Genomic DNA, 112,251 nt, shown 5'->3' with positions numbered 1-112,251 from the left:
TACGTCAATGGCATTTAGAAATCTGTCAATCTCTACTTTAAACAAACTCAACGACCGAGCTTCCACAGCCCTATGGGGTAGAAAATTCCAAAGGTTCACGACTCTCTGAGCGAAAACATTTCTCCTCACCTCTGTCCAAAGTGGCTTCCCCCTTATTTTGAAATTGTGTTCGCTGGTTCTCGTCTCCCCAACCAGGGGAAACATCTGACCTGCATCCAGCCTGTCTATCCTTTTAAGTCTCTTATAGGTATCAATGAGATCACCTCTCATTTTTCGAAGCTCTGGAGAATACAGGCCCAGTTTCCCCAATCTCTCTGCATAGCACAGCCCCACCGTCCCGGGAACAAGGCCGGTGAATCTTGGTTGCACTCCCACTATGGCAATAATATCCTTCCTAAGGAAAGGGGACCAAAACGGCACACAGCACTCCAGGTACGGTCTAGCCAAGGGTCTATAGTCGCCTCAGCTTACCATCTTTGCTGCATGCCAAAAAACAAAGACGCCTTCATTGCTGAAGCGTTAAAATATTTCATGTCTCCCGACCACATTGTGTGGCGGCACAAGGAAAAACTTTGGAAGTGTGTCGACTGAATGACAGGTCTGCTGAGGCCGAATAGATCGAGAAACAGGGTGGAGAATGTAGGACTCAATGCCACCCCAACGAGCCTGCAAAGCGAGCGCCCTGCCATTTGAGCTGCGCCGCGTGTGACATGGCACAGCTCCCTCCCGATCGCCGCACAGGAGCCTCTCAGCACCAGTCTCCAAGTGGCTCCGCGATCAGCAGGGAAATCGTGCCTCGGTCGGCCTGCTGCCCATGCACAGTACATGCTTTGCTCCAGTCAGCAGGTCCGAGCAGCAAGAGATGAGCATCGCCCGCACGGAATTGAACGGAGACGACGAAGGAAGTGGAGAAGAACCCGTGCTCGTGGATTGAAAGCGAAGCGTGCAGAAAGTGGCGGCCACCACGACGGTGAGGGGGCTGTGGAGAGCTCTGTCCGACTGATGGGATACTATTCGTACTTTGACTTGAGCGCTGGGTGCTTGGATGGATTGGTCCTCGAAGGAAATCCCTGCTGGCCAGCAGATGCAAGTGCAGAAATAAAAGAGGCATCTTGTGGCTCCTTTGAAAGGAAAAGAGAGCTGGTGCGCCTTGGCAGCAACATGCAAAAGTTTATCCGAAGCGAGAAGTTGAGAGCGCAGGCATGAGCTGAGTGCAAAAGGCAGGAGGAGACTTCCTTCGAGCCGGAATTGAACCAGCGACCTAAGGATAGCAGTTAGGACAGTCACTCTACAGTCCTCCGCTCTACCAGCTGAGCTATCGAAGGGGAGCCCAGCAGCAGGGCCTCTTTTCCGATTGTTTGTCATGCACCTTTAGCTGCTGGAGGCTTTGTTGACCCCTGAATCCTCCAGCTCTGTCAGACTTTCAGCCATCACATCCTGGGCCTGTGCTGTTAAGGAATCAAGCGTGTGATGATGGAGCGGAAGATGATAGCTTCCTCTCGTACCTGGCTTGCAGCTTCATGCAAACGTTGCATTATGACTTGGGACACTTTGCATGCTCACCTACTGGCTCACGTTGCCTGGAAGCCCATTCAGGACACGAATTCTGAGTTCAGTAGGTTGCATATCAATCCTACGACTTGAAAGGCCTTAGTTCAATCCCCTATGGCACATTTTCTTTCTTTAGGAACACAGGGGCAGGACTAGGCCATTCAGTCCGCCGGGCCTGCTCTGCTCAATAAGATCCTGGCTGATCATTCATTCACTTCAATGCCTTTTTGCCACACCATGCCCATACCCTTTACGTCAATGGCATTTAGAAATCTGTCAATCTCTACTTTAAACAAACTCAACGACCGAGCTTCCACAGCCCTATGGGGTAGAAAATTCCAAAGGTTCACGACTCTCTGAGCGAAAACATTTCTCCTCACCTCTGTCCAAAGTGGCTTCCCCCTTAATTTGAAATTGTGTTCGCTGGTTCTCGTCTCCCCAACCAGGGGAAACATCTGACCTGCATCCAGCCTGTCTATCTTTTAAGTCTCTTATAGGTATCAATGAGATCACCACTCATTTTTTGAAGCTCTGGAGAATACAGGCCCAGTTTCACCAATCCCTCTGCATAGCACAGCCCCACCGTCCCGGGAACAAGGCCGGTGAATCTTGGTTGCACTCCCACTATGGCAATAATATCCTTCCTAAGGAAAGGGGACCAAAACGGCACACAGCACTCCAGGTACGGTCTAGCCAAGGGTCTATAGTCGCCTCAGCTTACCATCTTTGCTGCATGCCAAAAAACAAAGACGCCTTCATTGCTGAAGCGTTAAAATATTTCATGTCTCCCGACCACATTGTGTGGCGGCACAAGGAAAAACTTTGGAAGTGTGTCGACTGAATGACAGGTCTGCTGAGGCCGAATAGATCGAGAAACAGGGTGGAGAATGTAGGACTCAATGCCACCCCAACGAGCCTGCAAAGCGAGCTCCCTGCCATTTGAGCTGCGCCGCGTGTGACATGGCACAGCTCCCTCCCGATCGCCTCACAGGAGCCTCTCAGCACCTGTCTCCAAGTGGCTCCGCGATCAGCAGGGAAATCGTGCCTCGGTCGGCCTGCTGCCCATGCACAGTACATGCTTTGCTCCAGTCAGCAGGTCCGAGCAGCAAGAGATGAGCATCGCCCGCACGGAGTTGAACGGAGACGACGAAGGAAGTGGAGAAGAGCCCGTGCTCGTGGATTGAAAGCGAAGCGAGCAGGAAGTGGCGGCCACCACGACGGTGAGGGGGCTGTGGAGAGCTCTGTCCGACTGATGGGATACTATTCGTACTTTGACTTGAGCGCTGGGTGCTTGGATGGATTGGTCCTCGAAGGAAATCCCTGCAGCAGCTCCCACTGCTGCTGGCGACCTCCAGGCCGGTCATTCTGGGCGGTGACTTCAACTGCATCATCGATGCGGCTGGACGATCCGGCAGGGCCGGCAGCAGATTGGACGCTACGTCCAGATCCCTGATGGAAACAGTTAAGGATGCCAAGCTGCACGACGTCTTCAGCAACCCTGCAGACGGAGCGCAGCGTAGATAAACCTGGTCGCGGCCAGACGGGTCCATTCGTTCCAGGATAGACTTCCTGTTTGTGTCCCGTGCATTCACAGTCAGATCCACCGAGGTCAAGCCGGTGTTCTTCTCTGACCACTGCCTCCTACTGGCGGACTGCCACTTGGAGAAGGACCTGAGGGTGGGCAGGGGGGCATGGAAGCTAAATGTGCAACTGCTGACCCCAGAGAACATTGAGGAGCTCAAGAGGGATTACAAAGGTTGGAGAACCGTGAAACCCCTCTTTGAGTCCCTGACACACTGGTGGGAAGCGATCAAGGGAAGCATCAAGAGGTTTTTCATCCGCAAAGGCACCCAGAAAGCTAGAAAGGAACAGAGGGAAATGTCCCGACTCCAGAAAAAGATGCAGAATCTGCTCCGGCTGCAGTCGATGGGGGTCGATGTCAAGGAGGAGCTCCAAGAGGTGAAGGGCCAGCAAGCCTCGCACTTTGCCTCGGAGGCCTCCAAGATCATCTTCCGTTCCAGAGTCCGCTCCGTGGAGCAGGATGAGACGTGCTCACGTTTCTTCTTCCAAAAGGTACACAGAGAGCGCTCTGTGATCAGCAGCCTGAAGGAAGAAGACGGCTCAGTAAAGTCGTCACGGTCCGACATTCTGAGGATCAGCAAATCCTTTTATGCCGGATTGTATGACGTGAAGCCCACGGACAGCACGGCCTCCCAGTCCTTCCTGTCCTCTATCATGGAGGTCTTAGACCACAGTACGTGGGAGAGCCTGGACAAACCGCTAACTCCTGATGAACTGACTAAGGCCCTCGAGGCCTTCGAGAAGAGTAAAACCCCCGGAAGCGACGGCTTGCCGGCGGAGTTGTATTTGGCTCTGTGGGACTTGATCGGCCCAGACCTGCTAGGAGTGTACGAGAGTATGCTCCTGGCCGGTAGTATGTCAGAATCCATGAGGAAGGGCATCATCACCCTCATCTACAAGCACAAGGGGGAAAGGGAGGAAATTAGAAATTGGCGACCCATTTCACTGTTGAATGTGGACTATAAGATTCTGTCCAAGGTCATCGCCAATCGGGTCAAATCCGCTCTGGAATTGGTGATTCACCCTGACCAGACCTGCTCTGTGCCAGGCAGGAAGATCTCTGACAGCCTGGCGCTGCTCAGGGATACGATTGCCTATGTACAGGACAGGGGTGTGGATACCTGCCTCATCAGCTTGGATCAGGAGAAGGCCTTTGACAGAATATCGCACACCTACATGGGGGATGCGCTCTCCAAAATGGGGTTTGGGGAGGGAATTCGAAATTGGATCCAACTGCTCTACACTAACATCAGTAGCGCAGTCTCAATCAATGGGTGGGAAACAGATAGCTTTCCGATTAAATCTGGAGTCAGGCAGGGCTGTCCTCTCTCGCCTGTCCTTTTCGTGTGTTGCATAGAACCCTTTGCCGAATCCATCAGGAAGGATCCGGGCATAAGAGGAGTGACGATCCCAGGCAGTGGAGGCACTCAGGTAAAAGCCTCCCTGTACATGGACGACGTCGCCGTCTTCTGCTCGGATCCGCTGTCGGTGCGCAGACTGATGCACATCTGCGACCAGTTCGAACTGGCCTCGGGAGCCAAGGTAAATCGTGGGAAGAGCGAGGCCATGTTCTTTGGGAACTGGGCTGACCGATCCTTTGACCCCTTCACTGTCAGAGCTGACGGCCTGAAGGTGCTGGGGATATGGTTCGGAGGGACCGGGGCATGCGTTAGAAACTGGAAGGAGCGAGTGGCTATGGTGAAAAGGAAACTGGGCATGTGGGAGCGACGCTCCCTCTCCATTGCGGGAAAGAACCTGGTCATCAGGTGTGAGGTACTCTCGCTGTTGCTGTACGTGGCGCAGGTCTGGCCCATTCCAGACTCCTGCGCGATGGCGATCACTCGAGCCATCTTCCGCTTTATCTGGAGGTCGAAAATGGATCGTGTCCGCAGGGACGCGATGTACAAGCCTCTAGATAAAGGGGGAAAAAACGTGCCCAACATCGCCCTCATACTGATGGCCACCTTTGTGTGTGGCTGCATCAAGCGGTGCGTAGACCCTCAGTACGCAAACACCAAGTGTCACTACGTGCTGAGGTTCTACCTGTCCCCGGTGTTGCGAAGGATGGGTCTGGCCACGCTGCCGCGGAACGCTCCAAGTAGTTGGACCGTGCCGTACCACCTGTCCCTGGTGGAAAAATTTATGCAGAAAAACACCTTTGACCACAAGTCCATCAGGCAGTGGTCAGCACGTAACGTCCTAGAGGCCCTGAGGGATAAGGAGAGGGTGGACCCTGTGGGATGGTTCCCCGAGCAGACTGTCAAAGTCATTTGGCAGAATGCCTCATCGCCAGAACTTTCCAACAAGCACCAAGACGTAGCTTGGCTGGTGGTGAGAAAGGCCCTCCCCGTCAGATCCTTCCTACACGCCAGGAGGCTCACCCCCTCTGCACGTTGCCCTCGAGGTGGCTGTGGTGGGGAAGAGACCGTTGTTCACCTCCTTGTGGATTGTGCCTTTGCAAAGAAAGTCTGGAGAGAGATGCAGTGGTTGCTGTCGAGGTTCATCCCGAGCAGTTCTGTGACACAGGACTCTGTGCTCTACGGGCTGTTCCCAGGGACACACACCGAGACAAACATCGACTGCAGCTGGAGGATCATCAACTCGGTGAAAGACGCGCTTTGGTCTGCCCGAAACTTGTTGGTCTTCCAGCACAAAGAGTTGTCCCCGACCGATTGTTGCGGACTGGCACAATCCAAAGTCCAGGACTACGTGCTGAGGGACGCACTAAAGCTTGGGGCAGCTGCTTCAAAGGCGCAATGGGGAAGGGTCGCTGTCTAAGACCTTTCTACCACAGCGCACCGAGAGACTGGGAACTGTTTAGAGCCCCTCGGGCTGTACAGATCAAAATGAAAGGCTGTAAATGATTGTAATATTGTTTGTACTGATGCACCTGGTGATACATTTTGTAAAAGTTTAACCTGGATTGTACCCTTGTAATGTTGTTTTTGAAATGGTTTGGAATGTGATTCAAGATATTTTATGAATAAAGTATATTTTTACAAAAAAAAAAGAAGGAAATCCCTGCTGGCCAGCAGATGCAAGTGCAGAAATAAAAGAGGCATCTTGTGGCTCCTTTGAAAGGAAAAGAGAGCTGGTGCGCCTTGGCAGCAACATGCAAAAGTTTATCCGAAGCGAGAAGTTGAGAGCGCAGGCATGAGCTGAGTGCAAAAAGCAGGAGGAGACTTCCTTCGAGCCAGAATTGAACCAGCGACCTAAGGATAGCAGTTAGGACAGTCACTCTACAGTCCTCCGCTCTACCAGCTGAGCTATCGAAGGGGAGCCCAGCAGCAGGGCCTCTTTTCCGATTGTTTGTCATGCACCTTTAGCTGCTGGAGGCTTTGTTGACCCCTGAATCCTCCAGCTCTGTCAGACTTTCAGCCATCACATCCTGGGCCTGTGCTGTTAAGGAATCAAGCGTGTGATGATGGAGCGGAAGATGATAGCTTCCTCTCGTACCTGGCTTGCAGCTTCATGCAAACGTTGCATTGTGACTTGGGACACTTTGCATGCTCACCTACTGGCTCACGTTGCCTGGAAGCCCATTCAGGACACGAATTCTGAGTTCAGTAGGATGCATATCAATCCTACGACTTGAAAGGCCTTAGCTCAATCCCCTATGGCACATTTTCTTTCTTTAGGAACACAGGGGCAGGACTAGGCCATTCAGTCCGCCGGGCCTGCTCTGCTCAATAAGATCCTGGCTGATCATTCATTCACTTCAATGCCTTTTTGCCACACCATGCCCATACCCTTTACGTCAATGGCATTTAGAAATCTGTCAATCTCTACTTTAAACAAACTCAACGACCGAGCTTCCACAGCCCTATGGGGTAGAAAATTCCAAAGGTTCACGACTCTCTGAGCGAAAACATTTCTCCTCACCTCTGTCCAAAGTGGCTTCCCCCTTATTTTGAAATTGTGTTCGCTGGTTCTCGTCTCCCCAACCAGGGGAAACATCTGACCTGCATCCAGCCTGTCTATCCTTTTAAGTCTCTTATAGGTATCAATGAGATCACCTCTCATTTTTCGAAGCTCTGGAGAATACAGGCCCAGTTTCCCCAATCTCTCTGCATAGCACAGCCCCACCGTCCCGGGAACAAGGCCGGTGAATCTTGGTTGCACTCCCACTATGGCAATAATATCCTTCCTAAGGAAAGGGGACCAAAACGGCACACAGCACTCCAGGTACGGTCTAGCCAAGGGTCTATAGTCGCCTCAGCTTACCATCTTTGCTGCATGCCAAAAAACAAAGACGCCTTCATTGCTGAAGCGTTAAAATATTTCATGTCTCCCGACCACATTGTGTGGCGGCACAAGGAAAAACTTTGGAAGTGTGTCGACTGAATGACAGGTCTGCTGAGGCCGAATAGATCGAGAAACAGGGTGGAGAATGTAGGACTCAATGCCACCCCAACGAGCCTGCAAAGCGAGCGCCCTGCCATTTGAGCTGCGCCGCGTGTGACATGGCACAGCTCCCTCCCGATCGCCGCACAGGAGCCTCTCAGCACCAGTCTCCAAGTGGCTCCGCGATCAGCAGGGAAATCGTGCCTCGGTCGGCCTGCTGCCCATGCACAGTACATGCTTTGCTCCAGTCAGCAGGTCCGAGCAGCAAGAGATGAGCATCGCCCGCACGGAATTGAACGGAGACGACGAAGGAAGTGGAGAAGAACCCGTGCTCGTGGATTGAAAGCGAAGCGTGCAGAAAGTGGCGGCCACCACGACGGTGAGGGGGCTGTGGAGAGCTCTGTCCGACTGATGGGATACTATTCGTACTTTGACTTGAGCGCTGGGTGCTTGGATGGATTGGTCCTCGAAGGAAATCCCTGCTGGCCAGCAGATGCAAGTGCAGAAATAAAAGAGGCATCTTGTGGCTCCTTTGAAAGGAAAAGAGAGCTGGTGCGCCTTGGCAGCAACATGCAAAAGTTTATCCGAAGCGAGAAGTTGAGAGCGCAGGCATGAGCTGAGTGCAAAAGGCAGGAGGAGACTTCCTTCGAGCCGGAATTGAACCAGCGACCTAAGGATAGCAGTTAGGACAGTCACTCTACAGTCCTCCGCTCTACCAGCTGAGCTATCGAAGGGGAGCCCAGCAGCAGGGCCTCTTTTCCGATTGTTTGTCATGCACCTTTAGCTGCTGGAGGCTTTGTTGACCCCTGAATCCTCCAGCTCTGTCAGACTTTCAGCCATCACATCCTGGGCCTGTGCTGTTAAGGAATCAAGCGTGTGATGATGGAGCGGAAGATGATAGCTTCCTCTCGTACCTGGCTTGCAGCTTCATGCAAACGTTGCATTATGACTTGGGACACTTTGCATGCTCACCTACTGGCTCACGTTGCCTGGAAGCCCATTCAGGACACGAATTCTGAGTTCAGTAGGTTGCATATCAATCCTACGACTTGAAAGGCCTTAGTTCAATCCCCTATGGCACATTTTCTTTCTTTAGGAACACAGGGGCAGGACTAGGCCATTCAGTCCGCCGGGCCTGCTCTGCTCAATAAGATCCTGGCTGATCATTCATTCACTTCAATGCCTTTTTGCCACACCATGCCCATACCCTTTACGTCAATGGCATTTAGAAATCTGTCAATCTCTACTTTAAACAAACTCAACGACCGAGCTTCCACAGCCCTATGGGGTAGAAAATTCCAAAGGTTCACGACTCTCTGAGCGAAAACATTTCTCCTCACCTCTGTCCAAAGTGGCTTCCCCCTTAATTTGAAATTGTGTTCGCTGGTTCTCGTCTCCCCAACCAGGGGAAACATCTGACCTGCATCCAGCCTGTCTATCTTTTAAGTCTCTTATAGGTATCAATGAGATCACCACTCATTTTTTGAAGCTCTGGAGAATACAGGCCCAGTTTCACCAATCCCTCTGCATAGCACAGCCCCACCGTCCCGGGAACAAGGCCGGTGAATCTTGGTTGCACTCCCACTATGGCAATAATATCCTTCCTAAGGAAAGGGGACCAAAACGGCACACAGCACTCCAGGTACGGTCTAGCCAAGGGTCTATAGTCGCCTCAGCTTACCATCTTTGCTGCATGCCAAAAAACAAAGACGCCTTCATTGCTGAAGCGTTAAAATATTTCATGTCTCCCGACCACATTGTGTGGCGGCACAAGGAAAAACTTTGGAAGTGTGTCGACTGAATGACAGGTCTGCTGAGGCCGAATAGATCGAGAAACAGGGTGGAGAATGTAGGACTCAATGCCACCCCAACGAGCCTGCAAAGCGAGCTCCCTGCCATTTGAGCTGCGCCGCGTGTGACATGGCACAGCTCCCTCCCGATCGCCTCACAGGAGCCTCTCAGCACCTGTCTCCAAGTGGCTCCGCGATCAGCAGGGAAATCGTGCCTCGGTCGGCCTGCTGCCCATGCACAGTACATGCTTTGCTCCAGTCAGCAGGTCCGAGCAGCAAGAGATGAGCATCGCCCGCACGGAGTTGAACGGAGACGACGAAGGAAGTGGAGAAGAGCCCGTGCTCGTGGATTGAAAGCGAAGCGAGCAGGAAGTGGCGGCCACCACGACGGTGAGGGGGCTGTGGAGAGCTCTGTCCGACTGATGGGATACTATTCGTACTTTGACTTGAGCGCTGGGTGCTTGGATGGATTGGTCCTCGAAGGAAATCCCTGCTGGCCAGCAGATGCAAGTGCAGAAATAAAAGAGGCATCTTGTGGCTCCTTTGAAAGGAAAAGAGAGCTGGTGCGCCTTGGCAGCAACATGCAAAAGTTTATCCGAAGCGAGAAGTTGAGAGCGCAGGCATGAGCTGAGTGCAAAAGGCAGGAGGAGACTTCCTTCGAGCCGGAATTGAACCAGCGACCTAAGGATAGCAGTTAGGACAGTCACTCTACAGTCCTCCGCTCTACCAGCTGAGCTATCGAAGGGGAGCCCAGCAGCAGGGCCTCTTTTCCGATTGTTTGTCATGCACCTTTAGCTGCTGGAGGCTTTGTTGACCCCTGAATCCTCCAGCTCTGTCAGACTTTCAGCCATCACATCCTGGGCCTGTGCTGTTAAGGAATCAAGCGTGTGATGATGGAGCGGAAGATGATAGCTTCCTCTCGTACCTGGCTTGCAGCTTCATGCAAACGTTGCATTATGACTTGGGACACTTTGCATGCTCACCTACTGGCTCACGTTGCCTGGAAGCCCATTCAGGACACGAATTCTGAGTTCAGTAGGTTGCATATCAATCCTACGACTTGAAAGGCCTTAGTTCAATCCCCTATGGCACATTTTCTTTCTTTAGGAACACAGGGGCAGGACTAGGCCATTCAGTCCGCCGGGCCTGCTCTGCTCAATAAGATCCTGGCTGATCATTCATTCACTTCAATGCCTTTTTGCCACACCATGCCCATACCCTTTACGTCAATGGCATTTAGAAATCTGTCAATCTCTACTTTAAACAAACTCAACGACCGAGCTTCCACAGCCCTATGGGGTAGAAAATTCCAAAGGTTCACGACTCTCTGAGCGAAAACATTTCTCCTCACCTCTGTCCAAAGTGGCTTCCCCCTTAATTTGAAATTGTGTTCGCTGGTTCTCGTCTCCCCAACCAGGGGAAACATCTGACCTGCATCCAGCCTGTCTATCTTTTAAGTCTCTTATAGGTATCAATGAGATCACCACTCATTTTTTGAAGCTCTGGAGAATACAGGCCCAGTTTCACCAATCCCTCTGCATAGCACAGCCCCACCGTCCCGGGAACAAGGCCGGTGAATCTTGGTTGCACTCCCACTATGGCAATAATATCCTTCCTAAGGAAAGGGGACCAAAACGGCACACAGCACTCCAGGTACGGTCTAGCCAAGGGTCTATAGTCGCCTCAGCTTACCATCTTTGCTGCATGCCAAAAAACAAAGACGCCTTCATTGCTGAAGCGTTAAAATATTTCATGTCTCCCGACCACATTGTGTGGCGGCACAAGGAAAAACTTTGGAAGTGTGTCGACTGAATGACAGGTCTGCTGAGGCCGAATAGATCGAGAAACAGGGTGGAGAATGTAGGACTCAATGCCACCCCAACGAGCCTGCAAAGCGAGCTCCCTGCCATTTGAGCTGCGCCGCGTGTGACATGGCACAGCTCCCTCCCGATCGCCTCACAGGAGCCTCTCAGCACCTGTCTCCAAGTGGCTCCGCGATCAGCAGGGAAATCGTGCCTCGGTCGGCCTGCTGCCCATGCACAGTACATGCTTTGCTCCAGTCAGCAGGTCCGAGCAGCAAGAGATGAGCATCGCCCGCACGGAGTTGAACGGAGACGACGAAGGAAGTGGAGAAGAGCCCGTGCTCGTGGATTGAAAGCGAAGCGAGCAGGAAGTGGCGGCCACCACGACGGTGAGGGGGCTGTGGAGAGCTCTGTCCGACTGATGGGATACTATTCGTACTTTGACTTGAGCGCTGGGTGCTTGGATGGATTGGTCCTCGAAGGAAATCCCTGCTGGCCAGCAGATGCAAGTGCAGAAATAAAAGAGGCATCTTGTGGCTCCTTTGAAAGGAAAAGAGAGCTGGTGCGCCTTGGCAGCAACATGCAAAAGTTTATCCGAAGCGAGAAGTTGAGAGCGCAGGCATGAGCTGAGTGCAAAAAGCAGGAGGAGACTTCCTTCGAGCCGGAATTGAACCAGCGACCTAAGGATAGCAGTTAGGACAGTCACTGTACAGTCCTCCGCTCTACCAGCTGAGCTATCGAAGGGGAGCCCAGCAGCAGGGCCTCTTTTCCGATTGTTTGTCCTGCGCCTTTAGCTGCTGGAGGCTTTGTTGACCCCTGAATCCTCCAGCTGTGTCAGACTTTCAGCCATCAACTGATCTCCACATCCTGGGCCTGTGCTGTTTAGGAATCAAGCGTGTGATGATGGAGCGGAAGATGATAGCTTCCTCTCGTACCTGGCTTGCAGCTTCATGCAAACGTTGCATTATGACTTGAGACACTTTGCATGCCCACCTACTGGCTCAGGTTGCCTGGAAGCCCATTCAGGACACGATTTCTGAGTTCAGTAGGCTGCATATCAATCCTATGACTTGAAAGGCCTTAGTTCAATCCCCTATGGCACATTTTCTTTCTTTAGGAACACAGGGGCAGGACTAGGCCATTCAGTCCGCCGTGCCTGCTCTGCTCAATAAGATCCTGGCTGATCATTCATTCACTTCAATGCCTTTTTGCCACACCATGCCCATACCCCTTTACGTCAATGGCATTTAGAAATCTGTCAATCTCTACTTTAAACAAACTCAACGACCGAGCTTCCACAGCCCTATGGGGTAGAAAATTCCAAAGGTTCACGAGTCTCTGAGCGAAAAAATTTCTCCTCACCTCTGTCCAAAGTGGCTTCCCCCTTAATTTGAAATTGTGTTCGCTGGTTCTCGTCTCCCCAACCAGGGGAAACATCTGACCTGCATCCAGCCTGTCTATCCTTTTAAGTCTCTTATAGGTATCAATGAGATCACCACTCATTTTTTGAAGCTCTGGAGAATACAGGCCCAGTTTCACCAATCCCTCTGCATAGCACAGCCCCACCGTCCCGGGAACAAGGCCGGTGAATCTTGGTTGCACTCCCACTATGGCAATAATATTCTTCCTAAGGAAAGGGGACCAAAACGGCACACAGCACTCCAGGTACGGTCTAGCCAAGGGTCTATAGTCGCCTCAGCTTACCATCTTTGCTGCATGCCAAAAAACAAAGACGCCTTCATTGCTGAAGCATTAAAATATTTCATGTCTCCCGACCACATTGTGTGGCGGCACAAGGAAAAACTTTGGAAGTGTGTCGACTGAATGACAGGTCTGCTGAGGCCGAATAGATCGAGAAACAGGGTGGAGAATGTAGGACTCAATGCCACCCCAACGAGCCTGCAAAGCGAGCGCCCTGCCATTTGAGCTGCCCCGCGTGTGACATGGCACAGCTCCCTCCTGATCGCCTCACAGGAGCCTCTCAGCACCAGTCTCCAAGTGGCTCCGCGATCAGCAGGGAAATCGTGCCTCGGTCGGCCTGCTGCCCATGCACAGTACATGCTTTGCTCCAGTCAGCAGGTCCGAGCAGCAAGAGATGAGCATCGCCCGCACGGAATTGAACGGAGACGACGAAGGAAGTGGAGAAGAGCCCGTGCTCGTGGATTGAAAGCGAAGCGTGCAGAAAGTGGCGGCCACCACGACGGTGAGGGGGCTGTGGAGAGCTCTGTCCGACTGATGGGATACTACTCGTACTTTGACTTGAGCGGTGGGTGCTTGGATGGATTGGTCCTCGAAGGAGAGGTGTCAGCTGTGGCTCAGTTCATAGCACCCTCGCCTTTGAATCAGAGGGTTGTGGGTTCATGTCCCACTCCCGGAAACCAAGAACTGTTATTGTACTCGAAAGAGTTGCAATCTGTGACTGTTGATAACTCGAAAGAGTTTCAGTTGCCTAAGAACCAAACTCGAAGGAAATCCCTGCTGGCCAGCAGATGCTGCCAGACCTGCTGAGCTTTTCCAGGTATTTTTGTTTTTGTTTTGGATTTCGAACATCCGCAGTTTTTTGCTTTTATCTCAAGATTTGGGAGTACTGCTGCTCAATGGAACTCCCTGCTGGCCAGCATGTGCAACTGCAGAATTGAAAGCACCAATAGAAGGGAGTTTTCGGACAGGAAATGAGGGCTCCTGTGCTTTTGTGGCAGCATGTTCTCCATAGTCTTCTTGTGAATTTAAGAATGCTGGCCTTCAGCAATTTGCTGCTTACCACACACTTCTTTCCAATCAACACATACAAATTCGAGCCCGACTTGAAGCAGACACCTGAGGGCACACTTGGTTTGCTATGCAGGAACATTCAGCACATTTCAGGCTGAGAAATGAATGAAGATCCTTTGTCCCCTTCACTGTCAGGGCTGACGGCCTGAAGGTGCTGGGGATATGGTTCGGAGGGACCGGGGCATGCGTTAGAAACTGGAAGGAACGAGTGGCTATGGTGAAAAGGAAACTGGGCATGTGGGAGCGACGCTCCCTCTCCATTGCGGGTAAGAACCTGGTCATCAGGTGTGAGGTACTCTCACTGTTGCTGTACGTGGCGCAGGTCTGGCCCATTCCAGACTCCTGCGCGGTGGCGATCACTCGAGCCATCTTCCGCTTTATCTGGAGGTCGAAAATGGATCGTGTCCGCAGGGACGCGATGTACAAGCCTCTAGATAAAGGGGGAAAAAACGTGCCCAACATCGCCCTCATACTGATGGCCACCTTTGTGTGTGGCTGCATCAAGCGGTGCGTAGACCCTCAGTACGCAAACACCAAGTGTCACTACGTGCTGAGGTTCTACCTGTCCCCGGTGTTGCGAAGGATGGGTCTGGCCACGCTGCCGCGGAACGCTCCAAGTAGTTGGACCGTGCCGTACCACCTGTCCCTGGTGGAAAAATTTATGCAGAAAAACACCTTTGACCACAAGTCCATCAGGCAGTGGTCAGCACGTAACGTCCTAGAGGCCCTGAGGGATAAGGAGAGGGTGGACCCTGTGGGATGGTTCCCCGAGCAGACTGTCAAAGTCATTTGGCAGAATGCCTCATCGCCAGAACTTTCCAACAAGCACCAAGACGTAGCTTGGCTGGTGGTGAGAAAGGCCCTCCCCGTCAGATCCTTCCTACACGCCAGGAGGCTCACCCCCTCTGCACGTTGCCCTCGAGGTGGCTGTGGTGGGGAAGAGACCGTTGTTCACCTCCTTGTGGATTGTGCCTTTGCAAAGAAAGTCTGGAGAGAGATGCAGTGGTTGCTGTCGAGGTTCATCCCGAGCAGTTCTGTGACACAGGACTCTGTGCTCTACGGGCTGTTCCCAGGGACACACACCGAGACAAACATCGACTGCAGCTGGAGGATCATCAACTCGGTGAAAGAGGCGCTTTGGTCTGCCCGAAACTTGTTGGTCTTCCAGCACAAAGAGTTGTCCCCGACCGATTGTTGCGGACTGGCACAATCCAAAGTCCAGGACTACGTGCTGAGGGACGCACTAAAGCTTGGGGCAGCTGCCGCAAAGGCGCAATGGGGAAGGGTCGCTGTCTAAGACCTTTCTACCACAGCGCACCGAGAGACTGGGAACTGTTTAGAGCCCCTCGGGCTGTACAGATCAAAATGAAAGGCTGTAAATGATTGTAATATTGTTTGTACTGATGCACCTGGTGATACATTTTGTAAAAGTTTAACCTGGATTGTACCCTTGTAATGTTGTTTTTGAAATGGTTTTGAATGTGATTCAAGATATTTTATGAATAAAGTATATTTTTACAAAAAAAAAAGACTCCTACCTGGCTTGCTGAAGTTTTGCAATCCCACCATGGTCACTTCACACACTTTGCAAACTCAACTTTCTGCTTCTGCTCTCTCACAGTTTGCATGGTGTCGTGTTCAGTGGTTCTTTATCCATATCCAAACAATGCGAAACGTTCCCCAAACTGTCTTGTTGCAAGGCCTTTTTTTCTGCTCCCTCACCTGAACTCTGCATCTTTGCTACATAGTAAATGAAGATCACTTGACTCCGACAGCACATCAATTTGCTGTCCCTGTTCTCTTTGCCCCTCCGCAGGTGGAAAGCTTTTGGAATAAATTAACTTCACTAGCATAAACTGACACTTGACACCTTGATTATGTATCAACAATTGAACAGAGCCGACAGAGAATTATTGGGCATCGGTGTTAATCACATTGTCTCCCACGTGTACAGCAAGCACTCTGTAATTTGAGGTAGCTGCAGCATCTTCCCCTTCATGGTATTGCAGCAGGACCTCAAAGCCAGCATCCCAGTTGCTCCCTTACCAGTAGGGATTGCTTGCTGCAAATTCATCACTGTCCCAAATTGTTAAGAAATTTATCCTGATCACCATGCCCAGGCAGCAACACCCAAGTAGTTTTAGTTCCGACAAACACAATAATCTTTAAAGAAGCCGAGAACAGCCCGATCATGCGGAAGCGCCAAAGGAGACTGCAAACTATCAGCAGCCTCCAACCAGAGGCAGCAGGCCAATGTGCTGTTTGACAGGTTTGAAGACTTCCATTGCTTTCAAGGGAGAGATTAAGATTGGGAGTTTTATCTCTACCTTTTCGCCTATTTCGATTCCTTCACCCCACCCCACCCCCACTAGGGCTATCTGTACCTTGGTTGTCCTGCTTTCTTCCCTTAATTAGCACATGCCTTAGATAATATCACCACCTTCAACACCTGTTTGTCCTTTTGTCTATGACTTCTTTTGACTATCTCCACCTATCGTTGGCCCTCTATCAAGCTCTAACTGTCCCAACCCCACTTATACCAGCTTATATTTCACCTCTATTCTATTTTTACTTAGTTCTGTTGAAGAGTGGTGCGGACTGGAAACGTTAACTGTGTTCCTCTCCGCAGATGCTGCCAGACCTGCTGAGTTTTTCCAGGTATTTTTGTTTTTGTTTTGGATTTCGAACATCCGCAGTTTTTTGCTTTTATCTTAAGATTTGGGAGTACTGCTGCTCAATGGAACTCCCTGCTGGCCAGCATGTGCAAGTGCAGAATTGAAAGTAGGATGAGAAGGGAGTTTTCGGACAGGAAATGAGGACTCCTGTGCTTTTGTGGCAGCATGTTCTCCATAGTCTTCTTGTGAATTTAAGAATGCTGGCCTTCAGCAATTTGCTGCTTACTACACACTTCTTTCAAATCAACACATGCAAATTCGAGACCGTGTTGAAGCAGACACCTGAGGGCACACTTGGTTTGCTATGCAGGAACATTCAGCACATTTCAGGCTGAGAAATGAATGAAGATCAGTGAAGATGACTTGGTTTGCTGATTGTCCGCAGGTGAACCTTTCGATTCCCGTTCATCCCGCTTTGTAGCACAGCTCAGTAAGATGTGTATGAAAACCATGAAGCTGCCAGTTGGGCCAGTGGCGCAATGGATAACGCGTCTGACTACGGATAAGAAGATTGTAGGTTCAACTCCTACCTGGCTCGCTGAAGTTTTGCAATCCCATCATGGTCACTTCACACACTTTGCAAACGCAACTTTCTGCTTCTGCTCTCACAGTTTGCATGTTTTTGTGTTCAGTGGTTCATTATCCAAAACTAAACAATGCGAAACGTTCCCCAACGTGTCTTGTTGCAAGGCCTTTTTTTCTGCTCCCTCACCTGAGCTCTGCATCTTTGCTACATAGCAAATGAAGATCACTTGACTCCGACAGCACGTCAAGTCATTTCCTGTCCCTGTTCTCTTTGCCCCTCCGCAGGAGGAAAGCTTTTGGAATAAATTAACTTCACTAGCATAAACTGACACTTGACACCTTGATTTTGTTTCAACAATTGAACAGAGCCGACAGAGAATTAGTGGGATAAAAATCAGCTTATATTTCACCCCTCTCCTAACTTTACTCAGTTCTGCTGAAGGGTCATGAGGACTTGAAACGTCAACTCTTTTCTTCTCCGCCGATGCTGCTTGACCTGCTGAGTTTTTCCAGGTAATTCTGTTTTTGTCCAGAGAATTAGTGGGTGTCGGTGTTAATCACATTGTCTCCCACGTGTACAGCAAGCACTCTGTAATTTGAGGTAGCTGCCCGCTGTCTGCAGCATCTTCCCCTTCATGGTATTGCAGCAGGACCTCAGAGTCAGCATCCCAGTTGCTCTCTTACCAGTAGGGATTGCTTGCTGCAAATTCATCACTGTCTCAAATTGTTAAAAGCTTTATCCTGTTCACCATGCCCAAGCAGCAACACCCAAGTAGTTTTAGTCCGACAAACACAATAATCTTTAAAGAAGCCGAGAACAGCCCGATCATGCGGAAGCGCCAAAGGAGACTGCAAACTATCAGCAGCCTCCAATCAGAGGCAGCAGGCAAATGTGCTGTTTGACAGGTAGAAGACTTCCATTGCTTTCAAGGGAGAGATTAAGATTTGGGAGTTTTATCTCTACCTTTTTGCCTATTTCGATTCCTTCACCCCACCCCACCCCGATTAGGGCTATCTGTACCTTGGTTGTCCTGCTTTCTACCCTTAATTAGCACATTCCTTAGAAAATATTACCACCTTCAACACCTGTTTGTCCTTTTGTCTATGACTTCTTTTGGCGATCTCCACCTATCACTGACCCTCTATCCAGCTCTAACTGTCCCACTCCCCCTTATACCAGCTTATATTTCATCTCTCTTCTATTTTTACTTAGTTCTGTTGAAGAGTGGTGCGGACTGGAAACGTTAACTGTGTTCCTCTCCGCAGATGCTGCCAGACCTGAGTTTTTCCAGGTATTTTTGTTTTTGTTTTGGATTTCGTACATCCGCAGTTTTTTGCTTTTATCTTAAGATTTGGGAGTACTGCTGCTCAATGGAACTCCCTGCTGGCCAGCATGTGCAACTGCAGAATTGAAAGCGCCAATAGAAGCGAGTTTTCGGACAGGAAATGAGGGCTCCTGTGCTTTTGTGGCAGCATGTTCTCCATAGTCTTCTTGTGAATTTAAGAATGCTGGCCTTCAGCAATTTGCTGCTTACCACACACTTCTTTCAAATCAACACATGCAAATTCGAGCCCGTCTTGAAGCAGACACCTGAGGACACACTTGGTTTGCTATGCAGGAACATTCAGCACATTTCAGGCTGAGAAATGAATGAAGATCAGTGAAGATGACTTAGTTTGCTGATTGTCCGCAGGTGAACCTTTCGATTCCTGTTCATCCCGCTTTGTAGCACAGCTCAGTAAGATGTGTATGAAGACCATGAAGCTGCCAGTTGGGCCAGTGGCGCAATGGATAACACATCTGACTACGGATCAGAAGATTGTAGGTTCGACTCCTACCTGGCTTGCTGAAGTTTTGCAATCCCACCATGGTCACTTCACACACTTTGCAAACTCATCTTTCTGTTTCTGCTCTCTCACAGTTTGCATGGTGTCGTGTTCAGCGGTTCATTATCCAAATCCAAACAATGCGAAACGTTCCCCAAACTGTCTTGTTGCAAGGCCTTTTTTTCTGCTCCCTCACCTGAACTCTGCACCTTTGCTACATAGCAAATGAAGATCACTTGACTCGGATAGCACGTCAATTTGCTGTCCCTGTTCTCTTTGCCCCTCCGCAGGTGGAAAACTTTTGGAATAAATTAACTTCACTAGCATAAACTGACACTTGACACCTTGATTATGTATCAACAATTGAACAGAGCCGACAGAGAATTATTGGGCATCGGTGTTAATCACATTGTCTCCCACGTGTACAGCAAGCACTCTGTAATTTGAGGTAGCTGCAGCATCTTCCCCTTCATGGTATTGCAGCAGGACCTCAAAGCCAGCATCCCAGTTGCTCCCTTACCAGTAGGGATTGCTTGCTGCAAATTCATCACTGTCTCAAATTGTTAAGAACTTTATCCTGTTCACCATGCCCAGGCAGCAACACCCAAGTAGTTTTAGTTCCGACAAACACAATAATCTTTAAAGAAGCCGAGAACAGCCCGATCATGCGGAAGCGCCAAAGGAGGCTGCAAACTATCAGCAGCCTCCAACCAGAGGCAGCAGGCCAATGTGCTGTTTGACAGGTTTGAAGACTTCCATTGCTTTCAAGGGAGAGATTAAGATTTGGGAGTTTTATCTCTACCTTTTTGCCTATTTCGATTCCTTCACCCCACCCCACCCCGATTAGGGCTATCTGTACCTTGGTTGTCCTGCTTTCTACCCTTAATTAGCACATTTCTTAGAAAATATTACCCCCTTCAACACCTTTTTGTCCTTTTGTCTATGACTTCTTTTGGCTATCTCCACCTATCAGTGGCCCTCTATCCAGCTCTAACTGTCCCACCCCCCCTTCTACCAGCTTATATTTCACCTCTATTCTATTTTTACTTAGTTCTGTTGAAGAGTGGTGCGGACTGGAAACGTTAACTGTGTTCCTCTCCGCAGATGCTGCCAGACCTGCTGAGTTTTTCCAGGTATTTTTGTTTTTGTTTTGGATTTCGAACATCCGCAGTTTTTTGCTTTTATCTTAAGATTTGGGAGTACTGCTGCTCAATGGAACTCCCTGCTGGCCAGCATGTGCAAGTGCAGAATTGAAAGTAGGATGAGAAGGGAGTTTTCGGACAGGATATGAGGGCTCCTGTGCTTTTGTGGCAGCATGTTCTCTATAGTCTTCTTGTGAATTTAAGAATGCTGGCCTTCAGCAATTTGCTGCTTACCACACACTTCTTTCAAATCAACACATGCAAATTCGATGCCCGTCTTGAAGCAGACACCTGAGGGCACACTTGGTTTGCTATGCAGGAACATTCAGCACATTTCAGGCTGAGAAATGAATGAAGATCAGTGAAGATGACTTAGTTTGCTGATTGTCCGCAGGTGAACCTAACCAGGCAGGGGAGAGACCATGAGCATGGTTCTGCCAAGGCATGGTCGGGAAGCAAAGGCTATAACCAATCGAAACCCATACCATGGGTTATCTAACACCGTCCGAGTCACAGTGATGGACAGCGAAGGAGGATCACCTATGGATCGGGCCTTCTTCGCCAGGAGGATCCTGTTGAAGGCGTGCTGTTTTGAAGCTCCGGAGATCTTCACCCTGCAGGACTTCCCCAACGCTGGTTTTTTCGACGTGACGTTCAAGCGGGTGGCAGACTGCGTCCAGCTCCTGAGGGTGTTCGAGGAGAAGAGAGACCTGCCGGAGATGAAGATCCTGACGGCGGAGCCGCTCTTTTCTCTGCCGTTGCAACGGGAACGTGTGGTGATGGTGCATCTGTACAACCCCTTCGTCACTGTCGCCGACGTGGTCACCTTCCTCACCAGGTACTTCGATAAGGTGGGGAGCGGCACCGAGATTCGAGACGAGTTGGGGATCTGGACAGGCAAATGCCTGTTTAAGGTCACGCTAAAGACCGATGGTAAGGGAGCCATTTTCCACCCGCCTTCCAGTTTCGCTATCGGGGGAAACCGTGGCTACCTGGTCTACGCTGGGCAACCCAAGCATTGTCGCTCATGCGGCAAGGCTGGTCATGTGGCGGCCAACTGCAGCCCCTCCCTCTGCAAGATCTGCAAACAGGAAGGGCACCAGACAAAAGACTGCAAACAGGCCAAGTGCTGCAACCTGTGTGGCGAGGCAGGTCACCTCTACAGGACCTGCCCCAAACGCTGCCGTACTTACGCACAGGCAGCCAAAGCCAACGAGGGGGAAGCAGAAGAAATGTTTCGTGTCACTCCAACCACCAAGGCCCCCAGGGAGCTCAACGGGACAAAGGAGGACACAGAGAGAGACAAGGTGGAGGAAGAGATTGAGGCAACAGATAGCCAATCAACGGCACTACCCCTTAAACCTCCCAGTCCTCAGGACAGCGAATCAATGGAGGAGGAGGCAGCAGTGGAAAAGCAGCAGGGGGAGTGGCGGACGGTGAAGAACACCAAAAGGAAGAAGGAGCGAAGAAGAAGCAAAGCCATTTCCCAGAAAAGCGGCAAGAGGCGTCTCCCATCCGACATGGATGACAAGGGCAGCAGCTCTTCGGATGAAGAAGTGCCAGGGCGGCACCGACAGAAGAGGCGGCAAAGCTCCAGGGCGTTGGAGGACGAGACACCCGAGCTCCAGAACATTGGAGACAACAAGGAGACCAGCGCACCCCAACTTTGCCTGCAACCTGAGGAGGCCAGTGCACCACAGCCCCTGGAATCTGGGAGCAGTGAGGTAATCATCGCACCCCAGCTCCAGGAAGCCGGGAACAGCAACACCCCAGAGGGGGTGAGTTTTGGAGAAGCTTCTCCAGCAAAGGTCATCTCAAAACCCGCTCTCTACGTGAACCTCCAGATGCCACCTGAGCAGAACACTGCCAAGGAGACCTACCTCAGCCCATCCAAAGTGAAGGAATTTGAGCTCACTACGGGTATGAAGGAGCAGACTAAAGGTCTGGGACTCTCAGAGACAACAGGTTTGGTAGGAGAATAAATGCTTTAAAATGGGTTTAAAGATTGTATCCATAAATGTGCGTAGCATTAAATCTACTACGCGATGTGTTGCGACCTTGGACTACCTAGCCAAGGTCAAAGCTGACCTGTTGTTTCTGCAGGAGTGTGCGATACCGCATCTCAGCTCCTACAGGCAATGGTCACGATGGTGGTCCCATGGGCCATCGATCTGGTCGGGCGGAAATGACTCTCGTTCCTCCGGCCTGGGTATTCTGCTGCGGGGAGGCAACTTCACCGTCTCTGAGGTTAAGGAGGTGGTGGGCGGGCGACTCCTCGTAGCAGACGTAATGTACAAGAACGCTCCACTCCGGTTAATTAACGTGTATGGCCCGGCACAAGGGGCTGAGCGGCTGGAGGTTTTTCAGCAGCTCCCACTGCTGCTGGCGACCTCCAGGCCGGTCATTCTGGGCGGTGACTTCAACTGCATCATCGATGCGGCTGGACGATCCAGCAGGGCCGACAGCAGATTGGACGCTACGTCCAGATCCCTGATGGAAACAGTTAAGGATGCCAAGCTGCACGACGTCTTCACAACCCTGCAGACGGAGCGCAGCGTAGATACACCTGGTCGCGGCCAGACGGGTCCATTCGTTCCAGGATAGACTTCCTGTTTGTGTCCCGTGCATTCACAGTCAGATCCACCGATGTCAAGCCGGTGTTCTTCTCTGACCACTGCCTCCTACTGGCGGACTGCCACTTGGAGAAGGACCTGAGGGTGGGCAGGGGGGCATGGAAGCTAAATGTGCAACTGCTGACCCCAGAGAACATTGAGGAGCTCAAGAGGGATTACAAAGGTTGGAGAACCGTGAAACCCCTCTTTGAGTCCCTGACACACTGGTGGGAAGCGATCAAGGGAAACATCAAGAGGTTTTTCATCCTCAAAGGCACCCAGAAAGCTAGAAAGGAACAGAGGGAAATGTCCCGACTCCAGAAAAACATGCAGAATCTGCTCCGGCTGCAGTCGATGGGGGTCGATGTCAAGGAGGAGCTCCAAGAGGTGAAGAGCCAGCAAGCCTCGCACTTTGCCTCGGAGGCCTCCAAGATCATCTTCCGTTCCAGAGTCCGCTCCGTGGAGCAGGATGAGACGTGCTCACGTTTCTTCTTCCAAAAGGTACACAGAGAGAGCTCTATGATCAGCAGCCTGAAGGAAGAAGACGGCTCAGTAAAGTCATCACGGTCCGACATTTTGAGGATCAGCAAATCCTTTTATGCTGGATTGTATGACGTGAAGCCCACGGACAGCACGGCCTCCCAGTCCTTCCTGTCCTCTATCACGGAGGTCTTAGACGACAGTACGCGGGAGAGCCTGGACAAACCGCTAACTCCTGATGAACTGACTAAGGCCCTTGAGTCCTTGGAGAAGAGTAAAACTCCCGGAAGCGACGGCTTGCCGGCGGAGTTGTATTCGGCTCTGTGGGACTTGATCGGCCCAGACCTGCTAGGAGTGTACGAGAGTATGCTCCTGGCCGGCAGTATGTCAGAATCCATGAGGAAAGGCATCATCACCCTCATCTACAAGCACAAGGGGGAAAGGGAGGAAATTAGAAATTGGCGACCCATTTCACTGTTGAATGTGGACTATAAGATTCTGTCCAAGGTCATCGCCAATCAGGTCAAATCCGCTCTGGAATTGGTGATTCACCCTGACCAGACCTGCACTGTGCCAGGTAGGAAGATCTCTGACAGCCTCGCGCTGCTCAGGGATACGATTGCCTATGTACAGGACAGGGGTGTGGATACCTGCCTCATCAGCTTGGATCAGGAGAAGGCCTTTGACAGAATATCGCACACCTACATGGTGGATGTGCTCTCCAAAATGGGGTTTGGGGAGGGAATTCGAAATTGGATCCAACTGCTCTACACTAACATCAGTAGCGCAGTCTCAATCAATGGGTGGGAAACAGATAGCTTTCCGATTAAATCTGGAGTCAGGCAGGGCTGTCCTCTCTCGCCTGTTCTTTTCGTGTGTTGCATAGAACCCTTTGCCGAGTCCATCAGGAAGTATCCGGGCATAAGAGGAGTGACGATCCCAGGCAGTGGAGGCAGTCAGGTAAAAGCCTCCCTGTACATGGACGACGTCGCCGTCTTCTGCTCGGATCCGCTGTCGGTGCGCAGACTGATCCACATCTGCGACCAGTTCGAACTGGCCTCGGGAGCCAAGGTAAATCGTGGGAAGAGCGAGGCCATGTTCTTTGGGAACTGGTCTGACCGATCCTTTGTCCCCTTCACTGTCAGGGCTGACGGCCTGAAGGTGCTGGGGATATGGTTCGGAGGGACCGGGGCATGCGTTAGAAACTGGAAGGAGCGAGTGGCTATGGTGAAAAGGAAACTGGGCATGTGGGAGCGACGTTCCCTCTCCATTGCGGGTAAGAACCTGGTCATCAGGTGGGAGGCACTCTCGCTGTTGCTGTACGTGGCGCAGCTCTGGCCCATTCCAGACTCCTGTGCGATGGCGATCACTCGAGCCATCTTCCGCTTTATCTGGAGGTCGAAAATGGATCGTGTCCGCAGGGACGCGATGTACAAGCCTCTAGATAAAGGGGGAAAAAACGTGCCCAACATCGCCCTCATACTGATGGCCACCTTTGTGTGTGGCTGCATCAAGCGGTGCGTAGACCCTCAGTACGCAAACACCAAGTGTCACTACGTGCTGAGGTTCTACCTGTCCCCGGTGTTGCGAAGGATGGGTCTGGCCACGCTGCCGCGGAACGCTCCAAGTAGTTGGACCGTGCCGTACCACCTGTCCCTGGTGGAAAAATTTATGCAGAAAAACACCTTTGACCACAAGTCCATCAGGCAGTGGTCAGCACGTAACGTCCTAGAGGCCCTGAGGGAAAAGGAGAGGGTGGACCCTGTGGGATGGTTCCCCGAGCAGACTGTCAAAGTCATTTGGCAGAATGCCTCATCGCCAGAACTTTCCAACAAGCACCAAGACGTGGCTTGGCTGGTGGTGAGAAAGGCCCTCCCCGTCAGATCCTTCCTACACGCCAGGAGGCTCACCCCCTCTGCACGTTGCCCTCGAGGTGGCTGTGGTGGGGAAGAGACCGTTGTTCACCTCCTTGTGGATTGTGCCTTTGCAAAGAAAGTCTGGAGAGAGATGCAGTGGTTGCTGTCGAGGTTCATCCCGAGCAGTTCTGTGACACAGGACTCTGTGCTCTACGGGCTGCTCCCAGGGACACACACCGAGACAAACATCAACTGCAGCTGGAGGATCATCAACTCGGTGAAAGACGCGCTTTGGTCTGCCCGAAACTTGTTGGTCTTCCAGCACAAAGAGTTGTCCCCGACCGATTGTTGCGGACTGGCACAATCCAAAGTCCAGGACTACGTGCTGAGGGACGCACTAAAGCTTGGGGCAGCTGCCGCAAAGGCGCAATGGGGAAGGGTCGCTGTCTAAGACCTTTCTACCACAGCGCACCGAGAGACTGGGAACTGTTTAAATCCCCTCGGGCTGTACAGCTCAAAATGAAAGGCTGTAAATGATTGTAATATTGTTTGTACTGATGCACCTGGTGATACATTTTGTAAAAGTTTAACCTGGATTGTACCCTTGTAATGGTGTTTTTGAAATGGTTTGGAATGTGATGGAAGATATTTTATGAATAAAGTATATTTTTGCAAAAAAAAAGAACCTTTTGATTCCTGTTCATCCCGCTTTGTAGCACAGCTCAGTAAGATGTGTATGAAGGCCATGAAGCTGCCAGTTGGGCCAGTGGCGCAATGGATAATGCATCTGACTACAGATCAGAAGATTGTAGGTTTGACTCCTACCTGGCTCGCTGAAGTTTTGCAATCCCACCATGGTCACTTCACACACTTTGCAAACTCAACTTTCTGCTTCTGTTCTCTCACAGTTTGCATGGTGTCGTGTTCAGTGGTTCATTATCCAAATCTAAACAATGCGAAACGTTCCACAAACTGTCTTGTTGCAAGGCCTTTTTTTCTGCTCCCTCACCTGAGCTCTGCATCTTTGCTACATAGCAAATGAAGATCACTTGACTCCGACAGCACGTCAATTTCCTGTCCCTGTTCTCTTTGCCCCTCCGCAGGTGGAAAACTTTTGGAATAAATTAACTTCACTAGCATAAACTGACACTTGACACCTTGATTATGTATCAACAATTGAACAGAGCCGACAGAGAATTATTGGGCATCGGTGTTAATCACATTGTCTCCCACGTGTACAGCAAGCACTCCGTAATTTGAGGTAGCTGCAGCATCTTCCTCTTCATGGTATTGCAGCAGGACCTCAAAGCCAGCATCCCAGTTGCTCCCTTACCAGTAGGGATTGCTTGCTGCAAATTCATCACTGTCTCAAATTGTTAAGAGCTTTATCCTGTTCACCATGCCCAGGCAGCAACACCCAAGTAGTTTTAGTTCCGACAAACACAATAATCTTTAAAGAAGCCGAGAACAGCCCGATCATGCGGAAGCGCCAAAGGAGACTGCAAACTATCAGCAGCCTCCAACCAGAGGCAGCAGGCAAATGTGCTGTTTGACAGGTTTGAAGACTTCCATTGCTTTCAAGGGAGAGATTAAGATTTGGGAGTTTTATCTCTACCTTTTCGCCTATTTCGATTCCTTCACCCCACCCCACCCCCACTAGGGCTACCTGTACCTTGTTTGTCCTGCATTCTTCCCTTAATTAGCACATGCCTTAGATAATATCACCACCTTCAACACCTGTTTGTCCTTTTGTCTATGACTTCTTTTGACTATCTCCACCTATCGTTGGCCCTCTATCAAGCTCTAACTGTCCCAACCCCACTTATACCAGCTTATATTTCACCTCTATTCTATTTTTACTTAGTTCTGTTGAAGAGTGGTGCGGACTGGAAACGTTAACTGTGTTCCTCTCCGCAGATGCTGCCAGACCTGCTGAGTTTTTCCAGGTATTTTTGTTTTTGTTTTGGATTTCGAACATCCGCAGTTTTTTGCTTTTATCTTAAGATTTGGGAGTGCTGCTGCTCAATGGAACTCCCTGCTGGCCAGCATGTGCAAGTGCAGAATTGAAAGTAGGATGAGAAGGGAGTTTTCAGACAGGAAATGAGGACTCCTGTGCTTTTGTGGCAGCATGTTCTCCATAGTCTTCTTGTGAATTTAAGAATGCTGGCCTTCAGCAATTTGCTGCTTACCACACACTTCTTTCCAATCAACACATACAAATTCGAGACCGTATTGAAGCAGACACCTGAGGGCACACTTGGTTTGCTATGCAGGAACATTCAGCACATTTCAGGCTGAGAAATGAATGAAGATCAGTGAAGATGACTTAGTTTGCTGATTGTCCGCAGGTGAACCTTTCGATTCCTGTTCATCCCGCTTTGTAGCACAGCTCAGTAAGATGTGTATGAAGACCATGAAGCTGCCAGTTGGGCCAGTGGCGCAATGGATAACACATCTGACTACAGATCAGAAGATTGTAGGTTCAACTCCTACCTGGCTCGCTGAAGTTTTGCAATCCCACCATGGTCACTTCACACACTTTGCAAATGCAACTTTCTGCTTCTGCTCTCTCACAGTTTGCATGGTGTTGTGTTCAGTGGTTCATTATCCAAATCTAAACAATGCGAAACGTTCCCCAACGTGTCTTGTTGCAAGGCCCTATTTTCTGCTCCCTCACCTGAGCTCTGCATCTTTGCTACATAGCAAATGAAGATCACTTGACTCCGACAGCACGTCAAGTCATTTCCTGTCCCTGTTCTCTTTGCCCCTCCGCAGGAGGAAAGCTTTTGGAATAAATTAACTTCACTAGCATAAACTGACACTTGACACCTTGATTTTGTTTCAACAATTGAACAGAGCCGACAGAGAATTAGTGGGATAAAAACCAGCTTATATTTCACCCCTCTCCTAACTTTACTCAGTTCTGCTGAAGGGTCATGAGGACTTGAAATGTCAACTCTTTTCTTCTCCGCCGATGCTGCTTGACCTGCTGAGTTTTTCCAGGTAATTCTGTTTTTGTCCAGAGAATTAGTGGGTGTCGGTGTTAATCACATTGTCTCCCACGTGTACAGCAAGCACTCTGTAATTTGAGGTAGCTGCCCGCTGTCTGCAGCATCTTCCCCTTCATGGTATTGCAGCAGGACCTCAGAGCCAGCATCCCAGTTGCTCCCTTACCAGTAGGGATTGCTTGCTGCAAATTCATCACTGCCTCAAATTGTTAAAAGCTTTATCCTGATCACCATGCCCAAGCAGCAACACCCAAGTAGTTTTAGTCCGACAAACACAATAATCTTTAAAGAAGCCGAGAACAGCCCGATCATGCTGAAGCGCCAAAGGAGACTGCAAACTATCAGCAGCCTCCAACCAGAGGCAGCAGGCAAATGTGCTGTTTGACAGGTAGAAGACTTCCATTGCTTTCAAGGGAGAGATTAAGATTTGGGAGTTTTATCTCTACCTTTTCGCCTATTTCGATTCCTTCACCCCACCCCACCCCGATTAGGGCTATCTGTACCTTGGTTGTCCTGCTTTCTACCCTTAATTAGCACATTCCTTAGAAAATATTACCCCCTTCAACACCTTTTTGTCCTTTTGTCTATGATTTCTTTTGGCTATCTCCACCTATCAGTGGCCCTCTATCCAGCTCTAACTGTCCCACCCCCCCTTCTACCAGCTTATATTTCACCTCTATTCTATTTTTACTTAGTTCTGTTGAAGAGTGGTGCGGACTGGAAACGTTAACTGTGTTCCTCTCCGCAGATGCTGCCAGACCTGCTGAGTTTTTCCAGGTATTTTTGTTTTTGTTTTGGATTTCGAACATCCGCAGTTTTTTGCTTTTATCTTAAGATTTGGGAGTGCTGCTGCTCAATGGAACTCCCTGCTGGCCAGCATGTGCAAGTGCAGAATTGAAAGTAGGATGAGAAGGGAGTTTTCGGACAGGATATGAGGGCTCCTGTGCTTTTGTGGCAGCATGTTCTCTATCGTCTTCTTGTGAATTTAAGAATGATGTCCTTCAGCAATTTGCTGCTTACCACACACTTCTTTCAAATCAACACATGCAAATTCGAGCCCGTCTTGAAGCAGACACCTGAGGGCACACTTGGTTTGCTATGCAGGAACATTCAGCACATTTCAGGCTGAGAAATGAATGAAGATCAGTGAAGATGACTTAGTTTGCTGATTGTCCGCAGGTGAACCTAACCTGGCAGGGGAGAGACCATGAGCATGGTTCTGCCAAGGCATGGTCGGGAAGCAAAGGCTATAACCAATCGAAACCCATACCATGGGTTATCTAACACCGTCCGAGTCACAGTGATGGACAGCGAAGGAGGATCACCTATGGATCGGGCCTTCTTCGCCAGGAGGATCCTGTTGAAGGCGTGCTGTTTTGAAGCTCCGGGGATCTTCACCCTGCAGGACTTCTCCAACGCTGGATTTTTGGACGTGACGTTTAAGCTTGTGGCAGACTGCGTCCAGCTCCTGAGGGTGTTCGAGGAGAAGAGAGACCTGCCGGAGATGAAGATTCTGACGGCGGAGCCGCTCTTTGCTCTGCCGTTGCAACGGGACCGTGTGGTGATGGTGCATCTGTACAACCCCTTCGTCCCTGTCGCCGACGTGGTCACCTTCCTCACCAGGTGCTTCGATAAGGTGGGGAGCGGCACCGAGATTCGAGATGACTTGGGGATCTGGACAGGCAAACGCCAGTTTATGGTCACGCTAACGACCGACGGTAAGGGAGCCACTTTCCACCCTCCTTCCAGATTCGCTATCGGGGGAAACCGTGGCTACCTGGTCTACGCTGGGCAACCCAAGCATTGTCGCTCATGCGGCAAGGCTGGTCATGTGGCGGCCAACTGCAGCGCCTCCCTCTGCAAGATCTGCAAACAGGAAGGGCACCAGACAAAAGACTGCAAACAGGCCAAGTGCTGCAACCTGTGTGGCGAGGCAGGTCACCTCTACAGGACCTGCCCCAAACGCTGCCGTACTTACGCACAGGCAGCCAAAGCCAACGAGGGGGAAGCAGAAGAAATGTTTCGTGTCACTCCAACCACCAAGGCCCCCAGGGAGCTCAACGGGACAAAGGAGGACACAGAGAGAGACAAGGTGGAGGAAGAGATTGAGGCAACAGATAGCCAATCAACAGCACTACCCCCTGAACCTCCCAGTCCTCAGGACAGCGAATCAATGGAGGAGGCGGAGACAGCAGTGGAAAAGCAGCAGGGGGAGTGGCAGACGGTGAAGAGAGCCAAAAGGAAGAAGGAGCGAAGAAGAAGCAAAGCCATTTCCCAGACAAGTGGCAAGAGGCGTCTCCCATCCGACATGGATGACAAAGGCAGCAGCTCTTCGGATGAAGAAGTGCCAGGGCGGCACCGACAGAAGAAGCAGCAAAGCTCTAGGGAGTTGGAGGACGAGACACCCAAGCTCCAGAACATTGGAGACAACGAGGAGACCAGCGCATCCCAACTTTGCCTGCAACCTGAGGAAGCCAGTGCACCACAGCCCCAGGAATCTGGGAGCAGTGAGGCAATCATCGCACCCCAGCTCCGGGAAGCCGGGAACAGCAACGCCCCAGAGGGGGTGAGTTTTGGAGAAGCTTCTCCAGCAAAGGTCATCTCAAAACCCGCTCTCTACGTGAACCCCCTGATGCCACCTGAGCAGAACACTGCCAAGGAGAACTACCTCAGCCCATCCAAAGTGAAGCAATTTGAGGTCACTACTGGTATGAAGGAGCAGACTAAAGGTCTGGGACTCTCAGAGACAACAGGTTTGGTAGGAGAATAAATGCTTTAAAATGGGTTTAAAGATTGTATCCATAAATGTGCGTAGCATTAAATCTACTACGCGATGTGTTGCGACCTTGGACTACCTTGCCAAGGTCAAAGCTGACCTGTTGTTTCTGCAGGAGTGTGCGATACTGCACCTCAGCTCCTACAGGCAATGGTCACGATGGTGGTCCCATGGGCCATCGATCTGGTCGGGCGGAAACGACTCTCGTTCCTCCGGCCTGGGTATTCTGCTGCGGGGAGGTAACTTCACCGTCTCCGAGGTTAAGGAGGTAGTGGGCGGGCACCTCCTCGTAGCAGACGTAATGTACAAGAATGTTCCACTCCGGTTAATTAACATGTATGGCCCGTCACAAGGGGCCGAGCGGCTGGAGGTTTTTCAGCAGCTCCCACTGCTGCTGGCGACCTCCAGGCCGGTCATTCTGGGCGGTGACTTCAACTGCATCATCGATGCGGCTGGACGGTCCAGCAGGGCCGACAGCAGATTGGACGCTACGTCCAGATCCCTGATGGAAACAGTTAAGGATGCCAAGCTGCACGACGTCTTCAGCAACCCTGTAGACGGAGCGTAGCGTAGATACACCTGGTCGCGGCCAGATGGGTCCATCCGTTCCAGGATAGACTTCCTGTTTGTGTCCCGTGCATTCACAGTCAGATCCACCGACATCAAGCCGGTGTTTTTCTCTGACCACTGTCTCCTACTGGCCGACTGCCACTTAGAGAAGGACCTGAGGGTGGGCGGGGGGCATGGAAGCTAAATGTGCAACTGCTGACCCCAGAGAACATTGAGGAGCTCAATAGGGATTACAAAGGTTGGAGAACCGTGAAACCCCTCTTTGAGTCCCTGACACACTGGTGGGAAGCGATCAAGGGAAACATCAAGAGGTTTTTCATCCTCAAAGGCACCCAGAAAGCTAGAAAGGAACAGAGGGAAATGTCCCGACTCCAGAAAAACATGCAGAATCTGCTCCGGCTGCAGTCGATGGGGGTCGATGTCAAGGAGGAGCTCCAAGAGGTGAAGAGCCAGCAAGCCTCGCACTTTGCCTTGGAGGCCTCCAAGATCATCTTCCGTTCCAGAGTCCGCTCCGTGGAGCAGGATGAGACGTGCTCACGTTTCTTCTTCCAAAAGGTACACAGAGAGAGCTCTGTGATCAGCAGCCTGAAGGAAGAAGACGGCTCAGTAAAGTCATCGCAGTCCGACATTTTGAGGATCAGCAAATCCTTTTATGCCGGATTGTATGACGTGAAGCCCACGGACAGCACGGCCTCCCAGTCCTTCCTGTCCTCTATCACGGAGGTCTTAGACGACAGTACACGGGAGAGCCTGGACAAACCGCTAACTCCTGATGAACTGACTAAGGCCCTTGAGTCCTTGGAGAAGAGTGAAACTCCCGGAAGCGACGGCTTGCCGGCGGAGTTGTATTCGGCTCTGTGGGACTGGATCGGCCCAGACCTGCTAGAAGTGTACGAGAGTATGCTCCTGGCCGGCAGCATGTCAGAATCCATGAGGAAAGGCATTATCACCCTCATCTACAAGCACAAGGTGGGAAGGGAGGAAATTAGAAATTGGCGACCCATTTCACTGTTGAATGTGGACTATAAGATTCTGTCCAAGGTCATCGCCAATCGGGTCAAATCCGCTCTGGAATTGGTGATTCACCCTGACCAGACCTGCACTGTGCCAGGTAGGAAGATCTCTGACAGCCTCGGGCTGCTCAGGGATGCGATTGCCTATGTACAGGACAGGGGTGTGGATACCTGCCTCATCAGCTTGGATCAGGAGAAGGCCTTTGACAGAATATCGCATACCTACATGGTGGATGTGCTCTCCAAAATGGGGTTTGGGGAGGGAATTCGAAATTAGATCCAACTGCTCTACACTAACATCAGTAGCGCAGTCTCAATCAATGGGTGGGAAACAGATAGCTTTCCGATTAAATCTGGAGTCAGGCAGGGCTGTGCTCTCTCGCCTGTTCTTTTCGTGTGTTGCATAGAACCCTTTGCCGAGTCCATCAGGAAGTATCCGGGCATAAGAGGAGTGACGATCCCAGGCAGTGGAGGCACCCAGGTAAAAGCCTCCCTGTACATGGATGATGTCGCCGTCTTCTGCTCGGATCCGCTGTCGGTGCGCAGACTGATCCACATCTGCGACCAGTTCGAACTGGCCTCGGGAGCCAAGGTAAATCGTGGGAAGAGCGAGGCCATGTTCTTTGGGAACTGGTCTGACCGATCCTTTGTCCCCTTCACTGTCAGGGCTGACGGCCTGAAGCTGCTGGGGATATGGTTCGGAGGGACCAGGGCATGCGTTAGAAACTGGAAGGAGCGAGTGTCTATGGTGAAAAGGAAACTGGGCATGTGGGAGCGACGCTCCCTCTCCATTGTGGGTAAGAACCTGGTCATCAGGTGTGAGGCACTCTCGCTGTTGCTGTACGTGGCGCAGGTCTGGCCCATTCCACACTCCTTCGCGGTGGCGATCACTGGAGCCATCTTCCGCTTTATCTGGAGGTCGAAAATGGATCGTGTCCGCAGGGACGCGATGTACAAGCCTCTAGATAAAGGGGGAAAAAACGTGCCCAACATCGCCCTCATACTGATGGCCACCTTTGTGTGTGGTTGCATCAAGCAGTGCGTAGACCCTCAGTACACAAACACCAAGTGTCACTATGTGCTGAGGTTCTACCTGTCCCCGGTGTTGCGAAGGATGGGTCTGGCCACGCTGCCGCGGAACGCTCCAAGTAGTTGGACCGGGCCGTACCACCTGTCCCTCATGGAAAAATTTATGCAGAAAAACACCTTTGACCACAAGTCCATCAGGCAGTGGTCAGCACGTAACGTCTTAGAGGCCCTGAGGGAAAAGGAGAGGGTTGATCCTGTGGGATGGTTCCCCGTGCAGACTGTCAAAGTCATCTGGCAGAATGCCTCATCGCCAGAACTTTCCAACAAGCACCAAGACGTGGCTTGGCTGGTGGTGAGAAAGGCCCTCCCCGTCAGATCCTTCCTACACGCCAGGAGTCTCACCCCCTCTGCACGTTGCCCTCGAGGTGGCTGTGGTGGGGAAGAGACCGTTGTTCACCTCCTTGTGGATTGTGCCTTTGCAAAGAAGGTCTGGAGAGAGATGCAGTGGTTGCTGTCGAGGTTCATCCCGAGCAGTTCTGTGACACAGGGCTCTGTGCTCTACGGGCTGTTCCCAGGGACACACACCGAGACAAACATCAACTGCAGCTGGAGGATCATCAACTCGGTGAAAGACGCGCTTTGGTCTGACCGAAACTTGTTGGTCTTCCAGCACAAAGAGTAGTCCCCGACCGAGTGTTGCGGACTGGCACAATCCAAAGTCCAGGACTACGTGCTGAGGGACGCACTAAAGTTTGGGGCAGCTGCCGCAAAGGCGCAATGGGGAAGGGTCGCTGTCTAAGACCTTTCTGCCACAGCGCACCAAGGGACTGGGAACTGTTTAAACCCCCTCGGGCTGTACAGCTCAAAATGAAAGGCTGTAAATGATTGTAATATTATTTGTACTGATGCACCTGGTGATACATTTTGTAAAAGTTGAACCGGATTGTACCCTTGAAATGGTGTTTTTGGAATGGTTTGGAATGTGATGGAAGATATTTTATGAATAAAGTATATTTTTGCAAAAAAAAACTTTCGATTCCTGTTCATCCCACTTTGTAGCACAGCTCTGTAAAATGTGTATGAAGACCATTAATTTGTCAATTGGGCCAGTGGCGCAATGGATAACGCGTCTGACTACGGATCAGAAGATTGTAGGTTCGACTCCTACCTGGCTCGCTGAAGTTTTGCAATCCCATCATGGTCACTTCACACACTTTGCAAACTCAACTTTCTGCTTCTGCTGTCTCACAGTTTGCATGGTGTGGTGTTCAGTGGTTCATTATCCAAATCTAAACAATGCGAAACGTTCCCCAACGTGTTTTGTTGCAAGGCCTTTTTTTCTGCTCCCTCACCTGAGCTCGGCATCTTTGCTACATAGCAAAAGAAGAGATCAGTTGACTCTGACAGCAAGTCAAGTCATTTGCTGTCCCTGTTCTCTTTGCCCTTCCGTAGGAGGAAAGCTTTTGGAATAAATTAACTTCACCAGCGTAAACTTACACTTGACACCTTGATTATGTATCAACAATTGAACAGAGCCGACAGAGAATTCGTGGGTGTCGGTGTTAATCACATTGTCTCCCATGTCTACAGCAAGCACTCTGTAAGTTGAGGTAGCTGCCCGCTGTCTTGCAGCATCTTCCCTTTGAGGTATTGCAGCAGGACCTCAGAGCCAGCATCCCAGTTGCTCCCTTACCAGTAGGGATTGCTTGCTGCAAATTCATCACTGTCTCAAATTGTTAAAAGCTTTATCCTGATCACCATGCCCAAGCAGCAACACCCAAGTAGTTTTAGTTCCGACAAACACAATAATCTTTAAAGATGCCGAGAATAGCCCGATCATGCGGAAGCGCCAAAGGAGACTGCAAACTATCAGCAGCCTCCAACCAGAGGCAGCAGGCAAATGTGCTGTTTTACAGGTTTGAAGACTTCCATTGCTTTCAAGGAAAAGATTAAGATTTGGGAGTACTGCTGCTCAATGGATCTCCTTGCTGGCCAGAAAGTGCAACTGCAGAATTGAAAGCACCAATAGAAGGGAGTTTTCGGACAGGAAATGAGGGCTCCTGATCTTTTGTGGCAGCACGTTCTCCATAGTCTTCTTGTCAATTTAAGAATGCTGCCTTCAGCAAATTGCTGCTTACCACATACTTCTCTCAAATCAACACATGCACCTTCGAACTCTTCCTCAGGCAGACACCTGAGGGCACATTTGGTTTGCTATGAAAGGAAATTCAGCACTTTTCAGGATGAAATATGAATGGAGACCAATGAAGTTGACTTAGTTTGCTGATTGTCCGCAGGTGGAATTTTCGATTCTTGTTCATCCCGCTCTGTAGTAGTGCAGCTAATGACATTCATTCTCCCTGACTGGCCAACTGTGATGAAGGAACAGCTCCTCTTGATGTTCTTACATGCCTGTGGCTGCATCGGTATATTTGGTCATTCACTTCCACCGCGAACGATTGAGGTGACAATTTCTCTATGCATGCCCCAGCTTTCCATGTGGGTTGACTCCTGATGAGAGCGTTGAAGATTTGTACCCTGACTTGCTCTCCAAAGCTCAACTCTGGCAGTGGTTTGGCAGTCTTGCCATTTCACCTTGAGTTTTTTCATTCATGCCTGTTTTTACATCTATTTTCAGTAGCTTTTTTTGTTATTGGTGGAGTAGTTTGTGTGCTGCGTAGCATTTGACTTCGAACTGGGCTACCTCAGTTGATCTGCTTCTCCACTCATGTATTGCCTTGTATATATCTGAGCTAGATCTGCTCGATTTCTTGATGATTCTTTGACGATTTCCATTGCCATCTCAAGCCTTTCCATTTGACTGTTGACACTGTAGAGATAATGTGTAGTGTTGAATTTCCCAATCTTCTGCACTTGTGAACTGTGGGCCACTGTCACTCATCACAACGTCTGGAATGCTGTCACAGCTGAAGTGTGCTTTCAAGCAGTCTACAATATCTCCTGTCATCATTGAAGTCAGCTAGCGTAACACCCATTAGTCAGAATAATAGTGTACAGTGACAAGGTTCCTGCTGTAGTGAAGAGCTTTACTCCCAGCTTCATCCATGGTCTTTCTGGGATGTCATGCATCATCAATGGCTCTCTAGCTTGTTTAGCTTGGTACTCGTTACATGCACCGCACAGGCCAATGTGGTCTTCAATTTCACTGCTCATGTTTGGCCAGTAGAGCTCTTTTCTTGCCTTACTCAGACTTGATTCAATTCCTTGATGGCTTGCATAGATGTGCTTCAGAATCTCTCCTCTCATCTCCTTAGGAGCGATGACTATTTCCTTTGTACAAGATGCTATTTCGGGCTGTCACTTCATCTCAGTATGCCCAATATGCTCTTGTGACCACAGGTGTGCCCTTGATGTTCTCAGGCTGTCCTTTCACCATTACTTCTTGCAGCACTTGGAGAGTTGCTTCTTGTTGGGTAGTTGGCTTAATTTGAGCAAGGCAATTGTCTGTCAGGTTCAATGTCTCTGCTGGGTTGATGACTTCCAGATCATGTCTAGCTGCTGCTTCATGTTAAATCTGGAAGATTTCACATTCTGTTGTAGTATCCTCAACTTTATCCATGGGGAGCACTGCTCTCGGCAGCATTTCTGCGATGTACATCTGTTTCCCTTGCTTGTATGTCATGTCCACATGAGATCTGTGTAAACAAAGTAAAATACTTTGCAGGCGCTTTGGAACAGGTAGTAATGGTTTGAAAGAAATGCTTTGAAGTGGTTAATGGTCGGACTCCACTGTTACTTAGTCTCTCCAAAGCAGGTACTGATGAAAATGTGTACAAGAAAATACAATAGCCAGGCACTCTTTCTTGATCTGAGCATAGCATCATTCATTTTGCGTTAGCGCTCTGGATGCAAATGCAACTGGTGTACTTGATGCATTAGGGTTGCTCCCAGGCCTGTCTTGCTGGTGTCACACTGCAAGATGACTTCATTATTGACATCATAGTACTTCAGCACCGGCATTGTCGTCATTGTAGTTGATTTTAGTGAACACTGCTTCTTGTTCTGTTCTCCAATACCACAGCACCTCCTTAGAAGGAGTTTGCATAATGGTTCACACTCCAACAACAAATTAGACATAAATTTTTCTGGTTTTACTAAATAGTTCAAGAGCTCAAAAATTGTTGCATTGCTTTCACATCTGTTTGTCGCTGCATCACTGCTACAGCTCTCACCTTGTCAGGATCCGGGCGAAGACGTTTTGCTGCCAGTGCATGACCTATGTACTTGACATCAGGCATCTACAGTTGTAATTTTTTTCCTTGACCAGCTTCAGGTTCATCTAGCAAGCTCTCTCCAGCAGCCGTATTAAATTCTGTTCATGGTCAGCTATGGTTTCTTCCATTGCATCTCCACATCCATAGACTGGTAGATCACCCACTGTAGCTTCCATTCCAGGAAGATCACTGATTAACTCATGCTGTCTGCATTGATACTCTTCTGGAGCCGTGGAAACGCCAAATGGCATGCGCAATCGTCTGTATCTCCTGAATGGCATCAAGAATGTGGTTAGAAAACTGCTGCTCTCATCCAGCTTCACTTGCCAGTATCCATCCTTCACACCTAGGGTAGGAAAGATCTTTGCCTGGGCAAGTTGTGGCACAATTTCTTCAATGGTTGGTATGGAGTAGTGAGGTCTCTTTGAAGTTTTATTTAGATCCTTTGGGTTTAAGCATACTCACAGCTTTCCAGGTTGTTTCACTGCTACCATGCTGCTAATCCAGTCTGTAGGAGTTTTCACTTTCTTGATTACTCGCCTCTTTTCCAGTTCTTCTATCCTGTCCTTTAGGCTTGACTTGAAGGCAGCTGGAACTCTTCTTAGCAGATGCTGAATTGGTCTTACACTCTCAACTACTTCTAGATAATATTCTCCTGGTAGACATCCCAACTCTGTAAACACATTTTTGTACTCCTCTAGGATCTGTTCAGCAGTCAATGGTTTAGTGTGCTGCCACACATTGTAAATCTCTGTTGGCATGTTTAGGGTTACCAGTCCAAGCTATAGATTTGCTCTAGCTGAGATGAGTGGCTGTTGAGTACCATCTCTGATCTGGAACTGTCGATCTTCACTCTTGCCATTGCATTGGGCTTTCAGACCAATTTGACCTCTTGGTATGAGTATCATGCCATCATATAGCATCAAACTTACTCTCAAGGGCTTCATTTTTGGATTGCCATGTTGAACCACGTTGCACAGGTCTGTGAAGGTCATGATATTGCATGATGCACCAGTGTCTATCTGACACTTCTTGTTCACTTGATGATCTCCTTCTGTGGTATCATTCTAATGGTCACAAATCATTTGTCACCTATAGACTTGACGGAACCAACCTGTTGTGTGGTGCATTGTGCTTCATCAGACTCTTCTGCTGATTTCTTTCCAGTGGCCATCTGCATAGGCTTGTTTTGTTTCTTTCCTGCCAAGCACCTGTGTGCAAAATCATTTGGCTACTTGCAGTTAAAACACGGCTTTTCACATGCTGGGCAATCCTTCTTTTCCATTGCATGATGTCGTCCGCAATGTTTGCAGCCTGCCCTTTTTCCACAATTGTTCTGCTGTTTCGACCAGGAAAGTCTCTCAGCATGATGTATCTCCTGATCTGTTCTGCCATACATGTGCTCTAGCTGATGTTTTCCAACTTTCATGTTTCTACACACATCTATCCCAATCCTGAGAATAAGTTTCTCCTCTTTCAGTAGATTTTCTCTCACTGAGGTGTCTTCTAAAAGAATTCTATCTTTAATCAGGTTTTAGCTGCTTGAATTCACATGAATCAGCAAGCTGAGTTACCGCAGTCATATAGTAATAGTAATTTGTAACTCTCAGGAGTATTAGAAGTGTGGCTAGTCATGTTGGCTCCAGCTTGTTAATTAAATCTGTTGCAAGTTCATACTTTTGCCACTGCAAGTGGAAAACTGCCATTTCTTCCACATATCACCTATCATTTCTGCTGCAGCAGGGATGGGAAAGTGTACAGCCATGTTAACTCAGCTAGTATTTTATTTGCAGCCTTACTTTTTAGTTCACTTTTGCTTGGTTTTTCTTTCAGCAGCTTTTAGCAGATCTGAATATTTCTGTGTACCTTTCTGAGCTGTGGCTTCCCTGCAGAATTTCTATGGCTTCAAAACTCTATTTCAAATTGACTTCTGACACCATGTTTCGTGTTCAACGACACAGTGCTTCTTAATGTCTTTCTCAGTGTGAGGTCTTTATTGAACTCTTGTAAAATGTCTGCCTGCAGAGAGAGTGCCTCATGGCAGATGTCGCATGACTACAGCATGCCTGGTGGGACATATTGTACTGTTGCATTTCAAAGCCAAACAAGCCCTGGACCTGAGGGAGCAGTAAAAGGCACTGTTTGACTGGTAGAAGACTTCCTTTGCTTTCTAGAGCATGCTAAATATTTGGATGCATTGCTGCTCAAAGGAACTCCCTGCTGGCCAGCAGGTCCAGAGGCAGAAATGAAAGAGGCAGTTACAGGCAGTTTTCAGACAGGAAAAGAGAGCTCCTGTGTTTGGTGGCAGCATGTTCACTGTAATCTACCTGTCAAATTAAAACTGCGACCTTCATCAAATTGTTGTTTACCCGACACTTTCTTCAAATTAACACATGCACCTTGTAGAGGGTGGTGGTGTGTGGCAGCTTCACCTCTGATTTCTGAGCGGTCTGAATCGCTCCCACTCCCTGGGTTCTAGACCTTGGACTTATTTGGGGGTTGTGACAAAGTGCAGCAGACAACTGGTTTTGGTGCAAGAAAAATACTGTGTGTATAGAAGTCATAAATGAACTTATAACATTAGGATTACACTGAGATTATACAGACTTACAAAGTACACTTAGTTAAGAATGGGGAACACACGGCATAACGAGGGAAAATCATGCTACTAATCCCCTTACCCTTGTCCCACCCCCAAAACCTAACTAAATTGAACTAGGAGAGGTCAGGGATCATGCTCACCAACCAGGGTTCCATGACAGTTCGAAATCTAGCTAGGCAAGCCGGTTGCAGTTTTGGGGTATGCTCTTTGTGTCCTCTGGGGCCTGCCGTCCCCACGTGGTCCTGGTCTGTGGAATCTGCGAAGATTCTTCAGTTGGGTGGAGGGCGCGGTTGTGGGTGGTCGATCTTCGTGGAGGGCTGCGGTTTTGTTGTTTTCGATTGAGCCTGCCACCTCATGCCCCTCACTGTGATGTTGCCTGCGGGCCTGCAAACCTCCAGATCTCCTCCCTTTGCTTGGCTCAGCTCCCTGCTTAAACTCGGCTTCAACCGCTCCCAACAGCTCACTGCCCTGTGTCAGCTTTCAAAACTGCTCACCCTTCTGTGTCTGCTGGCCCAGTTATACTGGTTTTTTTTGAATTTCTTATCTCAATCCAAATCAAGGTTAGTTCTTTGTCTGATTTGGGCTTCTTCAGGTGATTGTTGTCTCGTTGTTTTTAATGGGCTCGCATGATGTTTATCATTGTCTTCCTGCCCCCGTAATTAGTCTTGAACTGAAAGCCATTGTATATGTGGAGTATTGATGGGTTCGCATAATTGCATTGATTGTTGTCTTCCTGCCTTAGTAGTTAGTAGCGATTATTTATGCAAGATTTTGATAGGCTTTAGTTTCGTGTAAGATGAAGTCTTTCCTCTCGTTGTCTGGTTTCAGGTAAAAGTCCAAAAGTCATATCCTTGTTGATATGAAAAATGTGGGAATTTTGAGAACCCTTCAACCTTTGAGCCCCGATCGAGGATAGATTTGGTTTGCTGTCCAGTAAAATTCAGCACATTTCAAGGTGAACCATTGACGGAAAGCAGTGAAGGTGACTTTGTTTGCTGATTATTCTGCATGCAGATTTTACCATTCCTGCTCATGCACCTCTTTACAGCACAACTCTGTTAGATTTGTGCCAAGAAAGCCTGCTTGCCAATTGGGCCAGTGCCATGATAGATAACACGTTTCACTATGGATCAGAAGATTGTCGGTTTGATTTCTACCTGGCTGGTGCAAGTTTTTCAATCCCTGCAAGATCACTTCACACATTTTGCAAACTGACCTATCTGGTTGTGCTATCTCACAGCTTGCAAGGCCACATGGGCATGGGTTCATTTTAAAAATCTAAACATTATGAAACGAACCTTGAAAGTGTCTGTTGTTGCAAACCATTTTTTTCTCACCTCAGCTCTCCATCTTGCCAACATGCAGAAAATAATGATTCCTCACTTCCTACGGTACATCAAATCATTTGAAGTCGCAATCCTCTTTGTACCTCCACATAAGGAAACTTATCGTAATATATTACATTCGCAAGGGTTTCTTGCCACTTGACACCTTGATTGTTTCTGAACAATTTCCAGAGCCAAAAGAGAATTATATGATGTGGGTGTTGATCCCGCTGCCTCTCACATGCAAGCACTCTGTAAGTTTAGCTAACTTCACAGTCTCTTGCAGCATCTTGCCCTAGATATTTTGCAGCAGGCCCTTAGCCTCCACTGTTGGGCAGGTGTTGGTTCCGCTATTTATGTTTTTGACTCTGGTTTCTTGTTGGCCTTGATGACCTTGGCAGTCGTCCTCTCACCAATGGAGCCTGTACTGGCCCTGACTGGGAGGGAGCGGCCAGTGCCATGGCTGGCATCTCCCCAGTCATCGTAGCCTCAACAGATGCCACGGTCACTGGCAGAGGGGAAGAGCAGCTGTTGCCATCATCCAGTGTGCCCCAAGAGGACCCCGCAGAGACGACAAGCAGCTCGTGCACCAACGTGATGTTTCTCTGGGCCTCCCTGCTTGTCACTGATGGGCGGGTACCTAGCTGGGATACTGGGTGCCTCATGCATCTCCCACACTGGCACTGACCACCTGAGGCCATTGCCTGTGTGAGGGCTTGCAGGTCTGAGCGCAACCCCAGGAACCCCTGATTCTGTTCCTGGAGCTGCCACTCCATGAAAGTCACCACTCTCTCAATGGAGGAGGCAGTGCGCTCAGCAATGAGGGTCAACACAGTGCTCATGCTCCGCATGGACTCCTCCACAACAGGGACCATGGCATTTAGGCTTTTAGCCCCATTAGTTTCCCTAGTAATTTTGCTCTAGTGATAGTTATTGTATTTATTTCCTCCCTCCCCCTTTTTCCCCTTGATTATTTAGTATTTTTGGAATGCAATTAGTGTCTTCTACCGTGAAGACTAATGCAAAGTATTTATTCAACTCCTCTCCCATTTCCTGGTTCCACATTATTATTTCCCCAGCTTCATTCTCTAAGGGGCCTATGTTTACTTTGGCTTCTCTCTTCCTTTTTATATATTTAAAGAAGCTCTTACTATCTGTTTTTATGTTACTTGCTAGTTTACCCTCAAAGTTTATTTTCTCCCTCGTTATTATTTTTTGGTCATCTTTTGTTGGTCTTTAAAACTTCCCCAATCCTCTGGTTTACTACTAATCTTTGCCACGTTATATGTTTTTTCTTTCAATCTGATAATATCCTTAACTTCCTTGGTTAACCATGGTTGGTTTATTCCCTTCCTAGAATCCTTCTTCCTCACTAGGATTTTTTTGTTGTGAGTCATGAACTATTTTCTTAAACCTCTGCCATTGTTCATCAACCATCTTTTCTGCTAAACTCCTTTCCCAGTCCACTCCAGCCAACCCTACCCTCATTCCTTTGTAACTACCCTTATTTAAGTTTAGCACAGTGGTTTCCGACCCAAGTTTCTCACTCTCAAACTGATTGCTAAATTCTACCATGTTATTGTCACTGTTTCCTAGGGGATCTTTTACTCTAAGATCATTTATTAAACTTGCCTCATTACACATTAACAGATCCAAAATAGCCTGATCCCTGGTTGGACCCACAACATATTGTTCTAGTAAACTGTCCCAAATACACTCTCTGAATTCTTGCTCGTGACTACCTCTGCCAATTTGATTTTCCCAATCTACATGAAGATTAAAATCACCCATGATTAATGTACTGCCTTTTTTACATGCCCTCATTATCTCCTGATTTATTCTCTGCCCTATTGCATAGTTACTGTTAGGGGGCATTTAGACTACTCCCACCAGTGTCTCCTTCCCCTTGTAATTTCTTACCTCCACCCATAGGATTCTACATCTTCCGATCCAAGATCATTTCTTGCTATCGTTCTTATTCTATCTTGAACTAACAAAACTACCCCTCCACCCTTTCCTTCCTGCCTGTCCTTTCGAAAAGTCACATACCCCTGAATATTTAGCTCCCAGTTTTGATCTTGTAACCATGTCTCTATAATGGCTATAAGATCATACCCATTAACCTCTATTTGTGCCATTAGTTTATTTTGTTCCGAACACTATGTGCATTTGAGAACCATTAATTTTGCCTTTTTACCATTTTTCCCCCTTTGACCCAACTTGCTGCTGTTTTTTTATGTTTGTACACCCTGTCCCTCCCTGTCACACTGAGTATCATTACTTAAATAGCTGCCCTGCAATGCTGCCATATCCTTTTGCTTTGTAAGCCTACGCATCCCCTCTCCAGAACCCTCCTCCCCTCTATTTAGTTTAAAGCCCTCTCTACAGCCCTCGATATTTGGTTCATCAGGACACTGGTCCCAGCAGGGTTCAAGTGAAGCCCGTCGCCCTGCCTGCCACTTCCCGACCACTGGGAAGACGCGTTTCACGCTGGGCGGGCCTTAATTGGCCAGCCGGTGTGAAATTGCAGTTGGGGGCTGATCCCGGGCGGCGGCCTGTTTCCTGACCTGTTGCGGGCCCGCCGATTGCGCCCACCTGCCAAGGGTAAAATTCAGGCATATGTGCTGCCGCAGAATGTTTGAGGAGCATCAAATCAGCCAGTAGCTGTGTGACATCGTGACGGCACTGATTTAAAGCCTGTGTGTGCATCCTTCTGTTGCTACAATGGTGCAAATGCTGTACAGAACGTGGCCAGTGGCATAGCGCATGCCCAGGAAATGGCAGTCGGCCTCTGTGCCTCTCTTGAAGTAGTGCCAAGCTACTGAATTTCCATCTCAGAGATTGAAACTCACCTCAGTGTTAATAAGAAGACTGGGCATGTGTTCGAATGCTATTTCCTGCATTGGGACACCAGAATAATTTGAATACTGCTACTAGCTCACTTCAGCACATTCATGGCCCAGAATTGCCCATGACTGGGCCTGGTCCACTGCCACAGCTTTGCCGGAATTTCGATGGAAATTCTGTGAACATGCATAAATCGAGTTTCCGCTGCATTCGTGTCAAAGCTACAATGGCAGAAAGTGTAAGGGAGCCCAACGCACTCATATTCCTGTCTGTAAATTACAGACTGAGGTAAATCTACATGCTCTGGCCTAATTGTTAGCCAGTCTCTAACCACCCTTCACCTGAGGTCTACACTTGGCCTGGAAAATTCCCTAAGCTGTTCCTGCTTTGCCGCTGGAACTTCACTGGAGGTGCAGCAGGGGCTCTGTCTACACACATGTCAGTGACTCAGAGATGGACTTCCGAGCATATATCTGCAGCATCACTAGAAGCGTCTTTTTCCACCTTTGTAACATTGACCAATCCTGACCTTGCCTCAGCTCAACTGCCACAGAAACCCTCATCCATCCCTTTGTTATGTTTAGATTTGTCTAAAACAGCCCTGGCTGATCCCCCATGGTATGCCCCTTAGGCTGCAGTTTACCAGTCCTATGGTGACAAGCTGAGAGGTGGGAAGGCTAGTAATATGGCAGGGGGAAAGCGCCAGGAAGGGAGCTCGTCATCTTCTGGCTACCATGGCATAATACTACCATCAGGAACTCTCAGAGACACAGACACCCACTGAGCTCTAATTGAATCACTTAGGAGCCCAATTAAGGGTCACTTACCACACTGCCGGCACCTTGCCTGCATTGGGAGGTCCGCTGCTGTGTGGGGAGGCCTGTTGGCCTCCCGATGAGTTTTGGGGGAAGGATGCTCCTTAATGACTGCTTCATGGTTTCGGATGGGCCTCAATACACCAATGGCTCCCCCGTCGAGGGGACAGCCCCCAACCCCTGCCAGGACCACCGACCCTGGCAAGGTTAAAGAGAAAGCTTACCCTCTCTTGGCCTCTGCATTGAGATACCCTCTCTTTCATGTTGCAGCCTCATCAGTGGCCATCTCTAACAGCGGTGCTCCGAAGCTGCCGACCTGTTGGTCCTCTGATTGGGCCGTAAGCTCTCGGAGTTGGGCTGCCTTCCGTGCTTGGACAGTTGTCCCAGCGATAGCCTCTTAATGGGCTGCCGCAAGTAAAATGCTGCCTCAAGATCCCGCCATTCACCACAGTGGACTCGACTCTTGCTTTTGGTCCCGGCCTTTTGTCCCGGCCTTGGGATTTCTTCCCTGCTCGCAAAGTTCAGGCCCCTTCAAACTTGAGGTTATCCAAAACTCTACTCTTTGTGTTCTAACTCACACCAAGTCTTGTTCACCCATCACCCTTGTTCTCATGACTTACACTGACTCCTGACTAAGCAACGCCTCAATTTTTAATCCCCCATGGCCTACCTCTGTAATCTCTGCCAGCCCCGTAACCCTCTGCGCTAATCTAATTTGGGTCTCTTTAGCACCTCCGATTTCAATCGCTCCACCATTGGTGGCCACACCTTTAGCTGCCAAGGGATGAAACTCTGGGATTCCCTTTCTGTACCTCTTTACTTCTCTTTACTATTTTAAGATGCTCCTTAAAACCTACAAGCTCTTGGCCATCTGACCTTATGTGACTCCGAGTCAAATTTTATAACAGTCCCGTGAAGTGCTTTGGGATGTTTATTATGTTAAAGGAGTTAGATAAATGCAAGTTGCTGTTGTTGTTGAAGGAACATAGGAACAGGAGTCGGCCATTCAGCCCCTCAAGTCTGTTCCATCATTCAATTAGATCATGGCTGATCTGTAACTTAGCTTCATTTCTGCGCCTTGATTCCATAACTTGTTACATTATTAACAAAATTTACAAGAATTTTGGTTTGTACTGGCAACACTAATGCTCATTGCATTATTCAAAATTCAAAATTCTTTATTTGCAAATTTCTATTACATTCAATACTCCCAGAATCTGAGCATTATACAGTTTCACATAAATTCTTATAAATCTTTATTGCAAGATCAGCAGCTAAATCAATTTTAAATAAAGTTTTGAAATTGTTTTACAAGCACTGGTAGATCTATTGTCCATTCTGCTTCTAACAGATGATACAAGGACTCAATGGAATTAATGTGTAGATTTTAATTACCTTATTATAGATTCCCATAAAGGGAAAAGAGAAACAAATGGAAATAATTATTAAGACAAACACTAATTTGCTGATCAGTAACATTATACTATTTTGTATTTACATACTATTGAATTAAACCTTACAATAGTTAAAGAAATTCTACTGTTAGCATTCAGTGGGTTCAAATAATTAATTAATTAGCAAGGATATGATTGTATACTCATTATAGCATTGGAGTAGTAACCCAAAAGTTGTGAACTTAGAAACTCACCATGTTAAGTTGTGAAATTAATCTACAAAAAAAGGCAATAGAAAAAGTTGCCCAGAGCACCTCACGGATGCTCACATTCGAGCTGTTGGATCGGTTCTTTATCTGTCCTATTTAGCCCTGTGGTAGTGCCATGCAACATGGTGGAGATCTCCACAGTGTGAAAACTGCACTTGGTCTCCACAAGGAATGTGTGCGTTTAGTATGAACAATGCTGTATGGACAGACATTTCTGTGACAGGGAGATTGGTGAAGATGAGTCAAATAGACTTTTCCCCTATGTTTGCTCTCTTACCACCTGTCACAATCCCAGTCTGGCAGTTATGTCCTTCAGAATTAGGCCTGTGGTGGGATTATTGATCCACTTTTGTTGATGGACAATGAATTTTCCCACTCACAGCACATTCCATGCCCTTGCTACACTCAATGCTTCCTACATCTTAGGTTTAACATAGTGGAGGTATGTGGTGATCAGCAGGAGGTTCCCCTGCCAATGATTGACCTGAAGCCAACATATCTATGGGGTCTGTTATTGATGTTGGAGGACTCCCGGGGCCACTTACTCCCAAAGTATGCTCTTACCTCTGGTGGGTGTGCACTGCAGATGCAGTGATGAATGATTCTAGGATGTTGACTGATGGGTCTGAGGAGTCTTAGTGCCACCCCCATGCTGTCCTCAAGGTGGCTGTGGTGGGGAAGAGACTGCTATCCATCTCCTTCTGGAATGTGCTTTTGCAAAGAAAGCGTGGAAAGAGATGCAGTGATTTTAGTCAAGTTTCATCCCAAGCAGCTCCATGGCACAGGGCTCTAATGTGCTGAGGGATGCAATAAAACTTGGGAAAGGAAACAGGCCTCCTGCCATAGTTCACCAAGGGACAGAACCCATGTAAAACCCCCTGGGCTGAATGCATCGGAGAATTTTTGACATGAAACGGATATTGCAAATATAACCTGTCATTGTAAGTGGAATCCCAGAGTGCCACATACTGTGCTGAAAGTAATTGAACTGTATTGCACTTTATGTAATGCCAAATTTGAATTGTTATGCAATGTACTTGCACAACTTTTATGAATAAAGTATATTTTTTGAGGTAACTGTAGGGATAGCATATACAAGATACTGTCCCGAGAGTCATTATGGATGGGCACATGTGCCTGACCACTGCTACCGGAATTTGGTTCTGAGGGGGCACTGATCAGCAGAAAAGCAGATTCAATGGTGCCATTTAGAATGTAGAAGCTGAATCCATATTCCAGCCACAATTATTTGAAGGGTAGATGGGACATCCTTCTCCAATCTGGTATCCAAAATGTCTATGGTATCAGTTGCCAGAATCTTTCACTGTCCTTAGCTCTTTCTTTAATGCAGAGGTGGAATGTGGTAGATTAGGTTTGCAGTGCTGTAGGAGCACTCTGGTGCAGGTTGCTATGCAACAGTCACACTCTCCTGGGTGGACAGTATGGTTGAGCTTACTTGGATCATGGTGTGGCAAATATTGGTAATGGTCTCCATCAACTGACCCACCATTTGTAGCAGATCCTTGGATACCAAAGATGCCTGAAGTCAGCTGCCAGGAGCCATCCAAGACTAGCCAGGGATAATTCTCTCTAACCATTTTTTAATGGCCTTTCTCCAGCCTCTCCTCACTGGAGACAGAAGTCTCCTCATTTAAAATGGCTCAGTATGGAAAGGGAGCTGGGCCAGCTCTAAAGATCACTTGAATCTAGATTTGGGGTTAGGGCAAGAGTGGATAGTTCCTTACATTGAAGTACCTTTGACAGCTCCCCTCTCATTTAAGTACACCACCCTGATTTCTGAAATGATTTAGCTTTTACTCCAGACTTGTGAACTGAAGAACAGTTCAAAGCTTTCCTTAAGACCAAAAAATAATGTCAACTTGTTTCCCATTAGTTCACTATTGTCAAGATTTTTCCAACTTCTTCACTGGTCTTTCCTTAAAGCAGTTGATGTAAAATTCAGCTTCAAATTCTGTTTCAGGCAAAAATAAAACAGTTACAATCATATCATTTACAACCTTTGCACTGCAGTAAAACTTACACATTGTCAGTTTCTATTTGGAATAGGAACAAAATCACACTCAGTCACAACCCCATCTGAAATCTGATTTGGTAAAATGTATTCAAGCCTCAACTTGACTGACCTCTATCTTGAATTATTAGCAATCCTAAGCAGATATTTTGACAGAAGTTATAAAATATAATAGCTAGAAGGTTTGACCAACCAGTCATGGGTTTCATGTGAATCAGCTGTAGACTTCAGCAGTTGATGGATTTGGCTGCGAAGTGTCCAGCCAACCATAAATTGGGATCACTGCCGCTTTACCAATATCCCACAACCTTAATCTTCACCTGTTCTTTTCTAATAGCCTGCAGTGTGTCATCAGACAGTTCTGTATGTGCTCAGCAAAGCATGTATGCTTCAATTGCTGATTGTATGCAGCAAATCCACACAGTTAATTTACAACACAGAGGCCTAGCAACTGATTCATGCCTGACTTCTGGCACAAACCCAATGACACCCATACACTGCTGTGACAGAAGCTGATTAACAAGAGAACCATGCCAAATTGGGCTTGGCCGCTGTGCTGGGGGCCTGCGCCAGTCACAAACAAGACCAAGGCTAGCCAGTTGGGGCACTGGCATTAGGCTGGCAGTGGGGTGAGGTCAGGAGGGGTCAACCAATGGCAGCAGCCCACAGTTTTAATGTAGTCAGGATAAGCACTTCTGCTCCTCCCAGCTCCATGTTCAGTTAAGTAAATACCATTTTGCTGACAGCCTCTGGTGGTCCTTTTAAAGGCTGTTTGTTTGACTGCTTTTCACCCGAGAAGATTGATGGCAGCACGCACGGAGCATGCTGTGGTCAGCCAGGAACGAATTTGTTGAAAGGGCCTGAAACAGGTATTGTGACCCCAGATTTTCATTTCAGCAATGGGCCATGCAGCAGGTTTAGGTGGGTGGCCTGGGTGACACTGACTACAAACAGCCTAACCAATATGATGAGTGACCCACACCTACAGAATCACAGAATCGTTACAGCACAGAAGGAAGCCATTCCTTTCAGCCCACCATGTCTGCACCTACTCTCCAAATGAACAGTTCACCTACTGCCAATCCCTCGCCTTCTCCCTGTTACCCTGCATGTTCTTCCTCAGTGTGGAATGAATGTCCACGTGCTGCATGCTGTACAAGACTCAACAGTGTCCATTTTGCACCAAAAATGCAGGAACTATGAGATCCGATTTCTCAGCCAGAATCTTTCAAAGAGAGGGGGTGGACTTCCACAGGGAATTCTCCCAAACATCCGTTGTAACATCAGCAGAGGAGCTGCGGAAACCCCAGAGAAGGACTATTTGCCATTTTCCCTGGATTTCCTTGGCTCTTCCATCTAAGGTGTGGTGGAGGATTGGGAGAAATCCCCGAGCGTGTTCAAAACAAGGATTCTGTTATTAACTAGCAGTAAACATGATTCTTAATTCACTCTTACAAAACATTTCATGATAACACATGACTTCACTGTGAGTAATTTAGAGAAAGAAAGCAAAGCTCATGGCACTGAAATCTTCTGAGTTAGTTTGATTTGAATTTGGTATATTTTTAATGGATATTCAAAGTGATTGAGCTGCAGTAAAAACCTGACCCCCACATAATTCTCAATGTTTGGACAAGATGAAACTGATTTAACAATGCAGCTCCAGGAATCATTACTGGAATCGACTAAAGTGTAGGATTTTTTTCCTATTTAAATGTAACTTTTCCCTTGAGGTCTCTCCAAACAAGCCACCACAGCCCAGGTGAGACCTGAAGCAGGTGACCTGTGGTCTGGCATCTACTCATGGTGTTCTTAATCTGGCAGATTGTGGTCAAATTACTGTGTTTGAATTAAGGTCAGGAATATTGTCATTTTTGTTACTGGCACAGATGCAGCTTCAATCCAGTACTGTCCCAATGGCTGAATGGAGATGACGGGATAGAAAGTATCGGATTATCCACCTGTTCTACATGCCATCCAATATTCGATCCTATTGATGTCAGTGGGATGTAATATTGGGCGGAGTGAATGACAGATGGCTGATGCAGTAATGTCCGTTTTGCAACTGTCTCAGATGCTTTACTTCCCCCGCGACCAGCACCCCGCACCCCCTCTCAAATAAGTTCACCACACCAGTAAAATTCCACCACACACAGAGTTTTGGTGGAGTTGTCCATGGTGCAGCGAATGCTTTTTCCTGTGGACTTGGATCTCTACATTACTAATCACAATGGAAAGAGAATTGTATTTTCCTTTTATTATACTCACACGCCTTGGCAATTAGGTGCAGTGGAAACAGTATTGAAGCAATAATAATATCTTTAGCTGGATGTCTGCACAAGCCATTTGCCTGGATTTAAAAAAATACTATTAAATACTTACCTCAGTCTTTTTTTGTGGTGATTTCCTTTAAAGGAAAAAAAAACACAGATTAGTTCAATTACAATAGAAAACTACAATTAAAATAGAACCTTACTTTTCTGTCAAAAATGACATAAATGCAACTGTGACAAAGGTAAACTATCTCTCCTCGTCCTTCTCGACCTGTCTGCAGCCTTTAATGCAGTTGATCACACCATGTACCTCCAATGTCTCTCAACTGTTGTCCAGCTGAATTGGACTGCACTCGCCTAGTTCCATTCTTATCTATCTAATCGTAGCAGAGAAACGCCATCAATGGCTTCTCTTCCTGCTCTCGTGCTGTTACCTCAGGTATCCCCAAAGATCTATCCTTGGTCCCCTCCTATTTCTCACCTACATGCTGTATCTCGGCAACATCATCCAAAAATACATGTTTCCACATGTATGCTGACCGCACCCAGCTCTATCTCACCACCACTTCTCTCCATTCCTCTACTGTTGCTAAATTATCAGACTCCTTGCCTGACATAGAACCATAGAAAAGTTACAGCAGAGAAGGATGCCATTTGGCCCATCTTGTCCATGCCAGCCCGAGGACACCCAGGTGCCCTTTCTAATCCCACCTTCCTGCACCCAGCCCATAGCCCTGCAGCTTACAGCACTTAAGGTGCAGATCCAGGTACTTTTTAAAAGAGTTTAAAGCTTCTGCCTCTACCACCAACTTGGGCAGTGAATTCCAGACACCCACTACCCTCTGCATAAAAAAGTTCTTCCTCATGTCCCCCCTACACCTTCTGCCACTTATCTTGAATCTATGTCCCCTGGTTCTAGAATTCTCCATCAAGGGAAACAATTTTATCCTGTCCATTCTATCTATTCCCCTCATAATTTTATACAGCTCAATCAAGTCACCTCTCAGCCTTCTTTGTTCTAAGGAAAATAACCCCAACCTATCCAATCTCTCCTCGTAGCTACACTTTTCTAACCCTGGGAACATTCTTGTAAACCTCCTCTGCACTCTCTCCAGAGCTATTACGTCCTTCCTGTAATGTGGTGACCAGAACTGCACACAATACTTCAGTTGTGGCCTCACCAGTGTTTTATACAACTCCAACATTATATCCTTACTTTTATATTCTATACCTCTGCCAATGAAGGAGAGCATTCCATATGCCTTCTTCACATCCAGCAATGCACGAACAGAAACTTCCTCCAATTAAATTTCGGGAAGACTGAGGCCATTTTGTTCTGTCTCTCACCACTGCCTCTGTCCCTCTTCCTGGCAACTGTCAGTGGTGGAACCAGGCTGTTTTCAACCTCAGTTTCATGGCCAGAATTTTATGTTGATTGGGCGGGCGTGCGTCCGACCCGAATGCACATGAAATGACATCGGGCATGCATCCCAATGTCATCGCGCATGCGAGCAATATTGAAGTTAGCAGGCGTGCGTGGGAGTCGGAGCTGTGCACATCGACAGTTAAAGGGCCAATTAAGGCCATTAAAAATCCTAATGTCCACAAATTTGTTTGCCCATGAGATTTCGCACTCGTTGCAAAGGCAAAACGGTCGGGCGGGCAGCCCGCTTTTAAAGAAACTTCATCCAAGGATGGGATGAAATAGCCGGGGTGAAATATAAGAAATATATAAGAAATATCTGGGGGCTGATGTCTTTTGAGTTCTGTTGTCAGGCGCTTGAATGTGCTGCATAGACACAGTTTGGTGCATTTTTTCTTGTCATTTAATCAGTCCAGGTCTGCAGCTCCCTGAGGCAGCTCCGCAGCAGCTGTCTGCCTTCAGGGAGCTAGCTAGAAGTACCCACCCGCACCTCACTTTTGGTGGCACCTGCCCTCTCCCCGCCCCACACCCCCCCCAGCAGCGCTGAGGCTTTTTCAGCACGCGTTTCATGCTGGCTGGCCTTTAATTGGCCAGCCAGCGTGAAATTGCATTTGGGGGCCAATCGTGGGCAGAAGCACATTTTATGTCCGCTTCCAGGCCCACCAACTTGGCGCACACGCCAAGCGTGAAATTCAGGCCCATATCGGACCCTGAAATGAGCTTTCAACCACATACCTGTGCTCTCTAAGACCGCCTGGTTCCAACCCCCTAACCTTGATCTTCTCAGCCCATGCCTCAGCTCTTCGGCAGCTAGAAACCCTCATCCGTACCATTCTTACCTCTAGCTTCAACTATTCGAACGCACTCCCGGCTAGCCTCCCACATTCTACCCTCTGTAAACTGGAGGTAATTAAAAACTCTGCTGTCCATGTCACAATTCACATCATGCTCCATTCACCCATCAGCCCTGCGCTTGTTGACCTACATTGGTTCCCGCTCAAGCAACATCTTCATTTTTAAATTCTGATCCTTGTTTTAAAATCCCTCCATGACCTTAACCCTCCCTGGATCTGTAATCTCCTCCAGTCCTATAACCCTACTAAATAACTCTGGCCTCTTGTGCATCCTGAATTATAATTGCTGGCCATGCCTTCAGTTGCCTAGGCTCTAAGCTCTGGAATTCCCTCTCTACACCTCTCCACCTCTCTACCTTGCTTTCCTCATTTAAGACACTCCTTAAAACCTATGTCTTTGACTAAGCTTTTGGTCATCTGCCCTAATATCACGTTATGTGTTTTGGTGCCGTTTTGTTCTATAATGCCTCTGTGAAGCACCTTGGGACATTTTATTCCATTAAAGCTACTACATAAATACAAATCATTGTATTTACCTGCACTATTTTCCTGAAGTTGCTGACATCTTACTAGTACATTCACAGATACTATGCTGCCTAATATCACCACTAAGTGACCATTATGCATGGTTGAATCTTTTGAGTTTCAATCAACTGTTAGATATTAGAGGGCAGTGCTGTCTCAGAAACTGTACCTACATCAGTAAGGAATCAATCACTTCAGGAAACTTACAGGAATAAAAAGTGGAGGATTCCTGCTCCTTGTAGCCTTGCAATAACAATTTTAGCACTTAATTTTTTAGACCTTTTCTGCTCTTCTGCTAAGCCGAGTTTGCACGACATGCATATCGCATGTCCTGTGGGTAAGTAAAATGTCATTGGGTTCTTATGTCAACCATAGGACAAACCTTAATTTGTATGGATTAATGGAGCCTGGTTACATGCTGGAAGGGCCTGGGAAATCATTGGCACCATAGAATGCGGTGGCAAAACTAACACCTTTTTAAATTTGCTACTGCTCAGTGTAGGGATTTAAAATCTCCCCTTTATCAGCATCTTTGGAATAATGAAACATTTAATTTCAAAAGCTAAAACACAGGTATGAATGAATTATTGCTGTAGCAGATAAGGATGAACATTAACTAGTCTTTATCACCTTCTACCCCCATTCAATCATTCACACTTCACTTCCCATTTCACGCAATCAGACTAAGGACTTGTATAAGAACTGTTCCATGACTGCTCTCAGTGTCTCTATATAAACTGGGGTCACTTTCAGCAAGGCTTATGCCATCCAGAAGTACTTTCAATGAATAGGAATATAGGAACAGCAGGAGGTCATTTGGCCCTTTGAGTCTGTTGTGCCATTCAATCAGATTATGGTTGATTTGTATTTTCACCCCTTCCATCTCCCCTTGGTTCAGTCATCTTTAATAACTTTGCCTAACAAAAATCTATCAATGCTAGTTTTGAATTAGCCTCAACAGCCATATGGAGGAGAGAGTTTCAGATTTCCATGACCCTTTGTGTGAAGAATTGCTTTCTGACATCAGCCCTGAACAGCTGAGCTCTAATTTAAGGTTATTCCACTTTGTTCAGGACTCTCCTGCCAGAAGAAATAGTTTCTATCTATCCTATCAACTCCTTTAATCATTGTAAATGCTTCAATTAGATTATCTCTTAATCTTCTCTATTCAAGGGAATCCAAGACTTGTCTCTGCAATTTGTCTTCATAATTTAACACCTACAGTATGGTGAATCTGCACTGCAATCCCTCCAAGGGCAATATATTGAGTTGAGTTGCCCAGAACTGAACCCAGTACCTAAATAGGGTGTAACCAGAGCTCTTTAGAGCCTTAACCTGACTTCCACCCTTTTGTATTCTAGTCCTCTTGAGAGAAAGGCCAAATTCCATTAACCTATTTAATTACTTTTTGCCCCTATTCACTAGCTTTTGTTGATTTCTGTACATGGACACCTCGAGTCCACTACTCATTCACACTCTGAGTTTCTCACCAAATAACGGATGCATTTGCCAACAATGGCAAGTGGACTGAACAACAGGCAGATCCATGAGCTCAAACCCATAACTCATGGTTGGGATTCAAGTACTCCACTGCATGTCTCTTGTAACTGTCTTCAAACCCAAAAACAAAGAATTGTAAATTGTTATCCTACCTCGGTTTGTGTGTGATGCAAGATGTTGTGGGATTTAATGAAACAGGGATATGCAGATTTTGCTGTATCTGTCAAAAAAAGGATTGTGGGTCAGAATTCAGCTTTACTACGAGTCTCTAAGAAACCTCATTGTTAAGAGTGGTACTGTAAGAAATTGTACTTACGCAGCACAGTCGTAAACACCAGCATAGTCATGAGCAATACAGCAACCACTCCTCCAAAAAACCATCTGTTCAAGAATGAGTACATCACATTGAAGGTTAGGGTACAAGCCACAACACTTGAGAACAAAATTCTCATTCAATGGTCTCAAAATTTCCATACCTTGCGAACACGGCGACACATATTGAGAGGACTAAAATGATCAGGTGGAAAAAGAAATTCTTGACAGTCATAGGATCTGAAGTAAAATCAATAATGCCATTTAACCAATACAGGCAGTACAGGAGGTTTAATTTCTTAAGGAAAAAAACAAACGTTTAACCAATATATGGCAATATGAAAAAATATTCAACATAGCCATTAATACTGCAAATCAAAGTTGATTCCACAAACTGTTTAAACTTAAATGTAGGAAGCAGGTGTGCACCTAAAATTCCACATGCATTGATCTCATCCTGTTGTCAGGCACCAAGTGTGTAAAGCAGGGGCAAAAGAGAAGACTTATCGCAAAATCAGGAATTTGGGGGAGGCAGTGGTGGTGTAATGGTATTGTCACTGGACTAGTAATCCAGAGACCCAGGGTATTGCTCTGGAGACGCATGGCAGGTGGTGAAATTTGAATTCAATAAAAAAAATCTGGAATTAGAAAATCTGATAGCGACCATGAAACCATTGTTGTAAAAACCCATCTGGTTCACCAATGTCTTTCAGGGAAGCAAATCTGCTTTCCTGACCTGGTCTGATCTACATGTGGCTCCAGACTCTTAAAATGGCTTCTGAAATGGCCTAGCAAGCCACTCAGTTCTCAACAGCAATTAGGGATGAGCAATAAATGCTGGCCTAGCCAGCATGCTCACATCTCATGAATGAATAAATAAAAACCCCAGAGATCCATGGGCCTTCTTCTTGTTCCCTGTTGCAGTCCCGGCATTGGCCATGAATGGGCTCTTGGCGCTTCTGGGACAATTGGATTGGCCAACAGTTCCTGAAGGTGGGAAATTCTCCCCAACGAGTGGCGGAAGTCCCACTCAGCCCTTGTTTAGTTGTTTAGCCCGCCCGTAGCATGTTATGGCTGCGGGACAGGCCAGAGAGGAGCCATCCCGCTCCACGCCAACTATGTTTCGGGGGTTGGGTTGTGAGTGGCATCCACACCACCTCCCATCCCTGCCACTCCCATTTTATTCAGCCCAATGTTTCTACCATTTCTTATTCTTGGGGAGAATTTTCCCCATGTTGGGCGTACTGGTCGGGAGCGGCCGCGGGTGGGCACGTACCTGATCACTCCGTGCCACCATTTTACGTGGGCGGGCCAATTAAGGCCCATCCAGCATAGTTCATGACTCCCGCGCATAGCAGGAGTGGGTGGGTGGCAGTGGGCGTGCTCAGACCGCCAGGTCCAATGGCGACTCGGCAGCCTGCATAAATGAAGGCCTAGCAGGTCTGGAAAGCTTACTCACAATGGCTCAGAGAAGGGCTCTACAGAGGGGCAATGTTGGTGATGCAAATCCAGACGGTAGGCCATCGGGGCAGGCCAGGCCAAAGGGTAGGCCAGTGGGGTAGTGTGCCCCTCATTTTTCAGACAAGTGCCTAGCTGCCCTCCTGGAGGAGGTGGCAGTGCGTCGGGGGGGGTCCTTCTTCCGAGGGACGGGAGGCAGAGGCCCTCCACTTGTCCAAATGTGCGTGGGAGGAGGTGGACGAGAGTGTCAGCTCCCATGATGTGGTGTGGCGCACATGGCTCCAGTGCCACAAAAGGTTCAATGATCTCCTGCGCTCAGGAAGAGTGAGTACGATGTTGCCTCAAGTCACTTAATGTAGCCGTCACCCATTCCCCCAAACCACACCCCGCCCCCCATACCCCTGCCAGCTCTGAGTATAGTAACGTCATTGAATTCCTCATGGCATGTATCCCTTGCTGGGTTTGCCAGCAGAGATTGCCCATGCCCAGTTCACCCTGAGAGGGTTGAGCTAGGATGTGTTCTGCATCCGCAGCATGTGTGACACTGACACCCAGAGTATAGAATGGGGTTAAAAGTCAAGGGTCTGCACCTAGGCAGAGTGCTGGAACTGGGAAGCATGTCGATGTCAGGGTGCTAACATGCTGGGAGGGGAACTTCCAGGTGGCGGAGCACCAATCCATCTGCTGGTCTTTACACTCCATGTGCTTGTGCCTCCTTGCTTAGCAAAGTAATACCTTGTGGTGCCACATGTAAAGGAGGCAGCATTTGGGCAATGGCGGGGTGGGGGGTCAGCCCTGGCTTGTTTGGGTGAGGATGCGGCAGCTGCAGGGTGATGAAGAGCTGGAGTCCTGCAATGTCCCACTCTGGCTGGGTTGGCAGGGATGTGATGGGAATCCAGGTGCAGGCTGGACTAATCAATGCTCCTCTCTCCTTTTCAGGAAAAGACTGCATATAATGTGTCGGACCAAATGCGGGCTGGCGGAGGGCAGGCCAGGTTGGCCATCCTAATGGTTTTCGAGCAGCAGGCCATGGATATTGAGAAGCGCCATGGCCCCAGGTCCACCAGTAGCGGTGAGGCTGGGGTGCCACGGGGAGGTATGTTTGGCGAGCACTCAGGTCACCATATATGTCACAGAAGCCATGGCACTGCTGAATGCTCCGTGATTGAAGTTAACAACATGGGTTTACCCTTGATTATGGAAGGATGAGTGCATAATGATCCGGGGAGTGGCAAGCAAATTGACATTGTCTGCATTGTAACTAATCAAATGTCCTTTTTCTTCCTTTCAGCATCACTGGAACAGGGCCGGGAGGAGGAGGCAGAGGGGCCGCCTCTCGCCCCTGAAGCCCCAGAGCAAATGCACTCACCAGTGTCACTCCATCTCTGTCAGGCAGGCACCAGCGCAGATTCTAGCACCTCGGTGGGAATTAGAGCTTCAACTAGTGTCCCTGGGCACGGCGGTGAGGGCATTTCACACTCGCTTGAGGTGCGGGCAGGGACAGAGAGTGCCCAGGGCGCCGGCAGTCGGAGGACTGCTGGAGACCAGCTACTTGCTTGGTCAGTGGCTGATGATGTGCCTCTGGAGTTGTCCCTGAGGCAGCAAACGCTGGAAGTGCAGCAGGGTATGCAGGACGATCTGGCGCAGATACATGAGGCAATGCGGGGCATGGTGCCCATGCTGGAGGAGCCCACGTGGAGCATCACCGATGCGATGAGACTCATAGCTGAGTGCCATGCTTCCTCCATGGAGAGAGTGGCGACTCTCGTGGAGAGGCGCCTCCAGGAGAACAAGCAGGTTCTCCTGGGGTTGCGCTCAGACCTGCAGCACTCACAGCGGCATTGACCTCAGCTGGTCAGTGCCAGTCTGGGAGATGGTTTGGGCACCAAGTATCCCAGCTCGGTGCCCATCCATCTACGGTGAGCAGGGAGGTCTGAAGCGACCTCACGTTGGCGCAGCAACTGCCTGTCGTCTCTGCGAGCTCCTCTCAGGGTACTCTGCATGAGGGCAGCAGCTCCTCCGCCCCTCCGCCAGTGACTGTGGCATCCGATGAGGCTGCGGTGACTGAGGAGATGCCAGCTGTGGAACTGGCTACTCCCTTCCAGGCAGGGCCATCAAATGCTCCGTGGGCCAGAGGACATCCGCCAAGGTCATCGAGGCCAACAGAACAGCCCAGTGATCAGGTTGTCTCAGATGCCAGTGCCAACGAGGGGACAGCACCTAGACATAACACCCGTAAGCGCAAATTTAAGGCACCTTAGGCACATCACGGGTTTCTCACTGCTGCTTTTATGTTGGCCCATAGTACTTAGTGGAAGATTTGGTGTGATGTCCAACACTGTTTTTGTTTTGTCTTATGAATTTACTTTTGTTTACTCAATAAGTTTTCCCATGCCTCAGGGTGATTCCTTACTCCTGCATGTGTACGGGAAGCCATGATGTTATGAGTGAGTTGTTTGACATTGAGCTTTATTGACAAGGGCCTTAGTTAATGTTGTTACCCAGGCTGGTACTCAGCTCTCAGGTATCGAGTGTGAGCCTGCAGCCCTGGCGTGTGTTGAAGGTCTATCTGTGGTAGGCTAGCTGGATTAAAGCCTCCTGGGTGTCCCTGCCTCCCTGAAGTATGCCCGGGTCAGCATCTACCCCCTCAGCGTTCTCCTGTGTGTGCTCATCCTCAGATTCACTGTTGGACTCATCATGTGCATCCAGAGCAAGTGCGTCCACATTTTCCTCATCCACTGCATCCCCCTTTCCAGTGCCAGATTGTGGAGAGCACAGCATGCTACCACTATCACCGAGACACGATCTGGGGGTTACTGGAGTGTGCCCCCCGAGCGGTCCAGGCATCGGAAGCGCACCTTAAGGAGACCGATGGCTCTGTCCACCACAGCCCTTGTGGAGGCATGGCTCCTAATGTACTGCTGCTCAGCATCTGTGCTTGGATGGCAAAGCGGCGCCATGAGCCACCTTCTAAGGGGATAGCCCTTGTCACCCAGCAGCCATCCATCAAGCCGGGCTGGAGCACTGAAGAGCCTCAGCACCTGGGAGTGTATGAGGAGGTAGGCATCATGGGAGCAGCCTGGGTACCTGGCACAGACTTGTAGAGTCAGCATCCTGTGATCACACACTATCTGCATGTTCATGGAGTGGAATCCCTTCCTGTTGACGAAGGCGCCTTGATGGCCACATGTCTTTTGCACCTTGGACATGAGGGAAGCCAGCAATGGCCACGAAGCCTCTGGCTCGCTCTGTCTGACTAGCGTCATCCCAGTGGTAGTGGATGAAAGTCAGTGCACGCCTGTCACCTGCTTGACACAAGTGCGGACAGCTGATTGGGAGACTCCACAGAGATCACCCACTGACTCCTGGAAAGAGCCGGATGCATAGAAATTGAGGGCAGCTGTGACCTTTAGAGTCACTGGCATGGGGTGTCTGCCCACACAGTTTGCAAAGATCTCAGGCCCAATCATCTGACAGATGGAGGTGACGCTCTCTCTTGAGAAGTGGAGCCTCCTTTGGCACTGCACCTCAGACATATTGAGGTAGTTGCTTCACTGCCTGTAAACCCTGGCAGCAAGATAGTGGGATCTTCTGTGGCCCCTTCAAACTTGCACTTCCTGTTGGCCCTGCACCTCTTGTGCCTGCACCTCTCCACCCAAAGATGGCTCCCCTGGAGGCTGAATGTGGACTCCTGACCTCCTCCCCCTTCTGGCCCTCCCTTCCTCCTCAGAGGAGTGCCTCCAGTGGAGAGCACAACTCCCATTCCCAGGCTAAGGGAAGGCTTCCTGAAAGTTGCAGGCCCCAGAAATGATCTCTACTGTAGAGTCCTGACCAAGGCTTTCACTCCTGTCCAAGCAACTGGTATGAGTTCCTGCTCACTCAGGCAAATATAAGTTGCTTTCACACTTAAATACTTCAAACATTACATTTGCGACCCCACTCACCCCTCTTATCCTGCCCGTGGATGAGGTTTATACAAATATGTCCTACCCGCTTGCCCGTTGCGCCCATGCCACACCCTGAAGATCGCACGGGCTGCGAAAAATTGAGATCAATTGCTGCCTCAAGGGCCTTAACTGGCCTGTTAATTGATGGCGCGCGCGCATCCGAACTTATAGCGCGCCCGCCTTCCCAAATATCGCGATGGTGCGCGGTGACATCGGGACGGTCGCTCGATGTCACCGCGCTTCATTTTACACGCGGGCTGTGGGGCCCACCCCCGCACTCCAACGGGAAAATCCTGGCCATGCATTCTGCACCTATCTTCCTGTTATCTTTACGATGTGACTCACACAAAATGAGATTTCCTGCATGTGCCTTGTACAAGAGCAGAAGCATGTCTGTAATTTTTTTTACAGACATGCTGAGAGGAAACCATCCCTTTAGTGTCCTGAGGAAATCTCGCCACCCAGGTGGTTGTCAAGAATTAAAATAGCTGCATCTCATGGCACCCCCAAGTTCTGGTCAGAATAGAGATGGTGGTTGGGTAACTCTCTTGCCAACCACTATAGTGGTGCTATAAGTAACTGAACTTTACATATTTAATTTTTACATGATGTAACTATCCTCCACTCACTGTTTTTTGCTGGAGAAATATTCTTGCTACATGCGGAGACTACTTACTGTAGTTCCTGAGTAAATTAAAACCACAAGTCACATCGCACCTCCAACTCATTGGTTAGTACAGTCAATACACCTTTTTAAAACTGTGTTCATTTTATATACAAATCAGAGGGGATGGTAGATAAAGATCTCTCAAAGTGCATGCAATAAGAGAGTTGTCAACCAACCCCCTGAAATCGAAGATTAATCTCCTGGGGCAGGATCTTTAGGTCGGTGAGCAGGGGGCGGGGCCCGCTTGGCTACGTGTAAGATGACACGGGATGACATTGGGTGGAACTCCAGACGTCACCCAACATAATTTCCATTTTCAGGTCGGCAGGGGCGCAGCCGCCCTCCGGCCTGTCAACAGCCAATTGAAGCCTTTTAAAAAGTACTTTACGTAATTAATGGACCTGCCCGTCCAACTTTAAGGTTGGCGGGCAGGCCGGGAGCCCTGGCGGGCTTAAGAAAAAGCCTGAAACCCCATCCATGGGTGGGATGAGGTTTCATGAGGGTTTTTAAATATTTAATGAAAGTTTCACTGAAAGTGATGGACATTTCCAGTCGCCGGAGCCAGCATGTGTGCGGGAAGTGTCTCCAGCTGCAGCTCCTGGAAGCCCGGGTTTCGGAGCTGGAGCTGCTCCTGGGGACACTGTGGAGCATCTGCGAGGCGGAGAGTATCATGGATAGCACGTATAGAGAGGTGGTCACACCGCAGGCTAAGAGTCCACAGGCAGGAAGGGAATGGGTGACCACCAGGTAAAGCAAGAGGACTAGGCAGGCAGTGCAGGAATCTCCTGTGGCTATTCCCCTGCAAAACAGATATACCACATTGGATACTGTTGGGGGGACTGGCCTCTCAGGGGAAAGCAGCAACAGCCAAATTCGTTGCACCGCGGTTGGCTCTGCTGCACAGGGGAGGAGTAAAAAGTGTGGGAATGCAATAGGTATACGGGATTCAATTGTAAGGGGAATAGATAGGCGTTTCTGTGGCCCCAAACGAGACTCCAGGATGGTATGTTGCCTCCCTGGTGCTAGGGTTAAGGATGTCTCAGATCGGCTACAGGACATTCTGAAGGGGGAGGGTGAACAGCCAGTGGTCGTGGTACTCATTGGTACAAACGACATAGGTAAAAAAATGGATGAGGTCCTAAAAGCAGAATACAGGGAGTTAGGAAGTAAGTTGAAAAGTAGGGCCTCAAAGGTAGTGATCTCAGGATTACGACCAGTGCCATGTGCCAGTCAGTGTAGGAATAGCAGGATATATCAGATGAATACGTGGCTGAAGAGATGATGTGAAGGGGAGGGTTTCAGATTCCTGGGGCATTAGGATCGGTTCTGGGGGAGGTGAGACCAGTACAAACTGGACGGGTTACACATGGGCAGGATCGGGACTGATGTCCTAGGGAGAACATTTGCTAGAGTGGTTGGGGAGGGTTTAAACTAAAATGGCAGGGGGATGGGAACCTAAGCAAGGAGTCAGAGGAAGGGGAATCAAAGACAAGAACAAAAGACAGAAAGCGGAATAAGTGATAGTCAGAGAAATCAAGGGCAAGAATCAAACAGGGCCTCAGTGAAAAATAGTGGGAATGGGACAAGTAATGTTAAAAAGACAAGCCTTAAGGCTTTGTGTCTTAAAGCAAGGAGCATTCGCAATAAAGTGGATGAATTAACCACGCAAATAGATGTAAACAGGTATGATATAGTCAGGATTACAGAGACATGGCTGCAGGGTGACCAGGGATGGGAACTGAACATCCAGGGGTATTCAGTATTTAGGAAGGACAGACAAAAAGGAAAACGCGGTGGAGTTGCATTACTGGTTAAAGAGGAAATTAACGCAATAGTGAGGAAAGATATTAGCTCCGACAATGTGGAATCTGTATGGGTAGAGCTGAGAAACACTAAGGGGCAAAAAATGTTAGTGGGGTCGTATATAGACCCCCAAACTGTAGTGGTGATGTTGGGAATGGCATTAAACAGGAAATTAGAGACACATGTAATAAAGGAACATCTGTAATTATGGGTGACTTTAATATGCATATAGATTGGGCAAATCAAATTAGTAACAATACCGTAGAGGAGGAATTCCTGGAGTGTATACGGGATGTTTTTCTGGACCAATACATTGAGGAACCAACGAGAGAACAGGCCATCCTCGACTGGGTATTGTGTAATGAGAAAGGAATAATTGGCAATCAAGTTGTGCAAGGCCTCTTGGGGATGAGCGACCATAATATGATAGAATTCTTCATCAAGATGGAGAGTGATGTAGTTGATTCTGAGGCTTGGGTCCTGAATCTTAATAAAGGAAACTACAATAGTATGAGGTGCGAGTTGGCTATGATGGATTGGGAAACGTTACTTAAAGGGATGACGGTGGACAGGCAATGGCAAACATTCAAAGAGCGCATGGATGAACTGCAACAATTGTTTATTCCTGTCTAACGCAAAAGTAAAACAGGAAAGGTGGCCAAACCACGGCTTACAAGGGAAATTAGAGATAGTATTAGATGCAAGAAAGAGGCATACAAATTGGCCAGAAAAAACAACAGACCTGAGGATTGGGAGCAGTTTAAAATTCAGCAAAGGAGGACCAAGGGGTTGATTAAGAAGGGGAAAATAGAGTACAAGAGTAAGCTTGCAGGGAACATAAAAACTGACTGTAAAAGTTTCCATAGGTATGTGAAGAGAAAAAGATTGGTGAAGACAAATGTAGGTCCCTTACAGTCAGAAACAGGGGAGTTTATAATGGGGAACAAAGAAATGGCTGACCAATTAAATACATACTTTGGTTCTGCCTTCACAAAGGAGGACACAAATAACATACCAGAAATGTTGGGGAACACAGGGTTTAGTGAGAGGAATGAACTGAAAGAAATCAGTATTAGTAGGGAAATGGTGTTGGGGAAATTGATGGGATTGAAGGCCGATAAATCCCCGGGGCCTGATAATCTACATCCCAGAGTACTTAAGGAAGTGGTCCTAGAAATAATGGAGGCATTGGTGGTCATCTTCCGAGATTCTATAGACTCTGGAACAGTTCCTACAGATTGGAGATAGCTAATGTAACCCCACTATTTAAAAAAGGAGGCAGAGAGAAAACAGGGAATTATAGACCAGTCAACCTGACATCGGTAGTGGGAAAATTCTAGAGTCCATTATAAAAGACTTAATAGTTGAGCACGTGGAAAACAGTGGCAGAATCGGACAGAGTAAGCATGGATTTATGAAAGGGATATCATGCTTGACAAATCTACTGGAATTTTTCGAGGATGTAACTAGTAGAGTTGATGAGGGGGAGCCAGTGGATGTGGTTTATTTGGACTTTCAGAAGGCTTTTGCCAAAGTCCCACATAAGAGATTGGCGTGTAAAATTAAAGCGCATGGGATTGGGGGTAGTGTATTGAGATGGATAGAAAACTGGTTGGCAGGCAGGAAACAAAGAGTAGGAATAAATGGGTCTTTTTCCGAATGGCAGGCAGTGACTAGTGGGGTACCCCAGGGATCGGTGCTGGGACCCCAGCTATTCACAATATATATTAATGATTTAGATGAGGGAATGAAATGTAATATACCCAAATTTGCAGATGACGCAAAACTGGGTGAGAGGGTGAGCTATGAGGAGGATGCAGAGATGCTTCAGTGTGATTGGACAAGCTGAGTGACTGGGCAAATGCATGGCAGATGCAGTATAATGTGGATAAATGTGAAGTTATCCATTTTGGTGGCAAAAACAGGAAGGCAGATTATTATCTGAATGGCTATAAATTGAGAGAGGGGAATGTGCAACGAGATCTGGATGTCCTCGTACACCAGTCACTGAAGGTAAGCATGCAGGTGCAGCAGGCGGTAAAGACGGCAAATGGTATGTTGGCCTTCATAGCCAGAGGATTCGAGTACAGGAGTAGGGATGTCTTGCTGCAATTGTACAGGGCCTTGGTGAGAACACACCTCGAATATTGTGCGAAGTTTTGGTCTTCTTATCTGAGGAAGGATGTACTTGCTACAGAGGTAGTGCAGCCAAGGTTTACCCGACTGATTCCTGGGATGGCGGGACTGATATATTATGAGAGATTGAGTTGATTAGGATTATATTCGCTGGAGTTCAGAAGAATGAGGGAGGATCTAATAGAAACCTATAAAATTCTAACAGGACTCGACAGGGTAGATGCAGGAAGAATGTTCCCGATGGTGGGGGAGTCCAGAACCAGGGGTCACAGTCTGAGGATACAGGGTAGACCATTTAGGACTGACATGAGGAGAAATTTCTTCACCTAGAGAGTGGAGTCTGTGGAATTCGTTACCACAGAAAGTAGTTGAGGCCAAAACATTGTATGTTTTCAAGAAGGAGTTAGATAAAACTCTTGGGGAGAAAGGGATCAACGGGTATGGGGAGAAAGCGGAAGCAGGCTATTGAGTTTGATGATCAGCCATAATCATAATGAATGGTGGAGCAGGCTCGAAGGGCCGAATGGCCTACTCCTGCTCCTAGTTTCTATGGTTCTATGTCCCAACTCATGTAACAGTGTCACATGAGGGGACATGTCAGGGAAATTTTGTTTTTGTATCTTTAACATTTTTGAATTTGGCAGCACTTAGCCTCAGGGAGATCAGCGCGTTTGTTTACGCACATGCGCATATGCGCAAAAGAGCGCACTCTCGGCTGAGGGAATCCCCCCCCCCCGCCCGCACAGGGAGCACTCAGCGCTTCCTGGTGGATGTCATGCTGGGCGGGCCTTAATTGGCCCACCCACGTAAAATGGCGATGCGCCCTCCAATCGGGGGCGCAGATCGGAGGCTCGCCTGCCTGCGCTCGCTCCTGCACTTCCCCGCCGACAGGGGGGAAAATTCTTCCCCCGGTTGCTGCTGCGACCAAGCCAGGAGAGAGAAAATAACATAAGGGCATAAAAACGATCGGAAATGAGAAAGAAGGTGGTTTTACTGACAATTAAGATTAATCCAGTCAGGTAATGAAAAGCCTGCTCGCTCTCTAACTGGCGTAGAAAGGTGCTGCATCATGAGGATGGCATGTACCGCGTGATAGTGGGAGAGGGGAGGCTGGAGGTGGGATGTCATGTGGTGAAACCTGTAGGAACATATCCCTGAACTGTGTAGCAGTGCTCCGAGAAATTGCACTGCTAAACCCTGTCCCCACTCTCCCCCCTCCATTATTGCTGCTCTACAATATTAACATTGTCTGCTAGTACCATACTTTCTGTAGAGGAATCATTTCAATTGGTTTCCTTGACAGCACACAGCTTCGTTGGATGTGAACGTAGGTCAGAAATGGGGCAGTAACACTGTATCCCCAGTGCTGATGAGTCTCCACGCTGACATGAAGCTGTCCAAAATTACTGCTCAGTTTTCATGCTGCGAGTGGCTAGTTTCAATGAGCAAGTGACCACTACAATAAAATGCAGATCTGAAGCAAGTTGTAAGACAACAACTGGAGATTAATAGCGGCTGGACTTAAGTGACAAAACGGCTTCTCCATGAACAGTTCACACTTTTTACAACATTCTTATCGTACCTATGTGGAAACCTACCTGGACTTTTTGGCATGTCATTGAAGAAGCACTTTGCATGATCTAACTGGGAATGAGAAGGAAGTTCCATAAAGCCCCCTGTTGATTTGTTTATCAACAGGCTTTCTCCAGAGCAGGCTTCACCGTTAATTGAGGGCAGGTTCTCTTCCGATAGCCAAGATTTACCAGTGAAGGACAAATCAACACTGCTTCCTCCTGAAACAACATAGAGCATTCTAGCATTTCAATCATGCACCCATTTTTTTGTTTGAAGTTCAAATATCCCATTTTCTTTTTACACAATAATTCATTCCAGCTGGAGCCACAAAAGGAAAAATAGTGCAAAAGGAAGAAACCAGAAATCTGAACAGAAAATGCTTGACAAATACAAGTCCATCAGTACCTGAAGGAGAAAGGACAGCCTAGTAATTTCAGTAGAGATCCTTCCTCAAAAGATTTTGGGTGTAAGGTTCTGCAGAAAGGTTGTTGACTGAAGCATGAACCTCTCTTTTCTTCTTTCAGATACTGAGGTGGAAATTTGCTTTGGCCCATTTTTGGATCTGAAATAGGCGATGTGCTGGGAGCACATGCCAGAAGGCAGAGGCCTGAGTCTCACCCAAAACAGGGCCTCAGCCTCGCCAGAATATTGTTGGTGAGCTGTAGGTGTAATTGGGCATCCATTGGCAGCACGCCACTTTCACAAGGACAAAATTAGGCTGTGATCTCCCCAGCATTGATGTTCAAGTCGGGCCTAGAAGAGCTGGGAGGAGGGGGAATGCCCAGCAGAGGGGTGATCAGGTCAGAAGGCATATTCAGAGAGGTTTGTCAATCAGGAGGGTACCAATCTCAAGCAGATATTAGGATCTTCATTTGCATATGCCTGTTTCAGGCACAGGCCTCAACCTTTTCCAATGTAGCAGGCGGCGCACCTCCTAAGCATGCAATCTTCCATAATGGGCATTTAGGCACCCATTTAATGCCTGAAACACTGGTGGCTTGTCAATAAATTCCTAGGTCACATTCTAAGCTATGCTGCATTTCTAGCACTTCCGGTTTGTATCTCTGCTCGCAACAGATGACACAGTACTCTGCTGTGTCTCAACTGAGGACAGGACTCAGCTGCACAGGTTTTGGATGGAGGTTCAAAAATATACTTGTGTCACCACTAAGTCATTAATTACTGACTATTTAGAAAAATAAAATTAATACGGAGTTTTCTCCTACTCAGTTGCAATTATTGGAACAGCATACCTTGATTGTTACTGAAATTGGAGTCAAAGTCACTTTCCCCATCAATCCAAGAGGATTCTGCAAGAGGACAGTCAGGTCCACTGAAAAGACTGCTGTTCAACCAGGAACTGGGGGAATCGATGGAAAAAAGGCTTGCAAAGGACCTACGAACCCTCCTCTTCCGTCGAAAAATCCTGCAGAGTTAAAAAGATTTCCTTTAGGAAACAGCCGAAGGTAGAAAATTATGCTGTGTGCTGAACATTATGAATTACAGTTTCTCCCATCCACCGGTTCTTGGGCCATTGTTAATGGATAAAACTGAAAAGCAGCTTCTGTAACAATGTCTGAGTTCATCTTCCACAGTTTTCTGTCACTTTTTCAAGAATGTATATTTTGCTCTTCAATGTGAGGGATGCTAATGCTGGGGATTAGGGCTGTTCCTATTTCACCCACCCAGTGTCATCATCAATTACAGCAAAACTAAAAACAAGTAAAGCTCCCTCTTTCCTGTCCCAACATGCCTCAGCCTAAGCCTAATACAAAACTCAAACCTAACCCTGAACTAAGTCGTGCATCTCCAACCTAACAGACTTCCTCCATTTCCCACCTCAGCTATTCTGCAGCCACATTTTGAGTGAGATTAGGGGCAATCTGCAGATCATATCCACTAGGATTAACCATGTTCAAACCTATTTTACATAGGACTCTTATAGCCAGCAGACAGAGGATCCTTTCATTTGTTTGTCTGGGTTGGATTTGAATGCAAGTTCCAAAGGTCACAGTCCAGTTTCAAAACCATTCCTCCTCTGCTGATTTGCCCTTCTCAGTCTCTCTTGTATGTCACTCACACATTTTTTCCTCAATGTCTCAGACTATTTTCCTGTATGTCTCCACTGTGCATAGCTGTAACCATACAGACAGCAGTGGCTCAAGAATAAGGTCCATCATCACCACCTTCTCAGGTGCAACTGCTGATGGGTAATAAATGTCAGCTTTGTCAGCGTGAATGAATAATTGACTCGATTTCTTGTAACCAATTACATTTCTCCTTTCATCCCAATGTCTAAATATCCTTCAGTTTTACCTGCAGGGTCACTGATTTAAGTGATAAACGGTGAGAACTTCACACTGTACAGCAGCTTGGCTCACATGAAGGCCCATCAGACCCACACATGAAAAGGAAGCACGTGCTTTACTACCAGAAAACAGCACAGGCTCTCTACACTTCTCTGTTTCTTCTATCGTAGTTTGTGAATAATTAGAAAGAAATGTTTTCTATTCTTTCTGATAATTCGAAAACTCTTAAGAATCAATTTATCTTGTATGCTATTTTAAAATTTGGCAATTGTCAAGTTATAAGCAACAGCAACTTTAACTTCAAATACAAGACTTGCCATCGTTAAATCTTTCTCTGCTGGTCAACACTGTTCCACTAGAACTTTGATACAGCCTCTACCTGTTGTTGAAAATGCTAATTTTTCTCCTCCTCATTTTCCTCCTCTGATCTGCCCCACACCTCTGTGAACTCCAGTGTAAGCACTTCTAACTGCCATACACATTCTTTATCACATTCCTCTGCAGCCAAGCATGCTACTTCTAGCAATTCACATCTTACAGGCCTCTAGCATTCATTCTTAAATACTTCTGTTTCCTTCTGGTAACATTTTTCCTGTCTTACAGATGGATTTAATCACACTTGAACTGCCACCACTTGTAATGATTTTGGGCTGTTCAAATACTATTTCCCACGCCTAGCATAAAGTACTGCTCTCAGAGACACATTCAAGCTTCCTATGAACTGTAAAGTGACCTCATTTGTGACGTCATCTGGAGATAGCCTGCCCAGGATGAACAATAAAGCCTTTGTGCACCTAAGAAACACACTGGAAATTAGTACGAGATACCTCATACTCTTCTAGTTTCTCTGGCTGCTAGACAAATAACTCTGGCAGACGACTGGGGAGAAATACAACATTTATAAAACCCTGCTTGGGGGGCAAAATCAATGTTGTGGGAGAGAGGTTCATTTTTCAGAGGTGTACTGCTGAATTCTAGATTTGCAGAGCTTTAGGCACTGGGAAAATAAAAATCGAGGTCCTAATCAACTTGCTGGTTCCACCAAAGTATTGTAGGTCTCTCTTAAACTGGGCCCACCCATCTCCTCTACCTTGCCTCCCTGTCCCTGCTCCTTAGGGCTTACCACTATTTTTTTATTCATTTATGGGATGTGGGCTTCGCTGGCTGGGCCAGCATTTAGTGCCCATCCCTAATTGCCCTTGAGAAGGTGGTGGTGAGCTGCCTTCTTGAACCGCTGCAGTCCACGTGGTGTAGGTACACCCACAGTGCTGTTAGGAAGGGAGTTCCAGGATTTTGGCCCAGTGACAGTGAAGGGACGGTGATATATTTCCAAATCAGGATGGTGAGTGACTTGGAGGGGAACTTCCAGGTGGTTGTGTTCCCATCTATCTGCTGCCCTGGTCCTTCCAGATGGTAGAGGTCGTGGGTTTGGAAGGTGCTGCCTAAACAGCCTTGGTAAGTTTCTGCAGTGCATCTTATAGCTGGTACACTCTGCTGCTACTGTGCATTGGTGATGGAGGGAGTGAATGTTTGTGGAAGGGGTGCCAATCAAGCGGGCTGCTTTATCCTGGATGATGTCAAGCTTCTTGAATGTTGTTGGAGCTGCACTCATCCAGACAATTGGAGGATATATCATCACATTTCTGATTTGTGCCTTGTAGATGGTGGACAGGCTTTGGGGAGTCAGGAGGTGAGTTACTCACCACAGGATTCCTAGCCTCTGACCTGCTCTTGTAGCCACAGTGTTTATATGGCTAGTCTAGTTCAGTTTCTGATCAGTGGTAACCCCCAGGATGTTGATAGTGGGGGTTTCAGTGATGGTAATGCCATTGAACATCAACGGGCGATGGTTAGATTCCCTTTTGTTGGAGATGGTCTTTGCCTGACACTTGTGTGGTGCGAATGTTACTTGCTACTTGTGAGCCCAGGCCTGGATATTGTCCAATTCTTACTGCATTTGGACATGATGGACTGATCCAGTATCTGAGGAGTCACGAATGGTGCTGAACATTGTGCAATCATCAACGAACATCCCCGCTTCTGACCTTATGATGGAAGGAGTCTCCTGAATTGATCAGGCTCTGACTGACAGGCTACTTAGGACACCTGATGTGTGACTGCTGCTCACTGGTTGAATGCAGACAAGGCTCGAGATCTAATTTTGATCAGGTCTCAGGTCAATATCTCGGGGCATGTGTTCCAATTTATTAAGAAGTAAAATGAAAGCAAAACTATGCAGAAGCAAAGTAAACAGCAGATTTCATTGGATTTTAATAAAGGAATGTTAATCTAGAAGCCAATTTTATGAATGTGCGCTATCGTGGGGATTTTCATCTGGCAGACCACTTATTGGAAAATCATGGGCAGTGCGCTAACAGGTTCCAGGTGCCTACAGCCAGTGGCAAAGCTGTCCACAGGCAGCATTTCTCTGTGAAACCAAGCCCGCAAAGTTCAATGAAATAATACAAGACCAATCACCAAGTTAATGCCTCTTCACAAAAGATATCAATCCAGTTCTCTTTTAAGGTTGACAACTGACATATAAAATGCTTTATCTGAACATACATTCCACTGTGGGGAAGGGGGTGTGGAGTTGTTTTTCAAATCTTTAAGCTCATTTTAGGGTTGTGAATTTTGTCCAAGAATCCTCCAGTCCTCTCTTTATTGTCCAAGTTCAACAGTTTGCTTGTTTGGACATTACCTATACCTTTATTATTATAAGACCATAAGACCACGAGACATAGGAGCAGAAATTAGGCCATTCGGCCCATCGAGTCTGCTCTGCCATTCAATCATGGCTGATAAGTTTCTCAACCCCATTCTCCTGCCTTCTCCCTGTATCTTTGATCTCCTTACCAATCAAGAACCTATCTATCTCAGTCTTAAATACACTCAATGACCTGGCCTCCACAGCCTTCTGTGGCAATGAATTCCATAGATTCACCACTCTCTGGCTAAAGAAGTTTCTCCTCATCTCTGTTCTAAAAGGTCTTCCCTTTACTCTGAGACTGTGCCCTCGGGACCTAGTCTCTCCTTCTAATGGAAACATCTTCCCCACGTCCACTCTATCCAGGCCTTTCAGTATTCTGTAAGTTTCAATCAGATGCCCCCTCATCCTTCTAAACTCCATCGAATATAGACCCAGAGTCCTCAAACGTTCCTCATATGTTAAGCCTTTCATTCCTGGGATCGTTCTCGTGAACCTCCTCTGGACCCTCTCCAGGGCCAGCACATCCTTCCTGAGATACGGGGCCAAAATTGCTCACAATATTCTAAATATGGTCTGACCAGAGCCTTATAAAGCCTCAGCAGCACATCTCTGCTTTTATATTCTAGTCCTCTCGAAATAAATGCCAATATTGCATTTGCCTTCCTAACTATCGACTCAACCTGCAAATTAACCTTAAGAGAATCCTGGACTAGGACTCCCAAGTTCCTTTGCACTCCAGATTTCTGAATTCTCTCCCCATTTAGAAAATAGTCTATGCTTCTATTCTTCCTACCAAAGCGCATAACCTCACACTTCCCCACGTTGTATTCCACCTGCCACTTCTTTGCCTATTCTCCTAACCTGTCTAAATCCTTCTGCAGTCTCCCCACCTCCTCAATACTACCTGTCCCTCCACCTATCTTTGTATCATTTGCAAACTTAGCCAGAATGCCCTGAGTTCCTTCATCTAGATCATAATTATAAAGACTTACAGCTTGTCCCACCTCTGTGAAAAATTAGGCCCATGGACAAAATGTTCCAACTGAAATGTGAATAGACCGGTTTTATATTTGTACACTTGTGTGGTTGCCCAATTTTGCACACAGCATTTTCCTAAATACCGAGCTCCAGCTTGGCAACCAAGTCACTGCATAATGCTGCTGCACTCTTTCACGATGGCATGCAACATAAGGGCATATCTTCAAACAGCTTCCTTCTATATAATGTAGGCTCTCATATTGTATAAATAGGGTTTGAGGCAGTTCTCTTTGATACTGAAAGTGAACCTATTGATGGGACTTACACTGCGACCTTGGTACTTAGATTGTGCGGTTTGGCCTACTGAAGTGGGATATCATTTATCGAGCCATGTTGTGCCCTTTGTGTTCGCTGCATTACAATTGACCACCGTAATCATAGAAGGAGACACCCACCGGACGAGATTTTCCTTGTAACTGATGTTTATTTTGGATGGCGTGAGGGTGAGATTGCCTTCCTCATCCATGAAGCTCTCTTCACTTAGATCATAATAGCCATTCATTAGCAGACGAGGACTCCGACGGCACATGCAGGGGGAGCTGCTCAGTGGATTTAGGTGCCAAGGTGAACAGGAGTTTTCACTGGTCATCAATGAAAATCTTGGACTGACGAAGTAAATCAATACGAGAAATGATCAAAATATTATTAACTGAAGTTAGCACACAGAATAAATTCATGATTTAGCAATATGGAGGTGGGGTGGAGTGAATCGTTACAGTGGTTCTCATGTTCACAGTGAGCCTCTGTGGTTAGTTTTGGATTGCTCTGATGAAAAGTCCACACAGACACAATTGACTGAATGGTTTCTTTCTGTGAAATAAACTTCTTCACTGGTATTTTCCTGGGGCTGCTCCCAGCCTCACAACATAAATTTGGCAGAAGATCGGAGAACCCCAAGAAAATTCTCTAATTCCAACATGATCTCAAAACTGGAATTCTTTACTCAATCTTATTTTCTTTTTATAAATTTCTATGCTGCTAAAACAGCACCTTAGGATCACCTGGTTTCTACTTCCCAACTTCTCTCCTCTTGCTGCTTTCCAACTACTGTCTAGTTCTATACAATTACTTTGGCTCTCAAATTATTTTTAAAAATCAGCTATTCTCTCATCTCACATTTCAAACCTTACCTGATATCCCTCAAAGCAGTTTTTTCCCAGCTCACCATTTGAATACAGGAATTATTGTGACATTAATAGCGGAATCTAATGTGTGCGACAGGGGTCCAGCCCACCAGTTGGAGAACCATTGGAAACCCAGCATCGCTTCCCCCGGGAGGCCCAACACAATTACCAGACAAGCAGGCACTTCCTTGGACAGCATCGGGCCTCTCACATAATCAAGCCCCCAGTTAGGCCAGAGTCCCGTCCCCGAGAGCTGATGTCCAATCTGAGACTGGCAGCTCCACAGTACCATCAGCGCCACCAGGAGTGGTGGCCACTGCAGGAAAACATTCAGGCTTACCTTGAGGATTGCCACTGGACCCCCAGATAGTGGTGAGTGTGGGTGGGATGGGGGTCGTCAGCAAGGGGAGGGTTGCTGGAAGCAAGGACAGTGGGGTGTTTTTCAGCGGCCTCCCCATCTTGGGGTCTCTTGATCAGGCACAGAATGCCTGAGAATGAGGGACTGTCCCTACTAGGCTGTGGGTTTGCTGCATGTCTCCCTGCGCAGCGAGTCCTCTGCCCACCATTGGTTGAATATGAGGCCCTTAAGTGGCTCACTTAATTGATGCCCAGGCAGGAAGGCCACACTTATGGCCCTGAGCTTAATTGGGGGAGGAGGGTAGGCAGCAGAATCCCCACTCTGCACTCTCCCACCCGATCAAATGGCCCCCCTGCCTCCGCACTAACCTCCAGGGAGCATTAAATTTTGCCCTGACTGATCATCTCAACTGATCCCAATTTAAATAAACATATCTAATAAAGCAGTGAATCACCAGTGAGATGACACCATAATGTGGTACTTTGCCAATGGGACCTCTGAATAATCAGATAGAACAATTCCCTTATCACAAAAGGAAAATATTATTTTTTGGTGAATTACAGTTCCATTTGCATGAGACAAGTTTTTAATAAAGTGATAGAAGGTTTCTTTTTGCCAAAACCAAAAAAAACTAGTTAACTAAACACCTATTCCATGAACACAGAACCCATTAAATGCCATATGAACGCTGAACAGTCAAAAGTTAATTTTTGCATAGAATTTTACCCCAAGGAAGAAACATATCTGGCAACATGTAGACCCTGAGGGTGATAAATATTAAAAGGAAGTGTCACAGGTGGTTAATTAATGGAAACAGCTTAAATTCAAGAGTCCACAGCCAAGGGAAGCCAGGATCCCCCAGGGCTCGGCCCTCCAGAGGACGACTGCCGAAGTTATTAAAGGCATAGGGCAAACAAGTCAGCAGGCTGCCTCCACCCCTGCTGCGGGTGTCAGGACAGCACCTAAAAGGAGTGGTAGGCCAAGAAAAGTCAAGAAATGTTCTTCACAACTGGTGGGGGGAAATGTCCAGGTGAATATGTTCACAGGAAGGAGTCGGTGGAGTCAATTGTTGACTCCTGGGGCGCGAACTCAGGCTGGTTGTGATAGTAGGATATGGTTAAGATTACATGGGGCAGGGGGAGCTGGTAGGGTGGGGGAGTAAGGGTTCAACGATGTTGGGTGAAGGGGCGGCGAGGGTTATTAGTGGTAATGCGGAGATACGTATGGACGCGAGGGGTGGACAGGAGGAGGTGTGGGTCATCAGTGTGAATGGGGGTGGGATTTTGGGAAGGAAAGGAACGTGCACGTAAACCTGGACATTCTGGAAGGAAAAGGGTTCAAGCTGGAGGGTGACAGTGGTGAGGTCGAAGCTGTTGCTGGAGAGGTAGTCAGTGGTAATGGGGGTAAAGACATGGGTGACTGGGGGAGAGGAAACGCTTGGGGAGCTCGTGAAGTTTGTGACAATTACCATGATGGTCAAATCAAAAGCGAGCAGAGCCTTCACTTTGGATGGGCACAGTGCTGCATGGGAGCTGGGTCAGTGGGTGGGCAGAGATGCAGGTCATCTCAGCTGGAGAACTGAAAGGGAACCGCTGCACGCAGCATTGAATATGCTGGGGACCAGTGAGATGCGTTTGATGGCTGAAGGCTCGCGTGCGTGGGAGAGCGCTTGCACGAGGCTCTGACAGGCTCTGCCACATACCCTTCTCCCTGCAGATTCAGTCGTGGGGTCGGCTGCATGCAGGAGAACTGCTTGGGGTTGGTGGGGAGGGGCCTCACAAAGCCTTTAGAAGGACGCTAAAAAAAATCAGTGGGCATAATGTAGTGAAAGTGAATATATTTGCAGACGTTTAACTTGTGACAATTATGTGTTCACCCCTGCAACCAGTTGTGAAGAACATTTCTTGACTTTTCTTGGCCTACCACTCCTTTTAGGTGCTGTCCTGACACCCGCAGCAGGGGTGGAGGCAGCCTGCTGACTTGTTTGCCCTATGCCTTTAATAACTTCGGCAGTCATCCTCTGGAGAGCCGAGCCCTGGGGGATCCTGGCTTCCCTTGGCTGTCTGCCTGTGGGCCAGCTGCTCCCTATGTGGTGACAGAGGACGAGGCTGAAGGCATCATAGGCAAAGGGGATTCAGAGGGTGCAGACAACCTCTGAGAGTTCTGAGTAGATGATCCAGAGGTGTGCCAATGCTGCTGCTCCTCCCTTTCAGTGCCCGAGGGCCCTGGCCTGAGTCCTTGAGGAGAAGGAGCACCTGGAATGGCGTTGAGGTGTCCCATCAGCCTTTTGTGTTGCCACTGTAGGAACCTACCCCTGGCTACTGCGATGGAGTGCAGGCTTGTGTGCATCTCTGGCAGAAATTTGGCATCCTGCTGAACCAGGGTCTCCATGGCATCCACCATCCTCCCCATGGAGACCTGAATGCATGCACATGTGGGCAGCACTTCACCAGAGAGCAGGCGGACAGACTCCTCCGACTTGCATTCCACTCTGTTGAGGGCTTCCAACAGCTCTGCGTGATGTCGCTTTGCCTCTTGCTGACTCTCTTTGCATTAGCAGGATGCAAATTGCTTTCCTGCCAGGTTCCAGTGGGATTCCCGATCGGCCATGTCGGGCAGCATCGGAAGATCGGTGGCGTGAAACCGATTTTTGAACCTCCTGCCAAATTCTCCCCACACTCCGCCATTGATCCCGCCAGCGGGAGGCATGGGAGAATTCTGTAACAGGAGCAGGCCATTCAACTATCAAAAGACTATTCCACCATCCAATCACATCATGGCTGAGAGAGAAAAGCGACGCCTGGAAATGCTGAAAATATGAAATATAAACAGAAAGTTCTGAAAATACACATTTGGTCAGTCAGCATCTGGAAAGAGAAAAGAGAAACTCATGTTTCAGATGTCGACCATTTACCCCAAACATAAACCTATGTTTTCTCTGAGGGACCTGACGAATATTTCCAGTATTTTCTGTCTTTATTCCAGTGTATAAGTATACCAGCTGTTCAATATATAAACAAAATCTCACTTAAGTCTCAAATTACCTGACTAAGCAAGCCCCACAAATATTTGAGCCACTCAAGGAAGAATGTGCAGTGTTACAGGGAGAAGGTAGGAGAATGGCACTCGGTGAATCGCTCATTTGGAGAGCAGGTGCAGACACAATGGGCCTCCTTCTGCACTCTAACAATTCTGTAATTTTGTGATTCTGTAATAGCAGTTACTTAATGTAACAAGTTCTCTTCTGAATTAAACACATCATACCCAATGTTATAAAGCAAGGAAACTATAACATGCACCACAGTGCATCAAATTACCTCTGGAGAGTCTCATTAGAGGATACCTCTTTCTGAACTTCTTCTGGAAACATCTGTGCGACTGCCACAAACAACAAATAGTTCAAGCTCGTTATAAGACATGGTGAGAAACAACATTACCAACAACTTGAATGAACACTAGCCGCATCCATTTATACAAGCTCTGTATATGCAGTGAAACATCTCAAAATACTTAACATCAGAAGGGGAAAACACTGGGTTATAACCAGGTGAAGAAAAGTGAAAAATGGAGAGTGGGCCTAGTGTAAAGAAGCACTTTAAAAATGACTTTAAAAAAAACTTACGTTTTATGAAGTAATGTAGCCTGCTTTACAATAGAAATCTCTCTTTGAAAAAGGTTAAAAATGAGCAGTTTAGGAGATCTACAATTGGAATGAAGTCAATTCTTATAGTGGCAATATTAGCTGATTCAATGCACAAACCCCTCCCAAATATAACATGGCCATAGCTTCCCCAGGAACTAATACTAGGCCATTCTCCCTGAGTCAAGGCTCTGGTTTTGCCTCATTCGCTCCTCCACACCCAAAGCCAGCTCATCAAATGTAAGAAATCGAGGGAGGGAATCACAAGAGCTTAGGCTGGCTTGAAGGCATGGCTGCCTTGAAGGCATGGCTGCCAATGATGGGGCAAAGGCAAATGGGGGTACACCAGAGGCGAAAGTTAGAAGAATACGGAGTTCTGATTGGGTTGCAGGAAAGAAGGAGGTTCCAGTGATAGGGAGGGGTGAGGCCATGGAGGGGTTTGAACACAGGGATGAGAATTGTCAATTTGAGGCATTGTAAGTCAGCAAGCATAGGGGTGTTGAGACAACGGGACTTGATACAAGTAAGGATACAGGTAGTAGAATTTTAGATGAGTAGAAGTTATGGATGGTAGAAGACGGGGAGCTGGTCAGTGGAGCATTAAACTACTCGAGTCTGGGGTAACAAAGACATGGGTGAGGATTTCAGCATCAAATGATCTGAGGCAAGAGAGCTTATAGACACCCTTGCTATAAAAGATCAAAGGAGATATCGAGAAAGTCCATGATATTTTCATAAATAGAATGCTGAACAAAATATAGCTATACAGTTTCATGCATTGATTTTATTTACCAGGTAATGAAGTCGACAAATATGGTGACGCAGGATACATTTTTGATGCTTGTCCAGTCTTCAACAATCAAATACTGAATGAAGAGCAGATGAAGATCAGTTAAAGAATAAACATACACAAATGATTCAGGTATAGTCTTAATAATTCACATTAAGTATCATACCTCAATGAAACTCTTGGTAACAGTATCAAAAATAGCCAAGTGCTCTTGTCTTTTTGCATCCCCAATATAGAAATGGCAAGGGGAACATCTGTCTACAAAAAACGTTGGCTTATGCAGGACTTATAGACTACCATGTCATGAAATAATTGATGAGATTCTGGATAGAACAATTTGTTGCAGCACGCACTACGTTTGCTACCTCATATACAGGTTGATGCTGATTTGTAAACATTATATCAGAGAATAAAAACAATGAAAAAGAGAGGATGAGAACCAATTGCAAGCTGTAGATATTACCTCACAACCTACCTCACAACCTTGGATCAAAAATATTTCCTGTATCCAAGTAAGAATGCATTCAGAAGCATTTCAAAGGGGTTTAGCAGTTTCTATCATTGCATTCCTTCACTGTTGCTGGGTCAAAATCCTGGGACTCCATCCCTAACAGCACAGTGGATGTACCTACACCACGTGGACTGCAGTTGTTCAAGAAGTCAACTCAACACCACCTTTCTCAAGGGCAATTAGGGATGGGCAATAAATGCTGGCCCAGCCAGCGACACCCACATCCCACAAATGAATTTTTAAAAATCCTTTTTGATATCTTTACATCAGAAACAGCTGGAGAGGAGAGGGGCAACAATGTGGGATTGACATCAGATTCTCAAGCAATCGTTTGTTTTGACCTTGGGTAGGATAAGAGAGAACTGGGAAAGGGTAAATGAAATCCTTGGTAAATTCAGGCACAATTCAATAATAATCTATTTTGTCCCTGTTTGTAGAGACTTTGAATTCACAGTTTGGATGAAGGTAGTAACAGACTCCAGAAGAGTTGGTCCATCTGTGCAACACCCTCCTCATTCTTTGACAATTGGTGCATTTTGTACAATCTGCACAACTTTGGCATCAATTGGCAAAAAGGCTGCCCTTCAGAGCCAATATGTAATGCAAAAGATGTTTCCATCTTCACTTCCTCCTCTAAAACGGATGTTGGTAGCAAACAGTCAGAACAGACTAGAAAAGTAAATTGTGTTAACCTTAACATAATAAAGAACAGAATAGATTATTGACTATAAAATTAATAGAGAGAATGGAAAAAAAACAAACGGGGCAGAATTTTTCCACTGGCAGGGTTTCTTACCCCCACTGCCACTGGAGAAGTCGACGGGTAACATATTGCCACCAATCAGAGATGCCCCGCAGCCATTTAACACTCCAAGGAGTGTTCATTGGCTGAGGCGAGGCCTCCACTCCTCACTCAGCAGGAAGCCCTGCCCCCAGGCGGCTGCTGGCCAATCTGTTTGGCCGGCAACTGTGCAGTCCCAGGTGCGCCACCAGGAACACTGGACACTGTTGGGACTACATCAGTTCCCAGAGTCAACGCGCCACAGCCCACAGAACATGGTAACTCTGGGGTATCACAGCGGGGAGGGGAGAGGAGGCCCGAGGAGAGGGGTTGGAGAAATGGGGGTTGGGCATTCGAAATTTGAAGGGCAGGTGGGGAAGAAGCACCCGGAGGGCCCAGGGCTTGGGAGGGGGACACCTGATCTCGAAAGATGACCAGTAATGGAGGTGCCCACATGCCCTCCACACCCCCCCACCCGCCCCTCGGGCGCCATTGCCTGAGGCCCAAGCAGACTTATCTGCTGGGCCTCCCCTCACCCATACCTGAACCCCTCCCGGCAGCATCAGTTTTGAGGCTGGGGCAGGAAGCAGCTTTTAAGTGGCCATTAATTGACCACTTTAGAGCTCAACTGGGGTGAGGGCAGGCCACCTTGTCCATCCCTCCCCCCATAAAATTGCAGAAAGGTCAGAGGTGTGTGGAAGGGCGGTGGGAAGGCCACGGCAAATTGTATGAGCTTCACCACTGGCAAACCTGGCGATGGGGGCCTGTAAAATTCTGCCCTTGGCGTGAAGAACAAGTCTTTAATATATTTTTAGTTGTGCAAAATAGAGATTGTCTTTTATTCTCCCTCTTTTCAGCCTCATATTACCAGACATTTTACAAAGCCAGTAAGGGAGACAGTAATTTCCCTGAACCCACTAGTAATTTAAGTTGTAAGGTTACAGCTACTGAGCTCAGAATTTAAAAAAGTCACCATTTACAAATCAAATGCACTTACTCACTCAGATCATGAAATCTTAATGCACTGATGTCTGATTTATTGGATTTAACACAAAAAGTCCTTGGGGCTTTAAACTTTGTCCGATGATGTAAAAATGGTGAAATAAAATTATGAACCCATTATATATTTTTCATTTTCCATTCCATTGAAGTCAAAAAAAAGGCGAGGGTAAAATGGGTAGCCAGTTCGACAGTGCCCATTTACTACCATCACCCAAAGTTAAAATGACCCCAAATTGATTTTGTGTAGCCTTGCCAGGCATTAATGGGGTGGTAAGGCTACCAACCTTATTACTGTCCTGCTAACGCCAGAGATGCTGCCATTGCCATTTTAAAACGTTCGCACCACCTGCTTCAGCCTGAGCAGCGTGGGCTCGATCAGTTCCATCGGTGATGGTAAAGAAGAGGCCCATCGAAGGTAAGTCTGGAATCAGCAGAAGCTGATGTGTGTCTTCAGTGCCCACAAAATTAAGCTGGACTATTGCCACCGCAGGACACCCATCCTCCGTGATCATGACCAACTCCCCCATAACCATCTTGGTGGCAGCTTCAACCTGTTTTCCTGTGCCAAATCTGATGATATGCATGGGTCGCCTGTTTGACACCCTGTAGCTTGCTCAGCAAATGTAAGTGAAGCAGAAGCCTCAAAATCACAGCTACCACTTCAGCAGCCTGTCGGCCCCCCTATTGTCAAAGCCCTTCACTCGAGCACTGGACAGATCACCTGAGACAATCCACCATGACTTTAATGAATGGATCAAGACATATAATGCACATGTTGTCATAGTCCTCATCCTATAGATGGAGCACTTTTCCCTGAAGGGTGAGCTGATGGAGGTCCTTAAAACAATGAAACAGTTTGATAGGGCAAACATAGAGAAGCCACTTCCACTTACGGGCGAAAGCACAGCTAGGGACCATAAATGTAAGATAGTTACTAATAAATCCATTAGAGAATTCAGAAGGAATGGCTTTACCCAAAGAGTCCTAAGAATGTGGAATTCTCTACCATAGGGAATAGTTGAGGCAAATATCTTAGATACATTTAAAGGAAAGCTAGAAAAACAAGACAGAGAAAGAAATCGAAGGATGGGATAAATGATGAGGAATGGGAGGAAGCTCATGTGAAGCATAAACACTGGCATGGGTCAAGTCAGGCTGAAAGGTCTGTTTCTGTGCTGTTAATTCTGTGTAACCCTATGTATTTTTTTAAATGTATAAATCTGTGCAAATGCTTTGCAGTCTGTTTGGCAATCTTGTTAGCAATCAAACCTTCCAGATGATTGGCATGCAGCTTTAAAAACAGAGTAACTTGAATCTGATATTTAATCTTGGTCAATAGCACTGCAGTACTGGATGCTTTTCAACACAGGACAACATCTCTAAATTCCCCAGTACTTAACATGTTTTGTTATTTATAGAGCAGCGGCACATTCCCATGAACTACACACACAGACAAATCCCCTGCAAATGTTTCCTTTCAGACAACATCTGTCACATCCAAAGCTGTGCAGACGGAATGAGGTCATTTCAAGTTAACATTCCCACTTGGCCTGTCCTTACTCCAGTCACTACTTGAAGTTGCACCCACAGCATCCTTCATTTTATTAAAGCAGCTTCTTCTTGTTATTAACTTCAAACCTTGCTAATTTTAAAGAAATATGTGTTTGACCAGTTTGGTTTTCAGATTCTTTAACTAAGGTGCTGTCAACTTCTAATATTCAATACAGAATCATTGTTTTTTGTTGCAAACTTACATTGGATCTCTGCCACAGTACTTCCACATTTCCACTTCACTGTGGTGGAACCAATTCTAATACAAACTAACAAACTAGCAAAGAACCATATCTTCTAGATAGTCAGTGCATCTCCCTCTGCCTCCTCCACAAGTCCACTGCTTCGAATACTCTTTTCTCAAAAGGTTTATTAACTACCTATTTAATTAAACTCCTACTACAGATTATCAAGTTCAGACAGATTTTGCTGCATTCACTGGGCTGCTGTGTTTGGGACTTTGTCGGCACAAGAACAGCTGCTGCCTTTCATAAGCGGCTGCACATCAAAAGGCAATTTATTCTATGAAAAGTTTTGAAGCATTTCAAAATGAAAATGAAAATGAAAAGTATAATATTAAAGTCAATTACTGATTGGTGAATGCTCGAGTGATAATTGGGAATGCATTAGTTCATAATCATGAAGATTGATGTGCATGCCAGGGTGACTCTTAACAGGCTGCTCACATTGCCAGAATTGCTCTGATCAGGTTTTGAATACCATGTCCCCATGGAATTGACAATACAGAAAAAGGCCAATTGGCCCAACTGCCGATGTTTATGCTCCACATGAGCCACCCTCCCACCCTAACAGGTTAATCAACTAATCCTTTCTGCCTCATGTGTTTATCCAGCTTACCCTTAAATGCATCTGTGCTATTTGCTGCATGTGGTAGTACCATGCAGTAAGAGGTTTCACATTCTAACCACTCTCTGGACAAAGAAGTTCCTATTGGATTCCTATGAATTTCCTATTGGATTTATCAGCTATTATTTTATGTTTCTTGACCCTGATTTTGGTCTCCCAGTAAGTGGTACATTTTCTCCCTGTTAGATTGTTTTTCAAAAACACTTGGGGTCGCTGATTCTCAAAGGAGTTAAAGTGACGTCACCGAGTTATAGCTCATCTTCAGCACTGGATTTAAGTTTCAGACATTTCCTTCTGCCAATGCCAGCTACTTTTATCCCTGATTAGTCTGCGATTATTACTGAATGCACATGGACAAAAAAAAGGTCAGCAAGGATTTCATCACTACAATAGTCCCTTTTTCAGATAGAATAGTGATTAGGGAATCTCCATTGTAACTCCTTTGATTATAATGATTGAAACTCAACGCCCAATCCCAATCTGTGTAAAAAACAGCTGGTTAACCTTCAAAACCTGCACTGAAATACTTAGCATAATATAAACCATTCACAGTTCCCCAGCATGCAAACACATTGAAATGTGTTAAATGTCATTAACATTCAACATTTTATGGAATGATTTGGTAGCTGGCATCCAAAAGTTTTAACTTCTTTCCAAATCAACTGAGAGGCCCTACAGGTGGTTTGCACAATGATAATAGGCTGCATTTGCCATTGAGAAAATCAGTGATATATAAATTAGAGAATCATAGTTGCACTTCGATGTAGCAAGTCCTGTGACAAGCCTCATGGATTTCTGCTCTTAAAATGGGTAGCACAATTTACTGCCCAAGTACCACAGTCTTGCAGAAGAAGTCCTGGAGCCAATGGAAATAGTGCTTTCCAAGAGGTTCCAAATGATCTTGCTTGCTGCAATAAACAATTGTCCTAATTACGCTATGTAGAAGGCATTCTATTCCTCTGTAAAATACACAGAGCCATTCCCATACCAATTCTGTTTAAGACTGTATTAAACCTTTAGCACTAGAGGAGACAATTCAGCCCATCAAATCACCTCCCTCAGGGTAGCCCAGCATCTTCCTTGTTATCCGGTCACAAACATTGCCAGCAAAAGCAAAAAAACAGCTGAACAAAAATGGCAACAAACTATTCCCTGGAACTTCACTTGTATATATTACATAGACACATGATTTTCCGTTATTGATCAGGAACTGGAAATGGGACCCAGTTTGGAGTCCTGACCCCCACATAGCTGGTGAAAACATCCCGGATTTGCACTAAATGCCATAGTGGGCGGGTACCCGCCAGCCATGATGGCGGGTTTTCACACCGTATCGTCCCAAACCTGCCACATTATTTATGCACTCCCGGGAAACATACTATTTCCAATGTGGGCGGGCTAGCATTCACCTGCCCACCATCACTCCACCACTGCATCAAGCTGGGCACCATATTTAAAGTCTAGCCATAAGCACACGTCTCAGTGCTTCCAGCTCACCACTGCTGCACGGAAGACATGGCCCTGACACTGAAGAAGACTGCAGCCCCCAGGTTCACGCATCCCTTGAGCGCCTTTTGGATGCCATGGAGGCCCACCGGGATGTCTCCTACCCCCACTCTGGCGCAGGATGTGCAGCATGAGCACTAACCTGGCTTGGGAGGCTGTGGCAGCGGTGGTCAGATCCAATGACCTTCAAAAGAGGATAGCCACCCAGTGCCGCGAGAGGAAAAATGACTTCCTTCACTCCACCAGGGTAAGTCACTCTTCTCATCACTCTCAGCTCACACACTCACAAACACATCACACATCTACAGGGCGCTCACTCACTGACAGTTCAAGGGACATCACCATTCATTCTCTTACACACACCTTCATTGTCCTCATCACGTCCATGGGACCACTCACCACCCATACACACCAAGCATCTTATCATCTGGCCTGGCAGGCATCCAGCTTACACTCTCTCCATCTCTATTCATGCAGGACAAGCTGGCAGACAAAAACAGGGAGAGGTTGCAGACTGGCGGAGGAATGGCTGAAATCAAGGTGCTCACGGACTTTGAAAACAGAGCCATCCAGCTGGCTGGTGACGATCTGGACTGTTCCTGTGCTGATGATGAGATTGGCGCTGCTCTACCAAGTGCTCTACCAAGTGCCAGCAGTGCAACATACATCAGACAACCATGCTGTGAGTGATGTGTCCTGTTTCACAGGTCACTGCCATGCACTAATTATCTCCCCTTGCCTCTTTCCCACATCTGGGAAACAGCCAAGAGACTCCAGGACCCAGGGCCTCCAGTCAAGCCCTGAAGAAACCTCTGAAGGGGAACCTGAAGGCACCCTCCTTGAAGTCCTGTCACAGTGCCCGCCAACATCCTCCACTAGCGCAGAGACACACACCTCAGTGGGACTTAGCTCTAGAGTAGCCTCAGGATCACAATCTGGTGAGCACATCGCACTTTCTGATCCACAGCAGGCAGCGGCAGGGGCTTCCCAGGTGTCTGGCACTTGAAGGACTGCTAGAAGCCAGAAATTTGCTGAGTCTGAGGCAGATGACGAGCCTCTGGACTCGGTAATGTCACAGATGCTGGAACTGCAAAGGCAAACTCGGGAACATCAGGAAGGGATGTCCGCTGCACTCCTCAGGTTGCAAGGCATGATGGAGGAGTCCATTCACCTTCAAGCTGAGGTGATAGTGCCAGCATGCCAATGCACCGAGGTCAACACTGGTAAAACGGCTGCTGCCATGATGACCTTGGTCCAGGACATTGGTCCTGCACTGCTACATGGGATGAACTCTATCGCTGATGCCATAGTTGGCCTCTAGCAGTATCGATGCGTGAGAGGTGCAGGGCAGCTCGATCTCACTCCAGCTTCCCCATCTCCTCAAGGAGTCAGCCTGGGGCCCTCGGCACCCATAGAGAGGAGGATCAGCAGGTGCACGCTCCGGGGCCATCCACCCAGGTGGCTCCGAGAGTGTCCAGCCCATCCGAATCCCCGCTTCCTGTGACCTCAGCAGTTCCGGCTCCACAGGCCAAGGAGGGTTCTACTGCTACACAGCAGATCAAGTCCCTCCAAGTCTTGGCCCCCGAGAGGACGCCCACCAAGGTCATCACAGTCAGCAGGCTGCCTCCACCCACTGCTGTGGATGTCCGGGGTGCACTAAGACATGGCGGCAGGGTTAGGAAAGTTAAGAGGAATTAGTTGCACAGCCTGGGCACAGGTGTTAATCACTTGCACATACTGTTCACTATTGTCAATAAACTCCCAAGAATATCTCCCTGCCTATGGTTCCTTGTTCTGATGAGTAGTGTTCATGTCACTCAGATGTGAAACCTTTCTGCACAAGATAAAGGCAGGTGTCTCAGTCCAGGGCCTCTTCCCTGTGCTTTGTGCAGCCTCCAGACCAAATGGTCCAGCCTCACACTCCATGGACACATTACTGATGCCTGCATCTTGATGGTGCTTATCATTGCTGCCAGAATGTAGTGTGTAGGCGTCACAGAGCTCTCTCATTCTCTCTGTGCTTTCAGCACCTTTAAAATGGGGCTGGCCCTCTTCTCTTCAGCAACTGTGACCAGTGACACTGTGTTCCTGAAGGGCTCAGGTGCTGACAGCGGACAAAGGGTCAGATGCTTCTAAAGTTTCATGGCCGTGTCTCTATGATATGACCCTGATCACAGAGCGCAAGCGAGCTGCCCCCGGCCAGACAGGAGTCAGATATTCTCCGAGACTATGTGAAGATCTATGGAGTGTCCTCACTGCATGTCATCCTCCTGCAATCGAGCGACTATTAGGGCCTCCACTGCATCTCCAAGACAAGAGCATTATCACAGAGGGTATGTGTGCTGCCATAAGCCAGACTGGAGTCAAACATTCACAGATGCGATGTCAGGATCCATGGGGTCACCTCACTGCATGTCGTCATCATCCTCCACAAATCTAGCAGCTCTAAGGGCCCCCTGAGCGCGCCTGCCTCGTCTAGCCAGTGCGAGGGCCTCATCCATGTCATCGTCGCCATCCTCCTCATCAAAGGAGACGTGCAGCTCCTCCATCTCCTCCCCAGCCAATTCAGCTCCCTGTTGCAGCACCAGGTTGTATAGGCGCAGCAGACGATGACGATGAGTGACACCCTTTGCGGACTGTATTGCAGGGTTCCAATAGGCCAGTCCAGGCATCAGAGCCACATCTTCAACATCCCAATGGTCTGCTCCACCAAGTTGCGAGCTGCTGCAAGAGTCTCATTATAGTGTCACTCTGCTGCAGTGTGAGGCTGCCGCACGAGTGTCATCAGGCACAGCCTCTGCAGGTAGCCCTTGTCTCTGAGGAGCCAACCCTGCAGCTTCTGTGAACACTGGAAGGCTCCAGGGATCTGTGACCTACTGAGGATGTAGGCGTCGTGCACACTCCCTGGAAACCGTGCGTACACCTACAGGATGTGTTTCTGGTGGTCACATACCGGTTGCACGTTCAACGAATGGAAACCCTTGTGGTTGATGTAGTTCACCGTGTGTTCCGATGGAGATCTGAGCACCACATGAGTGCAGTCGATTGCACCCTGCACCCGTGGGAAACCTGAGACCTGGGTGAATCCAATCGCTTTTGCATCCTGGCTGTCCTGGTCCCGGGCATGCACAAAGCTGTGTGCCCTTGCAAAGATGGCATCCGTGACCTCATGGATGCATTTGTGGGTGGAGGCTTGTGAGATCCCACAGGGGTCACCTGTGGAGTCCTGAAAGGAGTGCATAGAAATTGAGTGCCACGGTCACTTTCACAGCCACTGGCAGTGGATGCCCTCCATGTCCCTGTGGCGCCAAATCCTGCAGTAGCTGGCAGGTGTGAGCAACCAGTTCCCTAGACATGCGCAGTCTTCAGTGATACTGGTTCTCGGTCATCTGCAGGAATGAAAGGCAGCATCTATAGACCCTGGCTGTTGCAAGGTGCTGACCAGCGACGGCTCACTGTGGCTCTTCAGCGGCGTGTGCTGGAGCCCCAGCCACCCCTTCTTCCTAAGGTTGCTGCTCCTGCCTCTGCACAGCCAAGAGCCTCAGTCGCTCTCTTCTCCGTCATCTTCACGCTCTGTAGGCCATCAAGCATACAGCTGGTTCACCAGGCTCCACGATCCTGATGTACTCCTCCTGCAGAATGAAAGAGAGAGACACGTGGTTTGTATGGGTGTACTAAGAACCTCTCCTGGTTAAGTGTGACGGTCCCTTAAAACTTCCCAGAGAGTGCTGGCCACCACTTGGATGGCCAGAGATTAGTGTGCTGCAAGGCTGCCCTGTTGGCTTGAACCGTGGGGGAGACTGGTCCAAACTGGGATGCTGCCATTGCAAGGGGCTGTGAGCACCTCCAGCAATGACTGCTACATGGCCAGCTTTAGTGGGGAGATTGTACAAGGTGTGCAGTCATCCACCTGTTCTGCAGTCCCCTAAAATACACATGAATTTGCAGTCTGTGCTGGAAGGGGGGAGGGGGAGGTGCTTAGGGGTATGGGGTGAAAAGCTCTGAAGCACTTGTTGCCACTTGACGCCTCTGCCTTGCTCGAGTGGGCAGATAAGCTAGGGGCCCGGCCCCAATCATATCAATGTGGCTGCGCCTGAACTGCCTCCGTTGCAGAGGAATGGTCACTTTCTACAGGTTTCCCTAATGTGTGGCTGCTTCTCTCACCCACCCTACCCCCCACCCCAAATGCTTGTGCACTATATTCAACATCAGGGCTGTCCTTGACCCCGCCCACACCACCAGTCACTTCAACGGCAGGGCTGCCCTTGCCCCCGACCCCCCAATAACCCCTGAAGCTTAAAGTCCAACAGGTGACCCTAGCAAGCGCTGCACAACGTTACTGTGTACTCACCTCCATGTTACCCTCAAAGTGCAGGCTGCCAAGTGCATGTTTTATAGCTGTTGTGAAACACATCGGCGTGCTTTCCTGCTGATGTGGATGGACGATCCAGTGGGGGGGAGCGATTCCGGCGGGGTGGCCCAATAATGATATGCTGCTGTATTATAATGAGGTTCCTGACATCCAATGATGGGAAACGTGGCCCGTCATTGGCAGACTGAGCAGAGGATCGCGAACTGGTTTCCCGCCGTCGTAAAACCGATTGTGCCATATTGTCCGGTCACGCCACCGATCATGCCCGATGCCGGTGAGCATAGAAAATTCCGCCCAGTGTGTTTTAGACATTCTCACATGGATTTTCAAATCCTCAATCAATTAAATGCCAGGGAGTGGGCTTGCCATTCAATCATGGATGGCTGGTAGGCTCCTGATGCTGTAGGGCTATTGGGAAGACCTCCAGCACTCAGTGTTCAGCAGCCCCACTGGTCGAGGTGGGAGCTGTCGATCTGGAGAATGTGAAGGACAGACAAAGGTAAGCTTGTTTTTAGGTTTTAAAAGCCATAGCTACCTGACCATGATCCTGGAGGGTTTCTTTGGGTGTAGGGCCCTAGCGTGATTCATTGGCCCCCACCCATTCATCCTCAACCCACCACATTAGCATGGACATGATCCAAGCCAGTGTGGGCTGCCCTCAGTGCCAGCTGGAAAACCCAGTCAGTGGGGGAACGGGGTCAGTAATTACCAATAATTGGCCTCAACCTTTCCATGTTTGAAAATTGCTCAGGGTGGCAGTTGGGATTGTGGTGGCAAACTGGCATAGAGGCTGGTGGCACCAAATTATGCCTTCAAATTCCAACCCCAAACCCTTTTAAAAATCCTGGTCATTGAGAGTGTTACCACAATAAACACAGCTCAAGATTGAGACACTGATAAACTGAGTTTAGCTTTTGCAGTTCTTGACATAGACCTCTTGCTAACATCACAGAACTATAGAATTTTAACAGCACAGAAGGAGGCCATTCTGCACCGGCTTTCCAAGTGAGCATTATGACCGAGTGCTATTGCCCTGCCTTTTCCCCATATCCCTGCACATTGTTTCTATTCAAATAATCATCTAATGCCCTCTTGAATGCCTCGATTGAACCTGCCTTCACCACACTTCCAGGCGGTGCATTCCAGACCCGAACCACTTGCTATTTGAAAAAGTTTTTTCTGACGTCATATTTGATTCTTTTGCAAATCACTTTAAATCTGTGCCCTCTCATTCTTGATCCTTTTACAAGTGGGAATGATTTTTCCCTATCTACTCTTTCCAGCCCCCTCATTTTGAACGTTTCTATGAAATCTCCTCTTAGCCATCTTCTCTCCAAGGAGAACTGTCCCAGACTCTCCAATCCATCTTCGTAATGGAAGTTTCTCATCCCTGGAACCATTCTTGTAAACCTATCCTGCACTCTCTCCAATGTGTTTCTATCCTTCCTATAATGTGGTGCCCAGAACTGTACACATTACTCCAGCTGAGGTCTAAGGAGTGTTTTATATAAATTCAGCATAACCTCCTTGTTCTTGTACTCTATGTCCCTATTAATAAAGCCTAGGATACTAGATGTTTTACTAACTGCTCTCTCCACCTGTCCTGCCACCTGCAATGATCTATATACATATACACCCGGATCTTTCTGCCCCTGCGCCCCCTTCAAAATTTCACCCCTTATTTTATATTGTATGTCCATGTTCTTCCTACCAAAATGCATCACCGCACACTTCTTCGCATTGAACTTCATCTGCCACCTATCTGCCCACTCCACCAACTTGTCTATGTCCTCTTGAAGTTCCACATCGTCCTCCTCACATTTTACATCACTCCCAAGCTACATATCATCCACAAACTTTGAAATTTTCTCCTGCACACCAAGATCTAGATCATTAATATATATATCAGGAAAAGCAAGGGTCTCAATACCGACCCCTGGGGAACTCCACTGCAAACCTTCCTCCAGCCCGAAAAATATCCATTGACCATTACTCTCTGCTTCCTATTTTTCAGCCAATTTTGTATTCCACATTGCTACTATCCCTTTTATTTCATGAGTAGTAACTTTTCTCACAAGCCTGTATCAAATGCCTTTTGAAAGTCCATGTGCATCACATCAACAGCATTACCCCCATCGACCTTTATGTTACCATTTCAAAAAACTCCAGCAAGTTAGTTAAACATTATTTCCCCTTTAGAAATTCAAGCTAGCTGTCACCATGGCCTGGGTAGCATCTACCTTCTGGGTAAAGACGGATGCAAAGTATGCATTTAATACCTCAGCCATGGCCCCTTCGTCCATGTTTAAATTCCCTTTTAGGTCCCTAATCAGCTCTTCTCCTCTTTTTACCACCCTTTTACTATTTATATGCCTATAGAAAACTTTGGGATTCCCCTTTATGTTGGCTGCCAGTCTTTTCTCATAATCCTTCTTCGCTTCTCTAATATGCTTTTTCACCTCCCCTCTGAACCTTCTGTATTCCTTTTGGTTCTTAATTGTATTTTACCTGACACCTGTCATGAGCACACTTTTTCTCCTTTATCTTAATTTCTAAATCCCTTTTCATCCAGGGAGCTCTGGATTTGTTTGCTCTACTTTCCTTTTCGATGGAATATACCTTGACCATGCCTGAACCAATTATTTTTTGAAGGTAGCCCATTGTTCAGCTATAGTTTTTCCTGCCAATCTTTCATTCCAGTCTATCTGGCCCAGCTCTGTTCTTGTCCCATCGAAGTCATCTCTCATCCAGTTAATTATTCTTACTCTGGATTGCCTATCATCCTTTTCTATCATCATCCTAAAACGTACAATACAATAACCACTGTCTCCTAAATGTTCCCCCACTGACACTTGATCTACTTGGCCCACCTCATTTCCAAGAACCAAGTCCAACAGTGCGTCTTTTCTTGTTGGATTGGACACATACTGCTGTAGAAAATTCCTGAACACAATCTAGGAACTTTTGCCCCTCTCCACCCTTTACACTACCACTGCCCCAGTCTACATTTGGATGATTAAAGTCCCCCATTATAGCTTCTCTATAATGCTTGCATCTCTCTGTAATTTCCCTGCAGATTTGTTCTCCTATGTCCTTCTCACTAATTGATGGCCTATAGACTACACCAAGCAATGTAATTGCACCCTTTTTGCTCCTTAGCTCTAGCCAAATTGATTCTGTCCTTCAGCCCTCTGGGACATCCTTTTTCTCCAGCTCTGCAATGCTCTCCTTAATCAATACTGCCACCGTATTAGCCAGGGTATTAGCACAATCTCCTATTTCTTTCTTGTATTTTATGCAATGTCCTCCGAATAAGAAAACTAACCTCATTGGAGTCTAGAAATTATGTCAGTAATGTTATTGTATGAATGCAGTCATATCAGATTTCTTTCTCTGCTATTTTATTTAAACAGTTTATCTTAATGCTCCTTAAAACACTGGAGAAAGGGATTTATATAAGTGCATTGCAAATTTGTACAATAGTAGTAATATCCACTCATTTGCATTTCAATGTAAAAGTTGGACTGTACCACAACAATTAATGGACTGAGGTAAAACCTGCATTTTCTAAACCGTAAGACCCACTTATTTTGCAACTGTCACTTTGTTGGCTGTCAGGGTCACCACTGGTATTACAACTGACTGGAAAATTCAAGACTAACTACTTTTTAAGAATTTGTAAAGTTACTGATGATTAATTAGTGGTGCTTTCACATACTTTCATAGGATGTGGGCATCGCTGGCTCGGCCAGCATTTATTGCCCATCCCTAATTGCCCTTGAGAAGGTGGTGATGAGCTGCCTTCTTGAACTGCTGCAGTCCATGTGGTGTAGGTACACCCACATTGCTGTTAGGGAGGGAGTTCCAGGATTTTGACCCAGCGACAATGAAGGAATGGTGATATATTTCCAAGTCAAGATGGTGTGTGACTTGGAGGGGAACTTGCAGGGGTTGGTGTTCCCATGCATCTGATGCACTTGTCCTTCTGGGTGGTTTAGGCAGAGGGTTTGGAAAGTGCTGGAAGATGTTTGTAAGGAACTTCAGGCACTTTTTTTTACATAAAACCACATAGAATTATCAACATTGAAACAGGCTATTTAGCTGAACAGGTATGTGCCGGTTTTGATCCACACGCGCCTTGTCCCACCCTACTTCATGTGACCGTATCTGGCTATCTTGACACAAGTATTGTTTGTCAGGTGGGTCAGTTAGCTTAGTTATCTAGGTGGATAGAATATAGCACAGAGTAATTCCAATAGCCCTAGTTCAATACCCTTACCAGCTGAGGTAAAACTTGGGATCTGTCTTCTTGCCTCGCCCCAGAGTGATATCATGGCATAAGCCACAATTAGCAACCTTTGGACAATGTAATGCTACATGTAGGGACAGAGACAGAGCAACTGTTTTTTCAGACCCTGAGTGAACAGGAGTTACTCGCTGCTTGTATTCTTCAAGTAGAGATGTGGTTGAGGGAAGGGCAGGATTGGCAGCTCAGCATTCCGGGATATAGAATCTTCAGGCGAGACAAGGAAGGGGGTAAAAGAGGAGGCAGCGTTGCATTATTAGTTAAGGAGTCAGTTACTGCAGTAAGGAGAGATGATATCTTGGAGGGGGCATCGAATGAAGCTTTGTGGGTAGAGCTTAGAAATAAAAAAGGGGCAACCACGTTATTAGGTGTTTATTATAGACCCCCAGATAGTCAGCAGGAAATTGAGGAGCAAATATGTGCACAATTTGTGGAGGTGTGTAAAAACATTAACAATAGGGTAATTATATTAGGCGATTTCAACTTTCCCAACATTAATTGGGATAGACATAGTGTTAAGGCCTTGGATGGAGTGGATTTCTTGAAATGTGTACAGGAGAACTTTTTAGGTCATTATGTAGAGGGTCCAACAAGGGACGGTGCATTGCTGGACCTAATTCTGGGGAGTGAAGCCGGACAGGTGGCTGAGGTAATGGTGAGCGAGCAATTTAGAGATAGCGACCACAACATGGTACAGTTTAAAAACAAAAAACTGCGGATGCTGGACACAGTTTAAGTTTGTTATGGACAAAGAAATCGACAAGTTGCAAAAAAAATGTTTTGGATTGGGGGAGAGTAGATTTTAATAAAATAAGGCAGGATCTGGCCAAGGTAGACTGGGAAGTTACTTGTGGGGAAATCTACAGAGGAACAGTGGGGGGTGTTCAAAAAGGAAATGGGGAGGGTACAGGCTCAACATGTTCCCTCTAGGGTGATAGGAAGGAGTAACAAGCCCAGAGAACCATGGATGACCAGAGATATTCAGGTTACGATGAGAAGGAAAAGAGAGGCTTTTAGCATGTACAAAGCAAGCAAGTCAGTGGAGGCATGAGTGGAGTACAGACAGTGCAGGGTGGAGCTTAAGAGAGCAACTAGGAGAGCAAAGAGGGGATTTGAGAAAGCTCTGGCTGGTAAAAGTAGGGAAGATCCCAAGATATTCTACAAGTATATCAATGGGAAAAGGATAACCAGGGAAAGAGTAGGGCCCAAGAGTAAGGGACCAAGGGGTCAATCTATGGGTGGAGCCAGAGGACATCATTAGAGTGTTGAATGAATACTTCACATCCGTCTTCACCCAAGAGAATGAGAATGAAGGTATCGAACTCGGTGAGAGAGACTGCGAGGTTCTTAAGCAAATTGATATAGGGAGTGACAAGGTATTAGAGGTGTTGGCAGGCTTAAAAGTGGACAAATCTCCAGATGCGAATGATTTGTGTCCCAGACTGCCAAGGGAGGCAAGGGAGGAGATCGCAGGGGCTCTACCCAAATTTTTAATTCCTCTCTGGCCACGGGGGAGGTGCCAGAGGACTGGAGAACAACTAATGTGGTTCCGCTATTTAAGAAGGGTTGTAGAGATAAGCCAGGGAACTACAGGCCAGCGAGTCTCATGTCAGTGGTAGGGAAACTATTGGAGAAAGTTCTGAAGGAGAGTATCTAGCTCCACTTGGAGAGGCAAGGTTTGATCAGGGATAGTCAGCATGGCTTTGTCAAAGGGAGGTCATGCCTAACAAATTTGGTTGAATTTTTTGAGGAGGTGACCAGGTGTGTAGATGAGGGTAGTGCAGTTGATGTAGTTTATATGGATTTCAGCAAAGCCTTTGACAAGGTCCCACATGGGAGACTTATCAAGAAGGCAAAGGCACATGGGATACAGGGTAATTTGATAAGGTGGATTCAAAATTGGCTTAGTTGTAGGAGGCAGAGGGTAATGACAGAAGGATGCTTTAGTGACTGGAAGCCAGTGTCCAGTGGTGTACCACAGGGATCTGTGCTGGGTACCCTATTATTTGTCATTTATATAAACGACATAGATGACTATGTGGGGGGGTAGGATTAGTAAGCTTGCGGATGACATAAAGATTGGCCGGGTGGTTAACAGTGAGGTTGAGTGTCTTGGGCTACAGGAAGATATAGACGGGATGGTCAAATGGGCAGATAAGTGGCAGATGGAATTTAGTCCTGAAAAGTGTGAGGTGATACACTTTGGAAGGAGTAATTTGACAAGGAAGTATTCAATGAACGGCACAGCACTAGGAAGTTCTGAGGAACAAAGGGACCTTGGCGTGTGTGTCCACAGATCTCTGAAGGCAGAGGGGCATGTTAGTGGGGTGGTGAAAAAGGCATATGGGACACTTGCCTTTATCAATCAAGGCATAAATTACAAAAGTAAGGAGGTCATGTTGGAGTTGAACAAAACCTTGGTGAGGTCACAGCTGGAGTACTGTCTGTAGTTCTGGTCACCACATTATAGGAAGGATGTGATTGCACAGGAGGGGGTGCAGAGGAGATTCACCAGGATGTTGCCTGGGATGAAACATTTAAGTTATGAAGAGAGGTTAGATAGACTTGGGCTGTTTTCGTTGGAGCAGAGAAGACTGAGGGGCGACCTGACTGAGGTGTACAAGATTATGAGGGGCATGGACAGGGTGGATAGGGAGCAGCTGTTCCCCTTAGTTGAAGGGTCAGTCACAATGGGTCATAAGTTCAAGGTGAGGGGCAGGAGGCTTAGGGGGGGTGTGAGGAAAAGCTTTTTTACCCAGAGGGTGGTGACGGTCTGGAATGCACTGCCTGGGAGGGTGGTGGAGGCGGGTTGCCTCACATTCTTTAAGAAGTATCTGGATGAGGACTTGGCACGTCATAACATTCAAGGCTATGGGCCAAGTGCTGGTAAATGGGATTAGGTAGGTAGGTCAGATGTTTCTCACGTGTCGGTGCAGACTCAATGGGCCGAAGGGCCTTTTCTGCACTGTGATTCTGTGATTCTGTGATCGAGCATCTCCGTTTAAAATTAAACTGTCATCTGTCCTCCAAATGTGGGTAAAATATTGAGAATTAGGAAGTAAGTGATAGGTTGTACAGCTTTGTACTGATGTTAAAAACTTGAAAGTGAAATTGACTGCTCAGGAAATTGTTTTCTGGAAGACTGGAGTTGCACTCAATTTCTTTCAAAAACTGCTTCAAACCGGCAGAGATATGCAGTACAGTCATCCTGTGGGTAACTAAGCAGATTCCTGCCGGATATGTTGGTAAAGAATTCGATAAAATTCTTTCAGCAATTAACACAGTACATGTGGAAGTTGCAAGAAATGGATCCCTGCAATGTGGGTTTCTTTTAAAAGATGTTGCACTTCAGCCTTTTAACGTAACTTCAGATTGTTTATTTTCAAATGTAAGCCCACACCATGAACTTTGTGGTTATCGCCGGAAAGAGCTCTATATTTCTGCTTTGTTCAACAATTCTGTGATGAAACGAGAAAGAACGAAGAAAAAAATGAAGCATTTAGCAGATAAAGTAAGCCCTACAGCATTACACAACACTTCTACTTTTCTGAAATATAATCTCCACTCTTTTCAAACCTGCACTAGACAAGCAACAATTCTATATTCTCCTGTCCATCCAGTGCTGAGTACTGAATCATTGATCATAAAACATAAAGGAGTTTGAGTTTCAGGCAGCGTAAGGTTTCTGGAGAAAGCAGTTACTTTGAAAACTCCACATAAACAATTGTCGGTATGCTTTTTCTTTGATTGAAGTAGATGACACTGCAGCTCATAGAAACACTGGGTACAGGAGTAGCCCATTCAGCCTCATGAGCCTGCGTCACCGCAGCTGTTTTGTATCTGCTTATCTGTTATCTGGCAGCATAAGAGAACAGGAAGATAGGATAATATGAACAGAAATAAACCATTTAGCCTCCTGAGCCATTCAATGAGATCATTGCTCCACATAACCACCTTTTATTTCCATGTCCCTTAATACATTTGGTTAACATAAATCTATCAATCTCAGACTTAAAATTAACATTTGAACCAGTGTCAACTGCCATTTAGAAAGAGAGTTCCAAACTTCTATCACCTTGGCGGAGTGCTCTCCTGCTCCTGCCCTCCCCTCTGCCCCAAGCTTCCCCATCACAGGTTTAATTCTGTGCTCCCTTGGCCTGATGCCTTGACATACCTGAAAGCATTGCACCTTGTTTCCTTTCCCTATCCTGTCATCCCTGGAAAATGCTAAACAGAAGCAAGAAGCTTCCCAATCCCAGTGGAGATGAGGAAATTCAGCATATGGACTGAGCAAATAAGTCCAATTAGCCTGGCAACTATTTCAGCAACACATGCCCGAACATGTATGAATGATTATGTTGACATTTGTACATCTGTTGCTCTTGTGCCAATGTAGACACAATAGTTTCAGGAATTTGTATCTGATATAGATTTAATCAATTGCCTGGTGTTCTTTTTTCCCATCAGGAAAATATTAGGAGTCACAGGTTGCAAAGCCCATTTAAACACATGAAACATAGCATATCTTAAGAGTGAATCCATAGCAAAATGGTTGACTTTAAAATCACAAGGGCAGCACTGATAGTTACTGATACATAGAGGGCTGGTGTTTTGCTTAGCAAAATGAGAAGCTAAACAATCAAAACACTCAATATAAATTTAGCATGAAAGGCACTGTAATAAAAAATGTTCTAATGCGTTCTATTGCTTTTCAGAACTACATAGGATATACAGCACAGAAATAGACACTTCAGCCCAATCAGTCCATGCTGGTGTTTATACTCTATTTGAACCTCCTCCCTTCTTTCCTCATCTAATTCTATTAGCATAATCCTCTAGTCCCTTTTCCATCATGTGTTTATCTAGCCTCCTAAGAAATGCATTTATACTATTCACCTCAACTACTCACTGTGGTAGTGGGTTCCACATTCACCCACTCTCTGGGTAAAGAAATTTCTTCTGAATTTCCTATTTGTTTTCTTGGTGGCTATCTTACACTGATTGTAGTAGTAGGGTCTGGTACATACGGGGACTGTATGTGAATGTGGGACTGAATGTAGTACCACCCACACAGTGGTGTAAGAAGGCACATGACCCAGATCTAGGGCCAGTCTAGAGATGGACAGATGTGTAAAGGCCTAGGATGGAGTCAGCTCCATACCTATATGCTCTACTGTACATATGTATATAGTTATAAGTTCTTAATAAAGACTTGCTGTAAATATACTCAAGACTACGAAGCCAACTTCATAGTGCCCAAAGCAGTATTCTTCATTGATGGCTTACAGTTTTGCTCTTCCCCACTAGAGAAGACACTGTCTCTTTGTTTACTCTATCAAAATGTTTCATAATTTTAAAGACCTGTATTAAGTTGCCCCTCAGCCATCTCTTTTCATGAGGAAAGCAACACAGCCTGTTCATCTTTTCCTGATAAGTATGATTGCACAGTCCTAGTAGTTTCATTGTAAATGTTTTTGCACCCTCTCCAATGCCTCTACCTCCTTTTTTGTAATAGGTCAACCAGATCTATAACAATACTCCAAAGCATGGTTTACTCAAAGTTTCGTACAAGTTTAGCAATAACATCTCTTTTTCAATTCCAACCGTCTAGAAATAAACCTTAGAGCTTGGCTCATTTTTGTTAATGCCTTATTGACCTGCATCACAATCTTAAGTGATTTATGTGTTTGTAGTCCAAAATCTCATTGCTCCTCCATCCCACTCAGATTCAGTTTTCCAAGTAATTTGTGATCTGCATATTTTTGTTCCCAAAATGCAATACTCCACACCTATGTTGAAATTCATTTGACAATTATATGACCAATCTGCCAGTTTATTAATGCCTTCTTTTAATTTCACATAGATCTCCTTGGTGATGATACCCACCCCTACCAAATTTAAAAACAATTTTTGGATCCAAAGTCTAAATTGTTAATATAAATTGTGAACAACAGTGATCCCAACACTGATCTTTGTAGGACACCTCATCCCACCTTCCCCCACCCTGAATGACTGCACACTACACCTACTCTCTTCTTTCTGCCTTGCAGCCAAACAGCTATCCATTCTGCTAGTTGATCCATGACTCCATATGCTCCCATGGTATCTTATCAAAGACCTTCTGGAAATCTTAATATGTTACATTTACTACATTACCCTTGTCCACTCTCTCTGTTCCCTCTTCAATGAGGCGGGTCAAGCTTCTCTTTTGAAATCCATGTTGATTATTCATTATTCTATTTGTGGTCTCTATTTTCTCCTTTAAGTAGGATTTCCATTATTATTTTCCTCCACCAATATCAAGCTGACAGGTCTATAGTTTTCTGGATTTGTTCTATGTCCTTCTTAAATGTAATTATTACACTATCTATCCACCAGGGAACTTCTTGAAAGTAAACAATGACAAATTCGGTACAAAAAGGACAGAACATTTTGAGACGAAATTATGCTGCAGGAAATACTGGTTCTTCTCTTATACATTATGAATATCTGGTTGCTTACAATGAAAAAAAACAGTTGAAGACTTTATATAACATTTTAAACTGTAAGAACCAAACAACAATGATAACCTGGAAATATTAATTGCATAAATAAAAACAAAAAAACTACTGCGGATGCTGGAAATCCAAAACAAAAACAGAATTACCTGGAAAAACTCAGCAGGTCTGGCAGCATCGGCGGAGAAGAGTTGACGTTTCGAGTCCTCACGACCCTTCAACAGAACTGAATTAATTGCATTATTGTTTTGGAGCCACCCTGCACATCTTTTTAAAAGGTGGATTGCAATGAATTGGCGTGATCTTACTCGGATTTGTGATAGCAGGAGCGGACAGTGCTGTCACTAACTGCCAGCACACTCCACGTCTTTACTTCACAATGGCATTCACTCTGAGCGAGGAGCGATCGGGAGAGAACTTTGCCCAGATGGACATCAAGAGCAGTTAACCGCGGGGTCAATATTCTACACTCAAAATGATCATCTGCTCACTTCTCTCTCTCTCTATATTAAAAAATCACTTTCGAAATGACAAATAATCTACAACGATTGGGGAACTTGGCTGGTTGAGCCAAGCCCAGCCTCAGACCGTTAGACACAGCAACATACAAACAATAGAGATTTTCCGAGGCTCCTTCCTGGTAACTCACTCTGTCAGCCTCCCGACCGCTCCTCTGGGCTCAGCACTTTCACCGCGACAGATCGTACCCGCGCACAGTAAAAACCGGCTGTTGAAGTTCGGCTCTTGCATTTATGCTGAAGCGGATGCTGCCAGTCGTTGTTATCTCTCGAGTCCTGTGCACGTCAGCCTGGCACTCGGAACAGCTCCCTCCTCCAGGCTCAGAGCACCCCCCCTCACCACCCGGTCCTAGTGCCCATCTTTAGTCCAAAGCTGCTTCACTTAAGGGAAAATATATATTCCGCCTCAAAAGAAATTAAAGTTTTTTTTCCTCGGCCGAGTTAGATGTTAAAATAGATTTAAAATATATTCGAATATTTTTAATTGAATGACTAATGTTAGAACAATACAAAAAACAGCGTCACTCCTTATTTAGCTTCCTCAATATAGTCATGTTCCAAATCAATGACATTTCTATTAAGTGCAAATAGGCAACAATGTAAAGTTTATTCGATTTGATTTAAAGTTTAAGAATACCAACCAGAACCTTATGAACACAAACACAAAAAAGTGAAATAAGAACAAAAAGATGCTGGAAACTCTCAGCAGGCCTGACAGCATCTATGGAGATAGAAACAGGGTTCAAGGTCAAGGACCTTTCTTCGGAAGTGAAGGGCTGTAATTGGGTTTGAGCAAGTTCGGAACAAAAGGGAGGGTCTGAGATTGGGTAGAAGGCAGAACAGATTAACTGCCAAAAGATATCCTGGTTAAAAAAAAAGGCAAAGGGAGTGATAATTAATGGTTGTAGTAAAGAAACCAAAATATTTGTCTAGTGTGAGTGTGAGAGGAAGAATAATGAAAAGCTGTGTCCAGATGCAAAATGTGAAAAACAAGATTTACAACCAGCATGTGGAAGAAAGAAACAAAATGGGACAGGAGTTACAGTCTGAAGTTCTTGAACTCTATGTTGAGTCCAGAAGTTCTGGAAAGTACCTAATTGGAAGATAAGGTGTTGTTCCTTGAACTTGCATTGAGCTGCACTGGAACATTGCAACAGGATGTGGATGGAGATATGCACGTGACAGCAAGGTGGAGGATTAAAATGGCAAGCCACTGGAATCTCAGGGTCATGCTTGCGGACTGAAAGGAGGTGTTCCACAAATCAGTCACCTTTTGGTCTGCTTTTGGTCTTCCCGATGTAGAGGAGATTACATTGTGAGCAGCGAATACAGTAGACTAAGTCGAAGTAAAAACAGAAAATGCTGGAAAATCTCAGCAGGTCTGGCAGCATCTGTGGAAATTAGAAGCAAAGTTGATAAAGTTTTCGAGTTGCAAGTGAGAGCATGAAATGGCACCAATACAGTCAGTGGAATATGCTGTATAATGTTATTTATGAATATTTAACTTATTCACATGGGCCTCCTTTCTCCAGTGTTTTAACCATGGGTTAATTAACTCCTCTGAAGTATTGGCAAAAGAGGGAATTAAGTCTGCTCCTGATGCATCAAAGGCAATCTTTGATAGGACGGAAGTGGAGAAGATGTTTCCACATGTGGGAAGCCCAAGTTTAGACAGTCACTAATTCAATAAGGAATGTGGGTGAAAATTCTTTGCCCAAAGAGTTGTTCAAATGTGGAACTTGGTACCACATGGGATAGTTCAGGCGAATACCACAGTGCAATTAAGGGGCAGTTAGGTAAGTACGTGAGGTCAGGAGTAATAAAAGGTCATACTGATAGAGTTAGATGAAGCAATTGGGAAGAGGGTTGTGTGGAGCATAAACATCAGCATAGACTAGTCGAGCCAAATGGCCTGTTTCTGTGCAACAAATTCAATGTAAAAGGACAATACCAAGGATTTTACTGCTGAAATTTGAAATATCAGATAAATTGAATTCAGAAATTTTGAATTGAACAGTAGACTATCATTTGAAAGTAATTTATTAAGTAAATAGCTTGACATGATAATAAGAAAGGTAAACGCAACAATCTTGAATGCAACTCCAAGCCTTGTAATGTTATATTCAATTGTTTTGCATTAAGTGGCTTGCAATACTCTCATTAATGTCGTTTAACATCTTGTGCAGGGGAGGGTAGTCATATGGCAGCCAACAGCCTCTTAACTCTTCCACTAAAAGCTTATAACCTGAGATAGAATTTTACATGAATGAAACATCCTAAGCATGAAGCTGAAAGCTTATAACTGAATGTTGAGATTCAACTGATGTTGATAAATTGTCCTGGCTCTGTTCTTTGTGATTTGATGTGATCTGGACCTTTCAATACGCTTTGGTCTTGTAACTTCTTTGTGGTATTTGCTTTTCTATGTAAAAACCCTTTAGCTACCACTAACATTCTTAGATGCAGGTCATTAACAGTATATCCTTTTTTTGGGATACCTTCATCAATTCATTTTACTGATGCTTTTAATGTAGTCCAAGGTGAATAATGGACAAATAACTTCAGAATAAAACGCCAAAATGTGAGGGCAATTCTGTATATAATGTATAGAACGAGTTGGTCAGCTGTTATGAATAAAACTTTGTTACGAAATTTCAGAATTACTGTATCCATTCAGAAAATAAAATACACAATAATTTTTTGGAGCAGAATAACTGTATAGGCACTAGGACCATGAAGAAGCCTTTCAGGCGACGGATCATTCAAAAAAGGCATTGCATCATTTGAACTGACCTAATACAGTTAGAAATGACAACAAAACCTTGCATAAAAATCGTACATGTTTGCTGTTGGTGATTCATTTTTCATTACTGAATGCTGTCTTGTTTTCCAAATCCATTTGCAACAAGCAACAACATATATGTGGCACATAAAGTGACAAACAAAATCTAAACTATTATGTAACAGTTAATACTGCATAATGTAGAATTGTAGTAATGTAGAAACAGATTTATCAATTTTTCATTTAGCAGCTTCTGATAGCCTTGATTTTAGGCTCCATTGTCCTCATAAATAGAAATAAAACTGGGTGTAACAGAGTGTAAATTATGGGTGAAGTTTAGCTGCAATTGATTTATACCAGGGGTGGGGAACCTTTTTCTTATCAAGCACCACTCACACATAAACAAAATCAGGTGCGGGCCACACACACATAGGCCAGGATTTTTCTCTCAGCAGGGGTGGGGGGTCTTGGCGGGGGGTGGGCAGGAGTGATCGGGAAGCCGACTGCCGCTCGCGATCAGGGCTGGGCCACGATTTCACGCTGACGGACCAATTAAGGCCCGCCCAACATGAAACGCGTGCTGCAGCGTTCAGTGCTGCCTATGTGTGTGGGGGCGGGGTGGTGGTGGAGGGCAAGAGCGCAAGTTCACACATGCGTGTAGGTGCACTCTGAGATGCACAGAGCTGCCTCAGGGACTTGAGGAGTTTTGAAAACTAAAAATAAAGATTTTTGAAATGATGAACAACATGTCCCCTCATGTGAATCTGTCACATGAGCAGGGACATGTTAAATATAAATGTTCAAAGTTTTAATTTTTAAAAAATCTCTTGTAACCTCATCCCGCCTGTGCTAAGGCCGCTTGGCCTTTTCGCCTGCCGCCAACCATAAGGTGGGGTGGGCAGTGAAAAATTTAAATCAATTACACTGTTAATGGCCTTAACAGGCTTTTAATTGTCGGTGGGCACGCTGCCAATTCCCGCGCGTGCCCGCTGACCAAAATATCACACGAGTGCGTCATTTTACGCTTGAGTAGGTCAGGCATGCGCCGACCCACCCAGTGTAAAATCCTGTTCATAAAACCAACTTAATTTATACTTTTTAGAGAGAATACAGAAACATTCAACTCGCCCATTGCGTTAATCGATGGCTGAGTTTGCTTTTCCTTAATGAGCCTTGTTATATCTACTGGTACTGGTGATGTTGCTACTTGCAACAGGTTTTTCTTCTCTCTCTGCCTCGCTCTCTCCTTTCCCACCCTGTCTCTCTCTCTCTCTTCTCCTTTCCCATCTTTCTGTCTGTCTGTCTCTCTCTCTCTCTCTCTCTCCAATTCCTACTCTGTCTGTCTGTCTGTCTGTCTCTCTCTCCTTTTCCATTCTGTCTCTTCTTTCCCATTCTGTCTCTCACTCTCTCTCTCTCTCTCCCACTCTGTCTCTTTCTCTCTCACCACCTGATTGGCAGTCAGCAGGATCGCACCCTTGCCCTGCACACCTGCTCCTGAATCTCAGGCCTTGCTCTCTCCCCACAGCCTGGGCCTCTGGTGACTGCAGCCAAGGCCCAGGAATCAGATCATGGGAGCAGCTGGCCCAGAGTGCAGCACACGGGGTGGAGGGGGGTGGGGGTGGGGCTGTATTTTGAAATCTCATCATGGGCCAGACGAAAAATGTTATGGGCTGGATCCAGCCCCCAGGCCTGGAGTTCCCCACCCCTGATTTACACCCATAGAGGTGGACTCTAAGCATTGGGTGGCTGACATAGAGTAGACCATTCAGCCCTTCGAACCTGTTCTGCCTTTCAACAAGATCATGGCTGATCTGTGCCTTAACCCCATCTCCCCCACTTGATTGATAAAGCAGCTCATCAGCCGACAGATAGTGCCAAAAGCAGGCCCACGCACTGTGAGGCAGGAATCCTGCTGGGGCCCGACCAAAATATCTAAACTACCTAATCCAGAAAATTCACTTAAGTAAGCATCAGTCATGTCGAGCACATGAAGTTATTGTTCCTAGCAAACAAAGCATTTCTCACTTGCTTGATGCATGTATGTGCAGCGATGGCAGGCTACCCCACACAGTGACTTGGAACAGCCAGGTAGAACAAAAGCACTGTGCTCTGGCAACTTTCATTTCTCTCGGTGATCTCTGCAGTTCATCTTGCAGCAGGTGGAACAGCTGTGACAATGTGAATGTGAAGCAGAGGCAGTGAAGACTGAGCTTTTCTGAAATACCCAAATGGGTCCTAGGCAGTAATATAAGGAAAGTGATTTGCATTTATATAGCGTCTTTCATGACCTCAGGAGCTCCCAAAGCATTTTCCAGCCAATGAAGAGCTTTTGAAATGTAGTCACCACTATAATGTAGGAATTTATGCCAACAAAATATCTCAGGTGTCATTCCATCCACTAGTACTTCTCCCTTATGAACTCCTCTTCCTCATCTATACAATGGTTTCCAAACCTGCAAAGGAATTCTTAACCTTGCCACTTTGTATGGCGGGATTAAAATTCCACAACCAAGAAGAATAATGACGAAAAATATAATAAAAATTGTAAAACGTAGCTGACCACCCACTCCAATCAACTGCTGCATGGAATAAAATGGAATTAATTATGACAAAAGAATATCTTTATCAGCAACTGAAACAGCAACTTTATCAGCAACTTTCCATTTGGGAGCCTGCTTGAGTAGACCATGACCCAGGACTTCATTTTGCCCATTTAACATGAGTTGAAAACTGTGGGCAGAGTTGTGATCAGAACTACAAGAGCTGCATGACACCTTTCTAAAATAATTCAAATATCAAAATGGTGCATTTTCGTGTCAATAACATCATAAGAACAGAAGAAATAGGAGCAGGAGTAGGTCATTTGGCTGCTCGAGTCTGCTCTGCCACTCAACGAGATCACGGCTAATCTGATTATGACCTCAACTCCACTTACTATCTGTCTCCCATAACCCTTGACTCCCCTATTGAGCAAAAATCTATCTAACTCAGCATTGAATATATTCAATGCCTCCACTGATCTCTGGGATAGAGGATTCCAAGCACTAATGACCCTCTAAAAGGAGACATTTCTCCACCTCTCTGTTTTAAATGGGAGACCCCTTATTTTGAAACTGTGCCCTCAGTTCTAGATCCCCCCACGAGGGGAAACATCCTCTCAGTGCTGACGCTGTCAAGCCCCCTCAGAATCTTATACGTTTCAATAAAATCATCTCTCATTCTTCTAAATTCTAATGAATATCGGCTGAACCTGCTCAATCCTTCCTCAGAAGACAAACAGTTCATCCCAGGAATCAGCCCAGTGAACCTTCTCTGAACTGCGTCCAGTGCAAGTATGACCCTCCCCATGCAAATTGTGAAATTTAATTCTATAAATCTGGTAATACAGGGGCTGGTACTAGAAAAACATGGGCCCAGGTCTTCCAGTCAGATTCGATGCTGCACACATTGCCTTTGCCCGTGAAGATTCCTTTGTCCCGATCATAATGCGTTATTCCAGTCAGGACTTTTGATCCCAGCTGCAGCAGTGATGGGTCAGCACAGCCATCCCCATGAAAGACCAGTGAGCACAATAGAAGATGGGCGAGGAGAGGGCATACCCCCTTATCACGACATTAGCTGCCGTATTCAGGTAAGTTTTTAAAAGTCTCAGTGGGTTAGTGAGTAAGTGAGTAAGCGAGTGGGTGGATTGGTGAGTGAGTGAGTGAGTGCGACTGAGTGAGTGGGTGGGCATGAGTGGGTTAGTGAGTGAGTGAGTGAGTTAGTGAGTGGATGGGTGTGAGTGAGTGGGTGAGTGAATGAGTGCGTGAGTGAACGAGTGAGTGGGTAAGTGACTGAATGAGTGAGTGAGTTGGTGGATGGGTGTGTGAGTGAGTGGCTGTGTGAGTGAGAGAGTAGGTGAATGAGTGGGTGGTGTAATGGGATTGGGTCGTCAAGTTGTGGTGTAGTCAGATCGGTGAAGGGGGGGTAGCTGGTTGGGTCAGGGGGTAGTCAGGTCAGGTCAGGGGATAGTTGGGTTAGGTTGGGAGGGGGTGGCGACTGAGGGTGGGAGCATTGGTTGTGGTGCTCTGTTCAGTTACGCTGGCTAATCACTGAGTTAGACCAGAGATTAACTGGCATAACATTCCTGGAGTAAGTATCCAGGTAAGTCTCGTGTATCTGGCCCAAGTTTCTGACCCTGAGATCAGCGCCAGAGAGTGGAATCGCCCCATGTTTGCACTAAGTGCGGTAGTGGGCGGGAAAAAGGACGTTTTCTCTGTTAACCGCAATGGTGGGTTTTCACGCCATATTGTCCACTTCCCTACTCATTAATTAAGCAGCCACAGGAAACATGCCATCTCACTGGCTTCTGAATCACCCGCCATGCCATTAGCACACCGTTTCCGCACTCCAGGTGCCATATCCAAACTGCAGCCACGCACACAGTTCTCATTGCTTGCAGCCCAGGACTGCTCCAGTGAAGACATGGCCCTGAAAGCCAAGAAGAGTTCAGTGACCCGTCACTGGAATGCCTTTTGGAGGCCCGCCGTGATATCCTCCGCCCCCACTCTGGCCACAATCTCACTACTCTGGCTTGGGAGGCGGTGGCAGTGGTGGTCAGTGCCAACGCTGCACAGAAGAGGTTGGCCATCCAGTGCAGAAATAAGATAAATGATCTCATCTATGCCACCAGGGTAAGGCAACCATCTCATCAACCTAAACTCATACACCACAAGCCCATCTTACATTCATTCTCATCTCACTCACTGCCAGCTCAAGGAACATCACCACTCACTGTCTCACACACACCCTCACATCTCCATCTGACCTCATCTCCTCTGGAGACTGCCTCCTCAGCCCTCACCATTTTGAGCCAAATGCACAGATCAACATGTGCCCCCACACACACCCTGGGACACCCCTTCCCCCGGTATAGCACTCGTCCTGCAGCGTCTTCCCTTACCTGAGGCCTCTTCTCTCACTTCCCTAACAATCCCTAGCCCTGCAGCCATTGAAAAGCCACCCTTGCCGTACAGCTGGTCTGGTAGGTAGAGACCTTCCCACAAGCCCCCTAAAAGTGATGTGGCGCTGCCTGCGAAGCCTGGCATGGATGACCGCAAGTGCCACCCAAAGCAAGATAGGCAAACAAACCTCGAAGCCCTGAGTGAAATGCAACTCACCAGGTGCACTTGTCTATGTACAGTTGTGAATGTATGCCGACATGCCCGGATGATCCAGCACAGGGGGAATGATTCCGCCGGACAGGGCTTATAATTATATACAAATGTATTAAAATGACGTTCCTGATGTCTGGCGGCGGGAAACATGGCCACCATTCACAGGTGGAGCAGACAATCACAAACTGGTTTCACGATGTCGTGAAGCCAATTTTTGGCCTTTCCACCATATTGTCTGCTCACGCCCGTCATGACGCTCAACGCCAATGGGGACAGAAAATTCCAGCCAGAGACTGAAGTGTCCTGGGCATTGCAAATCACCTCATCGGAAGCTTAAATTTCCTGGGCAATTTCAGCACATGTGCACACATGTGTAGGGTCCCGAAGTGGAACAGCAACTTAAGTGTAGATTTCACTATTTTGGATCTTGGAAGATTCGGACTGCCATGTCTAGCACAGACACGAACATATCACAAACTTTAAAGCTAAATTTTTTTAAATGGGCACCAAAAGCTGTTTAAGATGGCTGTAGCATATCATATGACTTGGCAGTATCCAGTTCCAGACACTCCTGAAACTCAAGCAAATACCTAATTAAAAAAACGGACAGTCACAGCCACATTCAGACATCCCTTTTGTTAAGGATGGACTGTCAATAGAAAGGACCATGGACAATAGAAACAGTGAACCTCAATGGGTGAATATGAAATGGTGCTCACTGAGCTGTCATTTTATTGCGATGGCTCCTCATCCCAAACACAAAGACATTGGCTGTCTGCAACTTTCAGGGTGTGAAAAGCCACAACACAGAATATTTACCTGTCTAACATCCAATCTTATTTGGAAAAGGGCGTTGGACTTGCCACAGGTTATAACGGGTAAGGCAGCCATGTTTGCTACCTGCTTTGAAAAATACAACAGGGGAAGCTATTCTAAAACAGATACCATCAGAAACACCATCTAAGCCATCGAGCCAGCTGCAAGATAACTGTGCAGCCAAGGTAATCTACAGTTATACCTTGAAATTGGAAAAGGAGCATCCCTCCAACCTGTTCCAATTTCAAATTCACCTGAGAGCCAACCTCCTGGCAATTAAACTATTAGAAACCTTGCAGCTTACTGAGAATCCTCTGCCTTTACAAGATGCCCACTCCAACTAAAGTCTCAATTCATCCAAGAAACTACAGGCCTGTTACAAAAGAGACTAAAAAAATTCCAAATTGTGATCATATTGCTTTTTTCTTCATCTGTATCTAAATTTTGTGTGTGTGATCGTGCGTGTAAGACATCACAATTAAACCTTCGGGGAAAGTGTATGCTAATAAATAATCCTCTTAATTTTTAACTTCACAAAAGCTTGTTGCTGGAAATAATTTAAATTGGGACAAATCACTCTGCAGGCAAGGAAACGCAGTAACATAACACATTAAAACACGTTGATTATGGTCGACAATAAAATAAACTCTACCCATGACAGGGTCATGACCACAAAAGTGGCTGGATTGTTCTAAAATTCCAGTTGGTTCATTAATGCTTTTTAGGGAAGGGAACCTGCCTCCCCTACACTGAGCTGGCCCAGATGCAGCTCCAATCCGGCAATTTATGGTTGACCCAAATCCCTCAGGGAACTCAGGGTGAAAATAAATACTATTTTTCCAGATAGCCTACATTGCAAGAACATTTCACATCAATTATTTTGCAGGAGTTAAGCCTCCCGCCTGCATCAGCTTTCAGCTGAGCAATGGTTGTTGCAGAGGGTGGAAGTTGTTATTGGGATGAGAGGGGCAATCCGGTTCAATGTGGGCCCATCTCTTCACAAAATCCCTTACGTGAGAATCTGAGTTAAGCAGTTGCTAGTGGGTGACCCCCCCCTTCATGATACTGGACTAGGGCATTGGTAGCTTAGAGCTTAATAGCTCTACAACTATCACGCAAAGTGTTATGACAGGTCCCCAGGCGAGGTTCCCCAAATTTGATACGATCCCAGATGAGATACCCCAGATTGTTATGCTCTCGGGTGAGGAGGAATGAACTGGCTCCCCTTCTTTATTCAACCCCCTCAGTTGGTCGCAACAAGGTTAATTTAAAAAGGATCCCTTCCCTTGTGGATACCTTTTCCCAATCCAAATATATTTTATGTTTTAAAATGAGCCAATTTAACAAGGCTTTCCTGAATTAAAGAAAGAGTGAGTTTATTAGTTATTCAAACGCAAGGGAAAAAAATAATAAAAACACAACACACATACACACAGATTAGAAATAAGAAGTGAGTCCAGAAATAAAAGTTAAAACAAAGGTATACGTATCAGTCTTTTAGCTTGTCTCTGAGGAATAGATGATGAAACGTTGTGACTGTTATGTTGGATGATTCCAGTAGAGCTGACTTTGGGCAGTTGAGCAGTTGGTTTGGAGATTCTTGGTTTTGCAGGTTAGCTGAAAGGGGTTGTCCTGTTTCATTTCTGACTGTGGCTTTGCTGACTTGTGACTTGCCTCTAGCAATCAGAGAGAGAGGACTTTTGCTTACCTGCAAGCACAGGAATGCCTGGTTGATGTTCTTCAGCTGTGACCTTCACAGCACACCCTTGCACACCAGGCTTGGAACACCAAAACTAGCACATATAGACCAGGGTTGCAGTTGGCTTTTAACATTTTTTTCTTGAGAATTCCTGGAAGGGAAGAAACAAAACATGTCTTTCACCCAGATCTACTTTCTTTTCAACTTACATCATGGTTTCTGATGGGTCCTACTGAGATGGTAATCAGCCTTCATTATCTCTGCAACCACAGGAGAGTGGTTCAGTTCAGTTCAGTTTTTGCATTGGATCTTTTCTTTTGCAGTTTCTCAGTCTGAAGTAGTCCTTGACACCTTTTAGGTACGACATTCCATTCTCTCTGGAATAGTTGGTCAAGTGTAATCCACAAAAGAATTTTCCAGCAAGTGGCTACTTTACAGTCTCAGCCAGCTTTTGCTTGTATGTCCTTTTTTAAAAAAACACATGTCTTACTTAAAAGTTCAATATGTCCGTTAGTAATTCGGGACGATGCTCAGTGGTCATGACAAAAGTTAGGAAGATTGAAGCACAAGATC

The 112,251-nt window shown here is 46.9% G+C and overlaps 1 protein-coding gene and 8 non-coding genes across 9 annotated transcripts; 3 read left to right on the top strand and 6 right to left on the bottom strand.

Moving 5' to 3' along the window:
• Positions 1–1,233: 1,233 nt before the first annotated feature.
• Positions 1,234–1,325, bottom strand: trnay-gua (transfer RNA tyrosine (anticodon GUA)). Its single transcript is given in 2 exon segments — positions 1,234–1,269; positions 1,289–1,325. It is a non-coding gene; the product is annotated as a tRNA-Tyr (tRNA).
• Positions 1,326–6,316: 4,991 nt separating this feature from the next.
• Positions 6,317–6,408, bottom strand: trnay-gua (transfer RNA tyrosine (anticodon GUA)). Its single transcript is given in 2 exon segments — positions 6,317–6,352; positions 6,372–6,408. It is a non-coding gene; the product is annotated as a tRNA-Tyr (tRNA).
• A 1,710-nt stretch (positions 6,409–8,118) lies between these two features.
• Positions 8,119–8,210, bottom strand: trnay-gua (transfer RNA tyrosine (anticodon GUA)). The gene is given in 2 exon segments: positions 8,119–8,154; positions 8,174–8,210. It is a non-coding gene; the product is annotated as a tRNA-Tyr (tRNA).
• A 1,709-nt stretch (positions 8,211–9,919) lies between these two features.
• Positions 9,920–10,011, bottom strand: trnay-gua (transfer RNA tyrosine (anticodon GUA)). The gene is given in 2 exon segments: positions 9,920–9,955; positions 9,975–10,011. It is a non-coding gene; the product is annotated as a tRNA-Tyr (tRNA).
• Positions 10,012–11,720: 1,709 nt separating this feature from the next.
• Positions 11,721–11,812, bottom strand: trnay-gua (transfer RNA tyrosine (anticodon GUA)). The gene is given in 2 exon segments: positions 11,721–11,756; positions 11,776–11,812. It is a non-coding gene; the product is annotated as a tRNA-Tyr (tRNA).
• A 5,168-nt stretch (positions 11,813–16,980) lies between these two features.
• Positions 16,981–17,053, top strand: trnar-acg (transfer RNA arginine (anticodon ACG)). The gene has a single exon. It is a non-coding gene; the product is annotated as a tRNA-Arg (tRNA).
• Positions 17,054–27,385: 10,332 nt separating this feature from the next.
• Positions 27,386–27,458, top strand: trnac-aca (transfer RNA cysteine (anticodon ACA)). Its single transcript has one exon. It is a non-coding gene; the product is annotated as a tRNA-Cys (tRNA).
• Positions 27,459–34,456: 6,998 nt separating this feature from the next.
• Positions 34,457–34,529, top strand: trnar-acg (transfer RNA arginine (anticodon ACG)). The gene has a single exon. It is a non-coding gene; the product is annotated as a tRNA-Arg (tRNA).
• Positions 34,530–46,334: 11,805 nt separating this feature from the next.
• Positions 46,335–101,535, bottom strand: tmem71 (transmembrane protein 71). The gene is made up of 11 exons (XM_078540835.1): positions 101,357–101,535; positions 79,317–79,390; positions 78,202–78,262; positions 73,798–74,007; positions 68,599–68,771; positions 67,369–67,563; positions 55,924–55,999; positions 55,764–55,828; positions 55,600–55,667; positions 51,255–51,279; positions 46,335–48,812 (listed from the first exon to the last, which is right to left on the bottom strand). Exons 2-10 carry the CDS (start codon positions 79,354–79,356, stop codon positions 51,256–51,258), a joined length of 912 nt encoding a protein of 303 aa, XP_078396961.1. The 5' UTR covers positions 79,357–79,390; positions 101,357–101,535; the 3' UTR covers positions 46,335–48,812; position 51,255.
• Positions 101,536–112,251: the final 10,716 nt, after the last annotated feature.

The sequence above is a fragment of the Cetorhinus maximus genome, chromosome 4 (assembly GCF_964194155.1).
Source record: "Cetorhinus maximus chromosome 4, sCetMax3.hap1.1, whole genome shotgun sequence".
In the NCBI taxonomy this organism is placed as follows: domain Eukaryota; kingdom Metazoa; phylum Chordata; class Chondrichthyes; order Lamniformes; family Cetorhinidae; genus Cetorhinus; species Cetorhinus maximus.
Note: the sequence above shows the minus strand (reverse complement) of the source record. Positions and strands in the feature narration are given on the sequence as shown.

Excerpts from the sequence above, each read along its gene's own strand:
- tmem71 (XM_078540835.1), bottom strand. The coding sequence starts at position 79,356 with ATGTATCCTGCGTCACCATATTTGTCGACTTCATTACCTG. Across the intron at positions 78,263-79,316 it reads TTTGTCGACTTCATTACCTG|TCGCACAGATGTTTCCAGAA; the intron begins GTAAATAAAATC and ends TGTTTGTGGCAG. Across the intron at positions 51,280-55,599 it reads TGCATCACACACAAACCGAG|GAAATCACCACAAAAAAAGA; the intron begins GTAGGATAACAA and ends TTTCCTTTAAAG.